This window comes from Mirounga angustirostris, unplaced genomic scaffold (assembly GCF_029215605.1).
Source record: "Mirounga angustirostris isolate CCGP_5_RB_7025 unplaced genomic scaffold, mMirAng1.0.hap1 SCAF_3, whole genome shotgun sequence".
In the NCBI taxonomy this organism is placed as follows: domain Eukaryota; kingdom Metazoa; phylum Chordata; class Mammalia; order Carnivora; family Phocidae; genus Mirounga; species Mirounga angustirostris.
This window is the reverse complement of record NW_026991711.1, coordinates 139,322,020-139,466,198: the sequence shown is the minus strand read 5'-3', so window position 1 is coordinate 139,466,198 and position 144,179 is coordinate 139,322,020. Positions and strand designations below refer to the sequence as shown.

The 144,179-nt window shown below is 36.4% G+C and overlaps 1 protein-coding gene and 1 pseudogene across 3 annotated transcripts; one reads left to right on the top strand and one right to left on the bottom strand.

Annotated features, from left to right (window-relative positions):
• Nucleotides 1-6,832: 6,832 nt before the first annotated feature.
• Nucleotides 6,833-7,522, bottom strand: LOC123839101 (small ribosomal subunit protein eS4-like; annotated as a pseudogene).
• Nucleotides 7,523-57,871: 50,349 nt separating this feature from the next.
• LNPK (lunapark, ER junction formation factor) lies at nucleotides 57,872-136,612 on the top strand. Of its 3 annotated transcripts, none has more exons than XM_045868481.3 (13): nucleotides 57,872-58,012; nucleotides 63,870-63,958; nucleotides 65,897-65,938; nucleotides 67,188-67,375; nucleotides 86,281-86,339; nucleotides 93,872-93,912; nucleotides 100,177-100,260; nucleotides 100,343-100,394; nucleotides 116,212-116,424; nucleotides 124,948-125,053; nucleotides 126,513-126,583; nucleotides 127,376-127,546; nucleotides 135,581-136,612. In XM_045868481.3, exons 2-13 carry the CDS (start codon nucleotides 63,932-63,934, stop codon nucleotides 135,814-135,816), a joined length of 1,290 nt encoding a protein of 429 aa, XP_045724437.1. In that variant the 5' UTR covers nucleotides 57,872-58,012; nucleotides 63,870-63,931; the 3' UTR covers nucleotides 135,817-136,612. The 3 variants fall into 3 exon arrangements, with proteins under 3 accessions (XP_045724437.1, XP_045724438.1, XP_045724436.1); XM_045868482.2 differs by having other exon boundaries at nucleotides 57,878-58,012; nucleotides 63,870-63,966; XM_045868480.3 differs by lacking the exon at nucleotides 57,872-58,012 and adding an exon at nucleotides 61,872-62,205.
• Nucleotides 136,613-144,179: the final 7,567 nt, after the last annotated feature.

Genomic DNA, 144,179 nt, shown 5'->3' with positions numbered 1-144,179 from the left:
TGCAGATAAAACATGGTCAAAGCATGATAAAACTGCAGAGTTATTCCAAATATGCTGAAGTGTACTTTCAAAATAGGGGGAAAACCCAGAACCATTTTTTCTCATGCTATCAGCTATGGAAGTGAATATTTGTATAGCTTCTCATTTTATTTTATTTATTTATTTAATTTTTAAAAAATATTTTATTTATTTATTTGACAGAGAGAAAGACAGCAAGAGAGGGAACACAAGCAGGGGGAGTGGGAGAGGGAGAAGCAGGCTTCCCGCTGAGCAGAGAGCCCGATGCAGGCTCAATCCCAGGACCCTGGGATCATGACCTGAGCCGAAGGCAGATGCTTAATGACTGAGCCACCCAGGCGCCCCTACCTTCTCATTTTAAAGTCTCTTTGCCCCATATATATGTATATCTATTTTGCATATGTAGGTGCAAATTTCCATTTTGTTTTCCATTTTGTGCAAGGAGGTTTTAACTTAATCAAATCATTGATTTCTTTTATTCAGAGTTCCCATTCAAAATCAGAAATAACAAAAATTTTTCTTTCTCTGTTCTTCACATAAAAAACCCCAACCTGTCCAACAAAATAGAACTTATCGCTTCTAGTTAATTTTGTAAAATCCATTCAGTTATTCTTTGAGTTGTGCTTTCCATCTTCTTAAAAATATGAACCAATCAATTATATTAGCCATATGGCTTGATCATAACAGCTAATTTCCATTTCATAATGTAATTGTTGTTTAAACACTGACAGTTTATTAGTCAAGGTGTTTAGGAAAGTTCTCTGTAGCTCTATCTCTTTTAAATGATGATTGAAATAACCATAAAAACTCCAAGTCATTAGACTATTAGTTTCATGGTTTTAGATTCTGTGGCTCCTCAGCATTAAATATCTCCAAGGAGAATGTTCCACTTGCTCTGTGGTCCTGGGATCGCAGCGTGGATTATCCAGAGTAGCTTGGGTTTCTTTGCCACACAGAGGCTTGCAAGGCAAGTTTGATGTAATGGGAGGGGCTCACAGACTATTCAGTGGTGTTGGACATAACTGAGTGCTGGCTGGAAAGGCTGCATGGTCACACATTACTGCAAACAAAACATGTCATCCTTCAGTGATCTTAATGCTTTGTCCATTAAATGTATTCCCTCATGTAAGTGACAGTGAATTTAACTGGTAAACAGATGTTCCCCACTATCATCTCAGAATTAGAAGGCTGTGGTTAAGGGGCGCCTGGGTGGCTCAGTCGTTAGGCGTCTGCCTTCGGCTCGGGTCCTGATCCCAGGGTCCTGGGATCGAGCCCCGCGTTGGGCTCCCTGCTCCATGGGAAGCCTGCTTCTCCCTCTCCCACTCCCCCTGCTTGTGTTCCCTCTCTCGCTCTGTCTCTCTCTGTCAAATAAATAAATAAAATCTTAAAAAAAAAAAAAGTCTGTGGTTTATGCTTTGCTTTAAGCTCTGGATTTCTTATTTCCCTAAGTATTTTCCAGAGTCATTTCTGGTTTCTGCTCCCACCCATCTGAGTTTTGGTTCTGTTGTGGCCTTACTCTTGGTTTAGGGAGTGAATGCTTCTGACACTGTAATATACTTCTTATGGGTCTCTACAAAAATGCACATATAATACATGAAAAGAGATGTTGAACAGGGGCGCCTGGGTAACTCAGGTCATGATCTTAGGGTCGTGGGATCTAGCCCTGCATTTGACTCCATGCTCAGCAGGGAGTTTGCTTGGGATTCTCTTTCTCCCTCGGCACCCTCCCCCACCCCTGCACACACACACACACACACACACTCCCTCTCTCTCAAATAACAAATAAATAAATCTTTAAAAAAATAGATATAGAACTTAACACTAAAACATGCTATATTTAAGGTAATTTGGCCTTAATGTAGTCTGACTTTAATTTAGGGTGAGGTTTTAATGAGCTGCTGTATATCTTTCTGTTTAAAATACAAGAAACCCACCAGGTCAGCTTGTCTCCCAGAAGATGGGATTTAAATGCCAGATGGATAGTTGGCTGATTAAAAGATAAAAAGTTTTGACTTTAAGTCCATTTTTGAAATGTGAAATCTTTTTTGTAAGGTAGCCTACTCTCAACTAGAATTTTAAAAAATTTACATTAAGGTTATACATTTTGTTAGTCATTTATCATCTATTATTGATCATATTTTCTGATAAAGGCATCCCATTCAGGCATGCTACCTTGAAAGTAACTGTTAAGAGCTTGAGTAGAATTTGCAGATCTAGCCCTTAAGGAGAGATATTTATCTTGAGCTCCTTCCATCATCATTGCTTGGTTATCGGACCACAGATGGGTGGATGGGCTTAGCATTAGGCCTCTGCTCTCAGAACAATGAACTTGCTGACACTTTATCAAAAGAACTAAGTACCCTCCCCAAAGGCCTACCATATGAGGTACAATGATAAGTAATCCAATAATTGAGAGTGGCTATCTGCCTTGCAATAGTAGGTGCTCATAAAATGATTTGTGCATGGGTAGATGTCTTAGATCTTTCATTTTTTCATATTATTTATTTATTTATTTAATAACATTAGTAAAATATAACACCTTAAAGAAAATTTACTTATCTGTTCCGTTTGACATTTGGGTTGTATCCAGTTTTAGGCTATTTTGATTAATGTCACTATGAATAACCTTGTGTATGTTTTTTGGTGCACATATGTGTCCTTCTCTGGTGGTATAATATGTAGGACTGGAATTTCTGAGTGATTTTTAGGATTATCATGTATTATTGATTTCATTTCCTGATAAAGATTATGTAATAATCTTCCAATGGCATCCCACCTAACTCGGAAGAAAACAGTCATTTAGCAGTTTTGTTAAGTTCTAGCTGAAGGTCAAAGGCAAGTGATTTTTCGCCATCTCTCACGTCAGCAGAAACCAGACAACGTGAGGCATAAACACTAAAGGCATGGAGCCGGGAACAGGAGGCCTGAGTGTCCAGCCCAGCCGTGCTAGTATCTAGCCAGTGTTTATTTTGACATGGGCAAGTCACTCACTTTTCTGGACCTCAGTTTCTTTCTTCCCCAGGTGAAGGAACTGTATAGAAAGTCTCTGGGTTATCTATCAGGTCTAACATTCTGAGACTCTATATTTATTTTTCCTACAGAGCCTTCCCCGGAGCGATCCAGAAATTTCCACACGGAACTCAGCAACTTTTTCTCTAGACCTGTTCATCTTCCTACATCCCTTTTCTCAGTTTCTTGGCACACCATCTTGCATGCATTCATTCAGCACACACTAGACTGAGCACATGGTAGGATCCAGTGACTGCTCCAGGTGTTTGTGATATGGCCATAAAATCCCTGTCCTGAAGAGCCTCATATATTCTAGTGGGGGGAGATAGATGGTGATGGAATTATATAATATGGCATGAGAGCTATAGAGAAAGATGTAGCAATGAAGGGGGTAGGGAACGCTGGTAAGGATGATGTAGTTTTAATAGGGTGGCCAGCAAAGGCCTCACTGGGGAAGTGACACTCAAGGGTAGATACCTGGAAGTTGTCCCTAATCCATCCCATTTGATACCCTCCCCATGCCCAATCATCTGGCGAGCCCCCCAATTTCACCATGTAATATTTCTCTTTATTTCTTCCCCTAACTACCAACACCCATGTTCAGGCACTTATCATCTCCTCTGTGGATTACTACAACACTCTCCTAACTATTCCCTGCCTCCTGTCTTGTTTTCCCAAATAATTTTCTACAAGGCCATACCAGAGAGATTTATCTGAAAGGCACATCTCATGATGTCATTTTGCTCAAGACCTAACAATGGCTCCTTGCTCTCAACAAGGTAAAGCCCCAATGCCCTAAGGAGTCATTTAAGCCCTTTGTGGTCTGGCCCCTGGTTATATCTCTAGCCCCATCTCTCACCCTTGATGTCTCTGTCCCAAAGCAGAATTTTCCCCTCCATTCACAGCATTACACCAGAATGCTGGTATCTCCCTTTATATGCCAGTGAAGGTCCTACTTTTATTTTAAGATCCATTTTAGTAATCACTTCCTCCCGATGATTTCCAAATTCTACATCCTACCCAGATAGACTGGGTGCCCCTCCTCTGTGGCCTCGTGACACCGTGTACACATCTTTTTAAAATCACTTTATTGGGGCACCTGGGTGGCTCAGTCGTTAAGCGTCTGCCTTCGGCTCAGGTCATGATCCCAGGGTCCTGGGATCAAGCCTTGCATCGGGCTCCCTGCTAAGTGGGGAGCCTACTTCTCCCTCTCCCACTCCCCCTGCTTGTGTTCCCTCTCTCGCTGTATCTCTCTCTGTCAAATAAATAAATAATCTTTAAAACAAAATAAAATCACTTTATTTGTCACATTGTTCTGATATGACCTAGAAAGGCTCAGTTTCCCCTGCTAGACTATGAACTTTCTGAGCATAGAATCATGTCTTCTTCATTTTTATAATCTTGGCTGCAACGAGTCAATCGGTGACTTCATTTGGGTTCTGATCCTCCCTTTCCCTCCCCCTGACTGTAAGCCAACCATGATGATTTATAACTTGTGGTTAAAAGACAGATATGGGAAATAGTCCCATTTTAAGGCTGAGTTCAACTCAAGTTAATTATCAAAGAGTCATAGATTTTTAGACTTGGGAGAACAATTCCAGGTGAATTCAACTACAGTTCCAGGTGAATTCAATTCCAGGTGAATTCAACTACCTACCTGACACTTGAAGGTCCTTCTTCAACATTTCTGCAAGTTGTGGGGTTTTAGAGTCCTTCCAGTATGGTGTGATGGTGATAGGAGTGTGGGGAACCCTTAGCTGACTAGAGGCTTCCTCTTTTCTCCTCTCCTGTGGTTCAGAATGCTGTGTGTGGTAATATTGAAGCAGGAAGTTATTTGTATTAGAACACATATGTATTTACATACACATACACACAAACACACACAGTGTAAATTTAAATCTGTAAATTGCTTAAGATGATGAACGGCAGGCTATTACCTAAAATGTTAAACATAAGTTAGGGACTGAGCGAGTACCCAGAGAGAAAATTATTTGTAATTTGAAGTTAAAACCATCTGTCAAAGCAAGAGGCCCAGAGTAAAAAGCAAATGGGTAGGTAGACCCCATAGATGGATGGCGAGGGACAGGAACCCAGCCAGGCAAGGGACTGCCAGCTGGAACTGACAGTCTGGGCACCGTCTAGCTCTACAACCAGAAGAGGGGACTATAAGCCTTGAGTTAGCCATACTCCACTGCAGAAACTTTGAGTACCACTTCGAGAGTTTTGTGAGGAACACTACTTACTTGTGCATATCCCAACTAGACTCGATGCACTTAGCTGCTTCAGCTTGCATTTTACCTATGAGTCAAGAGCTTCTCTCTCCCTATCTTCTTTTTTGCTCTCTGATCTTTTTTTTTTAAAGACTTTATTTATTTATTTGACAGAGAGAGACACAGCGAGAGAGGGAACAGAAGCAGGGGGAGTGGGAGAGGGAGAAGCAGGCTTCCTGCGGCACGGGGAGTCTGATGCAGGGCTCGATCCCAGGACCCTGGGACTATGATGTGAGCCAAAGGCAGACACTTAACGACTGAGCCACCCAGGCGCCCCTTCTCTTTTGCTCGCTGATCTTAATAAGAAAATAAAGGCACATCTGTGGGTATAAGGAATAGCAAACTCTTAAAGAATCAGAATTCTTTAAATTCTGCCTTTGCCCCTTGTTCTTAGTCTCTAAATAGTTTGGGGTAAAGACTGTCTATTACAAAGGAAAGTATTGAAGTTAAAAAGCAGAAAACTTACTTGGTCCAGAAGTCATTCCATCCATCTTAGCACAGCCTCTTTGGTAGTTATCCCTTGGTTGAGTTGAAATCTGTCTTTCTATGGCTTTCACCCACTGATCCTGTCTAACCCAGGTCCACACAGAACAAATCCAAATGACTGCACATTATGATCCTTGAGTCTTTCCAGACAGCTTGTTTGTGATTAGAAGTCATTGAACTCAAGTGGGGCGCCTGGGTGGTGCAGTCAGGTTAAGTGTCTGACTCTCGGTTTCAGCTCAGGTCGTGATCTCAGGGTCGCGATCTCAGGGTCATGAGATTGAGCCCCACGTCGGGCTCCGCACTCAGCGGGGAGTCTGCTTGAGATTCTCTCTCCCTCTCCCTCTGCCCTTCCCACTCATGCTCTCTCTTTCTTGCTCTCTAAAATAAATAAATAAATCTTAAAAAGAAGAAGTCACTGAGCTTATGAATACCGTATGCTTAGCCCATGCTGGCCCCTGGTTGCACCTCACAAATGGCAGCTGTTTATTATTAGCTGTATTATCAGACTGCCTTTGAGCCATTCTTTTCTTCATAAGTCAAGCCCTTTTAGGTTCACTGATGTCACAGAATTAACCAAAACAGAGGCTCCTCCTTCAGTACATCAACAGCTTTATATGTAGAGGTTAGACACGAGGGTGCTGGACAGCTGGAGATGTCCTTCCTTTACCCTCCATTACCTGTACCTTACCTTTGTTAAGTTACCAAATCATTCTTAAAGACTTGGCTCAAGGTATTTCTTCTTTGAGTCTCTTTTCCCTCCTCCAAGGAGAACTGATCACTCCATTTCTTCACTTGACTTGAGATTGAATCCTATCTGTATTTCTTTTAGGTCTTTCCCTGCCCCCACCCCGACTTACCCAATATTTAGAATGCTGAACTTCTCTTGGTATCTGTCCTGTCAAGCAGAATGCCTGGAAAATAGCATGTGATAAATATTTATTAATGGAATGATAACATTTTTGGGTATCAGTTTATACAATATTTATTTATGCTGTATTATCTTTAATTAAATACCAAGACTCTTCCATTCATGTCACCTAGAAATCATTTCACCCACTGCTGTGTTTGGCCACCAGTCTCTTGCCTCTCTCTCTTCAGCAATGGTGAGGTGGAGAGCTTTTCCTTGGGGAAGAGAAATCTATGTTTCGTTGCCTTTGCCAATAACAAAAATGTTGGGGAGTTGGGTAACAAAGCTGTTGCCACTGACATCTTTCACATGACCACATCAAAAGAACCAGGGTGTCTCTTTTTATTTGTGGTCACACCAATTCTTCCCAGGTTAGCACCTCCAGTCACATACACAGTTCACCCGTGTCAAACTTGATGAAGTTGCTAATCTTACCAGTCTCCAAATCAATCTGAATGGTGTTCCCCTTGATGAGGGACCCAGCGTAGTGATGGTGTGAGAATCATGAGTCACCAGACGAGAGATTCCTTTTGTTGTCACAAAGATCTTTCTCACTTTGCGCAACCTGTACTGGGCCACTCTTGGTGTCATACAATCTGTGGAAATTCTCTACAGTCTTGTCAGTGCTGACAATATCCATAAACCAGTAGGGCAGGTTATATCAGTTTGGACCTTGCCATCAATCTTAATGAACTGCTGCATGCAGATCTTCATTTCGTCTTCTGTTAGGGCATGCTTAAATCTGTTCCTTAGGAAAATGACAAGAGGAAGATATTCTTTCAGCTTGTGAGGACTGGCGGATGGGCATCCTTGCAAACACACTGGTCAGTTTATCCAGCTTCCAAAGCTTTGCAGTTGCTACACAGTCCAGATGCTCCATGGGACCAAAGCCAGGCTGCACTAGCCATGAAAAGAAGACTGCTGGGGCAGCTGGCTGGCTCAGTCGGAAGAGTGTGCCACTCTTGACCTCAGGGTTGTGAGTTCGAGCCCCACATTGGGTATAGAGATTACCTGAAGATAAAATCTTTAAAAAGGAAAGAAAAGAAGGCTGTCTTCTTCCAGTGTGCTGATAAAATAGCTAGGCTATGCAAATTTTATAGTTGGATGGACATTTAAAAAATTTCTCTATGCTTCATTCCTCCATTTCAGTGGTTCCCAACCTTGACTTTGTAGTGGAAATATGATACATCATATTTGTGTCTGGCTTAGTTCATTTAGCATAACGAAGATTCATCTATGTTTTAGCATGTCTTTTTCTTTTCCTTCTCCTCTTCCTCCTTCTTTTCTTTTTTAATATATGGTATAGGCTGTCATTTTTTTTTCTTGTGGTAAAATGTACATAACATACAATTTACCAGTTTAACCATTTTAAGTTCTATTGTATTTAAACTTGTATTGCAAGTTCTAAAAAAAGCCCTGAGGACCGAGTCCTACTCACAAAGATTCTGATGTAATTGGCCTGGGGTGCAGCCAGGGCATCAGGCTTTTAAGGATCATATCTTAGGCTGCTAATTCTGGTGTGCAACCAAAATATTCCCTTTTTGTGGATAAGGGAACTGACTTCCAGAGAGGTCATGTGTCCTGTCCATGCTACATGGTGGGTAGAGGTGAATAAAGAACACAGTTCTCCTGTAATCCATTCTAACATACTGTTCATCATATCTGAGTAGTAGTATCCATATTTGCCTCAAAGAGAGACACCCCTCTTCACTGGGGCATTGGGGAGCATCTCTTGGTACACAGGCAATGAAGTCTACTAACCTTCCACTTTTAGGACAAAAGATTGAAAGCAACTTTCGCAATTCTGAAATATTACCAAATAGTAATATTTTTGTGTGGAAAAAACTATCACTTTCCTCATTGTCATTTTAGTAAAGGGAATAATGTTACTTTTTATGACATTCAATTCCTCCTGTGGGACTTAATAAAAGTAACTTCATTTTGAATGAAAACCAAATGCAGTCTGTAAACTTTTTAATTTATGACTGAATTGGCCTTTGTCTATAAAGGATGTTTACTAGCAACCTAGGATACACTGTTTAAGGCATTTTGTTGTTGCCTCTGCCCTAGGTGAGGGAGACCCATGTTGGACCACCATCCAAATACTTGTCCAAACCTCCTAAAACTTGACTGAGTGATGTGTTTACTGATACCACTCTCCTATTTCCAACTTAGGAACTGTCAGGTCAACCCACTTACACACAGTAGAGGGATTACAGACTATTGCTGTGTGAAAGATAATTCTGAAACCCAGGAGCCTAACACATGTCTCTACTTTTTAGGAGCAGGGCTCAGATGGGTGATTCCTCAGTTCTCAGTGATGCTCCATGAGGTCACTCAGAGGTAATCAGCTGGAGGTTAGGCTGCTCTGGAGGGCCTAAGACAGGTCCACTCACATGTTTGGCTCCTGCAGGATGGTTGGAAGGTCAGGATCATCTTGGTCTGTTAACCAGATCACCTACACGTGGCCTCTCCAGTGACAGTCTCAAGGTATTAGGTCTAGGACGACCTTCTTTTTCTTCTCCTTCTCCTCTTCCTCCTTCTTTTCTTTTTTAATATATGGTATAGGCTGTCATTTTTTTTCTTGTGGTAAAATGTACATAACATACAATTTACCATTTTAACCATTTTAAAGTTTCAGTTCAGTGGCATGAAGTCAGTTCTCAGTGTAGTAAATCATCTGTCTAGTTCCAAAATGTTTTCATAGCCCCAAGCAGAAACCCTGTGCCCACTAAGGAATAACCCCCCAATCCACCTCCTTCCCAGCCCATGGTAGCCTCTAATCTACTTTCTGTCTCTAGGAATCTGCCTATTCTAGATACATCATATTTGTGTCTGGCTTAGTTCATTTAGCATAATGAAGATTCATCTATGTTTTAGCATGTGTCAGAATCTCATTCTTTTTTAAGGCTGAATAATATTCCATTGTATACATACCACATTTTGTTTATGCCTTCATCTGTTGACGGACACTTGGGTTGTTTCCACCTTTTGGCTATTGTGAATAATGCTGCAATGAACATGGGTATACAAATATCTCTTCAAGTCCCTGCTTTCAATTCCTCTGGGGATATACCTAGGAATAGAATTGCTGGATTGTACGGTCATTCTTTATTTAGCCTTTTGAGGAGCCACCAAACTGTTTTCCATAGCAGCTGCACCAATTTTATACTTCTGTCAGCAACACATGAGTGTTCCAATCTCGACACAGCTTCACCAACATACTTTGTTTTCTGTTTTTTAAAAATAATAATCATCCTAATGGGTGTAAAGTGGTGTCTTATGGTTTTGATATGTATTTTCCTAATGACTGGTGATATTGAGCATCTTTTGATGCTTATTGGACATTTATATGTTTTATTTGGAGAAATGTTTATTCAAGTCCTTTGCCCATTTTTGAATTGGGTTATTTTGTTGTTGTTAAGTTGTATATTTGGGCCTTTTACATAACAGCTCGTGGTGTTCAGAGAGGATTTCAAGACATCCAGGTGGAAGCTGTAAGGCTCCTTATGCTTAACTTCAGAAGTCCCATGACCTCACTTCTGCTGTATTTTATAGGTCATGCAGGTTACTGAGGTCAGCCCAGACTCTAGGGGAGGGGTAGCAAAAAATCTGTGGCTGTCTTTAATCTACCAGAGTACAATATTAAAATTGACTAAAACATGGGGTCCCCAGGGTGGCTCAGTCGGTTGGGCAACTGACTCTTGATTTCCCCTCAGGTCATGATCTCAGGGTCTTGAGATAGAGCCCAGTTGGGCTCCGTGTTCAGCAGGGAGTCTGCTTGAGATTCCCTCTTCCTCTCCCTCTGCCCCTCCCTCTGCTTGCACACATGCATGCTCTCTCTCTCAAAATAAATAAATAATTTTTTTTTTAAGGATTTTATTCATTCATTTGTCAGAGAGAGACAGAGCGAGCACAAGCAGGGGGAGAGGCAGAGGGAGAGGGAGAAGCAGGTTCCCCACTGAGCAGGGAGCCCGATGCGGGGCTCGATCCCAGGACCCTGGGATCATGACCTGGGCTGAAGGCAGACGCTTAACCGACTGAGTCACCCAGGTGTCTGTCTGTAAATAAATAAATCTTTAAAAAAAATAATAAAATTCACTAAAACAATCCAATTGTTTGAGTAAGAGTGATAAGTAATAGTGGCTGCTGTTACAACTTTGGACTCATACAGCTTCTTTTCTCCTGAGGTCTTGACGGGCTTTTCCCCATAAAAGCCTTCACGAGGACGGGGCGCCTGGGTGGCCCAGGTGGTTAAGTGTCCAACTCTTGATCTCGGCTCAGATCTTGATCTCGGGGTCGTGAGTTTAAGCCCCACGTTGGGCTCCACACTGGGCATAGAGCCTACTTAAAATTAAAAAAAAAAGAAAACCCTTCACTAGGGCATTGTCCTATATTTTAGATCTCTTTAATCATGGAAGAGAGGTGAGCACAGTTACTTGATTTTTAAAATCTACATAGCTGAGAGGCACCTGGGTGGCTCCATCGGTTAAGCATCTGCCTTTGGCTCAGGTCATGATCCCAGGGTCCTGGGATCGAGCCCCGCATCGGGCTCCTTGTTCGGCGGGGAGTCTGCTTCTCCCTCTCCCTCTGCCCCTCCCCCTGCTTGTGTGCTCTCTCTTTCTCAAAAATAAGTAAGTAAAATCTTGAAAAAAAATCTACTTAGCTGATCTGCTTTTTAATGACAGGGTGAGGCAGGAGGCCTGGGTTTCAAACTTGGCTCTGCCACTAATGGGCTGACTGCCCTCTCTTGGAGGATGAGCTATGGTCCTTTAGCTTCTCTTCTAGCTTGAACACAGTATTGTTTTAAGAAGGAAGATGAATTGATCAAGAATTGGCATGTAGAAAGTGTTTAAGTACAGAACAATTTGTTGCCTAGAAATATTCCCACGTGTCATTTATTCACCGGGACAGAGAAATGGCTTCAGCTTAATGGCAATTATTAATAATAAGATTAAAAAATAGCATCAATAAACACACACACAGTCACAATAGGAGCTGAAGCAAGACTGAGACAATGTCTTGGAGTGTTGAGGCAGAAGGGCAGAAAGATACGAAAGGGAGCAGCTCACAGGTCAGCCAGATGCAAGGGAACAAGGAATTCGGATTTTCTGGATCAATATCTCAGCCTAGGAGTGGTATATAGGAACAAGATCTATAAACAGTGGCTAGATTCATAAAACAAAGTAGGCAGCAAAAGGGTGGGGACAGGGCGAGGGGAGAGGGCACTGAACGTTTGTAGCATGTGTCTTTCATATGCCAAGCAAAGAGCAACCTGTTTTCATACTAAGCTTATTTGATTTTCATGGGCAACCGGAAGAGTCAGCATTATTTTACCTTCCCTCCTGTCTTGGAAATGAGGAAAGTGATGTGCAGCATTCTGTGCATGGTCCCACAGCTAGAGGCCTGGGAGCTACCAAAGCTCGTTTTTCCTACATCAAGCTGCCTTCCCCAAAGCTGCCTTTCCTTCTGAAAGGGTTCTTATTAGACATTATGACTCTCAACCTTAAAACATAATCGCTGCCCATGTTAGCGATCCGCAAAGGTCCTCTTTGAAAACGAAGAGGTTATATCCTTCTAAGCTTGGTTTGGGGGATCACTCACCAGCTGTTTCAGACTATTTGCAAAATTTTCCACCACTATCTGATTCCTTCATGTAGAGAAAAATGACCCTTAATGGAAGAGATAATTTTAGTGATTTAAGTAAGTTAGTTCTTTAAAAAGTGTGCAAGTTAGGAATGCATCTTGAGGACATCTGTACTGAGTCTTGAGCAGATGAAAGTGTCCTGTTTCTTCCCTATCTGGCTAGGACCCCTGCTTTGTATTACAGCGGGACTGCAGGCCCAGTAGCTTCTCTTAGCTCTTCCCTTGGGCCAGGGGCTTTTGTCTCTACCCTTTCCGTAGCAGAAGCAGTGGATCTTTGCCTGGGTTGCTAAATGGGAGGCTTTTCTACTCTCCTGCCTCGGAGCTGCTCAGAGCTTTTGCTTTCTATGAGAGAAGGTTTGGGAAAAGTGGGGTGTGTTTCATACTTCTCCCCCAGTGGCAACTGACCATTAGTGCATGCCTGAGCCCCCAAAGGGGACTTTCTCTTATCCCTCGCTCTTCCTCTAATGTTTCCTGTGATCATCTGGTGGATAACAGCTCAGGAAGAAGTGCAATGTTCCTTGTAGAATCTGTGGTTCCCATTTTTTCCTAAACTGATATAATAGCCTACATTCAGCCTTTAAGAATCTGTTAAAAGTTTAGCTGTTTTCTTCTTACCTACCTTAATAGTGGCCAGTCCTTGCCTGCATGCTGTGTTCCCTTTTTTCTTGGAGGAGTTTGTCACTCTTTGGAATTTATATCGGTTAGTTGCCTTGTGTACTCAGGTCTCTAATGGATTCAAGAAAAATTATGATTTTGTAGATTATCTGGCTTTCTTGTTCTTAGGATGGGAACAATGTTCTCTTAAAGCTTTCTAGATCCTAAGCAGAAGTGGAACTCTAGGTGATACAGGCATACCTCAGAGATATTGTGGGTTCAGTTCCAGACCATTGCCATAGAGGGAATATTGCAATAGAGTCAAATGAATTTTTTGGTTTCTCAGTGTATGTAAGTGTTATCTTTACACTATACTGTAGTCTATTAAGTATGCAATAGCATATGTCTAAAAAATAATGTACATACCTCAAAAAATATTTTTTATTTTTTTTTAAAGATTTTATTTATTTATTTATTTGAGAGAGAGAGAGCGCACCATGCACATGAGTGGGGGGAGGGGAGGGGACGAGAAACAGAGGGTCAGGGAGGTAGAGAGAGAAGCAGACTCCCCCGATGAGTGTGGAACTGACTCAGGGCTCAATCTCATGACCCTGAGATCATGACTTGAGCTGAAATGAAGAGTCAGATGCTTAACCAACTGAGTCACCCAGGCACCCCAGCAGTTAGTATTTTTTAGCAATAAAATAACTCTTCATTTCAGCTCAGGTCATGATCTCAGGGTCGTGAGACTGAGCCCTGAGTCTGGCTCCACACTCAGCTGGGGAGTCTGCTTCTCTCTCTCCCTCCCCCGCCCTCTGCTTCTCCCCCCAGCCCCACCCCTCGTGCTCTCTCTCATAAAAATAAATAAATCTTTAAAAAAAATACTGTCATCTGAACTTTCAATGAATTGTACTCTTTTTGCAGGTAGGGTGATCTTGTCTCAATGGTGATGGCTGCTGACTGATCAGGGTGGTGGCTGCTGAAGGTTGGCGTGGCAGGGACAATATCTTCAAATAAGACAACAGTGAAGTTTACTCCATCGATTGACACTTCCTTTCATGAATGGTTTCTCTATAGCATGCAGTGCTGTTTGATAGCATTTTGCCTCCAGTAGAATTTCTTTCAAAATTGGAGTCAATCCTCTCAAACCCTACTGCTGCTTTATCAACTAAGTTTATGTAATATTCTAACTCCTTTGCTGTCCTTTCAACAATCCTCACAGCATCTTTACCAGAAGTAGGTTCCCATCTCAAGAAGTCCCTTTCTTTGCTCATCCATAAGAAGCAACTCCTTATCCATTCAAGTTTTATCATGAGATTGTAGCCATTCAGTCACATCTTCAGGCTCCACTTTTTCTCTTTTAAGTAATCTCTACACTCAATGTGGGACTTGAACTTACAGCCCTGAGATCAAGAGTCACATGCTCTACTGACTGAGTCAGTCAGGTGCCCCCAAGCTCCACTTTTTTTTTTTTTAAGGTTTTATTAATTTATCTGAGAGAGAGAGAGCACGCGCATGAGCGGGGGCGGTGGAGGGGCAGAGGGAGAGGGAGAAGCAGGCTCCCCGCTGAGCAGGACCCTGGGATCATGACCTGAGGCGAAGGCAGAGGCTTAACCAACTGAGACACCCAGGTGTCCCCCAGGCTCCACATCTAATTCTACTTTTCTTGTTATTTCTACCACATCTGCAGTTACTTCCTCCACTGAAGTCTTGAACCCTTCAAAGTCATTCATGAGGGTTGGAATTACTTCTTCCAAACTCCTGTTAATATTGATATTGTGGCCTCTTCCCATGAATCACAAATGTTCTTAATGGCATCTAGAATGATGAATCCTTTCCAGAAGGTTTTCAATTTACTTTGCCCAGATCCATCAGAGGAATCACTACGTATGGCAGCTATAACTTATGAAATGTATTTCTTAAATAATAAGACTTGAAAGTCAAAATGACTTCTTGACCCATGGGCTGCAGAATGGATGTTGTGTTCGCAGGCATGGAAACAACGTCAATCTCATGGTACGTCTCCATCAGAGCTCTGGGTGACCAGGTGCATTGCCAATGTGCAATCATATTTTGAAAGTCTTTTTTTCTGAGCAGTAAGTCTCAACAGTGGGCTTAAAATAATCAGTAAACCATGTTGTTAAACAGATGTGTTGTCATCCACAGGCTTTGTTGTTCCATTAGAGCTCAGGCAGAGTAGATTGAGCATAATTCTTAAAAGCCTTAGGATTTTTGGGATGGTCAATGAGCATTGGCTTCAACTTAAAGTCACCAGCTGCATTAGCCCCTAGCAAGAGAGTCAGCCTGTCCTTTGAAGCTTTGAAGCCAGGTGCTGACTTCTCCTCTTTAGCTATGAAAGTCTTGGATGGTATCTTCTTCCAGCCCAAGGCTGTTTCATCTACACTGAATATCTGCTGTTTAGTGTAGCCACTTTCATGAATGATCTTAGCTGGATCTTCCGGAGAACTTGCTGCAGCTTCTACATCAGCACTTGCTGCTTCCCCTTGCACTTTTATGCTGTGAAGATGACTTCTTGCCTTAAACCTCATGAACCAGCTCTGCTAGCTTCCAGCTCTTCTTCTGTAGCCTCCTCACCTCTCTCAGGCTTCAGAGAATTGAAGAGAGTTAAGACCTTGCTCTGGATTAAGCTTTGACTTAAGGGAATGTTGTGGCTGGTTTGATCTTCTGTCCAGACCTCTCAGACTTTCTCCACATCAACAATAAGGCTGTTTCATTTTATCATTCGTATGTTCACTGGAGTAACACTTTCAATTCCCTTCAACAACATTTCCTTTGGATTTGCAGCTTGGCTAACTGGTACAGGAGGCTTTCAGCCTATCTCAGCTTTCAGACATGCCTTCCTCAGTAAGCTTAATCATTTTTAGCTTTTGATTTAAAGTGAGAGACGTGTGAGTCTTCTTTTCCCTTGAACACTTAGAGGCCACTGTAGGGTTATTAACTGGGCTAATTTCAATATTGTTGTGTCTCAAGAAATAGGAAGGCCTGAGGAGAGGGAGAGAGAGAGTGAGGAATGGTGGGTCGGTGGAGCAGTTGAATACACAAAACATTTATTGATTTAATTCACTGTCTTCTATGGGTGCGGTTCGTGGCACCCCAAGGCAATTGCAATAGTAACATCAAGGATCCCTGATCACAGGTCAGTATAATAAATATAATAATAATGAAAAAGTTTAAAATATTGTGAGAATTACCAAAATGGAACACAGAGACACAAAGTGAGCAAAACTTATTGGAAAAATGACCCTGATAGACTTGTGCAACACGAGGTTGCCACTAATCTTCAATTTGTAAAAACCACATACCTGCTAAGTGCAATAAAGCAAAGCATAATAAAATGAGGTATGCCTGTACTTAAAAAACCTTTTGTCTTTTTTTTTTAAAAGATTTTATGTATTTATTTGACAGAGAGAGACACAGTGAGAGAGGGAACACGAGCAGGGGGAGTGGGAGAGGGAGAAGCAGGCTTCCTGCGGAGCAGGGAGCCCGATGCGGGGCTCGATCCCAGGACTCTGGGATCATGACCTGAGCCGAAGGCAGACGCTTAACTGGCTGAGCCACCCAGGCGCCCCTAAAAAACCTTTTGTCTTATGGAAATTTTCAAACATTCAAAAGTATTTCTTTGTGTTCTAGTGTGAGATTTTTATTTGATATGGGGTCCTAGGAGATTCAATGGGTCAAAGGTTATGCATATTTTACATTTTGATAGTGTCAAATTGTCATCCAAAAAATCTGTATCAATTATATTCCCACCAAATACTGTATGAGTGGTACCAAAGACCTTAACCTAACTTGAAAATTTGAGGTACTCATTTTAAAGAAAATGACAAAGCTATTAAGTTTCTGGTTTGATCCACTGAAAGACATTCTCACTATGAAATTCTATTTGCCAATTCAAAAGAGCATTTCATAGAAGGAAGTAAACATGAGTCTTTAGTTCTTTCAGTCCAGTGTTTACAGCTGAGGCTCTTTGCTATTAAAATGCAATTCACCAAAATTTAGGGCTTAACCACATGAACAACACTTCTGGTTTCTATTAGCTTCCTATCCTTGTACATCACTGACTTTGGTAAGGCTCTGATGATTTATGTCATAAGCAAAGAATGTGCTTAACTCCTGGCATTAAAGGAAATGTGGCTAAATGACATTCTATAGTTTCTAGTTAAACAAAACTAAAAAAGAAAAGAAAGAAGAAAGAAAGAAAGAAAGAAAGAAAGAAGGAAGGAAAGAAAGAAAGAAGGAAAGAAGGAAAGAAGGAAGAAAAAAAGACATCAAACAGATTTGCTTAAATTCCCATACTTCTGATTATTTTAAATTCTATCATCTCATTTTTTTCATTCAAAAATATTTATATTTAGTTTCTGCATGTGTATTCTATGTACTAAAAGGATTAAAAAATTAGATATGGTTCCTTTTTCTAAGAACTTCCATACATATAAAAATATATATTTAGAGGAATCTTTCAATCTCTTCATCTCTCCATCCATTCGGCCACTTATTCATTCAATAAAAATTTGTGTCTAGTGTCTACTCTGTTGCAGCAATGCCTTTGGAACTCAAAGTTAATAAAAGATGGTCCCTGTCTTCAAGCAAGGACAACCTAGTGGGAGAAATAGATAATGCTTATGTTCTATGAGGGGATTAGAGAAAGCTTTCCAAGAAAGGTGGCATTATAGATGTCTGAAGGATATGTAGGATTTCAATAAAAGGTCTAAGAGGAAGTTCATTCCAGGTTAAGGAAGTATGAAATATGCTGGGCAAAGGGATGCAGATGCAAAAGTACATTGGAAAACAGGTTGGAGGGGGAGGTTGAGTGATACAGCAGATGCTGAAGTTGAAACTGGAAAAAAGTTGGCTAGGATCAGTAAGAAGAAAGGGTAAACCCTTTTGGGTAAAAATGGTTAGACTTAGAGGAGAAGTAGGGTGTACTTAAACACAACTTTGAAGGATGGGTAGGATTTGATAAGCAGGTTGTAGGTGTGAAAAGCACCAGAGGCAGAGAGAACAGTGTAAGCATAGATTTGTGTCCTTAGGGGGCAAAGGAATGGATCTGTGTTAGAAATAAGAAGTATCTAACATTGGATCACATTCTTTCCAGCGTTAGGGTTTTCCTGTAGGCTATTTTCTCGGCCAAGAATCCTCTTTGCCTGTAGCAGAATGCTTTTGATAGCCATTAACAAAAAAACCCAAATTGGATGGACCAGGCATTGGTTTAGCCCTTAATTTATAATCCCACCAGGGCTTCATTTCACTGTGATTATCCTGGTTCTTCCCTCTGTTGGATATTGGCTTTATTTTCAAGCTGGCTTTTGTCCTGGTAGAGAGATGGCTGCTGATAGCAGAAAGGCTTTCCCTGGTCTCCCAGACTAGAGTCTTCCTGTTCCAGCACAAGGTACCCTACAATTATCTTTTTTTTTTTTTTTATTTGAGAGAGAGAATGAGATAGAGAGCATGAGAGGAGGGAGGTTCAGAGAGAGAAGCAGACTCCCTGCCGAGCAGGGAGCCCGATGCGGGACTCGATCCCGGGACTCCAGGATCATGACCTGAGCCGAAGGCAGTCGCTTAACCAACTGAGCCACCCAGGCACCCCCCCTACAATTATCTTTTGTAACACTTATCACCTTTAAGTTATACACTTATTTGTGTGATTATTTGTTAAAGGCCTGGCTCCTCCACTAGAGTCTAAGCTAGGTGAGAGCAGGGACCATGAAGTTTTCTCTTGCACGGGTCCCTAGCTGGCGCATAATGGGTAAAAATGTGTGAAATGAATGAATGGATTCACCTCAACTCCTATTCAGCAGGGAGAAATCTTACTTTGGTTAGTTTCAAAATTGCTATTGTACCAGGGGAGAGGGAACATAAAAGTGAATACTAAGCTCGGAGCTGTGTTACGGTGTGACCCAAAACGGATCAGCGCCATGTACCACAGATAAGGTACTCCAGGAATTGCATGGACTAGAAGACTAACGGCTATTGTAAACGACACTGTCAAAAGCTAGTTTTGCATAAAAAGTCTTGTCACCTGTAAAAAATATTCTTTCCCACCTTTTTTATATTATCAAGGTGTATCTCACAGCAGAGCAAATTTTAAATGCATTTACACAGACCAGGACTGTCTTGCTTTTCTTATAATAAATTTTCTGCATCAGAAATACACAGTCATGGAACCGAAGCTATAAAGAGGTTTTTATATGGGCTAAGGAAATGATTATAAGCCAGTAGAACTGCTGTCATTCAAAATATATATTTTGACCCCTGGCTGTTTCAAAATTTATTTTCGTATTAATTTTGGTATAGTTTTCAATTAGAGGGATTTAAAAAAAATCAAGTTTAACACTTTGAAATATTCATGTCATGAAATGTGGGTCTACTCTATCTCATCAAACCTCAGCATTCTAGTTGAAGATGTTTGGAAAATCCACCTATAGAGCATTAATTAAATTTGGTCAAATTATTTGGACAGTCTTTTTTTTTTTTTTTAAAGATTTTCATCCATCCATTTAACAGAGAGAGAGAGAGAGCGAGCACAAGTAGGCAGAGCGGCAGACAGAGGGAGAGGGAGAAGCAGGTTCTCCGCCGAGCAGGGAGCCCGATGCGGGGCTCGATCCCAGGACCCTGGGACCACGACCTGAGCCGAAGGCAGCCGCCTAACTGACTGAGCCACCCAGGTGCCCCTAGACAGTCTTAATGTAATTACTTTCTATACTTTCAGTGGGAAAAAAGTCTCATTGTTGGATTGGTCCTGCAGTGTTTTAGTGACCATACTATAACTGGTTATTGATTTTATCACTTTTTAAAAAAAATTTTATTTATTTATTTGTCAGAGAGAGTGTACATAAGCAGGGGGAGTGGCAGACAGAGGCAGAGAGAGAGAAGTAGGCTCCCTGCTGAGCAAGGAACCCAAGGCGGGACTCGACCCCAGGACCATGACCCGAGCCGAAGGCAGATGCCCAACCAACTGAGCCACCCAGGCGCCTCTCCCCTAGAATTATAAAGGCATGGCTCCACAATCTTCTAGCTATCAGCATTACTAAGAAGGTTCCTATGATCCCGATATATAATCACTGGAAATTCTTCCTACAGAACCTTCTTGATATCTTCTCTTTTTAATTTGTATTCTAAAATTTCAAAATAACATGCTTCACAGTGGATCTATATTTTATTCACGTGTACATGTGAGTTCCTTCGATCTGAAGACACGTCTTTCCTTCTGGGAAATTTCCTTGTATTATTTCTTTGGTCATTTCTCCCCCCACTCCTTCCTCAGTTTCTTTCTGCTCTGCTTTTCCAGAACTCGGATTAGCAAGTCTACTGCTAATTGTGAGCAGGGAATGGTGACAGCACCACACAGAAGCCTTCTCTCTGCTCTGGGACGTCAGGGCCTCAGCGGGAGGATCCGCTTCCAAGGGGGCTTGCTCACACAGCCAGCAAGATGATGCTGCCTTGCTGGCTTCCCCGCTACAGGGCTGCCTGAATGTCCTCATGACCTGGGAGCTGGCTTCCCTGACAGTGAGGGATCCAAGAGACCGAGGCAGAAGCAGCAAAGTCTTTCATGACCTGCCCTCAAAGTCACATGCTGTCGTTCTTCCAGTTTGGTTGCCCATGCAAGTCAGCCCATATTCACTGTTCAACGACATAAAAGGCAAATTCTAGCCTCTGCTTATCACTTTTTAAAAAAAGATTTATTTATTTATTCTAGAGAGAGAGGGAGCAGGGGAGTGGGGAAGGAGCAGAGCGGGAGGGAGAGGGAGGAGGAGAAAGAATCTCAAGCAGACTCCTCACTGAGTACGGAGCCCGCAGCAGGCTCAATCCCACAGCCTTGAGACCATGACCCAAGCCAAAACCAAGAGTTGGATGCCCAACCCACTGAGCCACCCAGGTGCCCCCATCATTTTTTTTTTAAGATGTTATTTTTAAGTAATCTCTGCACCTAATGTGGGACTTGAACTAACAACCCCAAGATCAAAAATCTCATGATTTACTGACTGAGCCAGCCAGGTACCCCTAATTTTATTACTTTTTAACATAAACATATTTTTGCCTTGTTGTGCAGAAACAACCAAAGTATCATATGTTTAGGTTCCTACTAGAATATGTGAAGAACTTTATATTTAATTTGATTTCATTTTATAGTCTTTTATCCAGTCTTAAGTTATTCTGAATTTACAGAGCCTGAAATTTTTAATTCAGTAGTAGTGATATGGAAATTAAAGATTTAAGTCATATTTCTTCCATAGGGAATCTAAAATCAGCATTTGGTAGGGTGGATGTGGGCTAATCTATTTAGTATAATAATTTCATTTTATTAGGCAATCTCTGGGGGTAAGCATTCATTTGGGAAAATAAATCATCAATAAAGGGACACTTTCTTTTTCTGCCTCTCACCTATTGTTTGTCCTTATTGATTATTTTCTTTTTATTTATTTCTTTATTTAATTTAAATTGATTAACGTATAATGTATCAATGGTTTCAGAGGTACGGGTCTGTGATTCATCAGTCTTATATAATACCCAGTGCTCATTACATCACATGCCCTCCTTAATGTCCATCACCCATTTACCCCATCCCTCTGCCCACCTCCCTTCCAGCAACCCTCAGTTTGTTTCCTGTGATTAAGAGTGTCTTATGGTTTGTCTTCCTCTCTGGTTTCATCTTGTTTTATTTTTCCTCTCATCCCCTATGATCCTCTGTTTTGTTTCTTAAATTCCACATATCAGTGAGGTTATATGATAATTATCTTTCTCTGATTGACTTATTTTGCTTAGCATAATACCCTCTAGTTCCATCCACATTGTTGCAAATGGCAAGATTCTTATTGATTATTTTCTACATTATAAATAGTACTGATTAAAATTTATAAGAATCTCATTATATGAAGAAACAAAGACAAATATACAATTAAAAAAATTAAAATCTCGGGTCCTTACTTTACAACAAGGCATATTTTCTAGAATGTGCAAGACACAGCTAAAGCAGTGAGGTGGATTTTTTGTATGGCCAAAGGATCTGTTGGCATTTTTTAATGGGTCACCTTCATATCCCAGTCTTATTTTGTTCTGCTCATGATAACTCTATAGACATGTTTGAAATCATTACACCCTCCACAAAACCAAAACAAGATATTAGCTTTTTATTAAAATGTTTCATTTTTAGAGAAGCTCCTGGCTGTTTCCCAAATCTAGGTTGGGTTTTTAATATCCCATTAAGAGAACCAGCTTAGCCTGGTGAGATAAAAATGGACATTAGGACAATCTGTGTCCCACTGTTATTTCGACAATAACTTTGGATAACTGCCCAAGATTTTTGTGCTCCAGTTGTCCATCCATAAAATACTTAGCCGTAGGTGTTCAGTGTTTGTTAAATGAATGAATGAAATAATAATAACCAACATTTACTTGGTGCTCACCACACGCTAGGCACTTTACTCGCATTATGACTCTGAAGCTCTATGAAGTGGATGCGGTCATTAACTCTAGTTTATAGAGGAGAAAGTTAAGCCTAATTAGCTTGCTCAGAATCATACAGCTAGCAAGGTGTGAAATTTGAACCCAGCCTACCTAAACCCAGTGCCTGTGTTCTTAAACATGCTATGATTGAGCCTTCCCCCCTGGCTCCAGGAGGAGAAAGTCAGCTAAAAGCAGCTAACAAAACTCCAGCTATGCTCTGCCTGGTGAACCTGTTCTGTGCTTTGTCTCGTCGTTATACCTCTTGAGGAAGGAATTCAGCAGGGCTGGAATCTCTCACTGTGTGGTGTCAGTGATTTTGGGCGCAGGAAAACTCTTTAACCTTTTGTGTCTTGAAGATTGCATAACTAGGGTCTCTCTAAACCAAAGAGACAAAGTAACTGACCCCAAAATACATACTGCCCTTTAACCCCTTTGGGGGTAAGTCAGGGGCATAGAGCTAAGTATCACTGCCATCTCTTCCAGAAATCTAACTAGAACACCCTCAAAAAGAAATCTGATATCTGGTCGAACAAATGGCCAATAGATGCTTTAGACCTAGATGGCAGTGGCTGGGGGTTTGGAGGAGGAGGCCGCACTCCAGTTTATCGAAGCCTCAGAGGATCCTAATTCATATTTAGGAAGTGTATACGTGGACAGAGAGGGTGAGTTGCTAGGACTCTAAAAACCTTCATTTCATTTTGAAAACCGTCAGTGCCATATAGTGACCTATGTGAAGTTTGAGATGAGATTCTATGTTCTTCCTGATGGTTTAGAAACACATTCCATATTTTGGAAACATATTGAAATCTGATTTATATAGTGAACACATTCTAGGGCGTGAAGTGAATATTTTATAAAGCTGAAGTTAAGTGAGAGGGACTGTAGTGACATCGGGTGTCAAGGGTGTGCTGAGGCAGAGCTAACCCCGTGGGGCGTAAATAAAATTGGGGACGGCTGCGTATGTGAGAGGTCAAGGGGAACTCACAACCTATTAGATCAGGCACGAGCGACCGATATCAGAACGAAACAGGTTTATAAGCATCTCTAATCTATTTGAAAAACATCTTAAAAAAAAAATGCAGGGCGCCTGGGTGGCTCAGTTGGTTAAGCGACTGCCTTCGGCTCAGGTCATGATCCTGGAGTCCCGGGATCGAGTCCTGCATCGGGCTCCCTGCTCAGCGGGGAGTCTGCTTCTCCCTCTGATCCTCCCCCTCTCATGCTCTCTGTCTCTCATTCTCTCTGTCTCAAATAAATAAATAAAATATTTAAAAAAAAAATGCAGGTCGGCTGTGAGGAAGAGAACAGAGAGGCTACCCCAATCAATACAGAGGAGTGGATAGGCATGGAGCAGAGGGGAGAGCTGTGAAGAAAACAAAACGAAATGTGATTTCTGAGTGTTTTCTTAACCAGAATTGCATATCTGAAAGAGATTCATGCTTCATAAGCTCTCAAAAGTACTTATCAAAACACAGAAGACATTTTAAGTGCCCCCTCTGCAAAAAAACAAACAAAACCCCAAACAAACAAATAACACCCTCCCCCGCAACTAGTAAGACTGCGATACAAGCCTTTAGGAAGCAAAATACTCCGTTAATTTTGGAAGCCTACCATATGTCACTGTAACACAACGGAATGTTGTTTTAATGGCTCTCTTAACATACCCTGTGGTGTCTGAGTATTGGATGACACAGTATCTTCCTGGTTTAATTGTGCATTTCCCTGCTTCCTTTGGTTTCTGTCTGTCAAAACAAATATTTTAATGTTGACGCATATAAATATAAAAAAAATGGATAGTTAATAATGGAACAATATAGTATGCTTGAAACATTTAAAAAACTCAAAGCAAAGTCCACATAAAACACTTTTTAAATTTTCAGTAGGAACCTCTAAAAACAGTGTACTGTGTTAATAATTTACCTTCCAAATTAGATTCAGGGAGAGACATTTTAAGGCAGTTATTCAAACCAAGTACAATGCATAATTATTAAAATGGGTGTAAAAAATGGAGGTAACTAGCTCCGAAGAAATTATGTAAAAGAAAACAGTAAATGGTATTAAATTGTCAACTTATAAAACCAAGTACCATAAATGTTGAAGGTACGTTTATGATATCTTGGCACAATTACTTGCATTTACTTCAAGTGTTTTTCCTTGTCAAAATATCTTAATAGCTGCACTTTAATCATTTGGAACGCATTTATATGCATTTAAGATATTGTGTTTTTGGAATCAAAATCTATTAAGAAACATCTGAATGTCTGATAATATGTAATTATATTAATTAGGAACAACAACAACAACAAAAGGATAAAATGGCTTGGTATACTCTAAGACAATATAAATAATAACGCAGTCAAGAATGAGGACAAACGGAGGTCTTAGTCATAACGCCGTATAGGTAAAGATCATCTTTCCTTCTCACCACACGTCCTCTTATCTCCGTGTTAAATTTAAAGGAAACTCCGTTTTTTAAAGAATTTAAGAATAGTGAAATACTATGATTAATTTAATATCCTGGGTAACAGAACGATTGCCACACATATAAAACTTTTCATTCTGGGTCATACATTTCAAGGGAATAGACTAAAATAAGGTGACTTTAATATCAAGACTAAGTCAAACAGTTGTATTGCTTGGTGCTTCTGAAGGCACTTTCATCTTGCAGCATCGCAGGGCCATCTACAGAAACAGATGTAATCACTGTCTGACGACAAAGAATTCTGGTTATGGGAGCTTACGGCATTTTCTTCAGTTCTCCTTTGACTTTATATAAATAACACCCTTAGTGAAATGGTTTTCATAACTTTTCCTAACGGTCTTTTTATAGTATAATAGAGACTTCTAAGTTAGATAATTTCTTCAAATCTCAAAGTCACAAACAACTTGCAGTAACTTATGTTCTATTTAATTTATGTCTGATTTCATATACTACATTATTAACTAATATTATAATATAAAATGCAATATATAACAAAATAATATATACTACATTACTAAGTCAGAAGTAAATTCAATCTATCCATCATCTATCGTCTATATATCAGGTAAAATCACTGTAATATTACATTTATCATCTGCACGACTGCATCGTTTTAAACTCCAAGTTTAATTCGGAGATCAGTGAGGGGAGCATATCCTTTTGAGCTTTAAAATTTTTGAAACTCTGTAGTACATGTATTACTCTTCCCCCCAAAATGAAAACAAAATAATTAACATTTTACAAGGCTAAGATGGGGGGCAAGAACATTCTATTCTTTTACCCCAGGTAAGATGGTTTATTTTTAAAAGTATCTTGCAGAGTCAGAATTACAGTTTTACTCATTTCTCTCTCATTGTCTTTTTATGGTAATACTGTTTGACTTCCAGCTACAATGGTACAGTTATGTCTAAAAAAAGATTAAAATCATAAAAATTATCCACCTTATAAGAACTAAAATGAGAGGCTCCCGAAAAAGTCTTTTAATGTTTTGGAAAAACATGTATCATGTGAGAAAAAGCATTATTATGTTGAGTTTAGGGAAATGTACTTATTTCCCAGTGGTTCTTTTAAGGGAGTTGACATTTCCCATGTTAGACCACGTACAAAACAGGTGCATGGTTACGGGGGAGTTTATTTTCCCAGCTGACCTAATCAAACCGTAGAGATCCACTTAGATTTTATTCACGGGAAGACACAGGACATGTATATTATTGTTGATTTTTTTAACTCAGGAGAGTTTAAGACAAAAGGTAGAACCCAATAATCTGGTGTTTCTGTGGAATTATGAAGGCAAGTTAATATTAAATATTTGATCTTTGTGCCAGAGGTTGAGATATTTGGAAACTGAGGACATGTTATCAGTGCTTTGAATTGACCACCAGGCAGCCTGAGTAATGGCAGTCACATCACTCTCATTGATTATATATCCAAATTTATTAGTGGTTTTTAATAAAAATATTTTATTTTATATGCTCCACTAGGATAACTTTTAAGGTAACTCCTTATCCTCCTAGAGCCTTTCTTGCCCCCACATGTTTACTTGAGTCTACATCATAGCAGTAGTTCCTTTTTACTGAGTGCTTACCACATGCAAAACCTTTTGTATGAGTCATCCCAATTAAACCCCATGAAAATCCTTCTAACGTAGGCATTATTATTATTTGTACTTTATATGAAACCGAGGCTCAGAGAAGTTAAGAAACTTGCCCAAGGGTCTGTTCATGAACGTCAGAAATGGGATTAATGCAGGTCTGTCGAACTGTAAAGTCTGAGCTCTTTCTACTTCACCAACATCAGACTCCAGACCTTAAATTCGTCACCAGCTAGGCAATGTTTTGTTAAAAACGCATAAATTTCTTAAAGATTAAACATTTCTAAGTGCTTTGACAAATTGTCCTTAACTCATCACATTAACTAATGGGCCGTTTTTTTCTTTTGAGGGTTTGTTTTGTTCCTGTACATGATGAAGTCAGTTTTATTATCTATCATTCTTTTTCTATTTTTACAGATTGGATTCTAAGTTACACTGTGATGTTCCAGATCTTTAAAAGTGACTTACATAGTTAAGTATTTCGCATTTCTAATTTCTGCTGATTTTTGTGGAAGTCATTGTCTTATCATCACGGAAGATCCCCAATTTTATTTTTATACCTCTCAGTGGGCAGAGAACTGAATGCCAAGAAATGCTTCTGTCTAGAAGATACCACTCATTTATTTTTTGGATTTTGTTTTATTTTATTTTATTTTTTAAAGTAATCTCTACACCCAACATGGGGCTCGAACTCACAACCCTGAGATCAAGAGTTGCCTGCTCCACCGACTGAGCCAGCGAGCCGCCCTGATGCCACTCATTTAAAAAGAATTGAAATCTGAGTTTGATTTCACAAGAAATGATCAGCAATGCAGAAAAACTGCTTCTGATGAAGAAGGAAATATAGATAATGAAACACCACCTAAGGTTTATGGTCATCATAATTTTCTTTATTTTATATGCAGTGGGCACTTTCCCTAATAATTTCTACTGCATTGTTTTGTATTTACTTATCTGCTGTTTTGTCAATGTTCTATAGTTTCATGATTCCTTTCATCATTCAAATACTTTATAATTTCACCAGAACAGGACCCCATGTTCTGTTTTTTTGCCTTTTTTTTTTTTAAGATATGTTCTTGAAGATCTCAGTGTTTGTTTTTTTTTTAATGTCTTACTTATTTGGCAGAGAGAGAGACAGCGAGAGTGGGAACACAAGCAGGAGGAGTTGGAGAAGGAGCAGCATGCTTCCCGCGGAGCAGGGAGTCTGATGCGGGGCTCGATCCTAGGACCCTGGGATCATGACCTGAGCCGAAGGCAGACGCTTAACGACTGAGCCACCCAGGCGCCCCTTGAAGATCTCCGTGTTATGAATAAATCAGCGCTCAATAAATACTGAAAGAAAGCTGAAACAATCATTTCTGCATGAAGGGAAGAATTAACACCATTAACTAAGAATTAAGCTTTATTTATTTGTTTTTATTTTTTTAAAAAAGATTTTATTTATTTATTTGAGACAGAGAGAATGAGAGAGAGAGAGAGCACATGAGAGGGGGGAGGGTCAGAGGGAGAAGCAGGCTCCCTGCCGAGCAGGGAGCCCAATGTGGGACTCGATCCAGGGACTCCAGGATCATGACCTGAGCCGAAGGCAGTCGCTTAACCAACTGAGCCACCCAGGCGCCCCTATTTGTTTGTTTTTAAAGATTTTATTTTTTAAGTAATTTCTACACCCAATGTGGGGCTTGAACTCACAACCCCAAGATCAAGAGTGGCATGTTCTACTGACTGAGCCAGCCAGGCACTCCAAGTTTTATTTATTTTTGAGTCAGAGGAACAAGATGGAATTAAATATCTTTTTATAATTATAAAATCACAGTGTACTTTAAAATATATGCCTCTTCATGAGCGAACACAAGGATTAAGCTCTCAACAAACTTAGTTTTTCATGGAAAAATCGTGAGGAAGAAAAATGTTTATTAAATTTTATAAAGGCAAAGTCTTAGGCTGTGGGTGGTGAGTATCTTATGGCTCTCAGTTGCAGGTTTTTAAAATGGAAATGGAAAGAGCATAGAAAACTTATTGTCTTTTGGCCCAAGAGCATCACACTTTTCCTGAGAAGCTGCTAGGGTTTTGGTTTGTGGGCATGTTAACCAGGCTACTTGTCCTTTATTAGCAACCCAAGAACATTGGTTTTACTATGTAGTTTGTCCTTCTGTATTAAATTTATTTGTAATTATTTGCCAGCTCTTATGCCTCATATTGTTTGGATCTAGACAATCTGGATAAGACTTTTCCATGAGAGAAATCTAAGGCATAAGAAAGAGTGATGCGCTCAGAGCCTTTTTTTCTACTTCCATCTGATCTTTTCCCTTCTTCAGCCTGGTTTTGGGGTACAAGATAAACACCAGGTGCAGCTAGCAATAAAACTTACCTCTGAAGACTCCAGAAAAGATTCATGGGTTCTCTTGGTACATGCTTGATTTACAATTTAGACATAATTTTAGTTAGTTAGTTAGTTAGTTAGTTTGTTTTGGACAATGATTGAAGTAAGGTCTTGTGGAAAGGGCCCAGGATATTCTTGACTCCATAACTGTCTCTCTCCCACCCCACCAAAGTGCTTGCTGAATTTCGCAAAGCCGGGACAGCAATTAGACCCATAAAAATGAAGTTCATTAATGAAAACTAATTGAAAATTAATTCACTACGACTCCAGGGAAGCGCTCACATTTAAAATGTTGTGTTGTTAGCGAGTGAGTCTCTAATCATCAGAGCATGGCAAAATACTTCAGAATGACACATAGGTTAATGAGGTGGGGAAGCATCAGAAGAACAGTCTTGTAATGTTAAAATAGCCACCACACTTAAAAGGGCGTCCTTGCCCCTCCCTTCTGGCTTCCCTTTCTGCCTCATTCTGCCTTCTTGTCTCATTGTCACTAGGCCGAGAACACGCCACGTTGTTATTCCTTCCCCCAACAAATCTTTCCTAGAGAAGAAATTCCACAATAACCTCCAAGTTTTGATTCCTAAATACGAATTTTGCAAATGCCAATGTATCTAATCCCTAAAACTTAAGGAGCCCACTTTCTCATTTTTTGAATGTTGATTATGGAAAATATCAAATGTCTACCAAAGAGAGAACGCTATAATAAAATCCTCTCACCCAACTGCAACAGTTATCTATCAGAAACCTATTTTAAACCATATTTTAGTAAACTCAAAAGAGCAAATATTTAGAGTATTTTCTTTCTCACAAAATAGAAATTATGTCAGAACAGGCTTGCTTTTCTTCTTTCTTTCTCATTCATCTAAAAAACGTTTATTAAAGGTATTGTATGTGCCAGATGGAACTAAGAGAGCTGGAACACTTATTCTTTAAAAATGCCACCTGTATCTCTTCTGAGGGGTCATCTGGGATCTTCTTGAAGCAGAGGAAATAGGTTCTGATTTTATGTTTATATTTATCGATTTTTCTTTTTCTGTTAGGTCCTAGCTATCATTGACATTTTACTGTGTCTTTTGGTCACTTCAAGTGGGATTGTTCTCCACAAAGACATCTATCTTCATTTTGCTTTTAACACAATTCATAGTTATGCTGGTATTAAAAATATTGGTGAAGTGGTATGTGAGGGGCGCCTGGCTGGCTCAGTCAGCAGAGCGTGCAACTCTTAACTCAGGGTTGTAAGTTCAAGCCCCACATTTAAGTAGAGACTACTTAAAAAAAATCTTAAAAAAAAAGTGGTATGTGAAAGAATCTGATGAATCACTGCCTTTCTTTTCTATAGTATTATTATTTTTGACAGGGAGAAATTAAGGGAAAGATTTTGAAGATAAATTTTTTTTCTTTATTTAGTTGTCCTCAGGATCAATTTGTATTTCCTTTATTGTCAGTCCTTTTAGCAAATCTCATCTCTCAACTTGTCCAAAATTTGTTATTCAAGGATTATAGCTTCAATCTCAATCCAAAGAAGATAATAAATATAATCTTTTTGTTATAGCTTACAGAAAGTTTTTAAGAAAGCTATTCAAAACTATTGAACTATCCTGGAAATCTTTCGTATATTCTTTCAAGGCATGGAATCTAGACATACCTTCACAGTAGAGCAAGGCCCTCTTAAAATCCCTCTTTTTTCACATACTCCTGTGTATATAAGTTTAATTTCTCACATTTCACAATGAGTCATTTCAGAACAATTCTGCTGTGGTATCTTCTTTAAAAATTTTTTTTAAATGTATTTCCTTCCATATCACGTTATTCTGATTTGTCAACTAAATTATTTAGGCAAATACATATTTATGGCATTGCTGTGCTGTTATGTTTTGAAATAGGAAATTTTAAAACGGAAAAGAGGAAACCTGACAGAGTAAAAAGTTAAACAGCCTATGAAAATGCCAAGCACTGCCCCAGGTGACGTAAGAGATTGGCGTTGGGCTCTAACTGTGATTTTGTTATTTATTTCATTGCTAAGAAAAGTGCTTGCGTAATTCAATTTTTAAAAGAAAACTTGATAGAATACTAGCACCCACAACCTTATTAGTAGTAGAACCAATTTCAGTGGGGAAATGGAGACAGGCAGAAGACATGTGAATTATCTTAATTTTTAATATGTCTTTTAAATTTATCTGATATTTTTGGTCAGAGATTTTCCTCCTCTGACTGAATTTCTTTTGCATTTACAGTTATTGATTTGAAGAAATATCACATAGTCTATTTTGGGTTCCTTCCTTGCCCCACTCTGGGACATACCAGTAAACTATGCTTTATAAGAAACAACGTGATGGGGTGCCTGGGTGGCTCGGTTGGTTGGGCGACTGCCTTCGGCTCGGGTCATGGTCCCGGAGTCCCGGGATCGAGTCCCATATCGGGCTCCCTGCTCGGCGGGGAGTCTGCTTCTCCCCCTAACCCTACCCCCTCTTGTGCGCTCTCTCTCTCTCTCTCTCTCAAATAAATAAATAAAATCTTAAAAAAAAAAAAAGAAACAACGTGATGATAACACAGTAACATGATGATAGCATGATAACAGGACTTGGCAAATAGGAAGGAAAATTGACTTTAGCTGAAGAGATCCATTAGGAGAGAGGATCCCAAGATTGGATGCAAGAAGCAGCACATAAAGTTGTCTTCTCCTTCACAAAAATATGAGCTTATGTGCAGCACAAGTACCGAATGAAACATACGGACACATTTCCTGAATTTCTGGACTGGTCTCTATTTCGAAAAGTCATACCCATTTTCTGTGTGTCAAGTTTCTTGGCAGTGAGGGGAATTTTAGAACATGAGCAACATATTTGAATGGCAGTATCAAAGAAAAAAACATATAATATATATATTAACAACTGGTCAATTAAGTATCTTTAATTTTCCTTAGATAACTAACAATGGAACTTATAGCTGAGACTTGACCTTGTAAAATTTTTTTAACTGTAAAAACACACACACACACCACCACCACCACCAACAGAAAAAAAGAATCTTTGCCTTAAGTTGAGTTTGAGCATTTCAAAGCTGGTATTTGCAAACTCAGAAAAAAGAGCCTTTCATTAATCCATGATTTTGGAAACAGTTACTCTAACCCACAACCACATACAAATACAAAAATCCTAATGGGACTATTTTCTTACTAAGCCTGTAACAGTTTACATTCACCTAATGGCCTGGGGTTATGAGCAAACTACTCAATTAGAGAATTTAGGCTGGTTGCCCACATATTTTAGAGCAAATTATCCTTTCACAAATGCAGAACCCCCTATATAAAACGCCTAACCAGTATTTCCTGTAAAAAAATACTATTCCCTAAATTCCCACCTTGAACCTACTAAGAATTTCTCTTTTTGCTAGGGCAAAGATTTTATGGAAATATTTGTTTTTATATCACATACCTTACTGTTGGTCTTCCTGTGGGCTTGTGTTTTGACTTTAAAGCAGCTAAGAAATTATAATCAAGACACTTCTAAATAAGATATTTCTTTTCTGAGTACTTTTGCTAAGTACTTAAGCTAAGAACCTTAAATTGGAAGGCATAGATCCTGCCAATTCTTTGATAACAGATCTTCTGCTTGGGGGGTTAAATGAGTTTCATGGTTATCCTTAACACTTACTATTTCTTCTTAGGCCTCTTTCATTTAAAAGGGGGTCGGTGCTTCCAATCTATAAACACCCATTAAAAGTTCTCCACCCTTTTATACTTGGCTGCCGGTCTTAATTGTCTGCAGATGGGTGGGTCACTGCATTTTTATTTCAAAGTAGAGATTTGCAAAATGTAAACGAGCCTATTAAAAGTTCTAAATCAAAACTCTCCACATCCACTAAAGGGATCCATGTATGAATGGAGATAGAACACAATCTGAAAGTGTCTTTTGTAACAAACATTTTCAACCACATCTAGGTAAAATTGTATATCACCACCAATGCATTACACATGTATTCGACATAAACACTGCATTGTTAGGTATTTAAAAATTTCAGGCAAAAAAAAAAATTTTCAGACAAAACTTGGAACTAAGGAAAATATGTGTTTGCAGAACACCATTTTTTCTTTTATTATAGTTGATAGATAAGAGATGCCACGTAACTTATCCCGCATTATACATGTTCACTGGGTTGAGAAGAAACAAAAGCATTTTTATATTTTAGACAACAAAATTGAAATTCAATACAATAGAGACCCGAGGTACTAACCAACATATTGGATTGCACTGAATATAAAAATCTTAAATTGTGACAATTTTTGGTTCACCTACTAAATTATTTGTTTCTATCCTGGTAAAATTCCTTTTTAAAAAGTAAACCTCAATTCACAGTTGCTTGTGACTGAGAACTGAAACCTGAGCTAGTTGTTCTTGGCACTGTGGTGTTCTGGCTTATCTTGCCTAAGGGACTGACAGTTTATCTCAGATTCTACGGTTTCTTCCATTCTTCTTTCACTAGCATTTCCCCTAGTCTTGCTTTTCATTAGCCCACCCTGATGGCTGACCACTTCTAGTCGATAAATTAAACAGAAGGAAAACACGAAAGTGTGCTTCTTTTATCTCTGGAAATCAAACCCACCACAAACCAAATTTAGTCTGATTTCTCTGGGTCCAAAATAAAATACCCCAAGTAGCACAAGGTATTTGCTAGAAGACCTGCACTAAGAACCAGCCTTAGATACTCATCATCTTGCCGTGGAGGATGCAGTGGGATTGCTTTGGACTATTTTAGTCACTTTGGCTTTGATCCCCATAATCTGTACCCAGCGGTCAAATTAAGGTTTGACATCTGACAACTATATTTCCTTCATCCTTTCTCTAAATGCAAAGCACAATTTATTTAATTTTAGGGGAATGGGGTTTTCCCTAAACTCCAGTTTTAATATACTGATTATAGTGACAATATCTAAAACACAGTCCAGTCTTTGAGATTGCATTTTCTTTTTTTATGTAATTTTTCTGTGTGACAAAAGGGAAGCGGAGGTTGGGTATCTAAATAGAAACAAACAAACAAACAAAACCCCAATTTAAGCTACTCTCCCTTAGCTTGCAAAAATACATTTACAAGCTCTCAACAAAATTTTACTTTTAAAAGCCATTTTAATATTTGTTATCTTTTTCTGAGTAAAATAAGCTGATGCTTTTACATGTGGATCTTATTATGTGAAAAGCTGTCTAAGCCTGCTATTGAACATAATCATATGAATTACGAACTGTGACTTTATTTCTTTTATAATCTTTGTAGTTCTTGCCATTACTTTTACATGTCTATGTCTGGCATTATGTAGCTTTGAAACTATGCCAAAAATATTTATTGTCGTATATCTGGCATTCTCATACTATGTGGCTGATTTTGGTTTCCAAGCTGGGCAAACCTTATTAGCAGATACAGTTCTTGGCATTTGTTTGAAAAAAAAAAATCATATGTAATTTTAGTACCCCCCTGAAATACAACCTTTTGCACTCTTTGAAACATGTATGGAGTTGAAATTCCAATGCTTGAACTATCTCTTTTTCCAATGTTGAGTAATTTTTCTGTTATGAAGCACATAAAATAGAGCAAAAATAACTACAACAAAAGAAACATAAAAGAATGAACTTAACTGAAAACAAGGACATTTTGAAAAATTCACATGGATGGTCTGTGTAAAATATTTCCCTAGTACGCGAATCCCAGGAAACTGGGGAGGGGGCGGTCCGCATGGTACAATGCAGCGCCAGTACTTTGTGGTTCCATGAACTAATAATAATGATAAGATGCAAAATATGTATGAATAGTTCTTTTGCTAATCTCTTTGCAGCTTGGCTGGTAAAATTTTTTAAGGAAATGTTATGAATATAGTCAGTTCCTGTACTGGTTTACTGTGCTCAGGACAGCACGGTGCTCTTCATGTAGTTCATGCTCAATATATATTTGTGTAGATAGAGTGAACCATTAGCATTATTAAAGATGTTTTTAAGGTATTATTAAGATCTTAATGGATATTTCTATTTCTTTTAAAGATTTATTTATTTATTTTAGAAAGAGAGAGAGAGCACACTCGAGCGGGAGGAGGGGCAGAGGGAGAGGGAGAGAAGCAGACTCCCTAACTGAGCGCAGAGCCCAACGCAGGACTCCATCTGAGGAACCTGAGACCATGACCCGAAATCATGACCTGAGCTGAAACCAAGAGTTAGATGCTTAACTGACTGAGCCACCCAGGTGCTCCTAAAGGATATTTCTAAAAGAAGGTAAAGCCCAACTCATACAAATCTAAAATGAACTCATATCAAATATTTTATTTAATGCATTAATTAATGAGGGAACCAGTAGAATGTTATAAGAATTCCAAGAACTACATACATGTGGGCAATACAGAAAGTTACAATACATTTACAAACAGAGGCAAGACTGATCTATATACAGGACAATAATCAATTGTATTCTACTGGATATAATTTGTTTGCTTTTCTTTGGACAAAAATCATCTGAATTATCCATTTTCTATAATTTACAGAGTAAATACCATGTACTTTAGGTAGTAAAGGTTCTATTATTTTAAATTTAATATAAATTATATAAATTATATTATTATAAATTACTCTGTATATATTCATTAATTTTTTTCAGTCAAATTTTTTTGAGTACCTATTATGTATCACTGCATTTGATGCTGAGGATACAATGGTAATTCAAAACAGCCCTCAGAGATCTATAGTTCAGTGTGAGAGACAGACATTGATCAAATAAGCACAAAAATAAATGTACAATTGTAACTGATCAGAGCCACAGAGGAGTCTGAGAGAAGTCTGCAAGACTCTGAGAGGGTAAAATTTATAGAATGGTAATCTCAATAGAGGTTAATTTGACTTTAAGTGGCATCTACATTTCCTGATTTTTGTATTTATCAAGGGTGATACTATAAATTAGAAACCTATTTTTTAAATTTTATTTATTTATTTTATTATGTTATGTCACCATACATTACATCATTTGTTTTTGATGTAGTGTTCCATAATTCACTGTTTTCGTATAACACCCAGGGCTCCATGCACTACATGCCCTCCTTAATACCCATCACTGGGTTAACCCATCCCTCACCTCCCTCCCCTCTAAAACCCTCAGTTTGTTTCTCAGAGTCCATAGTCTCTCATGGTTCGTCTCCCCCTCCGATATCCCCCCCTTTCATTTTTTCCTTCCTGCTGTCTTCTTTTTTTTTTTTAAACATATAATGTATTATTTGTTTCAGAGATACAGGTCTGTGATTCATCAGTCTTACACAATTCACAGTGCTCACCATAGCACATAGCCTCCCCAATGTCCATCACCCAGCCACCCCATCCCTCCCACTCCCCATCACTCCAGCAACCCTCAGTTTGTTTCCTGAGATTAAGAGTCTCTTATGGTCTGTCTCCCTCTCTGGTTTCATCTTGTTTCATTTTTTCCTCCCTTCCCCTGTGGTCCTCTATCTTGTTTCTCAAATTCCTCATATCAGTGAGATCATATAATATTTGTCTTTCTCTGATTGACTTATTTCGCTTAGCATAATACTCTCTAGTTCCAACCACATCATTGCAAATGGCAAGATTTCGTGTGTTTTTTTTTTTGATGGCTGCATAATATTCCATTGTATATATATATCTCACATCTTCTTTATCCATTCATCTGTTGATGGACATCTTGGCTCTTTCCATAGTTTGGCTATTTTGGACATTGCTGCTATAAACATTGGGGTGCACGTACCCCTTCAGATCACTACATTTGTATCTTTGAGGTAAATACCCAGTAGTGCAATTGCTGGGCCAGAGGGTATCTCTATTTTCAACTTTTTGAGGAACCTCCATACTGTTTTCCAGAGTGGCTGCCCCAGCTTGCATTCCCACCAACAGTGTAGGAGGGTTCCCCTTTCTCCACATCCTTGCCAACATCTGTCATTTCCTGACTTGTTAATTTTAGATATTCTGACTGGTGTGAGGTGGTATCTCATTGAGGTTTTGATTTGGATTTCCCTGATGCCGAGTGATGTTGAGCACTTTTTCATGTGTCTGTTGGCCATTTGGATGTCTTCTTTGCAGAAATATCTGAGAAACCTATTTTTAAAACATTCTATCTTACTGAGTCAATTACTCAGACAAAACCTAGTAATTCTCCAATACACAAATAAGTCTAATATTCACATACTTCAATATTATCGTAAAAATACTGTGTAACATAAACTTCTGTGTTAATTGATTAATTGGGCTCATAAAAGAGAATATAGATGGTTACAATTAGTAGAGTCAAAACTAAGTCTAAGTCAGCGAATCTTATGCCAATTGTTCCTTCTAAAGTCCTCCCCCAGTACTCTTGTCCAAAACAATTATTTGTAATATATCTGGCCCACAGAGAGATGTTACTTTTTAGTGTTTTAGTTAATTTAGAATCCATGGCCTCCTGTATTCAGAAATGCTCTAAGTCTCTGTTGGGTTACCCAGGGCCGAGTATCACTGAGCACATTTGTTGCCCATTCCTCCATTCACTTAAATGTATTCCCTTTGTGTTCAAAGATCCAATTAGAAGATTGCTTTTATGAAGCTTCCTTTGATAATATAGAATAAGATACAAATGCCTTCATTTTTTGTTTGTTTTTTGTTTTTAAGTAGGATCCACACCCAGTGTGGAGCCCAACACAGGGCTTGAACTCACGACCCTGAGATCAAGACCTGAGCTGTTATCAAGAGTTGGATATTTAACAGACTGAGCCACCCAGGCACCCCCCCAAATGCATTCGCTTTTTGAACAGGTTGTAGAAATCCACATCACAAAAGCTAAATTTATATATATATATATGAATGTGACCCTAGCAAAACAACAAAAATACACATAGTATATGGAAAAACACATGTTTTTTCCATAGTGGTAGTGCTAAGCCATAGCTATGAGCTAAGTCATTTATAGTTGTCCAAATACTCCTTTTGATCTTACGTGTGAAGCCACTAAAAATGATCCAGCACCTTTAGCCCTTTACCTTGTGTCTTAGATCAGGTTTCTAGAAGCAGGCCATTAGATGAGGATTCATAGGCAAGTGATTTATTAAGAAAGTACTCCTGGGGGAAAGCAGTAAGGGGATGTGGAAAGCAGGACAGGAAAGAGAAGATAGTCAAGCAAGAATGAGTCTTAGGCCAACTCCCATAGATGGTAGCTTCACCATGTGCCTGCATGGGAACTCTGGAATGAAGTCATGCCTCAGAATTGTCCTGACTGGAGGGGGGGGGGTGCTGGTCTTTCATATTCCTGCACCCATCAGTCCCCCTTGGGTGAAGTAGAATGGGAGGAAGTAAATTCTTAAACACTTTCCAGTGTTGGCACAGTGAAATCCAGTTTTCCCGGGGCATCTTCCAAAAACCAGCCTATTATTTGCTGTTGGAAGCAGAAACACACAAGGAGGTAAAAAGGGATCTGAAGGGTGCCTGGGTGGCTCAGTCGGTGAAGGGTCTGCCTTTGGCTCAGGTCACGATCCCCGAGTCCTGGGATGGAGTCCCTCATCAGGCTCCCTTCTCAGCAGGGAGTCTGCTTCTCCCTCTGCCCCTCACTCCACTCTCGTGCTCTCTCTCACTCTCTCTCTAATAAATAAAGAAAATCTTAAAAAAAAGGGATCTGAAGATATTGGGGAGAAACACTGATAGTGTTTGCCACACTTTATCTGGTCCCCTAACATCTAGTCTCTTCTTCTTCCTGAATACATGATTAGGCTACATTTCCCAGCCTCCTTTGTCAAGTGTGGCCCTGCAACTGTGTTCTCATTAATGCACAGAGTGGAAGTGATGTGTGCCACTTCTGGGCCTAGGATAGCTCCATCCATACTGTCGTTCTCCTTCCTGTTGGCTGGGACTCAGAGTGACTCAGCTTTTATACTATAAAGATAACGACAGTGACCTAAGCTATGATGGTGCAACATGACAGAAGGACTGGGGTCTCTCAATGGCTTCACGGAGCAGAACTTCTTGATGATCCAAAGCAGTCACGCTGGAGTGTTAGGTAAGAAGTAAACCTCTTGGGCGCCTGGGTGGCTCAGTTGGGTAAGCGACTGCCTTCGGCTCAGGTCATGATCCTGGAGTCCCTGGATCGAGTCCCTGGATCGAGTCCCGCATCGGGCTCCCTGCTCGGCAGGGAGTCTGCTTCTCCCTCTGACCCTCCCCCCTCTCATGTACTCGCTCTCTCTCATTCTCTCTCTCTCAAATAAATAAATAAATAAAATCTTTAAAAAAAAAAAAAGAAAAAAAAGAAGTAAACCTCTTCTTCGAACCCCTTGGTTATTGTTGGGTCTCTAGCACGGTAGTCTGGTCTTTTTCTAATTACTGCAAGATATTTTATTCTTATCATAATGTTATATTATAGATCCATTTTTAATTATTTTTGATTTCTTCTATTAGAATACATATCATAACATATTGTAAGAGAGCAAGAGATTTGCTTATCTTTTTCTTGCTGGCAAAAAATGCTCAATAAATACTTATTTAGTGAATAAATGAAAGTGTAGTTACCTTGTCCTACAATAATTAAAATTTATAAAAGCACAATACAATTAAAGAGCTTGCTCTAATACTGTTAGGAGTGATATAGAACAAATGGTAAGGGTTTAATGAAAAGTAATCCAAATGATTAATGAGATAAAATACTGATATATTAAAGATGGATAGAAGATAAATGATACAATCTTGGAAAAACAAGGCTGAAGGGCACCTTGGAAAGTGTCTCTTCGCACTGGAAAGGTGATTAGAAAGAGGTCGCCGACCAACCGTTTTCCATGTCTGCAGAGGAAAAACTAGCAGAAAAGAGCTTAAACTGACTTGACAGAAATAGTGATTAAACATTAGAAAAGGCTCCAGAGTAATATTGTGGAATCTCTGTCCCTGGTGAATTTTAAGGACAAACCATCTGTCTTAGACATTTCAGGCAGAGCCTTGCAGGAAGAGAGAGGTCTGGATTAAATGACTCCTTGATCTGGCTCCTTTTCAATTCCAGGAGACTGTGTCACTCTACAGGGTATCAGGGGATCTGGCAGCGACATCTTTCACTCCAGTGACCAGCCAGGCTGATGAATAGGCTTCCCCTATCTAGAGCTTGAGAGAGTTATTTCTCTGCATGAAGCTGTTGGGGTGGGGTGCAGAGTAGAGAGTAGAAAGACTAATTTTCCAAAATAATGATAGTAAAAAGTATATTTTGTACCTAGAACTCTAAGATACTAAGTAATTTCTATATAATCAATACAAACTAGAAAAGTCCTAAGATTTTTGACACATTTTAAGTGCTAGGTTCTATTTAATAAAATTCATTTTTATAGCAATGATGGAAAGGTAATGATTTAATGTTGACTTCGAATTGACACAGAACAGAGAGAAACACTACTGCTGATATCCATTTATAATACTTATTTACACTAGTATTGTAACACCAGCAACAATTCTATTTATGAATTCTGCATTAAAACTTATACTGTATTTATATTACTCATCAATAATAATGTTAGAAAGTCCCTAAAGACAAGCTTTCATTAGGAAAGATTTTCTTAGTCTTAGAAGTTTGCTTTTTCATTACTTAATAATATGGAAGCTATTGTTTTAAAGGAAAACATTTTTTTCATTGGGATATATATATTTTTTGCATTTTGGCAATGAATTATAAAAAACAATTAAAATGAAGGATATAGGGGTGCATGGGTGGCTCAGTGGGTTAAGCGTCTACCTTCGGCTCAGGTCATGATCCCAGAGACCAGAGATCGAGTCCCGCATGGGGCTCTCTGCTCAGCAGGGAGTCTGCTTCTCCCTCTGCCCTTCCCGCCTACTCGTGCTTGCACTGTCTCTGAAATTAATAAAATCTTAAAAAAAAAATAAAATGAAGGTTATACATATTGTGGGGATTTCCAACTTTACTAATAGATAATTTTAGTGAAACTTTCCAAGCTCTAAATCCAAACATAAACTTTTGAATTCTTCCAGAAAAGGTGGAAAAACCCTGCTTTTATATTCTAAGATGTTGTAGTGATTGATTGATTGATTTAGTTAGTTAGTTAGTTTAGATAGTTAAATGGTAGACAATAATAAGTTACAACTCAATGGGAGTTTTTTTCACCGAGGGGGGAAATCTAATCAAATTTAGAAGGAAATATTGACTCCTTTTTATGTAATGAATCTTGAAAGTAAATGTTGCTCTTAAACACATGAAGTGCTTGAGGGTCACTGGTCTTTGCATATTATACCAGTGTTAACTGACATGGTAGATAAAAATGTTCTCAAATCACAGCGGTGATTGTGATTCTCCCCTCAGCCTTTTTCCTTTGGTAGGAATGATCCAGATACCTTGACGACAGGTCAGACACTGACATTTTTTGATTATGTACCTTTAGATGGATCAACACTAAAAAAAAAATGTGATGTTTTCTTTTACTCTCCTCAAAACTTTTCCCCAGAAAATTCTTCATTTGTCAAGAGGAGAACTTTGGAGGTGGTTTTGGAGAGAGACTTAGAACATTTGTAATTTGAGGAAGATTAAATCTATTTTCAAGGAAAAAAAACCACATGAAGTGATGTTCAACCTCCCTCATAATTAGAAAAATGCAAAACTACAATGAGATACCATTTTTTAAAACCTATCATACTGCCGAAAATAAAAATGTGATCCTACCTTGCGTTGTCTAGGGTGAGAAAAGAAGCACACTCCTGGTGGGAATGTGATTTAGTACAATCTCCATGGAGGGTAATGGGAAATATCTATCGAAAGGATAGTTACATGTATCCTTTACAGATGTATGTTGACACACAAAGAAATGGCACCCAAACAAGGTTTTAGACTGCTGTGTTGTTTGTAGCGGTCCGAGATCAGAAACAAGCTACATGTCCATTAATGAAGACTAGATGAAGAATGCTACGTGCTTTCAATTGAATGCAGCCACTGAAACTGCTGAGAATTGATTCTTAAGATATATGCAGATAGTGTTTCTTTGTGTAAGAAAAAAGAGCAAGAAGTATATCCATATATTCATAAAATATATCTGAAAAACCCAAGAACTGCCAACAGTGGTTGTCTCCAGAAAGGGAACTATGTTACCCGAGGTCAGGGTGAAAGAGACACTTAATTTTTCTCTATGCCCTTTTGCAACTTTTGAATTTTGTATCACATGCATGTATTATCCATTCAAAAATAAACAAAATGGGGGCGCTGGCTGGCTCAGTCGGAGGAGTGTGCGACTCTTGATCTCAGGGTTGTAAATTCGAGCCCCATATCAGGTGTAGAGATTACTTAAATAAATAAAATGTTAAAAAAATAAAATAATTTAAAAAGGGAAATACTGTGAATAGTATAGTAACTCATTTATTCTTAGTTTGAGGATTTACTTACATTTAATACAAAATTATCTTCAGTTTCAAAATGTAGATTAAAGCAATTCCAACATTTTTTAGATTCTGCTCACACTTTGTGTGGGTTATAATGATGGATTCTAATTAATATTTAAATTGTGAAACACACCTCAAAACAATTTAAAAACATGCTCTATGTACAGAGCACAAGATATAATTCTTTTCTCCTTCACCCTTAAAGCATGAGGTCCTTGAAGCCAGGGACCCTGTACTCGTTTACCTAGAAGGATAGAATGGGAAGAAGCTACTTCTTTAAAAAATTATTTTAATTATAAAAGTAATATGTATTGAGAGACGATGGACTCTGAAAAACAAACTGAGGGTTCTAGAGGGGAGAGGGGTGGGGGAATGGGTTAGCCTGGTGATGAGTATTAAAGAGGGCACGTTCTGCATGGAGCACTGGGTGTTTTGCACAAACAATGAATCATGGAACACTTCATCTAAAACTAATGATGTTGTATGGGGATTAACATAAGAATAAAAAAAAGTAATATGTATTATATATATTTCACATTTGTAGTTGTTTTCAAATTGACCTTAAGCAACTGCCAATTTATACTTCCACTAACAGCGTATGAGAGTACACATTACAGATCACATCTTAAGTAGAATATTTGAAGTATTTTACTCCACCATCTCAGAGAAATAGTCATAAATAAATTTGGCTAAATAATTTAGATGGAAAATAAGAATAACTTACTGATATATAGGTAGAATTCCTAAAGGAAGCATAGGTCTCTGAAGTACTCTGAAAGAGCCATTCTGCAAGAGGTTGAAAGTGAAATTTAAACAGCTTCAGTGTACGAAAAAATGGAGTAGTGCATTCTCCAGTGATATCATCTCAATAGAAATGATTGAAAGATTTCCAAAACAGTAAGTTACTTCTCAATAGTACAACAATATTTCTAAGATATAACAAAGGCAATTTGCTCATATTCATCTGTTGTGGAGGGTCAAGCGTTAATGCTAGAAAAATTAGTATCAGGGGCACTGAAAGATGGCATCTGTAAAGACAACTGAATGTAATGAGAATAACTTAAATTTGCTATGAATCATTACAAAGAGAAATAATATTCCAAAGTCTTCCAACAACTTCTTTTTTCTTTTTTTTCTTCCATCAAGTTTTGATCACCGTGCCAATGTGAACCATACTGGAGCCTAAGGCAAAAGGAAAAATCAGTAATACTGATCCTGTCCTTATTTAAAATTTTGATATTTTATTCATCATGAATTCTTTTGCTTGATTTTTTAAAATATTGAATTAAATTATTATTTATATTGATTAGGGAGTCCTTTGACACTTCTCTATATTTTGGACCTGAGGTGAACACCTCACTTACTTCACTGTACTTCCAGTCCTGATGATCACCTACATCATAAAATGCTGTCAGAAGAGAAATAAGTAATTTAGGGTGCCTGGGTGGCTCAGTTGGCTAAGCGACTGCCTTAGGCTCAGGTCATGATCCTGGAGTCCCAGGATCAAGTCCCGCATTGGGCTCCCTACTCAGCAGGGAGTCTGCTTCTCCCTCTGACCCTCCCCCATCTTGTGCTCTCTCTCTTTCATTCTCTCTCTCTCAAATAAATAAATAAAATCTTAAAAAAAAAGAAGAGAAATAAGTAATTTAAAGCCTCTCTTAAGCACCATTTCCCCCATGTTCCCAATATTCTATGGAAAGATATTAAAATAAGAAAAAATAAGATTGATAAAATGCTAATTAAAAAAATTTTTTTTACAAAGTCAGCAAGGTATATATTCTTATCCATATTTTATAGATGAAGTAGAGGCTCAAAGGAGTCAGTAATTTGCTTGTGACCCACAAACAGCATGTGACCTAGCTAAGACTGAAACCTAGATTTGCCTTTTACCAAAGCCCCATTTCTTTCCAATGCACAAGGTTCTTTCTCAGGGAATTATTGACATTTGAATCAAGCCCTGAAAGAAGGGTAGGGATTTGCCAGGAGCAGAAAAAGGGATAAGACAGCACAGGCAGTGGGGGAAATTGTGGATAATGCCTGGAAGTAATGTCCACAGGCAGATTTACCATGAAGCTGAGGAGGCTGACGTGTCATGACTCCTTGGAGGAAACTGCTATGAAGCTTCTTGACGGGGACTGTAATGATGTGTTCACAGGGTCATATGTTGTCTGCAAGATTTGCCCAAGTAAGATGTTTAATGTCAATCAATGAAGATTGCTGTATCTTTCCCTTCTGGTTTTCCCTCCCTCACATTTTCCCTTGTATTAGGTGGCTTTGCAATTGGCTCAGGCATTTTGCGGATCCAGCTTAGGGATAGTTGGAGATATGTTTTTGGGTTTAGTGGGATGTATTTACATGGTTTATAGCCACTCCTGTGGATAGCCTTCTCAGGGTAAGAATAACTTCTAGGCATACTCCCATTGTCCATTCTGACTCACTTGGCATGGTGGTATAAAGGTGCAAGGCCACAGGGTATCAAAAAATGAGTGGCACCTGGGTAGTGGGAATAAATTGCTAGCGGAGCAGACACAAGGTTTGCAATGTGTGGAGCCAGAAGCTAGTCTGGGGAAAATTCTTTCACTCATCAGATGAGTAAAATTGTAAGTGGAGGGTTGAGTTCTCATTAACATCTAATGAAATTAAAAGTTCTTTCCTCTACAAAATGTACTTGATAATGCACATATGCAATTATACATAATTCACATTTTTTTCTTTTTTGAGGGGAATTGTGCAAAATAGTTTATCAGAATTCCCGTGTTTGTAGGGTACATACCTGTAGCAACACTAAAATTACAAGCATTCTACGGATTTTCTGCATCCCAATGTATTGTAAGTTCTCTTAGCCTAACCGGTTTATCTTAGCCTGACAAAGTCTTGTGGTTTAGGAAACTAGGTATGCAAATCTGCCATTAACATAGTGATACAGGGAGAGAGCACACAAGTGTTTCAGTGATGAAACTCCTGCACATACTCATAAAGAAACCAGTGTATATAATAGGAGCGAAAAGTTACACATTTCCACCTCATCACAATACAGTAACAAATTTAAAAATGCATTTTTATTGCTCCTTGCCATGTTTTAACTTCAGGGTTAAAAAAATTTTTTTTTTTTTAGAATTAATTGATTATTCTAACATTCAGATTTCTCTGGAGGAAAGTATCCTTTCAGAAGCCAAAGATTTAAATGGAAGATTCACAAATCCTCAAAGTATCAAAAACAATCTTATTACATTGGGATTTTCACTAAAACTGTCAAAATTGTGCAGAAAAGAAAGCATTCATGAGGGCCAGGAAAATATAGTTTATTAAAATTACAACAGAAGAGATAAAGATTATGAGAATCAGGACACTTCCAAAGAGGAAATGAAAAAAGCAGAAGAAATAGAAAATAGTAAAGCAAAATAGAATTGTGTAGTCAACAAAGGTTGACAGCAGCTTCAGGCTGATGACTTCATTGACTTTATTTTTTTTCTTGTCAATATTTTGGAAGAGGTTTTTTTTTTTTTTTAGATTTTATTTATTTGCTAGAGAGAGCATAGGCGAAAGAGAGTGAGCGAGAATACAAGCAGGGGGAGCTGCAGGCAGAGGGAGAAGAAGGCTCCCTGCTGATCAAGGAGCCCGATGTAGGACTTGATTCCAGGACCCTGGGATCATGACCTGAGCTGAAGGCAGCCGTTTAACCGACTGAGCCACCCAGGCATCCCAAGGATTTTTTTTTAAGTTTTTATTTAAGCACCAGTTAGTTAACATACATTGTGATAAAAAGTTTTAGGTTTACAGTGTAGTAATTCAACACCTCCATACAACACCTGGTGCTCATCACAAGTGCCCTCCTTAATCCCCATCACCTATTTCACCCATCCCCCACCCACCTCCCCTCTGGTAACCATCAGTTTGTTCTCTATAGTTGGGTCTGTTTCTTGGTTTGCCCCCCTCTCTCTCTTTTTTTCCCCTTTGTTTTGTTTCTTAAATTCCACATAGGAGTGAAATCATATGGTATTTGTCTTTCTCTGACTGACTTATTTTGCTTAGCGTAATACTTTCTAGCTCCATCCATGTCATTGCAAATGGCAAGATTTCATTTTTTTAAATGTTTTTATTTTATTTTTTTTAAGAGAGAGAGCATGTATGTGAGTGTGGGGGTGTGGAGCAGAGGAAGAAGGAGAGAGAGAATCTTTTTTTTTTTTAAAGATTTTATTTATTTTTCAACAGAGAGAGAGACAGTGAGAGAGGGAACACAAGCAGGGGGAGTGGGAGAGGGAGAAGCAGGCCTCCCGCTGAGCAGGGAGCCCGATGAGGGGCTCGATCCCGGGACCCTGGGATCATGACCTGAGCCGAAGGCAGACGCTTAACGACTGAGCCACCCAGGCGCCCGAGAGAGAGAATCTTAAGCAGGTTCTACTCCAAGCACGGAGCCTACCTTGGGGCTCCATCCTATGACCCTGAGATCATGACCTCAGCCGACATCAAGAATCAGATGCTTAACCAGTTGAGCCACCCAGGTGGCCCAAGATTTCATTCCCTTTTTAATGCCTGAGTAATTCCATTGTATGTATATACCACATCTTCTTTATCCATTCATCAGTCAATGGACACTTGGGCTGTTTCCATAGTTGGTTATTGTAGATAATGCTGCTATAAACATTAGGGTGCATGTATCATTTTGAATTAGTGCTTTTGTATTCTTTGGGTAAATACATAGTAGTGTAATTGCTGGATTATAGGGTAGTTCTATTTTTAACTTTTTGAGGAAACTCCATACTGTTTTCCAGTGAATAGACTATTTTTCCAAAGAAGACATACAGATGGCCAACAGATACATGAAAAGATGCTCAACATCACCCATCATCAAGGAACTATAAATCAAAACTACAATGAGATACCACCTCACACCTGTCACAATGGCTAAACTCAACACTAGAAACGACAGGTGTTGGAGAGGATGTGGAGAAAGGCGAAACCTCATGTTCTCTTAGTGGCAATGCAAACTGTTGCAGCCACTGTGGAAGGCAGTATGGCAGTTCCTCAAGAAGTTAAAAATAGAACTACCCTATGATTCATTGACTTTAATAAGGGCTGTAGTCTTTCATTATGGCCTGTTACAAAAAGTAATGTCACCCAATACTTTAATTAAAGACGTTTTTTCCCTTCAAAATTGTGACTCTCATATTTATATAGAATCAAACAGAATATAAAATGGGCAAAGAGATGTTTCTCAAAAGGCTATTTAAAAATTTTTAAATAGTTATACTCTTATGAGTTTATTCTAAGGCCAAAAAAGGTCATAAATGTTGTTCTGTTTGTAAATTATTTTCAACAAGACAGACTTTACTTATACTGGATGGGTTTTCAGACTTAACGAATACATTGAAAGTGCTCAAAAGCTGTGTTTATTTTATGCAACACAAGACAACTAGACATAATAGGAAAATATACGCATAATGAAAGTGTTAACAAATAAATAAAGCAGACAGCAAATGCTGCCCCATTGCTGTGGGGTCTATGCTGGCTATGGCCGGCACTGATTAGTTGGCCATTATTGTTCTCTACTGCTGTGACTGAAAACTCTATGTATAGCTTTAAACTTTTTTACCCCACCTGTGGCTTTATCCAACAATGGGAAATAACTTTTCGACAACAGTAACCTGCGGTCGAAAACACCCATGCAGTGTTGTCCCGCAACACAGCTGCTATGAAAGGCGAGGAAAAGGGATCTTAGCACTCTTTAAAGATATTAATAAGTGTGCAGGGTGGACACCATGTGTAGCTCATTCCTTTAACCTGGTAAGAGAAAAAGCTGCCTCCACAGTTGTTAACCACATTGGCATTTACAGCAGTTATTTTCCTTTCAGGTTCCTCTCATAAATGGAGTATTTTACATACATATATCAACTTGGATTAAAAAAAAGGCCAAGTAGGGGCGCCTGGGTGGCTCAGTCTGCTAAGAGTCTGCCTTCGGCTCCGGTCATAATCTCAGGGTCCTGGGATCAAGCCCCACATTGGGCTCTCTGCTCGGCGGGAAGCCTGCTTCTCCCTCTCCCACTCCCCCTGCTTGTGTTCCCTCCTCGCTGTGTCTCTCTCTGTCGAATAAATAAATAAAATTAAAAAAAAGTCTAAGTATAATATAATGAGTTACCCATTAAAAAGCTGTTAAAGCCTTGCAACATAGGCCAAAGACATTTTATGCATCTAAAACATATTTCTCAAAGATGGGGAAGAAAAACCTCAACACAAAAAAACCAAAAAACTTATTCAAAAAGTTGATAAAAATAAAATACACAATTTTAACTGTAATTCAGAAGGACACTTCGAAATGCTTCCATGAGACATTTAAGAAATTGAATCACCTAGGGCACCTGAGTGGCTCAGGCCATTAAGTGTGGGACTCTTGATTCCAGCTCAGGTCATGATCTCAGGGTTGTGAGTTCAAGCCCCACATCTGGTTCCACACTCAGTGCAGAGTCTGCTTGTCCCTCTCTCTCTGCTCCTCCCCCTGTTCATGTTCTGTCTCTAAATAAATAAATAAAATCTTAAAAAAAAAGAAATTGCCATTTTTTAAAGATTTATTTATTTTAGAGAGAGAGAGAGCATATGAGGGAGAGGGCCAGAGGGAGAGAGTCTTAAGCAGACTCCATGCTGACTGTGGAGCCAGACGTGGGGCTCAGTCCCACGACCCTGAGATCATGACCTGAGCTGAAACCAAGTCAGTTGCTTAACCGACTGCACCACCCAGGCGCCCCAGAAGGGCACCATCTTTTGTCATCTTTAAATCTATTCATAAAGAACTGAAAATAATTTCAGATAAAAAATCAGTGGAATATAAAACAAATGTAAAAAAAGGTACACAATCAATAAAAATTAGTCTGACAAATAACCAAATCATCACCAAATGCAGGCATTCACTAGAAGGAAGAGATACATTTCAAATAGAAATACTGAAAAAGCTCTAAGATTGTCTGATAAGCCAATTAACGAGAGGAGGGAACTATATGAACACATTGAAAAAGGATTTAAAGTTCTTGTTGATTTGACTCCAAATGGTTACTCTGAAAAAAGTAATATAAACTCATGCCATTACAACAAGGACATCAAGGCTGGGTGATAAGTGTCATTGATTAAAAGAATATTTCAGATTAATTAGTGCACAGGGAAACTTGAAAGTTGCAGACATATTGTAGCACATTCTAAAGAATCTAACAACCTGATAGCACTTTCTCCACATTTGACAGCCATTCTAAAAATTTACTATATTAAGACAAAGCTGAAATATTTGCCTAAACTGTCAATAATGCAAAAAAGATTTTTAATCAACCAGACGACTGAATTATCTTTCTACTTTTTATTTTTTTTTTAAAGATTTTATTTATTTATTTATTTGAGAGAGAGAGTGAGAGAGAGAGAGAGAGCACAAGAGGGGGGAGCGGGAGAGGGAGAAGCAGACTCCCTGCCGAGCAGGGACCCCGATGCGGGACTCGATCCAGGGACTCCAGGATCATGACCTGAGCCGAAGGCAGTCGCTTAACCAACTGAGCCACCCAGGCGCCCTCTACTTTTTATAAAAAATGATAAGGGGTGCCTGGGTGGTTCAGTCAGTTAAGTGTCTGTCTTCTGCTCAGGTCAGGATCCCAGAGTCCTGGGATTGAGTCCCGCGTCAGGCTCCTTGCTCAGCGGGGAGTCTGCATCTCCCTCTGCCTCTGCCTCTGCCTCTCTCTGTCAAATAAATAAGTAAAATCTTAGAAAAAAAGAAAATGATATTACAAAATCATTGTCACATGGAGAGGCAATTAAAAAGTATGCAGGCTCAACTTTGATGTGGCCAAGATGGAGAAAGCCTACTAGATCCTATCCCTCTGATGATTACAACTAAAATCTCTCTTTAGACAAAATACAAAAAGCAACTATCTGAGGACTTTGAAAAGTAAAGAAAAGCAGATAGATTGGGGAAGAGAGTCAAAACCTGGAGAAGTGAACTGTATGGGGGTGAGTTTCCCATTTTTTCTTCTTTTTGCTCATGTCTTAAGCCAAGGGTGGGCCCCTGGCAGAGCTGGGGCTTTCATACAGCTAAAACTCAGAGAAATCCTTCCTATCCAGAAGACCAGGAAAGGGGATCCCTGTGGGCCAGAGAATGTAGGAGTAATACTTTTTCTTTCACATCCTCATAGAACTAAGGAAAATAGTTTACTTTCTATTACTAGTTTATTATAAAGGTTACAACTCAAGGCAGCCAAATAGGAGAGATGCATAGGGCAGAGTATGGCGGAGAAGGGATGGCACAGAACTACCATGTCCTTTCCAGGCGGCCCCCCTCCCAGCACTTCCATCTGTTCACCAGTCTGAACCCTGCAGTTTAGGGGTTTTTATAGGGGGTTTTAAGTATTTTATAAATCTCTATCAGGCTAAAGAAGTGCTTCTTTGGACCCTCACTTTATACCACATTCAAAAATTAACTCTGAACAGATAAAAAAACTGAAGGATTAAAATTATGAAACTCTTAGAAGAAGACCTATGGTCCAAATATAAAACTTTTGTGTGTCAAAGTACAATATCAAAGGAGTGGAAAAACAACCCACAGATTGGGAGAAAGTGTTCGTACATTATATATCTTTGAAGGGTTTAATATGTGGAGGATATAAAGAAACTCTAAACTCAAGAACAAAACTCTACAGGTTTTAAGATTTTATTTATTTATTTGAAAGAGAGAGAGGAGCAATCCGGGAACCCTGTGATCATGACCTGAGCTGAAGGCAGACACTTAACCAATTGAGCCACCCAGGCGCCCCTCCTTAAACTTTTTAAGTTGTTCACAATTCAGCTACATTCAGATCTCCATGGCGTTTTATTTATATATTCCATCTGTTATAGATGGAATAATACAGCTTGAATGAGAGGTTTGGTTTAGTATCTACTGTTTGGGAAAATTAGCTCTTATGCTTCCTAAAAAAGAGTTGTATAGTTAGGATTTCCAGTTGTCTAATTTCAGAGGTTTGTCAAGGAAATCAATCCTACGTTCTTTCTCATGTATTGATTGGTTCATGTCTTACAATTGCAAGTCTTTTCCTCCATCTTCATTTTTCCCCTCTTTCCTCATTTCTTAGAACTTTCTTTTTCATTTCTCTCATCTCTTTTCCATTCTTCCTTCAAGCTTTTGCAATTTCCTCCCCACCCCCAACAAATCCCTGGCATTTTCCAATTCTCTCTTTTTAGAAGACATTTTTTCTATACCCAGTTTTCCATTGGTTGTCACTTTGCAAATCGTCATGACTTAATTCCTGTTAGCTACTGCCTACACATGTTTTACTAAGCTCCTGAGGGCAGAAAACTTGTCTTCCAATATTTTATGCTTTGTAAAACACCATGTACTCTTATAACTCATAATAACAATAAATCTCAGTATAAATTAGCTAACATTACATCTTCTTTGTTTTATGTGTAAGCTTTAAATGCATAAGAGTGAAGACTCAAGTTTCACCAGTCATGTGTATCATTAATTTTTAGGTAGCATTAGAATGCCACCTTTTGGAATTACTGGGCACCAATACAAGAATTTATTTTAACCTTAGTTTATATATATTTTGTTCCAGAATAAGCAAAAGAAATATTTTTCCATTGTAAGAAGAAAATGCTGCTCTCTTTTTCAATAACTGGATTGAACTCACATAGAATTGTCTACATGCCAGGATACCTTGGGTTCTAGTTTTAAATCATGTCTTTCAGAACAAATGGTCTCTGGAATTATGTATTATTGATGACAATAGGAATCTTTACTATTAGACTTGATAAGTATCAATATCAAAATATATATTTTCAGAGTTATTTCACACCAGTCTAGACTCTATTTCCTCACTTTTTTATTGGAACATGGGAACCACGCTTAGCACACATTTGCTTTAGAAAAGTGCGATGAACAAGTCCCACCCTGACGTGAGCAGATATTGAGGCGCTGCACTGCTCATTCTGCTGTATACTGAGCTCTTGGCCTTTGTTGCTGTGCTTTCCCTGATTTGTTGTCCCACTGCTCTGAGGTACTGTTTTTTTTTTTAAAGATTTTATTTATTTATTTGTCAGAGAGAGGGAGAGAGCACAAGCAGGGGGAGTGGCAGTAAGAGGGAGAAGCAGACTCCCCGCTGAGCCGGGAGCCCGATGCAGGACTCGATCCCAGGACCCCGGGATCATGACCTGAGCAGAAGGCAGACTCTTAACCGACTGAGTCACCCAGGTGCCCCTCCGAGGTACTATTCATCTTGTCTACCAAACCCACCTTCAGGAGGTAGCTGAGAGTAGCTTGCAGGGCTACCTCTCTCTTGGGCATTTTTAGTCTGGATTCTAAAAGGTGAAACAATCTCAATCACAGAATTTGAGGAGTGTGACCTTCTTGCTGTCATCATCCAAGCTTACTTGATGAGCCACCAAAAATATTTTGCTTAATAAGAATGGTGTGTATTGACCACAGCGACTTTTTTCAAGACACGTTTCTAAAGGCAAGGGAAACAAAAACAAAAATGAACTTTTGGGACTTCATCAGGATATCAAGCTTTTGCACAGCAAAGGAAACAGTCAACAAGAGGCAACCACCGAATGGGAGAAGATATTTGCAAATGACATATCAGATAAAGGGCTGGTATCCAAGATCTATAAAGAACTTCTCAAACTCAACACCCAAAAAACAAATAATCCAGTCAAGAAATGGGCAGAAGACATGAACAGACACTTCTCCAAAGAAGACATACAAATGGCTAACAGACACATGAAAAAATGTTCAACATCACTAGCTATCAGGGAAATACAAATCAAAACCACAATGAGATACCACCTTACACCAGTTAAAATGGAAAAAATTAACAAGACAGGAAAAAACAAATGTTGGCGAGGATGTGGAGAAAGGGGAACCCTCTTACACTGTTGGTGGGAATGCAAACTGGTACAGCCACTCTGGAAAACAGCATGGAGGTTCCTCAAGATGTTAAAAATAGAGCTAGCCTACAACCCAGCAATTGCACTACTAGGTATTTACCACAAAGATACAGATGTAGTGAAAAGAAGGGGCATCTGCACCCCGATGTTCATAGCAGCAATGTCCACAATAGCCAAACTGTGGAAGGAGCCAAGATGCCCTTCAACAGATGAATGGATAGAGAAGATGTGGTCCATATATACAATAGAATATTACTCAGCCATCAGAAAGGATGAATACCCACCATTTGCATCGACATGGATGGAACTGGTGGGGATTATGCTAGGTGAAATAAGTGAAACAGAGAAAGACAATTATATGATTTCACTCATATGTGGAACATAAGGAATATTGAGGAGGACCACAGGGTAAGGGAGGGAAAACAGACTGGGAAGAAATCAGAGAGGGAGACAAATCATGAGAGATTTGGGACTCCGGGAAACTGAGGGTTACAGAAGGGAGGGGGTGTGGAGGGATGGGGTAACCATGTGATGGCTATTAAGGAGGGCACGTGTTGGTGATGAGCACTGGATGTTATACACAACTAATGAATCGTTGAACAGTACATCAAAAACTAATGATATACTATATGTTGGCTAACTGAACATAATAAAAAATTTAAAAAAGAAAGGTATTAGCTTTCTTTTGATTCCATAAAACATTATCACAATGTTAGCATCTTAATACTCATTTATTCTCTCACTGTTCTGTAAGTCAGAAATCTAGGCACTCTGTGACTCAGCTGGTTCTCTGCTCTGGGTTTTACAAGGTTGAAATCAAGGTATCAGCAGGTTGTGTACCTTTCTGGAGACTCAAGGGAGAATTTGTTTTGAGGTTCATTTAGGTTGTTGACAGAATTCACTTCCATGCAGTTGTAGGACTGAGTTCTCAGTTTGCTTGCCAGCTGTCCACCAGGAGACGTTCTCAGATTCTAGAGCCTGTCTACATTCCTTGGCTCATGCTCCTTTTCCTCCATTTGCAAAGTCAGCCACAATGGGTCACGTCTTTCTTATGCTCTGAATCTCTGACCTCTTCTTCTGCCTCATCTTTTGCCTCAGCTTCCCTGTTCGGCCAAATCTCACTGATTGACTCCAGCTAGAGAAATTTCTCTTGCAAGGGCTCAAGTGGTTAGACTAGGCCCACCTAGATTATTCAGGATAATTTTCTTAAAAGTAATCTCTACATCCAACGTGGGGCTTGAATTTACAACTCGGAGACCAAGAGTCAGATGCTCTACCAACTGAGCCAGCCAGCTGCCCCTATTCAGGATAATTTATAACTTTAATTCTATCTGTAAATGTCTTTCACAGCAATACCTGGATTAGTGTTTTACTGACTGACCAGGAGATGGTAATCTTGGAGGGACATCTAGAATTCTGCCTACTATAAGGTATGAGACCCATATGATGAAAATGACAATTTTTTTGGAGAATGTATAAAGATACTTGAACAAATATAGGGTTATGCAATAATCCAGGAAGGAAAGGCTCATGTGGAAGGATATTTTTGCCCCTGAAATTAATTCGCACAATTAAAGAAAGTTTTATAAACATTGAAATGGGATTTTGGGAGGGAGGTTCTTGATAATCTGATTCCAAAGATAAGAATAAATGAATAAAAATGACATTAGAGTAGGAAAAAAAAGTATATTCCCCAATTCATTTTATGAGGCTAATTAGTATAACTTTTATGGCCAAACCCGAAGAAGGACATTACCAGAAAGAAAAATCACAGATCAATATAATAGAGTAACATTCAGCAATGAAAATGAATGAACTAATAGACAATGTCCACATAGGTGAATTTTAAAGACATAATCTTGGTCAAAACAATTCAAGACATGAAAAATACTCACTCTAGGATTCTATTTACATAGGAATTCAAAAACAGGCATAAGCTATATTTTTAAGAATGAATAATTAGAAAGAATGTGAAGAAAAGCAAGAAAGTAAATATGCTAATAATCATGGTAGTGGTTATTTCTAGGCATTTGGGGGTTATAAGGGATGAGATACACTGGGGCCTTTTGGGATATTGGTAATGTTTTGCTTTTGACCCAGTGGGGTCACATGAATGTTTGGGTTAGTCTTTAAGTAGTACACTTCTTTTTTATGAACTTTTCTGTGTTTGCTGTATTTCCCATCACAAAAAATAATTCCAGTTTTCTTTCTTCCCCATACTTCCTGATTCTTCCTCTAGTTAAAAGCATCTACAGTGCCTCATAGAGACTTAGAGTTGTTACAGCAAGACTACAAAGAGAACAATTTAGTCTTTATTTTTTTTTTTAAAGATTTCATTTATTTGTCAGAGAGAGAAAGCACAAGCAGGGGGAGTGGCAGGCAGAGGCAGAGGGAGAAGCAGGCTCCCCACTGAGCAAGGAGCCCTGGGACTCGATTCTAGGACCCTGAGATCATGACCTGAGCCAAAGGCTTAACTGACTGAGCCCCCTAGGTGTCCCAACAATTTAGTCTTTAAAAACAAAAACACTTCCAAAGTAGGTTCTCAAGAATAAAAAGATAGGGAAGGATGAGGTTTGCTGGGAGTGGTGGAAAAAGAGAGCAGTGTGGCACCTGGGTGGCTCAGTTGATTGAGCATCTGACTCTTAATTTTGGCTCAGGTCATGATCTCAGGGTCGTGGGATGGAGCCCTGCATCAGGCTCAATGCTCAGTTCAGAGTCTGTTTGAGATTCTCTCTCTCACTCTGCCATTCCCCCCACTTGCTCTCTCTCTCTCAAATAAATAGATCATTATAAATTATTATTAATAAATAGATTTCATTTATTTGAGAGAGAGTGCATGAGCGGGGGTGAGGGGCAGAGGGAGTTGGACAAGCAGACTCTCCGCTAAGCAGGGAGCCTGATGTGGGGCTCCATCCCAGGACCCTGGGATCATGACCTGAGCCGAAGGCAGATGCTTAACAGACTGAGCCACCCAGGCACCTCTAAAATCTTTTTTTTTTTTAAAAAGAGAGCGAGCATCAGAGTTAGTAGAGTGCCAATTTGGTAGACAGGACAGGAGGCCTGGGCTAAGGGCAGGAGGCCTGGGCTAAGAGCAAGGGGACAGGACCCGTGGGCAGAAAGAGCTAGAGGGGGGTTGTGAGGGTTAGCTGATTATATACTTTCAAGTTGGGAGGGGGTTAGGGACAGCACAAACCTTCAACCCTCCCCTTGCCAGGCCCAGTCTCTCTTCTTCTGGAGCAATTACCTATGGAATTTTGTCTCAGGATTAGGTTTTTGGGATGTCTGGCCCCTGGCTAGTTCTTCTTTGTCTCCCCCCTCCTGTTTTTCCCCCCATTTACAACAGACCTTGATGGCTCAATTAAAACTAGAGAACAAATCATTAGCAAGTGGAAAACATTTCTTCCCTGTTCTCTTAGGAAAAGATATTCTGAGGTGAGGAGATATATTTGCATTAACTATGCAGGCCTTTTAAAAAATATACTTTGAAACAGCAAAAGATGAAAAATGAAATGGTTAAATTTCCATATCAAAATAGATGAAATGTTTCTTTTCCTATTTTCTTCTAGATTGGAAAAGTACCTGACCCAGAGTACACAAGAAGTAAAGTTTGGTCCTCTTCTGTTCATCCTTTCAAGCTTACAAAGCTGTAACTAGAGATTTTAACAATTATCTGGTAGCTTCCAGTATAATATATTATTCTTACCAACTAGATCCTATGTTCAGTTTCTTACTTTACCGTACCTGTTTGCTTTGTCAAAGTTTTATGTAGCACATTAAAACAATGACACTCTTTAAAACTTACGGAAACACTATTTTAAAATGTGAATGTAACTAAACAAAATAGAAAAACCCCATGAAAAATGTTTGCAAAAAGGGTTAAAACATGTCACAGAGGTAAAACATGACCAAAGCTTTTGCTTGCTTTTCAACACTTCTCCACTGTTTGTGTGGTTCAAGTATCTTTTGTTATTTAGACTTGTCATTTCCAATTGACTAGGAAATTGAACGCTCTGTAGCCAATGTTTCAAATCTGAGGTGAATGCAGCCTGGGTGGTTTACTCGTGGGCCCACGTATCGGGACCTGTGAAGGGAGTATTTTTGAGTTCAGAGTTTTAAGATAGAAAACTTGGCTTATGTTATCCACGGGTTTGAAATCAACATCTGGCATTTGAAGCTTACCACACACGAGTGAGGTAAGCGTCCTGTCATCAAATGACCCTTTTTGACGTCCACGAGTGATTAAAGCAAGCACTCCTGGAGCCTAGGCTTAATTTTCTCCACTGGCTTGTTTGGGAACTGGTCTCTTCTAAGCTCTGTAGTAGTATTAACTTGCTCGGCTGTCGGCTGAATGACAGCTGATCCTGGGACTCTTTAAGGCGGAGTCCTTGCCAAACGCACCCATCTCCACCCTCAACCCCACTCGTCTCTCTCTGCGGTCTAGGGCCACCAGGATCAATTTCGGGGTTTTCTTTCTCCAGTAAGAGTTGGCAGAAGAGGCTTGAAAACAAAAAGAGGAGGCAGAGGAAAAGAAGTAACAGTAGTGGTAAGACTCCTAATAAATGGCAGTACACCCCTGAGACGCGACGATGAGCACCCCACTTAGCCGCGGATGCCAGGTGGCCAGGCGTCCTCCAGCCAACCGCCCGACAGGCCCGCCCCAACTGCCAGCCCCGGTCACAGTCACGTGACTGCGGAGCGGCGCGCGCCGGCCGTGGCGCCGATTGGCTGGCGGCGGGAGCGCGGGGTTTGATGGGAAGGAGTTGGCCGGGCCCATCCCTCTGTCAGTGGCGGCTGCTGCTTGCTCCGGAGACCGCTTGCGCGGTGGCCGCCGAAGCTGGCAGAGGTGGACGCAAGCGCCGGGCTCTGCCCGCTTCTTGCAGGTAGAACACTCAAAATGAGGGCAGTTGCGGGGGGGGGGGGGGGCTCGGCAGAGGGGAAGCGCGCTGAGCTTTTCTCTGGGAATTACGCTCCTGGTTTCCCTGCTTGCCTCTCCCCGGCGCCCCCGCCCCACTCCGAGTGGCCTGAGAGCGCTAACCAACGTCGCCTCCGGCTCCCCTTGATTTCCCAGCAAAGTGCCAGGGGTAACTCTGGAGTAACAGAGAACCCTTTTGGCAACACCCCTCCCCACCGCCCCCAGTAAAGGAGAGGTGTTTTCCCAGCCTTGTTCTCGGAGAGTCCGGGGGGTGACTGGGTTGAGTTGAGCATCGGCTCTTTGGCCCACCTATGTCGAGACGAAGGGTCAGAAGGTTCAACGCTAAGCTGTCGCTTCGAGTGTTTTGTCCATCTCTTTTTGTCTGAGTTTGCGGAGGCGCCACGAATTGGACAGATCGGGAGAGACCGAAAACTGTCAGTGTCATGCTGCTCGGCCCAGGCATGTGGGCGTGGATTACGTGCTGCTCAGAGAAGCCTGTCTGCAACCGTTGTTCTTATTTGAGGGAAGGTGGGCGGTGCAAGGGGTGGAGGGAAGGGCGTGGTTGCGTAGGAGTCATAGGCAAGTCCTTAGGAGAAGAGCAAATCTAAACTACCTCAATAGTTTTAACTGATGGCTGGCTCGGTTGGTGGAGCGTGGGACTCTTGATCTGGGGGTTGTGAGTTCGGGCCGCATTGGGTGTAGAGATTACTTAAAAATAAAATCTTTTAAGAATAGTTTAATTCTTTAATATTGTGTGTGGGGATTGAGAGAGTTGGTATTAGTGAACTCAGTTTTGCTGATGGTGCCCTCATAGTAATAAAACCGGTGACTCACTGAGTTTTCCATGTTCTGCTTTTCCCAGTTGGCGTCTGGTTTATGTCAATTGTTTTCTCCTGTCTCTTTGGCCTGGGTGTCATCATTACCATAACTGACTCTGTTCAACAGCAGTGTGTGTGCATGTGAGTAAGCTTGGCTTCAGGCATGTGTTCAGACTGGCAGGGAATGGCAGGGAATGATAATCTCTTGTTCTCAGCAGCCCCCATAGTTCCATTTTAGGAGGAAGTTGATTTTGAACATGTTTTTAAAAATATGAGTGGTGCATTTAAAATTAGAATTCTAAGTTTCTCTGTCACCTATTAAGAACAACCCACCACTGTTAATAAATTTACAGTGTTTATATATTATTAACTTGACAGAGAATCTAAGAAGCTATATGGCTATCAACCAGGTATGATTTAATATAGAGATCTTTCTACTTAAATAGTCATTTCTTGGTAGTGTTTAGTTCAGAATGGACATCAATTTATCATGAAGACCAGAATTAATCAGCATATAATATAAGTGCTTTTAGAGGTGTACTTCTTTTCAGTAATTTTATTTTTGAGCAATAAATGTGGTGGTTTGGGATATTTCAGGATTTCCTCTTCAGTTAGGATGTTTGAAAGAGTTCTAGAACAAATCACTTTTAATCTTAAATTGAATAGTACAATAGAGAGGCCCTGTTGATGGTGACTGAATAGTTTGCACTTAGGTTTGGAACTTGATAAACATAAAAGGTAACTTTCTTGGCTGTTAAAGGCCTGCAAGATTATTTTAATGGAAGAGTCTGCAGAGTATTTTGTTTTATTTTTTAATACTAGAGCAAATGAGGGCAATACAATTTCAGTTAAAATACAAACTGTAATTTATTTTTCCAATTTTAAAATTATGAAAATAAGTACTTTATAAGAAGTTAGAAAGGTGTCTGTGTGAGGAGTATTGTCTGTACTACATGTGCTTCCTGATTGTAGTGATAATAATGGCTATAATTTATTCTGCACTCACTACTTGTTGGACACTGTGCCAAGTGATATATAATTTCATTTAATTCTTACAACAGTTCTGTGAAGTGTAGGTATTTTCACCACTACGTAGATGTGGAAACTGAGGTTAGAGAGTTTAATTTACCCAAGACCACATTGTTAGTATGCAGCTGAGCCATATTTTGATCCAGACCTTTTTTACTCCATTATTTTACTTTTCTTGAAGATTTATTTATTTTAGAGAGACAGCAGGGGGCGGGGTGAGGAGCAGAGGGAGAGAGAATCTTAAGCAGACTCGCGCTGAGCACTGAGCCCCGAGCCCCACACAGGGCTCAATCTCATGACCCTGAGATCACGACCCCAGCCAAACCAAGAGTCGGACGCTCAACCGACTGTGCCATCCAGGTGCCCCTCCATTATTTTAATACGAACTTGAAGTGAGCTGAAAATTTAAGAACGACATGGCCCAAGATTTCAAATTCTGACACCCAAACCTGAGTGAATATCAGTTAATAGGAAACATTGAAATAATATGGTGGGCATTGTTGTTTATTGAAAAACACATTAGATGCATCCAGCTCTTAAGGTCATGTCAGGTGCCATTGTGATCAGAGTGGAAAGAGACTACACAGTCATGGAAGAGTTCTTGGGGATAAGCCACTTGAGATTGAGCAATCTGTTCACTCAAGGACAAACATTGATTTATGCATCAGAAAGAAATGCTAGTTATTTGCTTCCCATATATTTTGCATGTGTTGGAAGAGATGGACTAAGAAACGGCAATGACCACAGCAGTAAAAACAGTTTGTATTGAGAAATTAGTTATGTGTCGGGCACTGCTATAAATACTTTCGAATGCATTATGTCACTTAAGCCTTTCGACACTTAAGAGGGTCCTTAACTATCCTTTTCCTGATGAAGATATTGAGTAACTGAGAGGTTAAGAAACTTATTTTCCCAAGGTTTCATAGTAAGTAATGGGCCACAGGAATTGGAGTTAAGATGTTTGTGTGGCAAGGAGGGAAAAAGTGTTTGAAAATAGAAGAGGTATGAAATTAAAGCTATATAGAAAGAGTTGATTTATTTAATTTTGTTATGCTTTCATATCTGTTGGAAGGTACTACCATTACATGAGTATTATAGCAAATTAGCTTCTTTAACAAATACTGGAATTCGGAATTTTAGGAAAATTGCTGGAACAATGAGGGTTAACTTGTTCTTTATGATCCTGAAAGCATGGATAGGCATTTAATGACTATTTACCCTAATGTTGTTTTAGAGGACAGATTTTAAAGCATAATACTCTGCTTCAGGGATCTTAAAGGCTAAGCCATAGTTTTTGATTCATTAGCATCAAAACAATTCTCCAAGCCAATAATTGATGTCAAGGTTGGTATTAATTGCAATATTATGCATACATTGCATATTACACTTAAAAAATGATGTGCAGTAAACAAGTAAAGGCAGTACTTGCAGACTTTCAGTACCAATTCTGCCTCTTGCTGGTGCTAGCTGCCAAAATGATTTGGCAAATCATTTAGCTACTCTTCCATGCAGATTTAAGCATTCAGATTTAATCAAATGAAGGAATTGGGCCACATGATACACTGTACCAACACTGTCTCTTGTGTTTATAACTTACTTTCCACTTCAGTAGCTCTGTTTACCAGCTATTCGAGAATGTCAGTGGTGCTTTCATATATTTAATATATAAATATTCCAATCTAATTTATATAAAGCAGATTTTATTTTTGATTTTGTGTTATTGGGAATAACTATTTGCTTCATAAAAAGTCACAACTAAAATGCTGTGTCTGGCTATGCTACTTAATATTTTTGGGAGCAAATTACTTCACTTCCCTAGCCTCAGTTTCCGACAGAATAAAATGGGATGATAGTAATATCTAAATAATAAAATTCATGTAAAGCATTTGTTTTAGGGCCAACTAGAGATAAAGTGTTTATCAAATATTTAACTGGTATCTTTATTGTTGTCATTACTTTTTTTTAAATGTTATTTTAAAAAATTATTTATTTATTTTTTTAGTGAACTCTACCCCCAACGTGGGGCTTGAACCCGTGACCCCAAGATCAAGAGTCCCATGCTCTATCGACTGAGCCAGCCAGGCACCCCTGTTATTACCTTTAAATATTAAGAATTCTGATTTCTGATGGCTACAAACTTAACTCGGAGGCATATAACTGTTACAAACCAAAATGTGTAGGTCAGTTGTGTACAAAACACTGTGCTAGATACCATACAATTAGTTTCCAAATAGTAGGGAATTACTATATACTTGGAAAGTACCAAGTTAAATGGTTTATATAAATCCCCGCCCACAACCAGTCACCTTTCTTGGTGAGTATTTTTAGCATCTTAAGGAGGTTTTAAGATCTATTTAATGTTTTAACTGAGAAATTTATACTTCTATTCATTAAAGTTCCTGGACTTCCTACAACTGCATTTTAGAAATTTGAATACTGAGTTAATATTGAAGGATTAATAGTACTTAGGTTGAAACTTAAATGTGACTTATAACATTCATTTATAAACACCAGAATTTTTTAGGACAGTTTATAGATATTTCTGGTCCTAGAAATCAGTTTGTAAGTGAAAGTATTTTATACTTAGAATCTTTGTTATTTCTCTAATCAAGAAAGTCCAAGATCGGTATGCCTTATGCTAATCCAATCTATAAATAGTGTTGCAGAGTGAATGTGTTTACTTGGTACTGGTGTCATTTTTTATTACATTAATGGTTTTAAAAAAATGTGAGAATTATGGCCTAACTTTTTTGTGTGTGGAATGAAGTAGTTTTATACACTGACAGTATGTAACTATACCTGATAAAAATATGTAAATTTGAAAGTATACCTATACTATTTCTTGTTAAAAGAATAAAAACTTACATAATTATGGACTGGTAAATTGATTTAGAATCTAAGATGGCTGATACATTTTCTTCCACATGGTAATATTGTAATACATTTGAGAGTCATAGAAAAACGACTAAAAGAAGATAGATACACAGCTAGCTGACATGAAGGTCTGCTGGCTTGAGGGACTTAGATACAGTTTCAAAGAGAAATGTTTATTTGGGTATTGGAACAGTAGTGAACAGAGCAGAAGTCTGAAGATAGGGTAGCTTTGTGTGTGTGTGTGTTTTTTTTTTTTTTTTTTAATTAGAGAGGCAGAGGGAGAGGAAGAGTGAGAATTCCAAGCAGGCTCCACAACCAGCGCAGAGCCCAACTCGGAGTTTCATCTCAAAACCCCGAGATCATGACCTGAGCCGAAATGAAGAGTGGGATGCTCAACCCACTGAGCCACCCAGGAGTCCCTGAAGATAGTAGCTTTGAATCCTGTTTCTTCTGAGCTATTGGGCAAATCACTGAATGTCTTTTCACTTAATTTTCTTATCTGTAAAATGGTAATAATGAAGGCTGTCCTGTGAAAAGTGCTGGTATATTAAGTCTAATTTACAGAAAAGGAAATTAAAGCTCAGAAGCATTAAATGATTTGCTCAAGCTTACTAATAGTCTTGTAACCGTTATTTTCTTATTCAAAATCCATTGGCTTTCTGTTATTACTTGTAAAATGATATTATTTTAAACATTGTAAAACACCCCTAATTCCAAAAAACTAGTTTAGTTGGGAGACAGCTGAATGATAGAAATGTATCTAAGCATGTAGAATGAAAGTAGTATAGTAAAACTTTTCTTACAACACTAGGGGACCCACTTTAAAGAACAGCAAGTTGCAAAGTGGTATGAATATACGCTGCTAAAATGCTTTTCCATTTAAAAGCCTTTTCAGCTTTATTTTCACTTATAAATATGTCCTGGTGTGGAAAAAGGGATTTCTTGAAGGGTAGATTCTATCCCAAGACTATCTGAACTAAACTTCCACATAAGTGGAGTTCAAAGAAATTAATATTTTATAGTATTTTTGGGCAGTATTGCAACATCTAAATTTTATAGTGGGTATAGTGTGTGTTTAACTTTAAATACTTGCTTTATTTCTAGCTGTGAATTCCTTTGGACAATTGATGATATTTATCATTGTGCCCAGTTTCTACACATAAAAGATGGGTGGATTATTTTCTCGATGGAGGGTAAGTTAGTTTTCTTTACAGCCAGTTCTTAGTCTAATATAAAGTGTCATATAAACCTAATTGTAAAAGTCTTCTTTGTGGTATAGACTTGAGTAGAGCTTGATATTATACCTAATTCTCTTTAATTTTTTTCCTTCTCTTATGAATTAGTTGTATATTTGGACTTTAATAGTTGTACTTGCTATATAGGTATCTTAATGACTCTGTTTAACATAATTATTTTACTTTGACTTCTGAATTATTTTTATTTATGCATTCATGTGCAAATGGTTATCTTTCCTTGTTTTCTTCTTCTATCTCCTACATTTCAATCTTGTTGAACTATTTGAAATTATAGTTGTATGCTACATAATATGTTTTTATGGGCTATATCTTTTTGTTTATTATGTATTTGCTGAAGTCATACTAAATACACTTTTAGGAATTAGAGGTTAAACAAAATTTGAAATGCAGTTTGATTTTATTGGTTAAGGCTTTAGAGGAAGTATCTCCAATTTAGTGCTATAAAATCAAAAATATATTAATGTTCTTTTCTAATATGAGAGAACAAACTCAGACAAACTACTTTGCTTATTTTTAACTCCTTTTTACCATAATGAGTCTAGCAATACTCGGTAGACTAGTTGCACTGTTACTGGAAATGCTTTGTTTTGGGTTGGTATTCTATTGACTCTCTGCTCCCTTTAAAACTTTATTACAGTTCTGCTTGAGGATCAAATTTATCTACTTTTCCTTTGTCTTTGTTAGGTTGAACCATATGAAATTGCCAATATTCAACCATTTTGACTTACATAAAAAGCAATTTCATATGGTTCAACCTAATGTTAACAACTCTTGTGGGAACTACAATGAATTGATATCCATTGCCCTCCTATATTATTGAGTATATAATTGGTAAGTGGTTTCTCAAGTGTTGTATGAGACATTTTGGCTGGTTTTTATTCTGGGTGTCTAAAAAATACATATTTTTTAAAGATTTTATTTATTTGAGAGAGAGAATGAGAGAGAGCACGTGAGAGGAGGGAGAGGGAGAAGCAGACTCCCTGCCGAGCAGGGAGCCTGATGCGGGACTCGATCCAGGGACTCCAGGGTCATGACCTGAGCCGAAGGCAGTCGCTCAACCAACTGAGCCACCCAGGTGCCCTAAAAAATATTTTTAACAAACTCTGCTATAATGAAGTATTCTTAGATGTCTTTTTAAAATCTGATCTTCAGGGCGCCTGGGTGGCTCAGTTGGTTAAGCAACTGCCTTCGGCTCAGGTCATGATCCTGGAGTCCCTGGATGGAGTCCCTGGATCGAGTCCCGCATCGGGCTCCTGCTCGGCAGGGAGTCTGCTTCGTCCTCTGATGCTATCCCCTCTCAGGTGTTCTCTTTCTCTCATTCTCTCTCTCTCAAATAAATAAATAAAATCTTTAAAAATAAAATAAAATAAAATCTGATCTTCAGAAAAATAGGAATTCAAAATGAAGGTAGCCTATTGATTTTGACTTTCAGAGTCCTCAGTGAACTTTTAGCAATAGTAAATCAGACCATCTTTAGTCTTGAGCTTTTAAATATATGATTTCTTTTGAATAATAATATCTAAGAAAATTTTTCTTGGAGGAAAACTTCTTTCTCTATAAAAGCATGTTCTATTGGGATTAGGAACGGTAGAAATTAAAAAGAAGAATGGTAGAAATTGAGCTGTTGGAGTTGAAAGTACTTCTAGGACTAAAAAGTCAAGTAGGAAAATGCTTATTTTTGTAACCTTATGTAGTTCTGTTTATAATTATAATTTTATTTAAATCTAAATATCATTAATAAATAGGAATACATATTGCTTGACACCATTTGAAAAAACTTATTTTTGAATTAAAATGTTCTATGGTTTTATAAGTCAAAGTGTTTCTAAGTTAGGAGTAACAAGTTTTAATGTCTCATATCTGTTTCTATAACAGACAAAACCTTCAACTGTAGAAGTTCTGGAAAATATAGATAAGGTATGTTTTTTGGCTCTGGGGTGTTTTAATTCATCTTAGGTATTGCATAAGTATTATTTCAGTATATGTATATTGTTTTGGAGACTGGACCTGGTTTGGGAATTTACAGATGATATAAAGTAAGCCTGAGAACTTTGATGTTATTTTATCTCAAAAAAAATCAGAAGTCTCTCAGTGACTTAAGAAGTCTGTGTCACTAGAACCTGTTAGGTTGAAATTAGATGTATATAGCATGGTGTAAAGCAATGTTACCAGATAGGGTAAAGTAGATTATAAGATAGTCTGCAACAGTTTTTATCAATCCGAAAAGTTCATAAACTTCATTATCAAAAACGGTTATTGCTTAGGAATATTGAGAGTGATGAATAGATGGAAAGAATCTAGTATGGGTCACTGTTTCAATTTTTATTAATTCTTTCTTTTTGTAGCCAGATTTTTAAAATTAATTAATTAATTTTTAGCCAAAAATTTTTAGACCTTATACAGAGAGAATTATTATTTATTTAATTTAATAAATATTTATTGATGTCAATTTCATGCTTGATCTTTGCTAATTTGGTATGTCAAAAATAGTATCTTAATTTTTTATTTATTTTTAAAGATTTTATTTACTTGTCAGAGAGAGAGAGAGAAAGTGAGAGAGCGAGCACAAGCAGGGGGAATGGCAGGCAGAGGGAGAAGCAGGCTCCCTGCTGAGCAAGGAGCCTGACATGGGGTTCTATCCCAGGACCCTGGGATCATGACCTGAGACGAAGGCAGATGCTTAACCTACTGAGCCACCCAGGCATCCCTTAATTTTTCATTTAAAAGGGTGACTTGTCAGGGGTGCCTTAGTGGCTCAGTCGTTAAGTATCTGCCTTCGGCTCAGGTCATGATCCTGGGATCCTGGGATTGAGCCCCACATCGGGCTCCCTGCTAAGCAGGAAGCCTGCTTCTCTCTCTCCCACTCCCCCTGCTTGTGTTCCTTCTCTCGCTGTGTCTCCCTCTGTCAAATAAATAAATAAAATCTTTAAAAAAAAAAAAAGTGACTTGTCAGGATAGGCATTTTCATATGTTTTTAACTTCATTTCTAATTTTCTTTTTCATATTATGTTCTTTTTAAAAAATATTAAGGTATTATATTTCAGACTTAAGAGTTCTTCCTATATAATCTATAATCTATCATCTAAAAATTTTTTTGTTAATATTTTGATTTCTTTATGAAATTTGAGATTCAATTCAATAATATAGAACAATTTTCTCTTAACAGGAAATTCAAGCATTGGAAGAATTTAGGGAAAAAAATCAGAGATTACAAAAATTATGGGTTGGAAGATTAATTCTCTACTCTTCGATTCTCTATCTGTTTACATGTTTAATTGTATACTTGTGGTATCTTCCTGATGAATTCACAGCAAGACTTGCCATGACACTTCCATTTTTTGCTTTTCCATTGATGTAAGTAAATTGTTCTTTTAGTTGACCTTTCTTCTTTTTGACCAGTTAAAATATATTCAGTCTCTTTTTATTGTGAAATAGCAATGTTTCAGATTGAGTAAATTTGCTTTTTTTTTTCTTTTGCAAAGTATTTAAAAAAGTAAGCCAACTGTATTAAGCTTTAATTTATAATTCAACATACCTGAGGAATATGACTCAGTGACATCAGTAATAATGGCTCTATATGAGAATCTTTTGTAATTCTCTAATAGATGGTCATGCCCCCCTAGGGATATAGGGCAAGGAGTGGGCATTTCAGATTGTGGGTAGTTGTAAGTGAGGGAGGGGTTGTAAAACAAATAAAAAGTAACTGCCCCAATGATTCTGAATATATTCCATTCATCCCATCTCTTTTCCCGTCACTGCTATAAAGCAATTGACTCTTACTATAGAAATATTTTATAATATAGCACTTTACTGAAGGTGTGCCATAATTGAGAATTTTGAGAGACAATTGAATAAAAATTGGTTCATTCACTCTACAAATATTTGTAGGTACCAGTTTTGTAGATGTTGGAATATAATGGTATACGGTATACAAAAATACAAAATCTCTGAATGTAGATCTTAGACTACATACATTAAATTAAGTAATAAGTATGATGAATATCATGAAAGAGAAGTGTCAAATGCTATGGGAACATTTACCAGAGGCTCTAACACTATCTGTGGTGGAGGTGGGGTCAGGGATGAGTCTTTGTATTCATTTTCTATTGTTGCCACAAATTTAGCAGTTTAGAGCAACACCCGTCTGTTGTATCACAGTTTGTGTAAATCAGAAGTCCAGGTGGCTTGACTTGGGGTCTCTGCTTAAAGTCTTGCAGGCCTAAATCAAGGTAATCAATCAGTTGGACAGGGATCTTATCTGCAGTCTCTGCAGGGGGCGGGGGGAGAATCTTCCAGGTTTAGTCAGGTTGTTTGCTGACTAGTGCCGCATCTCTCTCACTTCCAGTTCTGCCCTCAGCCCAGGGAAAGCTCTGTGTTTCAGGGTTTAACTGATTATATTAGACCCACCAGGATAATCCAGGATAATCTCCCTTGCTTAGAATCAGCTGAGTAATACTTAATTATATTTGCGAAGTCCCTTCAATTATATTTGCGAAGTCCCTTCACAGCAATACCTGGATTACTGTTTGATTGTATAACGGAGGATGGAAATCTTGGGGAGGAAGAGAGATAGCTTTAGAATTCTGCCTACCACCGCCACCCTGAGGAAGTGACCTTTGAGTTTGAGACTCAGAGGATGATTATTATGTGTTGCAAGGGTGGTGTGACATGGTGGATAATCTTTTAGGCAGAAGAAATGGCATATATGAAGGCCCTGAGGGAAATAGAGAATGGTAGATTTAAAGAATTGAAAGAAGGCCAGGGGCGCCTGGGTGGCTCAGTTGGTTGAGTGACTGCCTTCAGCTCAGGTCATGATCCTGGAGTCCCTGGATCGAGTCCCGCATTGGGCTACCTGCTCGGCAGGGAGCCCGCTTCTCCCTCTGACCCTCCCCCCTCTCATGTGCTCTCTCTCTCTCTCTCTCTCTCATTCTCTCTGTCTCAAATAAATAAATAAAAAAAAAAAAAAAAAAGAAAGAAAGAAGGCCAAAGTCTGGTTTATAGGGAAAGTCTGAATAGTTAGGCAAGGGGTATTTCTTGTGGGCCTTATAATCCATAGTAAGGATTTTAGGACTTAATCTAAGAGTAATGGGAAGCCATTGAAGATTTTTAAGAAGGAATATGATGTGATCATATTGTTATTTTGAAAATACTATTGAGGCTACACTATGGAGAATAAGTTAGAGGGGAATAAGAATGAATCTAAAGCAGCAAGTTAGGTTATGGTTGTCTAGGGGAAAAATGATTGACAGTGATTTGCAACTAAGTGGAGGCAGCAGAGTGGAAGAGAAGCAGATGGGCTGAATGAGACTTGAATGAGTATTGAAGAGTATTGAATGAGACTTGAATGAGTATTGAAGAGGTAGAATTGAGGTAGTATGGAGAGGCTCTTGGTGATTGGGTGGGTGTGAGGTGACAGGGAATAATTGCCTCAAGGATAAAATTTAAGTGTATGGCTTGGGAAATTTGTTTGATGGTAGTGTCATTCATCTAAATAGGAAATACCATCTAAACAGGGAATCCCATGAGGAAGAGCAGGTTTGCTCACTGAGACTAAACTACCTGTGTTCTATTTGGAGAGAGCTGCCAAGTGGGATGGTTAAGTATGAGTATGAAGCTCAGGAGATAAATTTGAGTGGGAGATATTAATTTAGAATTTGGCATCTTATAAATGTTAAACAGAGTCATCATCTGTTCATTCAGTAAATACTGGGCACCTGCAGTGTGTTAGGTATTGGGCTAGACCCTAGTGATTGAGAAAGTAGTGACAAGATCTGTGCCTTCCTGGAGCTTACGTTCTATTGGGATTAGACAGGTAAAAAGTGAGAGACGAGTAAACAAAGAAGTGCAGTGGAGAAAATAAACAGGGTGATAGAGAGGAACAGTCCTCTTTTGAGAAGGTGGTATTTGAATTGAGAACTAATGTACGAGAAAGAACCAGCTTGGGAAGAGTTGGAATTTGTGGAAGATAATTTATATAGATACAGTGTATGATAGCATATGTATCCATAGAAAGATGTAGGAAAGGATTATCCTCAAAATATTAATGGAAATTCTCCTTGGGCGGCGGAATTTTTAGTAGTTGTTTCTTTCCATATGTTTTTTGGTATTGCTTGAATTTTTTACATCAGTGTATTCTTCAGATCCTAAAAACAAAAACAAAAATCCAAGAGTTGAGGGAAGGTCTTTACAGGAAGAGAGAACAGAAAATACAAAGGCTGTGAGGTAGGAGAGAGCATGACTTATTTTAGGGTCAAGATCAGTATAAGGAATGTGTGATGGAGAGAAAAAGTGATAGGGCGTGTGCTTGCAGAATCAGATAGTATCTGGATCATGGGAGGGTCATGGCCTAGGAGTTTATATTTCATTTTGGGTGAAATGGGAAGCTTGTAAAGGTTTTAATGGAAGAATGGCATGATGAGACTTAAGTCAAGAGGATCATGTGTACGGCCTGTGGAGATTGAGGAGGACAAGGGTAGAAACAGGGAGATCAGCTAGGATGCTGTTATAGGGGTTTTAAGGTAAAGATGGATTTGACATCTCAGTGGCAGTGGAGATGAATAGATGACTTGGCAGTATTTCAGAACTACAACTGAGACAACTTGGCAGGAGGAAGTGGAAGGTAAGGGAAAAGAAGGAATTGGGTGATATTTAGGTTTTTTAGTTTGACATTTGGCAGGTGTAGGATCTCTTTCTTTGGGACTGATGTAGTAAAAAATTGTGTTTGTTTAGTCTTTAGTGCAGGGCATATTTTCAAATTGGAACTCCTGGAGATCACAAAATTATAGCTTTGTATATAGATAAAAGAGCCAAAAATTGAGTGCATGCATATTACCAAATAAAACCGCTGCCATTTTCTTTATTTTTTTTCTCTTTTGGAATTTTTTAGAATGCTTCTTATCCCAGGTGTGGCAGTAGATTTTATAATGCTGAGACCCTTTCCCTTGTTCATTTCTAGTTTTTTATAAGAAGAGGGGAGAAAAAAAATTTAGAAAGGGAATAAATGTGTTGGAAGCATCTTTAAAAAACTTAGAAAAAACTCATTTGACCTCCATTTCCATATCAAAATTGATTTTTTGATTATGAAAAATTTTTATCTAGTTGCAAAAGAATGTCTGACAGGGAACTTTACTGTGCTAATTGTAATGGCTCTTCACAAACTGATTTACTGGGTCTGCTATTATGCTGCAGAAGACTTTTTTTGGGCAATAAATGATATTACTAATTGTTCTTAAAAGTAGAAAAATGTAATTTCTTTAAAAATATCTGTTATTTCTTCAGTTTGATCTTTCTACTGTTTTGAGTATGAGGCTCTATTATCCTTACTGTGTCCTTCTGCCTGTTCTGCATCACCTGCATCTAGTATTTCTTGGTTTGTTAAGCTTCAGAGCCATTTCTCACTTTGTCTCATTCACATTTGTGACCTGGTTCTGAGCTGCCGCAGCTTCTATTTCACTGAGCTCTTCACTTTTGGAAGCATAGGCCAGTTATCAAACAAAGAATAGAATTGTCCTCCTGGTTGATGACAATCAAAAATAAAATACAACAACGTGAAAGTAGATGTTGTGGTATGTAGAAAGAAGACTTACCACAGGACATTTTCTTTTGTGTGAGCTATTGCCTTAGCTTATTCCTGGACTTTTTTCCTTTGGAAACAGAAATTTTGAGGTGTAGACCAGGGTTTACTTAAAGAAATGGAAGCAGAAAGAGCAATAAAATGTAGTGTTTTACTTATCACTGTCTATACTGATTATATAGCTTAGAAATCTACCTGATAACTGCAAAAGTGACTGTTATTTCTGCATTCCAGGTTTCCCAAATGCTTTTACTGGACAGAGAAGTCATGGATTCAGGACTGAGCATATATTACATAATCATAACTATCTTAAAATTATCTTTTGTGATAGAATATCAATATTCTATATAAGATGCTGTGATTTTTATTATATCTTCTTTCCTTCATATGGAGGAACTTGGTATGATTCCACCCTATTATTTTTTTGCCTTTCAGATTCAATAATTTATATCTGATCTTTTCAACTATTACTGAAACAAATTATAACCTAAATGCTGAACTTATTTCATAGGAGTCATTAAGGCTATGGTCCATGGTGAGGGAAGGTTTGGATTACAGTTTAAATTTTATATTTCTTGATTATGCTGCCAAGTATGCATTACTGTGGGAATTGGTTCGTTTTCTAAGAGTGAACAACCATTAAGCTTTGTCTCTACCCTTAACTAACTCTATAAGCAATCCTAGACTTTTACTCCTGGATACTTTATTCTTTCAGATTATAACTTCCTAGAAATTTCATTCTCTATAAGATCATTACAGAGGCTTATTGGCATAAAACATTGACCTTCCCAGAGGATTTAACAATATTTTCCTTCTGTTTTTTTTTGTTTTTTGTTTTTTTAATTCCTCTTAAAATGCGGTTAGGGAGGGGAAAAGTTAAGCAAAGAAACTGAGGAAGGTTGTCTTATCCCTGTTTTTTTTATGTTGTTTTTTGTTTGTTTTGTTTGTTTTTTCCCCCACTTAAATTGAAAGCCATTTGAGGATAGGGCTTTGCTCTTACACAGCTTTTAATGCCTCCTTCCTGCTCCCCCTCAAACTAACTGGTAAAAATATTTCCTCAATCCATCTAGAAGAGTTGACAAGCATAATTTGTAGCCTTTTGAGGAAAGTTAAACATTTCTTCCATGGCACTCTAATAAGAATACAAAGTACCTTTCATCAGCTGTAGTTGGCTCTTAAAGGAGAAGGTATCTGTGAACATCTCTTGGTATGTACTCAAAGAGAGTATTTACTAAGAGGTTTTGGTAGGTAAGAAATCATTTTGCAAGCATCTGTTTTGCAATGTTGATAGATACTTGAATATTGATGGTTGATAGATATTTGAATATTGATAGTTATTCACTTGATAGAATTCTGTACTTAAAGAATAATGTACTGAGACATAATTAAGAGACAGATCCTATTCTTGGATGGGAAGATTTAGTATTGTTATGAGATCAGTTCTCCCTAAATTGATCTAAAAATGTGTGGTCACAATAAAAATATCAACAGTACTTCAAAAATCTTGGCACACTTATTCCATACCTTTAAAAAAAGGATTTACTTATTTATTTGAGAGAGAAGGGGGAGGGGCAGAGGGAGAGAGAGAGAATCTCAAGCAGAATCCCCGCTGAGCATGGAGCCCAACAAGGGGCTCGATCTCAGGACCCTGAGGTCCTGACCTGAGCTGAAATCAAGAGGGACACTCAACTGAGTAAGCCACCCAGGTGCCCCTCCATACTTTTTAATGGAAAAATAAATACATAAGAATAGTCCTGAAAATTCTAAAAAAGGAGAGGAATGAGAAGCAGAGGTCTGCCAGGCATCATATACATTATAAAACTTCATTAATTAAGTTTGCTATAGTGATTGCTTCTCGGCCTTTTGGCTAAGATCAAGTGTAAAAGTTTGCTATAGTGTATATAAATAGTGTATAAAATAATTAAAAGTTTGGCACAGTGTATGAATTAATTAAGTTTGCCACAGACCAAAGAAAGAGACACAAGAATCCAGAAATAAATCCCAAAAGAATTTTTGCATATGATATAGTATGATCTTTATGGTTTTTATATATGATAAAATGACATTTCAAATCATTGGGGGAAAATGGTGTTGAGTTATATATATATATATAAAAAAATTAAAGTCAGTTCAATTAAAGAAAAAAAGCTTGATTCCTGCCTTATTCCTTATACCAAAATAAATCACTGTTATTAGTTTGTCAGAACGTGAAGGTAATTCTTGCTAAAGCTTTTGATAGTTAAATAAACTGACAGAATAGTCAGCATAGTTATATATTGACACCTGTATATCTTTTCATTTTTAGCTTTATATATTGCTAAATCTCATCTAAAAACAATAAATTGGATGGGGTTTATGTGGTTGTTGGAAAGACAGCACCTAAATTTGGCAGAAAGTGCTTCATAAATGAAAGTTGGTGAAAAACCTTCATGTTTTGGTTGGAGGTTTATGGAATGTTACTTTTAGTAAAAGTGAGGAAGGTTTGATTATATTGATTGAGTTTTAGGTATTCTGCTATATTTTAACATTTAGCATTTTTAATTTTAGTACAGTTAAGCACTAAATATTAAGGATTTAAAATATTTACCATAATTAAAGTGTTATTCTGTTATATTGAGGTTCCAAGTATTCCCTGTTAGTATACCTTTATAATTTTATAGTGCAAGTCACTAGATTATATATAACAGAAATTCATACTGTACTAATTTTTCAAATAGTATCAGTTTCATTCAGAAAAGAACAACTGGGATGATTTGATGAAATAAGGGAGCGTTTTTAGTATATTTTAGAATTGATTGTATATTTGAACTTACTAATTTTCCATACTAATTCTGTGTTCAGCTACAAGAATCATCTTGTTTTTTTTTGTTTTGTATTTTTTTTCATGATTTTATTTATTTATTTGACAGAGAGAGAGAACACAAGCAGGGTGAGCTGCACAGGGAGAGGGAGAAGCAGGCTCTCCACTGAGCAGGGAGCCCAACGTGGGGCTGGATCCCAGGACCCTGGGATCATGACCTGAGCCGAAGGCAGACACCCACCCAACTGAGTCACCCAGGTGCCCCCATCTTGTTTCTAATAAGTTTTTCAGTTGATTTTTTTTGAGTTTACAAGTATTGGGGCACCTGGGTGGCTCAGTTGGTTAAGTGTCTGCCTTCGGCTCAGGTTATGATCTCGGGGTCCTTGGGATCAAGTCTCGTGTTGGCTCCCTCCTCAGCAGGGAGTCTGCTTCTCCCTCTCCCTCTGCTCCTCTTTCACTATTGCTCTCTCAAATAAATAAATAAAAAATCTAAAAAAAAAAAAAAGTTTATGAGTATTCAGACATTTGTGAACAGCAATAATTTTACCACCTTTCATATTTTTTGTCTGATTTTTTTTCTTTTGGCTAATTATGTTGGCTAATACCTTCAGGACAATGTTAAGTAATAGAGAAAATAGTGAATATTCTGGACTTGTTCCTTGGGAATGCTTCTAATGTTTCCCCATTGGACATTATTTTGACTTTCGGATTGAAACATTTTATCATGTTAAGGAATTTTCTATCCACATTTAGTTTTCTTTTAAATCAAGAAAGATTGTTGAATTTTGTTAAATGCTATTTCATTATCTATGGAGATAGCCATTTGATTTTTTCATCTTATGATATGATAGATTATATTAAATATTGAATTCAAAGATTGAAATCCTGAATTCCAGGAAAATTTCTACTTTCATAATTGTAATCATTTTTTATAAACATTAAAAGTTTTTATTTTTTAATGCTCTAGGATAGTTTAAATAGAACTGGCATCTGTGCTTTATAAGTCTGGTAGTATTCTGAGTTTGGGGCTTTTTATGGAGGGTAGCTCTTAACTTTTTAAATTCAGTAGTAGTTAATCTTTTTGGTTCTCTGCCTCTTCCAAGGTTAGTTTTGTTAATTATATATATGTAATTACTCATTCTACAGTTTTAAAGATTTATTTATTTTTTGCAAGAGAGAGAGAGAGAGCAGGAGGGACAGAGGGAGAATCTGAAGCAGACTCCACAGTGAGCCTGAAGCCTGATGTGGGGCTCATCCCACAATCCTGAGATCATGAGTCTAAGATCACGACTGGAGCAGAAACCGAGAGTTGGATGGTCAACTGACTGCACTATCCAGGCTCCCACTCATTCTACAGTTTTAAAATATATTTCTGTAGAGTGTTTTAATAGTAGTAGTCATCACTGTCTCTTACTGATTTAAAAAGTTTTTTGTATGGGGCACCTGGGTGGCTCAGTTGGTTAGGCTTCGGATTCTTGATCTCAGCTCAGGTCTTGATCTCAGGGTCATGGGTTCAAGCCCCGCATTGGTCTCTGTGCTGGGTGCTGGGTGTGGAGCCTACTTAAAAAAAAAAAAAAGTTAAAAAATTTTTTTGTATCTATGATTATTGCTTCCTTATTGTTTCTTATTTTGTATTGTTTCTTATATTGTTTCTTATTTCTTATTTTGTATATTTGTACATTTTCTCTTTTGTGATTGTTTTTATTAGTTGTTTATGTATCTTTTTTCTCTCAAAGAACCAGCTTTTAAAAAATTACTTTTTATTCTTTTTTTCCTCTTAGGCTTATTTTATTCCTGTAACTTAAATTGGATACTTAATACATTATTTTCATTCTTTCTTATTTATTAATACAATAAATACACTGTATTTGAGGTCATGATATTTTTTGACCACTGCTTAATTTTATTCCTCGTGTTTTGATATGTAGTGATTTGCTTTGGTTATTTTCTAGATATCATGAATTTTTTTTTAAATTTGGTGTTGTAATTTAAGCAGTTTTCCCAGGTGACAAATGTGTGTTTGTATGTTTGGTCTCTGGTTTAGTTACTGTTTCTAGTTTTACTGTATTGCTTTCAAAGCATATTGTTTAATATTTCTACTTCTTTGAATTTATTGAGTTTTTTTTTGGTTGTATGCTATTTGGTCAATGGTTGCCTTTCACAAACACTTGAAGATGTATTTTTTTTTTTCAGGTGCATAGAGTTTAATAATATCAATGAAAACTACCTTCTTATGTTGTATAGTTCTTCTGTATTCTAGTAATATATTTCAACTTCTCGCTGTTTAGTTTTGCTTTATGAATGTTCCTTTAAAAGAAACCTTTTTATTTTGAAATAATTACAGATTCACATGAAGTTGCAAAAAAACACAAAAAAATGTACAAGCAGGTCCCATGCATCCTTCACCCAGCCTTCCCCAGTGGTAACATCTTGCATGAGTATAGTAAAATATCACAACCAGGAAACTGATGTTGGTTCAACTCATAGAGTCTATCAGATTTTACCAGTTTTACATGCACTTTTGTGTGTGTGTTTTATATTTCTATGTAATTTTATCACATCTGTAGCTTCATGTCACTACCCCACAGTTCAGTTTCAGAACTGTTCTAAAACCACAGGACTTGGATTGCTTGGCAGGCTCAGTTGGTGGAGCATGTGGCTCTTGATCCTCAGGGTCATGAGTTCAAGCCACACTTGGGTGTTGAGATTAAATAAATAAATAAATAAATAAATAAATAAATACCACAGGGCTCCTTTTTGCCGTCCCTTTGTAGTTATACCAACCCTCCTCACCTGCCCCATTCTTAACCCTTCCACCCACTAATCTGTTTTATATCTCTGTAATTTTGTTATTTCAAGAATTATAAAACGAAGTCACCTAGCTTATAATCTTTTGAAACTGGCTTTTTTCATTTGGCATATTCTTGAGATCCATTCAAGATGTTAAGTGTATTAATAGTTTCTTTTTATTGTTGAGTAGTATTCCATGGTAATGATGTACCACAGTTTGTTTAACTATACACTTGTTGAAGGACATTTGGATAGTTGCCAGTTTTTGGCTATTACGAATAAGGCTTCTGTGAACATTTTTATATAGGCATTGTCTGAACATAAGTTTTCATTTCTCTGGGGCATATGGTAGGTACATGTTTAGTTTTTAAAGAAACTGCTAAACTTTTTTTTAGAGTAGATGTACCATTTTACATTTCCACTGGTTGCATATAAATGATCTCTTTTCTCTACATCCTTGTCAGCATTTGGTATTTCACTATTTCCTATTTTGATCATTTTGATATGTGTGTAGTGATATTTCATTGTGGTTTTAATTTACATTTCCCTAAGGGCTAATGATGTTGAAACTCTTTTCATGTATTTATTTGCTATTTATATCTCCTCTTCTGTTCATGTCTGTTCATGTCTTCTAATTTTCGAATTGGGTAATGGTTTTTTTGCTGTTGAGTTTTGAGAGTTCTTTATATATTGTAGATACAAGTTATTTGTTGGGTATATGGTTTGCAAATATTTTTTTACCAGTCTATAGTTTGTCTTTTTATTCTCTTAATAGGACTTTTGCAGAGCAAAATTTATTAAATTTTTCCTTTTATGGATGTGCTTTTGTTGTCAAGAACTCTTCCCTAACTATAGGTTCTGAAGATTTTCTTCGTTTTTTTTCTATGCATTTTTTTCTTCTAACATTTTACACTTAAATTCATAAGCCATTTTGAGTTAATTTTTATATAAGGTGTGAGGTTCATGTTGAGATTCTTTTATTTTTTTCTTTCTTTCATTTTGCCCATGGGTGCTGAGTTGCCCAGCACCATTTGTTGGAAAGGAACTGCATCATTTTTTAACACTATGAAATCACTTTCTTTTTCTAGTTTAAAGCTTTCTTGGCGGGGGTGGCAGGGAGGTTCTTGAATTCAGCTTTGTGGGGTATTAAGATACAACCCTTGTTTTGTTAGTATTTGCCTAATATACTTTTGCCTATGGTTTTATTTTCTTCAACTTTCAAAAACTCTTAGTTTTAGGTGTTAGTTTATATTATAGGGTTGGGTTTTATTTTTGTGATCTAGTCTGGAAGTCTTTTGCTCTGGTGAGTTCAGCTCATTTACATTTATTGAGAGGAAAGATGGTGGTCTAGGTTTCGGAACATAATTTTGCATTTTTCCTTTTTTTTTTAAAAAACTTAAAAATAAATCTCTATGTGGTATGTTTACCTTACTTTTGCCCAGTTATTTGTAGGAGGTTTGTGTGAGTATGGGTGCATGTCTTTCCACATTCCAGGCTATCTAGAATTTTCATTATGATCCAGGATTTAATGTGCTAGTTTGTTCAGCTTTTATCTTTCCCCAGCCAATAGGGGTAGGCAACTGTGTATTTTTTCCTCATACAAAACCTCTTTTCTCTCCTGCTGCCATAGAAACAATGTTCTTTGTAAACATGGTGTTTCTGAATGGTTTCTCTTTAAGTTCTGTCTTTTCTGTTTTGTTGTTGGAACCAAACTGAGGAGTTTCTGCCTATAGCACGTGTGTCTTATTCTTGTTATAAATATGGGCTTTAGGCTTTACACTTTGAGAAGTTTGTCTTGCTACCTCTTTGTGAGATAAGCAGTTTTCCTTTTCTGCTTGCACTCTTGATCTCCATGATCTCCATTACTTTTGGGAGACTGTCCACATATTTTGAGAGTTGGGTTTTAGCTATATCTTATTTTACCAGGACAGGAATTTGTTTTTGTTTTTGATCTCCTTGTTGTTTAGAGTATTTCCCTTTTTTTTTTTTTTTTTAAATCTATTTATTTGAGAGAGAAAGAGCGAGCAAGAGAGCACAAGCCACGGGATGGGGGGAGAGGCAGAGGGAGAACCAGACTCCCTGCTGAGCCAGGAGCCATATTCAGGGCTTGATCTCAGAATCATGACCTGAGCCCAAGGCAGACGCTTAACCAACTGAGCCACCCAGGCGCCCCTGTTTAGAGTATTTCTAAGAAGAGAAGAGGGAAATGGAAATTATGCCACTGTTGTCAAAGTAGGACTCAGTAATAGTGTCTTTAATAGCGTCACAAAACATGTTGCTCTATTTTCATAAGTTATAGTTAATTATTAAGAAAGCAAAAACCTTTATTGGAATAACTAGAACATAGATTTCTGAAGAACCTTTCCCCCCCTAGACTTTGTTTTAAAAATACAAAAGAATTTCATTTAATTTAGCCTAAAAGATTAACATACTATATATGTTCTGCTGTTCAAGTCTTGAAGGAAATGTGTATTGTTTGATAGCTCATTTTCTCCAGCAGTAGTTCTGATAAAAACCAAAAGGAGAACTTCTTGTCTGCAAAGGAGATTACTGTGTTTTATTTTGAAGTAAGGGAGTATATTTCAAATCTTGTAGTTTTTACACTTTGAAAATTATATATGCTTTTGAAAAATATCTAAGAAAATTTAATGATTTCCTATGGAATTCTAGTCACTATCTCTACAGTTCCTTCCAGTGTTCTCTGTTTTCCTGTACTTTTTTCTTTTTTTCTAAATCATCTCTCTGCTGCCACAATTTCAGCGGGTTTGTAGTGGAGAAACAGTATGAGTTTCCTGTTGTAGGATCCTTGAGGGTTATGAGCAATATGTCTAACCTCTCCTCTCCCTTCCCTTGGTAAGGACAATGCTCAGTGTCTTTTATTGCTTAGGTAGTTGTCTGAGTCATAAAAATGAATCACCACCACATAAAAAACATGTTTTGGTTATCTCTTGCTATAATAAGTTGCCCCAGAACTTAGTAGCTTAAAACAACAAATGTTTATTATCTCTCACAGTTTCTGAGGGGCAGGAAGGAATGTGGGAGCAGTTTAGTTGGGTGGTTCTAGCTCAGGGTCTTTATTCATATATAAATTGCAGTTAAGCTGTTGGCTGGAGCTACAGTTACCTCAAGGCTTAACTAAAGATGGAGAATTTACTTCTAAGCCCACACATGTAGTTTGCAGGCCTAATCTCTTCACTGGCTCTTTGCCAGAGACCTCTGTTTTTTGCCACATGGGCCTTCCCATAGAGTTCCCTGAATGTCCTCATGTCATACTAGCTGGCTTCTCTTAGAAGAGAGAAAGAGAGATGGTGAGTGGAAGAGGAGAACTAACATGGAAGCTGCAGTCCTTTATAACCTAATCTTGAAGTTATATACTATTACTTCTGCCGTATTCTATTGGTTACACAGGCCAACACTGGTAAGGGAGGACTACACAAGGTGTAAATACCAGGAGACAGGGTTCACTGGTGACTACCTTGCAAGTGAACTCCCAAGAATAGCAATGATGTATTTTAGAGTAAAGAAATAACATAAATTCAGATACAATGTTCTTCTTTTCTTTTCTTTTTCTTTCCTTTCTTTTCTTTACCTTCTTTCTTTCTTTTTTTTGAGAGAGAGAGTGCACACCTGCGGAGGAGCAGGGGCTGGAGGGGCAGAGGGAGAGAGAATCTTTTTAAAAAAATTTTTTTAAATTCTTTATTTAAATTCAATTTAGTTAGTATATAGTATATTTTACTAGTTTCAAGGGTAGAATTTAGTGATTCATCAGTTGCATATAATAGCCATTGCTATTTACATCAAGTGCCCTCCTTAATGACTATCACCTAGTTACCCCCCCCCACCTCCGCTCCATCAACCCTCAGTTTGTTTCCTAGAGTTAAGAATCTCTTACGGTTTGCCTCCCCCTTTGTTTTCATCTTATTTTATTTTCTCTTCCCTTCTTCTATGTTCATCTGTTTTGTTTCTTAAATTCTACGTATGAATGAAATCATGGTATTTGTCTTTCTCTGACTGATTTATTTCTCTTAGCATAATACCTTCCAGTTCCATTCACATCGTTGCAAATGGCAAGATTTCATTCTTTTTGATGGCTGAGGACTATTCCATTGTGTATTTATACCACATCTTCTCTGTCCATTCATCTGTTGATGGACATCTGGGCTCTTTCCATAGTTTGGCTATTGTGGACATTGCAGCTATAAACACTGGGGTGCATGTGCCCCTTCAGATCACTATTTTTGTATCTTTTGGATAAATACCTAGTAGTGCAATTGCTGGGTGGCAGGGGTAGTTCTATTTTTAACTTTTTGAGAAACCTCCATACTGTTTTCCAGAGTGGCTGCACCAGTTTGCATTCCCACCAACAGTGTAAGAGGGTTCCCCTTTCTCTGTATCCTTGCCAACACCTGTCATTTCCTGAGTTGTTAATTTTAGCCATTCTAACCAGTGTCAGGTGGTAGCTCATTGTGATTTTGACTTGTATGTCCTTGATGCTGTGTGATGTGGGGCATTTTTTCATGTGTCTGTTAGTCATTTGTATGTCTTCTTTGAAGAAATGTCTGTTCATGTCTTCTGCCCATTTCTTGACTGGGTTTTTTATTTATTGGGTGTTGAATTGGATAAGTTCTTCATATATTTTGGATACCAGCCCTTTATCTGATAAGACGTTCACAAATATCTTCTCCCATTCTGTCGGTTGTTTTGGTTTTGTCGACTATTTCCTTTGCTGTGCAAAAGCTTTTTATCTTGATGAAGTCTCAGTAGTTCATTTTTGCTTTTGTTTCCCTTGGCTTTGGAGACGTGTCTAGCAAGAAGTTGCTGCAGCCAAGGTCACAGAGGTTGCTGCCTGTATTCTCCTCTAGGATTTTGATGGATTCCTGTCTCACATTTAGGTCTTTCATCCATTTTGAGTTTATTTTTGTGTATGGTGTAAGAAAGTGGTCCAGTTTCATTCTTCTACATGTGGCTATCCAGTTTTCCCAGCACCATTTGTTGAAGAGACTGTGTTTTTTCCATTGGACATTCTTTCCTCCTTTGTCGAAGATTAGTTGACCATAGAGTTGAGGGCCCATTTCTGGGTTCTCTATTCTGTACCATTGATCTATATGTCTGTTTTTGTGCCAGTACCATACTGTCTTGATTGCAGCTTTGTAATAGAGCTTAAGTCTGGCTTTGTGATGCCACCAGCTTTGGTTTTCTCTTTCAACATTCCTTTGGCTATTCAGGATCTTTTCTGGTTCCATACAAATTTTAGAATTATTTGTTCCAGCTCTGTGAAAAATGTCAGTGGTATTTTGATAGGGATTGCTTTGAATGTGTAGATTGCTTTGGGTAGCATAGACATTTTAACAATATTTGTTCTTCCAATCCATGAGCATGGAATATTTTTCCATTTCTTTGTGTCCTCAATTTCTTTCATAAGTATTCTATAGTTTTCAGAGCACATATCCTTTACCTATTTGGTTAGGTTTATTTCTAGGTATCTTTTTGGTATAATTGTAAATGTACCAAATTTACAATGTATCGAATGTAAAATGTAAAATTCCTTGATTTCTCTTTCTTCTGCTTCATTGTTAGTGTATAGAAATGCAGCTGAGTTCTGTGAATTGATTTTATATCCTGCGACTTTGCTGAATTCCTGTATCAGTTCAAGCAATTTTTGGGTGGAGTCTTTTGGGTTTTCCACGTAGAGTATCATGTCATCTGCGAAGAGTGAAAGTTTTGACTGCTTTCGCTATTTGGATGCCTTTTATTTCTTTTCGTTGTCTGATTGTTGAGGCTAGGACTTCCAGTACTATGTTAAACAACAGTGGTGAGAGTTGACATCTCTGTTGTATTCCTAACCTCGGGGAAAAGCCCTCAGTTTTTCCCCGTTGAGGACGATATTCGCTGTGGGTCTTTTGTATATGGCTTTTATGATATTGAGATATGTTCCCTCCATCCCTGCATGGCAGAGAGTTTTTTTTTTTTATCAAGAAAAGATGCTGTATTTTGTCAAATGCTTTTTCTGCATCTATTGAGAGGATCATATGATTCTTGTCCTTTTATTAATGTAGTGTGTCACATTGATTGACTTGAGGATGTTGAAACACCCCTGCAGCCCAGGAATAAATCCCACTTGATCATGGTGTATAATCCTTTCAACGTAGTGTTGGATCCTATTAGCTTGTATCTTGGTGAGAATTTTTGCATCCATGTTCATCAGGGATATTGGTCTGTAATTCTCCTTTTTAGTGGGGTCTTTGTCTGGTTTTGGGATTAAGGTAATGTTGGCCTCATAGAGTTTGGAAGTTGTCCTTCCATTTCTATTTTCTGGAACAGTTTCAGAAGAATAGGTATTAATTCTTCTTGAAATGTTTGGTAGAATTCCCCTGGGAAGCCATCTGGCCCTGGACTCTTGTTTGTTGGGAAATTTTTTTTTACTAATTCAATTTCTTTGCTGGTTATGGGTCTTTTCAGGTTTTCTATTTTTTCTTGTCTCAGTCTTGGTAGTTTATATGTTTCTAGGAATTTATCCGTTTATTCCAGATTGCCTAATTTGTTGGCATATAATTGCTCATAATATTCTCTAATAATTGTATTTCTTCAGTGTTGATTGTGATCTCTCCTCTTTCATTTATGATTTTATTTATTTGGGTCCTTTCTCTTTTCTTTTTGATAAGTCTGGCTAGGGGCTTATCGATCTTATTAATTCTTCCAAAGAACCAGCTCCTAGTTTCACTGATCTGTTCTAGTGTTTTGTTTTTTTATTTCTATATCATTGATTTCTACTCTAATCTTTATTATTTCTATTCTCCTGCTGGATTTAGGCCTTATTTGCTGTTCTTTTTCCAGTTCCTTTAGGTGTATGGTTAGGTTGTGTATTTGAGACTTTTCTTGTTTCTTGAGGAAGGCCTGTATACTTCCCTCTTAGGACTGCCTTTGCTGCATCCCAAAGGTTTTGAACTGTTGTGTTTCATTTTTATTTATTTCCATGAATTTTTAAAATTCTTCTTTAATTTACTGGTTGACCCAATCATTCTTCAGTAGGATATTATTTAACCTCCATGTATTTGTGTTCCTTCCCAATTTTTTCTTGTGGTTCAAGTTTTATAGCACTGTGGTCTGAAAATATACATGATATGATCTCAGTCTTTTTGTACAGGTTGAGACCTGATTTGTGACCCAGTGTGTGATCTATTTTGGATAATGTTTCCTGTGCACTTGAGAAGAATGTGTATTCTGCTGCTTTAGGATGAAATGCTCTGAATTTATCTGTGAAGTCCATCAGGTCCAGTGTGTCATTCAAAGCCCTTGTTTCCTTGTTGATCTTCTGCTTAGATGATCTGTCCATTGCTGTGAGTGGGGGGTTCAAGTCCCCTACTATTATTGTATTGTTATCAATGAGCTTAATTTTATTTTTAATTGGTTTATATATTTAGCTGCTCCCAAGTTAGGGGCATAAATATTAATAATTGTTAGATCTTCTTGTTGGATAGCCCCTTTTATTATGATATAATAAATATAATCATCTCTTATGAAAGTCTTTGGTTTAAAATATAGTTTGTGTGATATAAGAATGGCTCCTCCAGCTTTCTTTTGATGTCCATTAGCATGATAAATGGTTCTTTACCCTCTCACTTTCAATCTGGAAGTGTCTGGGTCTAAAATAAGTCTCTTGTAAGCAGTATATTGATGGGTCTTGTTTTTTAATCCATTCTGATACCCTGTGTCTTTTGATTGGAGCATTGAGTCCATTTACATTCAGAGTAATTATTGAAGGATATGAATTTAGTGCCATTGTATTACCTGTAAAATCACCGTTCTTATGGATTGTCTCTGTTCCTTTCTGGTCTTTGTTACTTTTGGGCTCTCTCTCCGCTCAAAGGACCCCCTTTAATATGTCTTGCAGGGCTGGTTTAGTGTTCACAAATTCCTTTAGTTGTTGTTTGTCCTGGAAACTCTTTATTGGAGAGAGAGAATCTTTTTTTTTTTAGAGATTTTATTTATTTATTTGAGAGAGAGAATGAGAGAGAGAGAGAGAGAGAGAGAGCACATGAGAGGGGGGAGGGTCAGAGGGAGAAGCAGACTCCCTGCTGAGCAGGGAGCCCGATACGGGACTCGATCCCAGGACTCTGGGATCATGACCTGAGCTGAAGGCAGTCGCCTAACCAACTGAGCCACCCAGGTGCCCCGAGAGAGAGAATCTTAAGCAGCTTCCACACCCAGTGCAGAGCTGACCCAGGGCTTGATCATTGGATGGCCCTGAAATCATAACCTGAGCCAAAATCAAGAGTTGGACACTTAACCAACTGAGCCACCCAGGCACCCCTACAATGTATTGCTTTTATAAAATTATGAATAATGTTTGTATGCGTTCTGCCATGTTCTTTGGAGAAAGAGGTATTTTGCTATATTTACATTGAATTTAAGAGATTATCTTGACAAATTTGTGATTAGGATCATTCTTTGACTTACTTTTAATATCATTTGATGTTTTACTGATATAAGGCCCAAAGAATTCTCCTCATAAAAATCTTTGAAAGATGGTGTTTAGCTCAGTTTACTTATCAAGTACTTACTTGAAGGTAAGCTTTTTTTTTCTTCTAGATAGCTTATTTTATTTAGTAGAGAAGATCCGTCGAATGTTAAATAATAGGGAAGTAGTAATAACTTATATTTGTACAGTGTGCTGGATTTGGGGTAAAATGTGATTTTCCCTCAGTGCATGGGAATAGATAGATTTTTGGAGTTGATGCTTACTTAGTAAGAAGGGATTCTATACTTTGTTTTTTGGGGGGAGGCATTTCATAGACTCCTTACAGAGTGATGAACACAGTGGTCTCTCCAGAGAAACACACTTACGCACACAAAGGCAATTTCATAATTCTGGGGGACCCTCAGAAGGTCTGTGGATTTTAGATTGAGAACTCTTTTGAAAGCAGATATAGACCTCTGATGTCTCTGAAAGAAAGAGTACTTCCTGGTTTTCAAAATATAAAGGGAAGCACTGTACTGAACTCTCACTGGAAATGTATATTTGTTTTCATTTTATATGGCTTCTAATTCACTTATCCTAATGATGGTTTTTGTTTCTCAATTTTGCTTCCTCTGTAGCATCTGGAGCATAAGAACAGTGCTTATTTTCTTCTTTTCCAAGAGAACAGAAAGAAATAGTAAGTTTAATTTCTAAGTTTTTATAAATACATTTAAAAAAACACCTTCTTATAGTGCATTGGTTTGTAACTGAATGGCAGGTTGTGAAATGGTGTATTGAAATGACAATCTTGTAAATATTGAAGGGTTGTTTACTATCAAGCATTTTGAATAATCAAGAGGATTCTCTTTTTCATTTGTGTTATTTTTGTCTTGTTCATTTAGAATTTTTTTACACAAAATAATTCATTTCATTAATTCATCTCTTAAATTGAAAGTATTTGTTAATCTTTATACAAAACTTACATTATTATAGAGTAGAACATAGTTAGACATCTTTTGATTTGTTCTATTAATTGTACCGTTCTCTTTAACCTCACAGCTCCTAGGCTTTTGTTTTTATGGAAATATGCAAATTATGATAATACTTCCTTCTGTATTCTGTGTACCTATAGATTTTAAAGTTTTTCAGGTCTTAAAAGTATGAGTTATAATTAAATAAAGATATATAAATTTTATTTAAATGAACTTTATTGTGACTTCTTTCTTGTTTTAACTTTTCATTGTGGAAAATTTCACATACAAAATTACATATACAAAAGTAGGGTGAATAGTATAATAAGTCCTCATATACCTATCACACAACGTAAACAATCATCAACTCATGGTTAGTCTTTTTTAATTTTAACCCCACCTACTTATCTACCTACTGTATTATTTTGAAGTATATCCCAGTTATATCTATCCATGACAGGCTTTTTAAAAAAATACATTATACAATACATTATCATTAATGTAATGCAATAACATTATCATATCTGAAAAAGAATTCTTAATATCATAAAATATTAAATATATTTTGTTTGATTCAAGATCCAAATAAGGTTCATACAGATATATGACTTTTGAACTTCCCCCCTGAGTTATGACTTCTCTTCAACCTGGCTTAGACTCACTGGGCTAGCCCAATGCCCATTCCTTGCAGATACCCTTGATTCCTTTGCCCCTCTTTTCCATCCTACTTGTCTGGCAAAAACTGTACCTTCTTTAAATATAATTATATGCTTAATCTATGACTGGCAAAACTCTATCCTGGTTAAAAACTTTTAAAGCTTAATCTATCTGCATCAGAAAAGCTAAATTTATTAGAGGAAAATCATACAGCGTAGTGACCAGACTTATTTAATTTTTTATTTTTTAAAAAGATTATTTATTTTTTATTTATTTGAGAGAGAGGGCATGAGTTGGGGGGGGATGGAGGAGCAGAGGGAGAGGGAGAAGCAGACTCCCTGCTGAGCAGGGAGCCTGATGTGGGGCTGGATTCCAGGATCATGACCTGAGCCAAAGGCAGATGCTTAACTGACTGAGCCACCAGGTGCCCCTGACCAGACTTATTTTAAATCTATTACTGTAAATACATGTACTGCTGCACAGTCCTATTTCATAGTTCCCTAGAAAATTTACTTTTTTCTCTTTGAGAGTATTTTTTGAGATTGTATTTCTCTTCAAATAGCTAATACCTGCCTTCCTGCAAATAAACAAAAACCAAACCAAAATAAAACCAATCAACCAACCAACCAAATAAAAATTCAAAATACACAGACAAGCAAAATCGCACAAAAATCTACCTGGCTACTCTCATGTGATAGTCTTACTTTATGGAGAAAAAAGATATAAACAGATGAGAGCTACCTCCACCACCAAATATATCAAGCTCCATCTGTTACTCAGTATGTTGTCATCCTTCAATGGTAGTCTGGAAGACAGACCTTGATTCTGTCTATGGCTAAGCCCTCCATTTATACTTTGGATTCTAGATATTCTGTCCATCTCAAGAACTTTGTTCTTGCAGTTATCTCTTCTTGCAGTTATCCTCCTTTGTATTAACTATTTCTATTGGATTGTCTCTATTGGTGTATAATCTCGCTTCCATATAATCAGCTGGGGGGGGAGAAACCCTATCCTGACTTCATATTCCCTTTAATCTCCATGCATTTCTCTCTCCCCTTCAAAGTCCAATCAGCTCTACCTCCACAGTTATTTCAGATCTGAACTTCTGACCTGCTTTACTACAACTACTGTTCTAATTCAGGTGATCATCATCTCCTACTTGTACTAGGAGTGGCTTCCTAACTAGTCTATTTTTAAGGTATAAATGAATTGTGTCTTTTCTGCTTCAAATTCTCTAATGGCCTCCCATGGCAGCCAGAGTAAATCTGAATTCTTTTAGCCTACTTTCTGGCTTATGCTCATTCTCTAACTTCATCTCTCTCTACTCTTCTTTTTTCACTTTTGTTCCAGCCACACTGGCTGTCTTTTCATCCTACAGATAAGTTTTAATTCTCTGAACTTCAGTTTCCTAATTTGTAAAGTGGAAACATGCATTATCATCATCATAAATATGACATATTTGTTTAGGAAGGATTATTATGAGTATTAAGTGAAACTATATACCAAAGTATATAAAAATTGCGAAGTGTTAATATACATGTAGGCTGATGGTAGTGATTTTTCTGTTCCTTATTCTTTTTTATTTTTCTTGTCTTTTTAATTTTTCTTGTCTTATTTAATGGGGTAGTACTCAGTATAATAGTGAGTTGAAGTGGGAATAGTAGATTCCTTGTCTAGTTCCTGATTCTCAGTGGAAAAGCTTTTAACGTTTATCATTAAGTATGATGTTTGCTGTGGTTTTAAAAAATATTGATACTTACTATCATATTAAGGAAATTAAGCTTATGGTGTTGTTTCCAGTGATATTTGGTAATATGGTAGATGCTAGGAGGACAGGAAGAAGTTTAAAACAAATATGCTCTCTGACCTCATGGAATTAACAAAATAGTAGAAAATATAAGAGTGCTTGGGTATAATATAATATATATATTAATATCCTCTTTTGTATTATATAGGATATATAAGAGTGCTTGGAAACACTTTTCTAAGGAAATTAAATGTATGAATATTTTAACTTACAAATAGGCACACCATGATATGGTTGTTGTATCATGGAACTCTACATCAAAAACTAATGATGTAATGTATGGTGATTAACATAACATAATAAAATAAAATTAAAAAAAAATTAAGGGATTGCTTAAAAATTTATTTCAGGGATCCTTTTATTTAAAAAAATTTACTAATTCAATTGAATAGGTACAATTTACATGTACATTTAAAATAGACTTCAGAAAAAATTATCTTACAGTCCTACAGAAATTTTTTTTTTAGCATAAAGTCATGTTTAAGCCTGAAGCTATTCATTGTGTCCTTGGTTTTTGTTCTCTATTAGTTTTATTTCCTTTGTTTTATACCTTGGACCTAGTATAGATTAAGGGTTGGCAAACTATAGCCTGTGGGCCAAGTCCTGCCCACCACCTTGTATAGGTCATGATTTAAGAATGATTTTTAGGGGCGCCTGGGTGGCTCAGTTGGTTGAGCATCTGCCTTTGGCTCAAGGTCCTGGGATTGAGCCCTGCATCAGGCTCCCTCCTCCTCAGGGAGCCTGCTTCTCCCTTGGCTACTCCCCCTGCTTGTGCTCTCTTTCTCTCTGTCAAATAAATAAATAAATAAAATCTTAAAAAAAATTATTTTTACATTTTTAAATCATTGAAAAGTTCAAAAGAATATTTTTTGATATTATATTTATTGCATTTGAAATTCAAATTTCTGTTTTTATTGGAGCAAAACACTGCCCATTCATTTAAATGTTGTCTGTAGCTGCTTTCATCCTACAGTGGCAGAGTTAAGTAGTTGTGACAAACTGTATGTAGTGCTCTCAACACTTCAGACTGTTGCAGGATGTACAACAAATCACAGTGACAAAATTATAACTTGACATTTCATGTGCCATATATATCGTGACAATTTTAGTTTTTTTTTTAAATTACCAGTGCATACTCAACATGTAAAAACAACAAAAGAATAAAGGGTTGGACTTTGAATGTTGCATTTTTGGGCACCGTGGACTGTGGATTATTTTGTTATCAAAACACAAAGCATTGTATTTATTATTCAATGACATTATAGCTGTGCTAAAAGAATACAAATATACATTGACATTACCATACTAAGTACTCCTGACATTCCCAACTCACGGAAAAACAATGGTCAGAAAAATTAGAGCATTTAAAATGGAATATCTCATCGTAGCTGAATTTCTTCATAAAAATAAAAAGTGAAAATGGAGCTTCAACTAAGTAAGTTTCTGAGTGGCTTATTAGTGAAGCAGGGAAAGCCATTTATTTACTGATGGTGAATTAATTAAATTGTGTTTGATTGCAGCAGCTGAAAAAATGTGTTCAGAGAAGGTATACTTGCTTAATTAGTAAGTAGCGTTTTGGCAAGAACAATTGCTTGAAGAACTGAGAATATTGGAAGCAAGATAGTCAATTTAAAAACATGGCAAATGTTTTCAAGTGATCTTCCTTAGCTCCAATACAGCTGAGTTGTAGTTTATTTGAGGAATCAATACTGACCTTGAAGTTATTGAATTAACTTCTATGTAAAGTCTGTGTAAAACAACTCCAGGACAGAATATTTTCAAAGTTGAAAAAAGGCCAATTCAGTCCAACCTGAAGTGGAATCTGCTAAGATGTATTATAAATATTGCTGGTAAAATATTTCCAAAGAAGATACACAGATGCCAACAGACACTTGAAAAGATGCTCAACATCACCAATCATCAGGGAAGTACAAATCAAACCTACAATGAGATATCACCTGACACCTGTTAGGCTAAAATCAAAAAAGATAAGAAACAAGTTTTGGTGAGGATATGGGGAAAAAGGAACCCTTGTGCACTGTTGGTGGGAATGTAAATTGGTACAGCCACTCTGGAGAATAGTTTGGAGGTTTCTCAAAAAATTAAAAATAGAAATACCATATGCTCCAATAATTCAACTATTGGGTATTTATCCAGAAAAAAATGAAAACACCAACTCGAAAAGATATATGCACCCCTATGTTTATTACAGCACTGTTTACAGTAACCACAGAAGTAACTGAAGTGTCAAAAGACAAATGGATAAGGAAAATGTGGTGTGTATGTAAATATATACGTATACAATGGAATGTTACACAGCCATAAAAAAGGATGAAACTGTGCTGTTTGAGAAAACATGGATAGACTTAGAGGGTATTATGCTAAGTGAAAAAAATCAGACTGAGAAAGACAAATAACATATAATTCTACTCATAAATGGAATCTAAAAAAATGAATAAACAAAAAGCAGAATCAGGCCTGTAAATACAGAGCATAAACTGATGATTGCTAGAGGAGAGGAGGGTGGGAGATTGAGCAAAATGGGTGAAGGGGAGAGGGAGATACAGGCCTTGAGTTATGGAGTGAGTAGGTCATGGGAATAAAAGGCACAGCATAAGGAATACAGTCAGTGATACTATAATAGTGATGTCATGGGACAGATGGTAGCTACATTTGTGAACATAGCATAATGTATAAACTTGTCAAATCACTAAGTTGTATACCTGAAACTAATGTAGCATTGTGTGTCAACTATACTGAAAAAATGTGGGAAGCAGAAAAATGCTTATTTGGATTAATTTACAAACTTGGGAAACTGTAAGTGTTTCAATTTTGTGGTTATTCATTGTGTTATGTGACAGTAGGTACTTTGCCGAGCATATTTGAACTGACCAGGTGTTATTAAATTAGTGTCAATGGGGAACTTCATTTACTGTCATGAACTTAACCATTGTCAGTTATGTGAACTTTAATCAGAAATAGAAACTGACTATCATAACTTGCCCAGTCCCACAGCAGTTTGATGGCTCAGCAGTAGTAAAGTTTTATTGTGGTATTTTGAGCTCAGGGCCTAGAGTGTAATATTTCTACATGAAAAGAATCACCTTCAACCACTGTGGTTGAATGCTGACTGGCTTTGGAAAATTAGCTTTTGCTGCAGACTTGATAATGGTTCTTAATGAATTCAACCTAAGATTGCAAGACAAAACAGTCCTTATGTGCAAAACTTATACTGCTATAAAGTCAATTAGAAAACAAATATCATTGTAATGACACAAAGTAATTTTTAAAAAAGACTGAAAAGTTAAAACAAGAAGCAAGATCTCTATTCCCCCCAGAAATTTGCAGCAAGTACATGATCCAAGCTCAAACGATAGTTCCAGTGGTGTTTTTCACACTTGATCTTAGCCAAAAGAAAAGCAATCTAGCAGTGATTTTCAGACTTCAAGAAGTACAAAGGAAATTTCCATATTTCAAAATCCATTTTAACTGTACAGTTGAGGGGCTTCCACTTATCTTCAGTTGGAAGTGATTAACGTGCAACATAATGATAAGAAAAGGCAAATATCAATAGAAGAATTAAAGAATTCTATAAATGCCTTCCAAACAATGAATACTCAATTAAAATCATGTGCTTGAGGATTGATTTCAGTATTTAGCAGTAGCTATATGTGTGAAAAAACATTTTCAAAAATCAGATGTGTCAAATTGTATGACAGATCAACATTAACATATTAATATTTGCAATCAGTTTTGATGATAGGGAACACTAACTTTCAACCTCATTTAAGTGAAATATTATCTACTCACCAAAAGAAAATAATTCTGTTCTTTTCAGTGATAGACCTATGTTACAAAAAAATTGAGCTCAATTATTATTGCATTTGAATTTTCTCAATAAAGACTTGTGGAAATTTGTTTACTCTTTTGCTTTAAAAAGTACTGATTGGTTTTGCCTTTTGGCCCATAATGCCTAAAATATTTACTGTCCAGCCCTTTATAGAAAAAGTTTGCTGACTTCTGGATTAAGTGATAAATATTTGGTTGGTCTTCTCTAACTGTAGATGACTATTCTCTTTAAATAGATGTTAGCAGACTTTTTTTTTTTCCCTTTAGTAGTAAGTCAGCTAACACATTAAAAACTAAAATATTTTGAAAAATTATAGTAAAATCTTTGTATAAGTTTGTATTTGGATTTTTACATAAATAATATACTTTGATTTGGGTATTCAGATGTTTGCTACTCTAGAACTTTAATGAAGAAGTAATAATTTTATTTATAAATTTAAAAATTAATAATTACTTATTCTATTTGATAAAATGTTTAGGTCTTTTTAAATTTTGGAAGTTGTTTTATTCTGTGGGGTGCCTGAGTGGCTCAGTCGTTAAGCGTCTGCCTTCGACTCAGGTCATGATCCCAGAGTCCTGGGATCGAGCCCTGCATCCAGCTCCCTGCTCCACGGGGAGCCTGCTTCTCCCTCTCCCATTCCCCCTGCTTGTGTTCCCTCTCTCGCTGTGTCTCTCTGTGTCAAATAAATAAAATCTTAAAAAAAAAAAAGTTTTATTCTATATAAAGTCAATTTTTCCCTACTTAGCTTTGTAATATATACGCAACAATATGAAATATATATGTATAAAGATTGAGATAATTTTTGTCTGTACACATCAGTGAGAAATTCTAAGATAAGAAAGTTTTCTTATGGTTGCTTAATATATATTATTTGGCATACTATTTTTAAGGTATCTAAGTATCTTAATATCTGATTTAGCTTTGATTTAAATCTTGTTTTCTAGATGAAGCACTGGATGATTTAAAATCCCAGAAGAAAAAAATAGTAAGTTAACTTATTTAAAATTAATTTATATAAAACAAATACATAAGAACTGAATAAACAGTGTTTATCTGTTATACATTATGACCATCCAAGTAACAAGTATGCTGTTAGATAGCATTTTAATGATGAAGCTGAATTATGAATATTTTTGCTAGTTAATAATGATTGACAGGAAAAGTAGTTATGTGGACTTTTTTTGAATCTGAGAATCTTTGCAGTTGGAAGCTGAGAGGCAAGTAAATGAATCATTGGAGGATTAAATGAGGCAGAGGGTAAAAAGGTAGGTATCCAGATTGATTATTAGGGTTTTAAAAAGGATCATCCATCTACATATGTCACTTCTCAGGTTTTCTGGACACAATAAGGCTAGGTAAGGCTAGAAGAGAGGGAATCAAGATCGGTTGTAAAAGTCAAATTTAACATGAAAAGGCTGAAGGAAGGGGGAAAGAAAGAATTTTTTTTTTCTTTCATTTTCTATCAGCAGCTCTGATCACATGGGTATCTTGTGGGGTCAGATAGATGTGTCCTTCAGATGTTTGGAAAGGGGGCCAAGCATAAGAGAAGAAGAGCCCTAGATGTTTAGAGGGTTTTATCATACTCTCTAATAAGTGAATTGAACTTGTGTTTGACTTGAATTTACATATGCTTTTTTATATAATTATTTTTGAAGTATGAAAATGATAATTGATAACAATGGCTTGTTATGTAGAAACTTATTTAATGAAATTTAATCAGATGCATATGATCAATGTATTTTAGTGTAACATGTAATAAGTAACAATTATGTATGAAACTAATAAAAATTATGAAGGTTAAGATTAATGTAAAAATTGTTCTGTGAGGGCGCCTGGCTGGCTTGGTTGGTAGAGCATGCAACTCTTGATCTTCGGGTTATGAGTTCAACCCCCCACATTGGGCCTAGAGCTTAAAAAAAATTGTTTTGTGAATTGGTAATAAAAGACACTGGTCTTGAGGGTTTAAGTGCTTGAAAAATAAAGGAACTTTAATTCCGAGGGGATTTCCTCTTTGAGCTTCTTCAGTGGTCTGTGAGTTATTATCAACATTGCATTGACATTTTTAATGGTCCTGAAACAGAAATATTCCCTTATTTCTTACTATATTTCTTGCATTCCATGCATTATGTAACAGCCAGAAATTCAAAGTGAGGAAATACTAGTGGTTCTCAGTAATATAGAAGTTGTGATGTGATTGGCTTGGTTTGCTGATGTGATAAAAAGAAGAGCTGATAGAGGTGATCGGAGCCAAGCCCCACTTGTACCAAAATGGAGAAATTTTTATTAAAGTAGAAAATAGAAGGAGGAAGACAAAAAAGAAGAAAATTAAAAAAAAATTTAAGTGAAGAGAAGCTGACCCAGTATCAGTGCTATCACATGACCAGAAAGCAGAATCTTGGAGAACAGGTGATTGGGCAAAAACTTAATAAGTAACAGAGCCGACTTGGAACTCTGTGAAAAGACTAGCCAAGCTATTTACTTCTTCTTTAATAGCCCTTGAAGGAATCACAACATAAAGCTGCTTCATCTGGGCCTTACAGTTGGAAAATTCAGTTCAGGGTCAACAGTTGTCTATATCTAAATGGTTCAAGAGGCGTCAATATTACCGAATAGTTTAGTGTGTCATGTATCTTGCAGTCTGATTAAAGAAAAATAAGTTGGCTGCTCCAACTCATGAATTAGGGAACACAATTTGCATTGACTTGACTGTTGTTGGTTATGACTGTTGCTACTGGAAACTAGTCCCTGGCCTTTATTACTCAAGCTCTTAATAGAGCTGCTTTGTTTGAGTTGCTTTACACTTTGTTTAGAACAATAGGTGTTAAGGGTGAGTTAGTAAGGAGTATGGTGCTTGCTGATCATTGTGCTGGTAATGAGAGGAAAAAGAAGGGGCACTACTTTTGAACAAAAGCTAAATGTAATCAAATTGATCTTGTTCATGGATATTTAAGTTTAAACTCTACATTTTTTAGCTTTAAAAATACTTTTATTATTGAAATGCCTGTAGGAAAATAACTGTCAGTCTAAAATTATCCAACTCCTATCCCTCCTCTTTCAATAACAAAATGAATACAAATTACATTTACTACTTGACATTTATTAAAGGTGGTTTCCTTAGGGATGCATCTCTTTATTCTGAATAGATTTGTAATATAATTTGTAATTTGTGTAAGTGTAATTTGTAAGAATGAACGTGAATTATTAATTGATTAAAAAGTTAAATTAGGAAAATTAGTATCTTGACAATGTTTTAAATCAAGAACTTAATGTATTTATTTATTAAAATAAAACTAAGAATTAATCTTTAATTATCTAAAAAACTCCCAAGTTTAGATGTGTACATTTTGCTACTCAAAAAAAATTCAGCTTTTAAAAAAAAAAATTACTGTTTAGTGGATAATCCCTTTGCATCTGTGAGCATCCCGTCAAAACAGTTCAAAATCAAGATCCATCAAAACACAAGTCGAAATTTAAGTGGGTTCATGAAAATGCTGTACTTTTCCAAGAATAGTATTTCTGTTTTTTTTTTTTTTTTAGATTTTATTTATTTATTTCAGAGAGTGTGTGCTAGTGCACAAGGGAGTGTGGGGGGTGGGAGACGATCAGGGAGGAGGGAGAGGAGAGGGAAGGGAAGGGAGAGAATCTCTAGCAGGCTCCAGAGGTGGGGCTGGGTCTCATGACCCTGAAATCATGACCTGAGTGGAAACCAAGAGTCGACTTACTGAGCTCAACTGACTGAGGTATACCCAGGTGCCCCTTAAGAATAGTATTTGTATGTGGTAATTCCTTTCTGGCATTTCTCAGGAATTTATGTTTTTCTGAATCCTGAGAAAAATCAGTTGAGAAATTAGGAACATGGGAGGAAGTGTTATAATTCTCTGAGTATTATAGCCTAACAATTAACTACAAATGTTACTGGTTCAAAGGAATCCACTAATGCCAGTTGAAAGAAAGAGCAAGAAATACTGACATGCTGAGCTATAGGTTAATGTGGACATTTGTGGGAACAGGACAGGAGCATGCAGTAGAGAAGTCTTACAATCTAATTAGTCAGTCTTGCTTTTGTGGCCATATTATGTTTTATGGGCCCCGTTTCTTGTTAATGGTGAGTTATTCTTGCAAATAAGTAATAATAAGCTTATACACATGGTATATTTTATGTACAGTCCTGTGAATGACATCCCATGAAATAAATTTTAGAAGCAAAAGAAGTCCTTAAATTAGCAAGTTCAGCATGTAATTCTGTGTAGGGCTGTTGACTTCACTAGTCTGGAAGTTTCAAATGTTATATTTTTATATTACCCAATAACGTTTGCTGCCATTTTCCAGTATTTGAATATTCACTGTAGGCTACAGATCTTTGTAAATACTTTAACAGAAGAAATACAGAGAGAAAAGATGTGACTATTATTTTGGAATACTCCTATGTGAAATCAGAAAATGTTGTAAAATCTGAACTAGTAAAAAAACAATATTGATTTCAGCAGTATAACCAAAATCAGGGTAAGCAGACAGTATTTTCATCATTGTAAAAAAGATGAGTTTAAATAATGCAATGTGTACCCTAACACTTTGAATTGAAGATGCTTTGGGGCACACTCCTAATAATTTGACCAGTCAATATGTAACAAAAGAAATTTTTCTACATCTAGAATATTTGCCACAAAGCAAAGATCAAGAATATTGGATAGAGCAATTGATGTTTTGTGTGTTTTAAAATTTTATTTCAAGAATGATAATTTAAATATTAAATATTTGTAGGATTACCTATTAAAATTAAAAATTTTTTTCTGACATTTGTATTAATGTTCCCTTCTTTTAGTGTTATCTATGATAAAATGTCTATATCAAGTAGGAATAATTTTTATGTTATTGAAATATATAATCTTGTCAAAATATTGATTCATAATAAACTGTTTATTATTTTCTTTTTTAAATAAAAAGCCCTGAAACTTTTGGTATAATGTATCACAGAAGAACAATTCACTCATCTTTATATCATTCATTACTATTTAAAATTAAAAAAAATATTATGAAAAACACAAAGCAACTTCTATCTTAGGGAATTCTGAGAATGTAATATTTCATTCCTGAATCCTGGGATGAATATGTTGGGTATTTGGAAACACTGCTGTTTTCAGACCCATTCTGAATAATTGGGTTATCACTAAAGATTATGTGTTATTGTGTTAGGTACTGTTATAGGCTCTTTATCTTATTATATTTAAAGTGCCTAACAGTGCTATGAAGAAAATATTAGTGTATCTGCTTTACAAAAAGAGAAACCGAGGGCAGTGGAATTGCTCAGTCTTTCTAGGTAATTAAGAATGGAGATGTGCTTTGAACCCAGATTTTTTCTGACTTCAGAGTTTAAAGTTTATGTTTTCTACACTGGTCAGAATGTCTCTATTTAAAAGAAGTTATTCACTTAAAATATGTATGGATACATGTGTTAATTAAGCTATTATGTGAAAAATTTTTGTTAGAAGTGCTAAAGAAAAGGAGAATATATTTACATCTTTTAGTGCTTTAAAAAATGACTTTATTGAAGATACTTTACATGAACATAGACATAAACATGAATATTTGCTGAATGATGTACCAAGTGTTGCAATCATTTGATGAAATTGCATTTTGGTTTTGAGTTTTCTGTGTTGTTTTAAAAATCACAGTGTTATCTAATCTTTTTAAGTCTAGCAGTCATCTTCGTCTAGAACTGTGCTGTCCACATCAGTGGCCAAAAGCCCCATGTATCTTTTAAATTTACATTGTTTAAAATGGAATAAAACTACAATTGCATCCCTCAGTTGCACAAGCAACATTTGTCACATACGGTTTAGTGGTTACTGTATTGTGAAGATAAAAACCATTTCTGTCATTCCATAAAGTTCTTTTGCCACAACAGTGGTCTAAAACATCAAAAATTAATTTGTAGAGATCAGGGATTTAGTTCATTGATATTCCATGTAGATTCCATATAGACTATGTAGATTTAGGGATATATGCTATGTCCTTTTTCTATCTTGATTCCCAGTTTTTCTCAACTCTAAAGTGACACTGCAAACATTTCCTTTACATCGGAACATTAAACTTACTTGTTTTGAGAATTTATCATAGTTTTGAAATAATTAGGAAAATGTTTAGTTTCACTAAACCAAGGTTAAATCATTCATCTAAGCACTTAGCATTCCATGAGGAATCCATTAACTACTATTGGGTAGCATATTTTTAACTCTATTTTTTAACTTGGTAAATGTGCTCTGTGTTGTATTCTAAAATAAATGACCTTTTGAATAAATATGACATTTAATGAATCTAAGTGGCTATCAGGGGCCACTGAGAAGGAAAAGGTCCTATTCCAGTTTTTACAAAGCATTTTCTTCTACACATTAGCTATTCATCATAATACAACTGTCTTGTACTAAAATTAAACTTTTTCTGATACTGGGCCATAGCTGCTAAAATGATAGTTTACTAGTTATTGCTTTTTAAATTAAACCCTGTATTAAGCCATAGAGTGGCTTGAGTGTATTGTAAATAAAATGCCATAATAATGAACTGTTTTAATTACAGTCCCTAGTGTGTGTATAGAACTCAGTTAAATTTTTACTTAAATTCTTACTATGGTTTCTTTCCCTCTAAAGTTGTTTGAATCTAAGTAAAAAAGGGTGAGCTTCAGCTTTTAAAGTCATTTGAGCAAATTCCATGGCTGTTCTCCCAGTTAGTGAGTTTTCACTGCATTTGCAGCAAGCTAATTGCTTCTGCTAATAAATAATCTAAAATCGATGCTGACAGCAGTTAATTGGCACAGAGATTTTATTTTGTAAACCTCTTGGCTAACGACCTTCTTTAAATTAATAGCATTAAGTGCTATGAGGAAATAAATCTGAAGAATTGCCTGTCATTTGCTTGTCATGTCTAATAACTTCCAATAATGAAGGCTGATAGATTTTTGCACATTCCATTATTGAAGTTGGTGCATGTAATTATTCTCCTCATTATATGTAAACAATTAGCAGTATTTGGTATTTCCTTGCAGTAAAGCTGTTAAATACAAGTAACATATTAGAGGTTAGAAGCCATTTTAAAATCTGGATTTTAATTATTTGAATGTAGGAAGTCTTTGATGCTATCTGGATATATTATATGCTGTTTAAGCATTGTACTTGAACACTTTCGGAATAGGACTTACAAAAATAAGTTGTGTATGTTTTAAAGTGTGACAATTTATGGAAATTTTTGTTCGTAGCTTGAAGAGGTCATGGAAAAAGAAACTTATAAAACGGCTAAATTAATTCTTGAAAGGTTTGATCCAGACTCAAAGAAAGCAAAGGTAAGGCTGTAATATCACTGCTATTTTATTATAAATAGTGCATTATATTAGGTCACTGTAATAATGTTATCGTAATTGACAGGAGTTTGAGCCGCCATCTGCTGGAGCAGCTGTAACTGCAAGACCTGGACAAGGTAAATAACTTTGTAGAAACTGCTGCTGCTGTTGGAAAGATCCATATTTATCCAAGTGAGTTCAAAAGTGTGATAGAGGTGTGTAAAAACTTACGTAGAATGCTTTTATATGAATTCATGTTTGGTAACATGGGTTATGACTTGGAGTGGATGGCAATAAATATATTTCATTTTGATTTTTCAGGAATATGTTGAAAAGTAAAGATGTTATCTGTTGAGATTAAATATGTAATTGGTTTTAAGCTTTTGAAATTTAAACAATTTCACCAGTATTTTGTAAGGTTTTTTTCCCCTTTCAAATAAGAATCTCTTAGAATACCTTGTGAAAATTCTTACAGGGGCACCTCGGTGGCTCAGTTGGTTAAGCATCCGACTCTTGATTTTGGCTCAGGTCATGATCTCAGGGTCGTGATATTGAGCCCAGCTTCCGGGCTCTACACTCAGTATGGAGTCTGCTTAAGTTTCTCTCTCCCTATCCTTCTGCCCCTCCCCTCCATGCTCTCACTCTCTCTTTCTCTCTCAAATAAATAAATAAATCTTTAAAAAATTCTTACATTTTTATGATTTATTTTTGAGGAATTTAATGAAGATTTTTGTCAAGCTTGAAGTTTCTTCTAAATACTTTAGGAAGATAACATAATTTAGAAATTTTGAATTTCTAATAATTTAGAAAAAATTGGAATTACTGCTATATAATAACATTAACTCTCTTTTTGAAGTTTTATTACCAGATTATTAGAGAAACCATCATTATTATATCATTAAATATTATGTAAAAGTTAAAAAGTCATTATTTTAAGTGGCTACATGAAGTAATTCTAAGACTGACATGTGAAAAGATATTTTTGAGTTTGCATTGGCTTTCCTCTTTGTTCTCTTCTCTAGAATATAATAATATAGTTTATAAGGCATTTGTTGTAATATAGAATATATTATTTTTAAAAATAACTTTTATTCTTATAAATCATCAGAATTGTAACTTGGTTTATAGTGTTAGAATGACATTTAGAACTTGGAGAAGTCAATTCTTTTATAAATGTCCACAAAGACCATGGGTACTAAATAAGCCAAAATAGTTTTAGGTTTTCTGATTGGCAGAGCTATATGGGAAGAATCCCACCCACTCCCATTTTCTATAAGTAGGATTTGGTTTATAGAAATATAAGCCTGATGTTTTGATGAATGTAAAAGTTTACATATGATTAAAATAAATTAGATACTTGCACTGAAACTCCTGCCTTCATAATCTGTTTAAATTTTTCTATAATTTATACTTTCTAGTAATTTTAAAAAGAGTGGTCTACAGGCCAGGTTTCTATAATTTTTATGGTATTTTGTATAACTGGCACTTACTTTTCAAAAATACTTTATTTTAACTTGAGGAAATATATTTTTAAATGTGATATTTTGCAGAAAGCTGTTGCTGTTACTTAAAAAAATCTGTTCTCATTAAAAAAGACATATGACCTCTTTACTGACATTCTTAAGTATTTATTAATATTTAGGGAACATAATTTCCTTGAAGAATTAAATTCATTTTTCTTTAGAAGCTTTTGAAACCCAAATACATTTTTTTCCTTCTGATGTCATATTGTAGTTATAGAAAAACCATTGCTGGTCTCTCTGCTCTTGATTCCTGTGGCACTGCTTTTGGATATCCTTTTAGGGAAAATTAACCCTTAGCTATAATATAAATGAATTGTTTATTTAAAAGATGTTTTAAATAATTCTTAGGTGCAAACATCATGGAGAATACAGAGATGAATATAATATGGTTTTTTACCTTAAGCTTGTAAGCTTTTTTTTCTTTAAAAAATATTTCTTCTGGAGTGTCCTATTCTAGTATTACTAGTTCTTCCAGGTCTGTAAGTAATTAATTGGTGTTCAAAATTTTTTCCTTATTTAAAAAAATTCTAAACTATATCTCAACTTCATTCTAGTTTTTGAGAATTATAATTGAGTTTTGTTTGTTTAATCTTTTCAGATCTCTTTTAGGTTCCTATCATTTTGTAGGTGACTTAGTCATACATTCTATTTATGTTTAAGTTCTGTGTTCCTGTGAATTTAGTCAAATATTTATGTCTTTGCTTGAACCATTGTTCATTCATTCTTTCTTTCCTTCCCCTCTTTCTCCTCTCTCCCTCTCTCTTCCTCCCTTTCTTGTCTTTTCCCTGTTTCTGAACTGAAATAGAAAGAGGGGGAAAAAGTACTAAATATGTGTGTGTGTGTGTAATGCAAGAGAGCTAGTAAAATAAGTACATATATATATTTTACTAGCTTTCTTGCATGATTGCTGAACCAGAACTGTGATTCATGTGTATAAGGTATCTTTTATTTTTTATTACTTAGTGCTAATGATATATATTATACTGAGATTGATTATAAAATTTGAGAATAGTGTTCTTTGATTTGCTTAGGTTTAACACTAAAAGGAGTGTGATATTTACTGGACACAATACTAACCTGACCATCTCCTCCTTTTTAATAAAGTTAATCTTTTAGAATATTTTTAGATTTATAGAAAAATTGCAAAGGTAGTACAAAGAATTCCCATATACCCTTGTACCAAGCTTCCGACATCTTACATTAATAACATAGTACATTTGCTAAAATTAATGAACCACTATTGATTCACTATTATTAATTTAAAGTCCATAGTTTATTCAGATTTCCTTAGCTTTTTATCTCATGTCCTTTTTCTGTTTCAGGATCTCATCCAGGATACCATATTACATTTAGTTGACATGTCTTAGGCTTTTTGGCTGTGCCAGTTTCTCAGACTCTCCTGGTTTCCATGACCTTGACAGTACAGTCCTGACCCCTTTTTTATAAGGAATTTTTATTAGTGGTTGCTTAATCTTAGAAAATCAGTGTTATCATTTGATATGAAGGAATAAATGGACATAAAAGGTAGATATATGTGTATATATACATATTTACATTTAATAGAATGATATGGTACTTCGGTGTTGAGCATTTATTCTAGTTCTGTAGGAATCATAGACTGAGAGTCGGGAAGGCTTTGTCCTTAGCAGATTAAAAAGTAATGAAGTTTGGGGGTGCGCCTGTGTGGCATTGTCTGTTAAATGTCCAACTCTTGATCTCAGCTCAGGTCTTGATCTCAGGGTCATGAGTTCAAGCCCTGTGTTGGGCTCCATGCTTGGCGTAGAGCCTACTGAAAAAAAAAAAAGTAATAAAGTTTGGATTTAATGAAAAAATGGTATTTGCCAGTGTAATTTTCTGAATAGATTCTAGAAAAAAAAAATTGAGATATTTGGGGTTGGTAAGAAATTACATTTCTTTTCAAAGTTTTAATTGCCCTGCAGGAATAAATTTGACTTCTATGTACTAATCTCTGATTTGTTTTTTATTTTATTATTATTATTTTTTTCAATAAATGTTTACTTGAGTGTGTGCTCTTTGCCAGGCATTGTTTTAGGCCCTGGGGACATAATAGGGAACAAAACAAACAAAAACTGTGTGTGTGTTTGTGTCTGTGTGTGTGTGTGCGTGAAATAGCCATATATATATGTTTATATATAAAATGTTAGATGGAGGAAAATGAAATAATGCAGAATAGGGAGTGCCTTGGGTAAGGTGCGTGGGTTGAAGTTTTAAATAAGGGTTATCAGGGAAAGCCACATTGATAAATTGACCAAAGATATGAAAGAAGTGAGGGAATGAGCCATGCAGATATCTGAAGGGAGAACACTGCAGACAGAGGAATTGGCAAGTGCAAAGACTGAGTAGACAGCAGGCCCAGATTGCTCTGGAAATAACAAGACCAGTATGGCTGCACTGGATTGAACAATGGGGAGACTAGTAGGAGGGGCAGTAAGAGAGGAAAGAAAGGATCATACCATGTAGGGCCTTATCGAGTGTAGACCATTGTAAGAATTTCAGTTTTCAATTACTTTAAAAAAATTTGGTTTTTGTTTTGAGCAGAGGATTGACATGAGCTAAATTATGTTTTAAAGGGAAGGTTACTCTATTGAGGCTGTAAAGGGAGCAAAGGTAGAAGCAGGGAGACTACTTGGGAACCTATTATAGTAATCTAGGAAAGCATTGATGTTGGCTTGGACCTTGGACCTTTAGTAACAGTGGAGGTGGTTTAAGAAGTAGTCGGATTCTGCATATATTTTGAAGCTCGAACCCAGAAGATTTCCTGATGGATTGGATATGGGGTGGGAGAAGGAGGAATCAGAGATAACTTAGGATTTTGGCCTGAGTAACTGCGAAGATGGAATTGTCATTTACCAAGATGTTATAAATTGCAAGAGGAACACTTTTTAGGGAAAAGGGAAGTTTGAGGTGATGTGGTGAAGAACAGGGTTTCATTTTGGACATGTACATTTGAGATGCCAGACATTCAAGTAGATATTTTAAGGAAGCAGTAGAATATAAGTCTGGCAAACAGGAATTATCTGGGTTGGAGATTTAATCTGGGTATCATCAATATGTGGATGGTATTAAAACCGTGAGATTACCAAGGATGTAAACATGGAGAAAAAAGAGAAAAGGACCAAGACTGCCCTGGAGCACTCTAACCTTAAGATGTTGAGAGTAATGAAGAGGAACCATAAAGGGAAACTGAGAAATGGTCAGTGAGAGCAAATCCTGGAGAATGTGGGGTCCTGGATGCTAACTAAAGAGAGTGTTTCAAAGTAGTGATCACCTATGAGAAATACTGCCAGTTAGTTGAGAGTCGAGAATTGAACATTGATTTTAACAATGTTGAGGTCCATAGTGACCTTGAAAATAAAGGTTTTGGTGGAAGAATGAGGGCAAGAGTCTGATTACAGTGGGCTTAAGAAAATAGGGGAGTAGAGAAGTTGGAGACAGAAGAGACTATCTTTGAATAAGAGGGAATGGAAAAATGGGTAGCTGGACGGGGAAAGATTATGTGTATGTGGGTGAACATAGGCTGTATGAAAGAAATAGCATGTTTGTATGCTACTGGGAATGGCCTAGAAGACACATAATAATTGATGATGGAAAGAGTGGACACAGTTGATGGAAGACTGTCCATAAGGAGGCAAGAAGGGATAGGATTTAGTGTACAAGTGTGGGGGTTAGCTTTTGATGGGAGTGTGCATAGTTCGTCAATAGTAAGGAGTGAAGACAGAGAACATGGGCAGATACAGGTAAGTGGTGGGAATTGTCTTTTGATTGTATCTGTATTCTAAATGAGAGTGAGAATGGGGAAGATGTTGTTGGGGGCCTGAAGAGAATATATAAAATAAATCTCTGGGGGGTGAGAGAGTAAATGGATTAGGAAAATGTAGGAATGCCAGGGGACACTAATGTCCACTTAAAGTTAACAGTCATGAATTTGGGGCACCTGGGTGGCTCAGTTGGTTAAGCATCCGACTCTTGGTCTCAGCTCAGGTGTTGATCTCAAGGTCATGAGTTCAAGCCCCACGTTGGGCTCCACGCCCAGTGTGGAGCCCTACTTAGAAAGAAGGAAAAGAGGAAGGAAGGAAGGAAGAAAAAGAAAGAAAGGAAAGGAAGGAAGGAAGAAAAGAAAGAAGAAGGAAAGAAAGAGTAAGTAAGTTAGGTGACAGTCATGAATTTAAAGCATGGTTGTGCATGCTTTCCAGTTGTGTTTAGCTGTATGGGTACAGGCGTGGAGTAGGAAGAGAGTTGGTCTAAACCAAGGTTGGGGTTTTACCTAATGGATTAAATGAAGTGATAAAGGGGCAAGGGAGGTGAAATTGTTCACAAGGGAGTGATTATAACAATGTATTATGGGATCTAAGATGATCATGAGGGAAATAAGGACATGAGAGGAGGATGATGGACAGTCAGAGGTGTTGGTAGTATTAATATAGGGGTCTGCAAACTACAAGATCTGTTTAATATGGCTCTTGACCTTAGAACTGGTTTTACATTTTTCAAATGTTCTAAAAAATAAGAAAGAAGAATAAGAATATGCAAGAGAAACTGTATGTGGTCTGCAAAGCCTAAAATATTTACTATCTAACACTTTACAAAAAAAGTTTGCTGACCCCTTTAATAACAGTGGATCATAGATCCTCTTGGAATTGAAAGAATAATAGAGGAATTAATCTGGAAAGGTAACTGTGGTTTCAGAGTGGGATGCTTGAACTTGAAAAGGTGCAATTATCCTTAATGGCAAGGTTCTAGGATTAGGTTATGACTATAAATCCTTACAGACTCTCCTATATTTGTTTCAAAGGAAGCTATATATGCATTCTTTTTTACCTTTGTACATAACCCTGCATCTCTACTAATGAAATTAACAAAAGAAAAGTCAATTCTATTCTCCCACAGCTAAATTTGAAATCAATAAGTATTGCAGAAAAATTTAATGGCTCTAGAAAATGGATTATAATTTATTAAGTAGGTTTTTAGAGTTTACTCACTTGTGTTCCATGGCATATATGAAAGATTAAAGTAGAAATCACTAATCTTTTTTGATCTTGATAGCAGAGGGAATGATACTTCATATTTCGCTGTTTTGGGGGATGTATGTCTGATTAAGAAAATCTGGAAAACACTGGTAAAACAGTAAATTCACTTTTTTTGCGGTGTTCTTTACTTAAGTGTCATATCTATACTGTTACAGTTATCTATTGTATAACAAGCCACCCCAAAACTTAGTGGCTTAGAACAATATTAATTTGTTTTGCTCATGAATTTGCAGTGTTGGCAAGTTTGGTAAAGATTGCTCATGTCTGCCTCACATCTCTTGGAGCTACCTGATTGGGCCTGGAAGATATACTGTCAAGATGGCTTATACACATGGCTGACAAGTTGGTGCTGGCACTTAGTTCCTCTCCACATAGACTTCTCTCATGGGGTCAGTTGGACTTGCTCCAATGTGGTGACTGGGTTCTAAGAGCAAGCAGCCCAAGAGACATAAAGTAGTCCGGAAAACTGGGGCACCTGTACTCTCTTGCTTAAACGGTAACAGAGCACAGATTCAAGGGAGGAGATATAGACATCCTCCCTTCCCCATTTGATGGGAGGCAAATCAAAGAATTTTGGACCTGTATTATAAAACTGCCACATGTACCTTAGTACAGGTAACAAAGGCGTTTAGATCCCCATCCATTTTTCAGTGTTCTTCTTAAATGCCACCATTACCATGAACCCTCCCTGTATCCCATCACCGAATTTAATCTCCCCATTCTTGGACCCTCCATGGTACTTTGTTGGTTCCTTTTTTTATGGCACTTACCTGGTGTTTCATGATTTTGTGTTATCTTTGCTTGCCACCTCTATATGCAACTCTGCATTCCATTCAGTAGTGCCTTGCTCAGAGTGGTTGCTTAATAAATATGTTGAGTTGAAGGAAATAAAAGAAAACTTTTTTTTTTAGAATTATCGAATTTTATTTAAATGTTGTAAAGTAGTAATTTACCAAATGGGACCTTGATGAACTGCAAGGTACAGGTTGTTTAAAGTCAAAAGAGGTAGGAGACAAATTAAAGTAGAAAGAAATCATCAAGGTGATGAAAAAAAGTAAATGTTGAGATAAAGAACTATAAAGCAAAACATATTCTTTTTTTAATTGAAGCATAATTGACATACAACATTAAATTAGTTTTAGGTGTATAACATAGTGATTTGACGATTGTGTGCATTACAAAAGACTCTCCAAGCTAAGTGTAGTTACCATCTGTCACCATACAAAGTTATTGCAATATTGTTGACTATATTCCCTATAGTGTACTTTTCATCCCAGTGACTTCTTTGTTTTATAATTGTAAATTTGTATCTCTTAATCCTCTTCACCTATTTTGCCTCCCTGCCCCCATTCTCTGGCAACCACCAGTTTGTTCTTTGTATTTATGAGTCTATTTTTTATTTTGTTTGTTCATTTGTTTTGTTTTTTTTTAGATTCCACATATAAGTGAAGTCATATGGTAACTTGCCTTTTTCTGTATGACTTATTTCACTTAGTATAATACCCTCTAGGTCCATCCGTATTGTTGCAAATGGCAAGATCTCATCCTTTTTGATGGCTGAGTAATATTCCGCTATATGCATATGTGTGTGTATGTATGTATCTATCTGTTTATATCACATCTTCTTGATCCATTCATCTGCTGATGTGCACTTAGGTTGCTTCTATGTCTTGGCAATGATGCATTGAACATAAGGGTGCATATAACTTTTCAGAAAATTAGTGTTTTTGTTTTTTTCTGGTAAATACTCAGAAGTGGAAGTTGTATGGTATTTCTACTTTTAATTTTTTATTTTTTTGAGGAACCTCCATACTGTTTTCCACAGTGACTGCACCAATTTACATTCCTACCAGCAGTTTACAAGGGTTCCCTTTCTTCCACATCCTTGCCAACACTTGTTATTTCTTGTCTTTTTGATACTAGCCATTCTGACTAGTGTGAGGTGATATCTCATTGTGGTGTTGATATTCATTTCCTTGATGATTAGTGATGTTGAGTTTCTTTTCATATGTCTGTTGGCCATCTGTATGTCTTCCTTGGAAAAATGTCTACTCAGGTCGTCTGCTTATTTTTAAATTGGATTGTTTATAAATAATATAAGCAAAATATATTCTTAATTTAAAAAGCAGAAGAATGAAATAGTAAACTAGAGGCTGGCAAATGGTATATGTGATTAGCATATTTTCTGCTTGAAGGTAACTTGTTTGTATGATCTGAAGTTAGGCTGAAATTCTCAATGTAGCAGGCAACACATATTTAGCTGATGAACAGTCTTAATTCTGTCTGCATCTTAATTCCCCTTGTATGTAGCATAACATACATAGGTTCTGAGGATGAGGATGTGGACATGTTTGGGAGGCCATATTCTGCCTACTGTACCATCTGAGTTGGGTAATAGGCAGTTGGAAATAGTTGCATTGAAATGCAAGAGGAAAGTAAATTTATTTCATACATGTTAAGCTCATACTCTATGCTAATTACTTGCCAAATCCTGGGGCTGCAAAGATGCAGTTTTTCTCTAGGAGCTCTTGGTTCAAAAGAGTACGCACATGTAAATAATCTTAACATACTAAGGACTGCACTGAAGGTAGGTACAAATCATAATGCATTATAAATTTTAGTAACAATTTGCTTTGAGAAAGTATTGGGAAAGGACTCTTCACATGCAAAGATAAGAAGAGAGAAACAAGTTGGTACCTTTAGGGACTGCAAATAGTGTTATATGCCTGAAAAAGGGAGGTAGTGTTTATGTGAAGGAGGGATAATTATGAAATATTTTGTATGCAACATTATGGAGTTTGGGACTTTATCTTATATGCAACACGGAAAGCCTCTGGAGGCTTTGCATTTTAGAACACCTTTTTTTTTTTTTTTTTGTAATATAGAATGGATTGGAGAGAGCAAGGCTGAAGACATGGAATTGATTAGGATATGTTCTAATGCAGGAAAGAGGTAAAGGCCTGCACTACATAAAGTTGTGGCAAAGGAGTTGAAAAAGAAGAGATTTAAAAGATAATTAAGATTTAAGAGTAGACTGACAAGATTTGCATAGTGGGGAGTGGGAGGAGGGGTCCAGGCAACTGGTTAGATGTTGGTGTTTTAAGCAAGATAAGAAACATAAGAATTGGAGTAGTAGGTTTATGTAGAAAACGATGGATTTGCTTTTGGCTTTATTGAGGCAAGTGACATCCAGGTAGTATGGTTTATAGGTAATTGATTATTTTATATGGAGCTCAGGAAAAAGGTTAAGGTTATAGGAACAATTAGGAATCATTGGGACTTATAGATGATAGTTCTTCAAACCATGGGATTGAATGAAATTGCCCAGGGAGAGAAAATAGAGTAAGAAGGCTATGGCAGAACCCCCGGGAATTAAATTTAAGGGTAGAGGGAGAAAGGAGGAACTCAGGAAAAAGACAGAAGGAATGATTAGAGCTCAAAGCAGAACTATACTGGTGTCTAGAAAGTTGAAGTGTAGTAGGGATGGCATCTGCTGTCATAGTCTGCAAAGGGTCAAGTTAAGTAGAAGACAAATGAGGTCATCGAATCTGATAGGTTGCACAGAGTTGAGGGCAATGTTGTAATAAAAACTGGAATTTGTATCCTGCCTCCATCTCTTATTTACTGTGAGACTTTTGGCAAGTTACTTAGCTTCTGAGCTTTGGTTTCTTCTTTTGAAAACCGAGGGTTGGAATTATCTCAAAGAGTTGGTCTAAATATTAGGTGACATTAGTAAACTCACATTAAGCACCTATTATAGTTCCTGGCAGATAATAGGGATTTGAAAAGAATAGCTGTAACAGTAATGGTGATAAGTTTGTTGGTAACCAAACCAATGGTGCCTTCAGTGGTAAGTGATTCTGTGGTAGCCAAGAAAGAGGACAAAAAACAGATTGTGTTAGGTCGAGGAGTGAAATGTTGGGGAAGTTTCTTTCTTTCTTTCTTTCTTTCTTTCTTTCTTTCTTTCTTTCTTTCTTTCTTTCTTTTCTTTTCTTTTCTTTTTCTTTCTCTCTCTCTTTCTCTCTTTCTCTTTCTCTCTTTCTCTCTTTCTCTCTTTCTTTCTTTCTTTCTCTCTCTCTTTCTTTCTTTCTTTCTTTCTTTCTTTCTTTCTTTCTTTCTTCTTTCCTTTCTTTCCTTCTCTCTTTCTCTCTTTCTCTCTTTCTTTCTTTCTTTCTTTCTTTCTTTCTTTTCTTTTCTTTTCCTTTCTCTCTTTCTCTCTCTTTCTCTCTCTCTCTCTCTTTCTCTCTTTCTCTCTCTCTCTCTCTTTCTCTCTCTCTTTCTCTTTCTCTCTTTCTTTCTTTCTTTCTCTCTCTCTCTCTCTCTCTCTCTCCCTTCCTTCCTTCCTTCCTTCCTTCTTTCCTTTCTTTCCTTCTCTCTTTCTTTCCTCCCCAAAGCTTTGCCTCTATGGAAAGGAAGAGGTTATGGAGTCATTTTGTTACTAAAAAGTCATGCACCTATTGAGAAAACAATTTATAGAGAAGTAGGGCTGAGTTTAAAGTAGCTTATTATGAGTAGGATATGTAGAAGATGATACAGTGAATATAGACCTTAGAGAACTTTTTGAAAGTAAAAGGAAGAGATGCCAGGTGCATGGTCCTTATTTTGATTATTTAAAGGAATCATATAAATTTAAACAATAGAGACCAGAATTTATATAAATTTAAAAATAGAAACTCTCCTGAAGCTATATCCCCATGTCTCACTCAACTACATTTAGTAATCACTTATAAAGAGCCAAATTCACCCTAAATTTAAGAATATCCACTTTTGCATATGTGAATCATTCAAAGGCTTTTTCTTGATGCTTTTTCTTATGAGGCTTAGAACTGGACATAATGTTGAGAAAACCTTTGACCAGTACTAGAGAAAATATGAGGATTGTCTTTGTAGTTTTGCCAACACTTTAAAGAAATTTGAAACCCAGAGTGGATACAAGACTTTTTTAGTTTGCATAAGGAACTGGTGGTATTGGCTAGGATGAAAATCCAGGCCTCCTACCTATAGTGTGGTATTCTTCCTACCTATTCTTAATACCAAAATGAAGATAAAACCCTCTACAAACAATCAGTGTTTAAAAATCTGATAAATCAAGAGAATTATTTGTCTTATAGAACATTTATCTCAAGAATTATTTAAGAGCAAGCTAGAGTAGGTTTAAGTTTTTGCATAGATTTTGAATTTACACATTTAAATAAGTTCACAAATAAGTTTAGGAAAACATTTAATTTGTACATTAATATCTACACTTTATTTTAATTTTTGCTTTAGAAATTCTAGATTGCTTAGCTTTTGATTTATTGTAATCTCTGGAACCTTTAGATGAATACTACTTCTAATAGTTTTTGCTTATTAAGTACTTATTAAGTACCTGTGCTTTGGTTAAGCCCTTTGCATTGTTTATCTCATTTAATTTTTACAACAGTTAAGAGGTAAGTATTCCTGTTAAAAGGAAGCTGAACTGAGATTTGTCAGCAACTTGGAAAAGGCTGCATGTACATCTAATAATAGGGTGGAGCTGAAATTTAAATCAACACAGCTTGATCCCAGAGTCTGCTTTTTTTTTTCTTTGTAGTTTCAAGTTTTTATTTGAATTCCAGTTAGTTAACATACAGTGTAATATTAGTTTCAGGTGTAGAATTTAGTGATCCATCACTTACATACAACACCCTGTGCTCACCACAAGTGCTGTCCTTAATCCCCATCACCCATTTAACCCATCTCCACCCTGCCTACCCACCTCTCCTACAGCAACCCTCTGTTCTCTGTAGTTAAGAGTCTGTTTTATGGATTGCTTCTTTTTCCCCTCTCTGTTTTGTTTCTTAAATTCCATGTGTGAGTGAAATCATATGGTATTTGTCTTTAACTTATTTCAAGCAGAATCTGTGCTTTTTAACAACTATCTTATTTTATCATTATTTTAACTGACGGAGCCACCCAGGTGCCATTTTATCATTATTTTAAACTTTGTTTTCTTTTGTTTATTGTAATATAGAAGTTTTAAATCTCGTTTAGATTCTCTTTGCTTCATTTTGAATTTAAAAATATAGACATGTACTCATACTTGGTGGGTGTAATTTTTATTGAATTAGTGATTGATCACTGATAAGGATGTTGAAACATCCTCCAGTCAAGAATTGAACTTATGGAACACTCCTTATGATACTTTATCAGATTGGTGTGAAATGCTTGGTAAATCTTTTTTGTGGGATGGTATTTTACATTTAAATGCAGGAAAAGTTAAATATAACCGATAAAATACTTTGTTGAATAACAAAGTTTTTAGAGTTACTGTATTACAGAGTATTTGTGAATGGCAAATCTTAGATGATTTAAATGATAAATCTTAGATGTTTTAAATTGAGACTACCAGAATATTTCATAACACCTTACCAAATATAGACTTGGTGTTGTATTGCTAGCTATTTTCACCTATTGATATTGTAACTGTTACTTGCTTTTCCTTTGAAAACAATGAAACTATGTTTTCTCCCTTTCCTGACTCTTTTATGTCATTTTTCTGTCTAAATTTAGATTCAGAAATTATTAAGCCAAGTCTCTTTCGTGGAATGCTAGACATGGTGTCCTTTGTTAACCTAGCTAGTTATAGACCTCAACTTTCAGTAGTTCATTAGTGATATGAGTGATGTATGTTAAAAGGGTACCTTAATTGTCCCAGGGTAGATGCACATTCAGAGAAAGCAATTTCAAGTCTTTGTTCAAGAAGTGAAAGAATAATAACTACTTTTAATATAATTTGATACATGTTAAACTTTTATTTATCTGGAAGAAAAATGTCATTTTGTAGTTATGTTTTAGCTGAAAATTGGCTAAAAAATGATTTACAGTATTTGATACCTTGTTTTTGTTTTTTGTGTTTTTTTTTTTTAAGATTTTATTTATATATTTGACAGAGAAAGACACAGTGAGAGAGGGAACACAAGCAGGGGGAGTGGGAGAGGGAGAAGCAGGCTTCCCACTGAGCAGGGAGCCTGATGCAGGGCTCAATCCCAGGACCCTGGGATCAGGACCTGAGCCGAACGAAGGCAGACGCTTAACGACTGAGCCACCCAGGTGCCCTGATACCTTTTTTTTAAAAAAATTAATTTAGGGACGCCTGGGTGGCTCAGTCAGTTAAGCGTCTGCCTTCAGCTCAGGTCATGATCCCGGGGTCCTGGGATTGAGTCCCGCATCGGGCTCCCTGCTCTGCGGGGAGCCTGCTTCTCCCTCTGCCTCTGCCTCTCTCTCTCTCTCTCTATCTCTCATGAATAAATAAATAAAATCTTAAAAAAAAATAAAATTAATTTAAATGACCAAATCTTAATATAATTTCAATGATCTTAGTACCTTTTGTAGCATTTTTTTTTTTTTTTTTAAGTAGGCTCCATGCCCAATGTGGGGCTTCAATTCACAACCCTGAGATTGAGTTGCATGCTTTCCCATCTGAGCCAGCCAGGGGCCCCTCAATACCTTTTGCAGCATTTCATGGCTTTCCCAATGTGTAACCACCTTTTAAGGTGTTCCTTGTGAGTAAAAGATAATTAAGTAACCAGCTAATTCGCAGGAGATATTAGGATACAGTTAGATCAGGTAAGATCTGAAAATTCTATATAAACTGCGTGGAAAATAGCCAGATATAAAGGTAGTTCCATTTATATCATGATGATCTGCTTGTAATTTATTATTTCAGTGGCTAGGTTAGAGACTAAATTAAGAGCCAGAGGAAAATTAGTTTGTCTTAGTAAGCTCACTAACTGGTCATTTGAAAATACTTTGTGTGGGGGCACCTGGGTGGCTCAGTTGGTTAAGCGTCTGCCTTCAGCTCAGGTCATGGTCCCAGGGCCCTAGGATCGAGCCCCATGTTGGGCTCCTGAGGAGGGAGCCTGCTTCTCTCCCTCTGCCACTTCCCCTGCTTTTGTGTGCGTGCTCTCTCTCTCTCTCTCAAATAAATAAATAAAATCTTAAAAAAAAACTTTTTAAAGTTAAAAGAAAATATTTTATGTGAAAACACTGTCATCTGAAATATGTATTCGATAAATGGGAGCTATCAATACAAACATCATTTAATCCTTATAACAATTCTATGAGTTAATATTATTATGCTAAATTTACAGGTAAAGAAGAGAGGTTTAGTGAAGTTAACCCATCTGAAGTCATGTAATGCTGCTATAAGCTACAGCCAAGATTCTAACCAAACTTTTCTGCTAGATTGTAGTGAACTGAAACCTGATGCTAGAGCTGTACTTTTAGTTGCAATGAACTCTTCATGAAAATCTTTAACTGCCAAATAGAGTCCAAATTTAAAATTTTTTGCTGCTGGAAGTATGCATTTTTACCAGTCATGCCAATTAAAATTTAACTTCTTTAGTTTCAGCCTACTATTTCAGGATTTGTGATAATTTAAGGTGATATGTAGATTTAAAAAGCAATAAGCACTTCTTGAGATCTTACCATTGACATTCAAGTAAGATATTGGTGGGGAGGGGAAATGATAGAACTGGATTTTGTGTTATGGAGTTAGGGGATCATGAAATTTTCTGTAAAGGGCCAGATAGTAAATACAGTAAATGGCTCTAACAGCCATGTGATCTCTTGTAAAAATGCTCAGCTCTTCTAAAGCAGCTGTAGACAATATGTAAACAAAAGAGTGTTGCCGTGTTTTAATAAAACTACTAAAAGGAGCGGGAGCCTGGATTTGGCACATTTACCAGCCCTGTTACAGAAAATCTTGTAATTTCTGCAACTAAAAGATAAGACTTATTTATGATGATACTGCTTATGTAGAGTGGAAGTTTTCCTTTATTGAATGTATTGGCAAAAAAAAAAAAATTACCAAAAAGACAGTAATAGTATAAAGGAGATTGGGAATAGTACCTAATAGTAAAGACTACTTTTTCAGCATTTCTATGACTACTTAGATTAAATATCTCATAAATTATTTGATAATTCCAGAATATACTTATTCACTCATTTCTTAGAATTAACATTTTTCTTGAAGAAACAAATCTGCCATTTTCATCAGAGTTTTCACAAATTCTGATAAACTTACTTTCCTTTATCATAAATTAGGAAGGATTTCTGTGAAAAGACATGACACATAATTGGGTTATGATTTTATTTTATTTGAATTTATTTTGAAAAGTGGTATCTCTAGATAGATCAAGACTTTTGTGTAAATATATCCAGTTGGGAGTGTAGGGTCAGAAATGGAGTACTCTGTTATAGTCAGTTTTCAATGTTACATCTTATAAACTTCTTATTACAAGAAGTTTTGACCCTACAGATGCTTTCTGGTGCTACAAAACTTTATTAAACGTGAATCATTTTGTGGTATTGGCTAAAATGGATATTAAATAAAAAATGCACTTTTTAATTCTTATTCTCAGAGATTCGTCAGCGAACTGCAGTTCAGAGAAACCTTTCTCCAACACCCACAAGCTCTAGCCAGGGCCCTCCTCCACAAGTTCCAGTATCTCCTGGACCACCAAAGGACAGTTCAGCCCCTGGTGGACCCCCAGAAAGAACTGTTACTCCAGCCCTGTCATCAAATGTGTTACCAAGACGTCTTGGATCCCCTGCTACTTCAGTGCCTGGAATGGGTAAACAGAGCACTTAATGTTATTTACAGTTTATATTGTTTTCTCTGGTTACCAATAAAATGGGCCATTTTCAGGCAGTATGGAAATGGCATTTCATTTGGAAATAGCAGAGCAGTTATCTGATTAAGCAGGAGTTCCATATTCAATTAGCCATAACTCTTTACAGCTGGCACCTTGTGATACTGAAACCTATTTCTTGAGCTCATTTAACTGTTATGGCTTCTTTGTTTAAATGGCAATAAAACTTTGTGGTATTCTGTAGTCAACGGTATAGCATATCTTTTTATATTCAGCTTTAGAATGACTCCAGATTTATATAAAATGGGGATAGAAGAGAACACTTTTGGAATATATTCATGCTTTTTGCTAAACTCTTCACATATATTTTTAAACATGACAACATATTCCAGGAAGACTATTTCTGCATTGTATACAATACTATTATTGTTAATATGGGCTGGTAGATTTTTCTTTTATTTAGCGGTTGAACCTTAGTATTTTCTGACAGATACTTTAGCATAAAGTTCTATTAAATTAACAACTGCCTTTTCTATTTCATTTCTTTGGATTCTCTTTTTTCAGTGTGGTAGATCTCTAGGGGAAGATCCCATTTTTGGAGTGTAGTAGATTAAATTACCCTGCAGCTTTCTTTTGGAGTTCGTGATGGGACATGGAAGTCTACTGCTTCAGCAGATCACATTATTTTATATAAATTTCCATGTCAGATTCTTGAATATGATAGTAAATTATTTATCTTATTTTAAGATATTTAATTCTAATTTAAATTACTTTGGTATTTCATGACTAATTACTAACATATAATTTATAATGATTTTGAGGCTAGCCAGTAGTTGATATCAGGTATTCAGGGCACTAACATAATAAAAGCAATCTAAATGTTACTATGAGAGTAGTTTTTTTTTCCTGCTTTCCCTTCAAAGAAAAGGAGCATAAGATTTTAGAAAACTAGAAAACTGTTAATTTATAAACAAATTAAAGCTGGCTACAAATGAAATATATATAAATCATAACTTTTAAAGTAGTTATTGAAAAATACTTCTAAACTTGACATATAATGATGTCACTTAAGGCAGCCATGTATTTTGTGAAATTGAGAAAAATTAAGTTGAAAATTATTTATCTTTCTGTTGTTATTTGATTGATTTGAGATACCCATGATTTGTAAAGTTCTTAGTAGTTTAATGGAAGAACTTTTTTTGTGTGTGAGAATACATGAATTATATATATTTGTGTATCTAAGTTTTAAGGAAATAAAAGTTTAGCAACTTGTATAAAGTAATAAAAACTATTGCACATGTAAGAATAGGGTTATAGAGGGAACAATTGCCTAACTTTCATGATCATGTAAATAAAACATTTTACTGAAGTTTTTAATTTGTTTTCCATGTAGAAGACTAAGTTGTGCATTGCCAAAAATGAGTTAAGTGATTTCTTACAGAGAAGATTAATAATTCATTTTTTCATTATGCCATATTTGTGGAAGAGAATCAATTTAATGTGTATTACCACAGGGCTCCCATATGTTTGAAAATTAATAACCAGCAGGTACTTGATAATTTGCCAAGCTGTGTAAAAATGACCAGTATTCCTACAATGATTGCTCTTGATATTTGTATTAATTACTGTTATCTGTAATAGCATAAATATGAAGATGTGTTATTTTAAAAGTTATTAGTATGCACAGCATTTAAGATATTTTTATGAAATCTGTTGTTTTATGTATCCAGATTCCTTTATGGACATTTTCATTTTAAACATATAGAAGTAAAATATTCCAGCAAAAGTTAATTTGACTTAAATGTTTTCAAGATATAATGTGGCATACTTATTCAAGTTGAAAATTTGATAATGAGGAATGACATTATGTGCATTCAGATTTACTTTTTGATCATAAATGATTGAATGTTGTTAATACAAGTAAACCAATAACTTACTGATGAAATCTGAAAAATGTTCTTGATTTGTTATACAAAGAACTTATTCTAGAACCTGAATTTCATTTGTTAATCGCTACAATTTTGACATCATTTGCCCTTTTCTAGATGGTAACAACCTTTAGGTTTGTGGTTATTTACAAAGCAAATCTCTTTATTAGCCTTTAAAATATTAATATAGTATTGCTACTCTAAAACCATTCTTGAGTACTTTAAAGTTTTGTCACAATCGTTTTGAAAACCTTGTATCCTTATATTGTAAGGCTTAATCCAACAAGACCTCATTTTGTTTCAGTCTTCTATGAGGTCTCCCTGTCAACCTTCATTGCTGCCCGTCTCATTAGTATGTTCATCCTGCCTTGCAGGCAAACATCAACTTACTTATTTTATTCTCTCACTTTCTTCTAGTGCTGCCTTCTGTGTTGTCTCTCAGTTCAGAGTATCTCCTACAAATAGTTCTTTTTCAGTTTTCAAAGATTGTGGTTACAATTCATAAGTCTTTATTTTTGTTGTTAATGTTTTTAAATGATGTAAATCATTAAATCAAACTAGGTTATTCTTCCACTCTCCACTCTCCATTTATCTCTTCTGCTATTGCCTAGTTTATTACATGAACACAGTATATTTCTATTTATTTAGATCTTCAGTTTTTCTCAGCAGTGTTTTATAGTGTGCAATATATAAGTTTTATATATTTTCTTGGTTAAATGTGTATGTAATTATCTCCAATTTTTGAGCCTGTTGAAAATGGCTTTGTTTTACTATCTCCATTTATTCATTGCTAATATATATAGAAATACAATTGATTTTTATATATTGGTCTTCTATAATCTTGCTAAACCTATTAGTTTTATTAGTTTTTTAATAGATTCTATAGTATTTTCCATAGACTATCACATTGTGAATAAAGATAATTCTTCTTTTTTTCTAATCTGTGTTCCTTTTATTTCTCATTCTTGCTTATTACACAAACTAGAACCTTTGGTACAATGTTGAATAGAAGTGGCAAAAGCAGGGGAGCCTGACTGGTTCAGTTGGTGGAGCTTGCAACTCTTGATCTTGGGGTTGTGAGTTCAAGCCCCACACTGAATGTAGAGATTACTTACAAATAAAATCTTTAAGAAAAAGAAGAAGAAGAAGTGGAAAAGCAGACCTTCTTCCTTATTGCTGATCTTAGGAGGAAAGCAGTTACCTTTTCACCTTTCAGCATGGTGTTAGCTGTAGGGTTTGTTGTTGTTTATCAGGTTGAGGAAGTACCCTTCAATTTCTAGTTAGCTGAAGATTTTTATCAGTAATGGATGATGGATTTTATCAAATGTTTTTTTTATGCATCTACTGAGATGCTTATGTGGGGTTTTAGTTTTAACATCTGTTAATATAGTGAAATACATTGATTTTTAAATGTTGGACTACCTTGCTTTCCTGGGATAAATCTGACTTAGTCATGGTATTTTATTTTTTATATATATTGTTGGGTTTGATTTGCTAAAAGTTTGTTAAAAATGTTTACATCAATGTTCTTAGGGATATTGGTCTGTAGTATTTTTTTTTTTTTTCTTGTAATGTCTTTGTCAGGTTTGGGTATCAGAGGTATAAGAAAGTATTCTCTCATCTTAAATTTTACAGACAGTTTTGTGTAGAATTTATATTATTTCTTCCTTAAATGTTTGGTAGAATTTATAGGTTTAAGCATCTGGGTCTGCTGTTTTCTTTGTGGAATTTTTTTTTTTTTTTTAAACTAAAAATTCAATTGAACAAAATCTACAGACTAATATCTCTTAGGAACATAGATATAAAAGTTCTTTATAAAATTTTAGCATATTGAATAATTATTTCTTGTTGAGTGAGCCTTTGTAATTTGGTAGTCTTTCAAAGGATTGTATTGGCATAAAATTATTCATAATATGCTTGTAAACAATAGATTTATGCCATTTCTCTCATTCCTGATACTAGTTTTTTGTATCTTCCTTTTTTCCCCCTGGTTAGTCTGGCTAGAGGTTTATCAGTTTTGATATTCTCAAAAGAACCAGATTTTCTCTATTATTTTTGTATTTTCTATTTTATTAATTTTTACTCTTCATTATTTTTTGTTCTGTTTATCTTGGGTTTGATTTGCTCTTCCTTTTTAGTTTCTTAAGGTGGAAGCTGAATTCATGAATTTTAGATTTACCCTCTTTTATAGATGTTTTAGTGTTACAAATTTCCCTCTACCTACTGCTTTAGCTGCATATCATAAGTTTGATATGTTGTTTTTTCATTTTCATTCAATTAAAAATACTTTCTAACTTCCATTTTGATTTTTCTTTGAACCCTTGGTTATTTAAATGTATGTTAGTTAGTCTCCAAATATTTGGAGATTTCCTTGTTGTCTTTCTGTTGCCAATTTCTAATTTAATTCTGTCATGGTCAGAAAACATATGTTGTATTGTTTAAATTTTCTTAAATGTACTGAGGCTTGTTTTATGTCTCAGAATATCATCTGTCTTGGTAAATGTTTTATATTCACTTGAATATATATTCTGTTCCTGTTGGATAGAGTGGCTATGAATGTTAATTAGGACAAGTTGGTAGCACATAGTATTTTTCAGGTCTTCTAAAACATTACTGATTTCTGTGTTTATTCTGTCAATTATTGAGAGGAAACTGTTGAAATCTCCAACTGTACTATTGTGCGTGCCTGTGTATAAATATGTATATAGTATTGTGTGTGTGTATACATATATATATATGTATATATATATATATACATACAAGCATATATATAACATACACACACACAGTAGATATGTATTTGTCTATTTCTTTTTGTAGTTTCTATTAGTTTTTTGCTTTATATGTTTTGAAGCTCTGTTATGATGCACATACATATTTAGGATTATTATGTTCTCTTGATGAAGTGACTCCTTTGTCATTATAAAATTACCCTTTTTATCCCTGATAATATTCTTTGCTCTGAAGTCTACTCTGTTTGATATTAATACAGCTACTCCAGATTTCTTTTCATTAGTGTTAGCCTATTTATATATATGTTTCTATCATTTATTTGTTATTATTTTTAAAGGATTTATTTATTTTAGACAGAGAGAGAGAGAGAGAGGGAGAACACAAGTGGGGGGAGGGGCAGAGGGAGAGGAAGAGAGGGAATCCCAAGCAGACTCCACACTGAGTGTGGAGCCCACCATGGGTCTCGATCCCACAACCCCAAGATCATGATCTGAGCTGAAACCAAGAGTTGGACGCCTAATCAACTGAGCCACCCAGGTGTCCCTCTATCATTTATTTTTAACTTATTTGTGTCTTTGTATTTATTTATTTTTTATTTTCCTTTTTGGTAAGCAACATGTATCAGGTTCTTGCTTTTTTATTCTGACAATCCGTGGCTCATAATGAGGATGTTCAGGCTACATACATTTAACAGGGTTGGCATATTTGGGTTTGAGTTTAAATCTTCTGTTGTGCTATTTTTTTTCTACTTGTCCCTCTGTTCTATTACTTTTCTCCTTGTTTTCTGCCTCTTTTGAATTATCTTTATTATTTTATCTTTTTTCATTGCTTTACTATCTATTGCTTTTTCATGTTATTTTAGTGGGTCTTTTGGGGTTTACAGTATATATCTTGAACTTTGTGTTGAACTATATAGTTCATCTTCAAGTGATATAATACCAATTCACAAATAGTTTGAGAATCTAACAACACTATACTTACATTTCTCCTCTCCTGGCCTTTGTGCTACTGTTGTCATACATTTTACTTCAATATATGTTAATTCTTTTTTTTTTTTTTTTTAGATTTTATTTATTTATTTGACAGAGAGAGACACAGCGAGAGGGGGAACACAAGCAGGGGGAGTGGGACAGGGAGAAGCAGGCCTCCCGCCAAGCAGGGAGCCCAATGCAGGGCTCAATCCCAGGACCCCGGAATCATGACCTCAGCCAAAGGCAGACACTTAACGATTGAGCCACCCAAGCGCCCCTACTTCAATATATGTTATAAACCCTACAACAAATGATTATTTTTCCTTTAAGCTATCAATTATTTTTTTAAGAGTTTTGGATATTTATCCACATGGTAACCATTTCAGTTATTTCCTTTGTACTACCTCTTTCTATCTGGTGTCATTTTTCTGTCTTTTAACATTTTTTTTTTTTTTAAAAGATTTTATTTATTTATTTGACAGAGAGAGACACAGCGAGAGAGGGGAACACAAGCAGGGGGAGTGGGAGAGGGAGAAGCAGGCTTCCCGCTGAGCAGGGAGCCCTATGTGGGGCTCGATCCCAGGACCCCGGAATCATGACCTGAGCTGAAGGCAGACGCTTAACGACTGAGCCACCCAGGCGCCCCTGTCTTTTAACATTTTTATAGTGCAGTTCTGCTAGTGATGAATTCTTTCAGTTTTGTATGTCTGAAAAAGTCTTCATTTTGTTTTCATTTTTAAAAGATGTTTTTACTAATACAGAATTCTAATTGATAGTTTTTCTTTAAAAATATTGCTTCACTGTCTTTTGGCTTATTTTCTGATGAGAAATCTATCATTCTTACCTCTGTTTCTCTGTATATGATGTATCTTTTTCTGACTGCTATGATTTTCTCTTTATCACTGGTTTTAAGCAATTTGATTGTCTCTGCCTTGGTGCAAAATTATGTTTCTTGTGCTTAGGGTTTGTTGATATTCTTGGATTTGTGGGTTTATAGATTTCATCAAATTTGGAAAATTTTTGTGCATCATTTCTTCAAGTATTGTTTTCTTTTCTCTCTCCTTTCTTATGGACTCCAGTTATATGTACATTAGGCTGCTTGTGTTTGTTCCACAGCTTGCTGATAATTTATTTAAAAAATTTTTAGGCTTCTCTTTGTGTTTCATTATGTATGGTTTCTATTGCTATATCTTCAGGTTTACTTCTGTGCCCTCCGCGTCCAAACTGCTATTCATCCCATCTGCCGATTTTTCATTCTAGACCTTATAGTTTTCATCTGTAGAAGTTCAGTCTGGGTCTTTTGAAATTTTTCCATGTTTTGACTACACACATTGAATCTTTCTTCTAGATTCTCAGTCATATGGAATATGGTCATAATAAGTGTTTTAACATATTTGTATACTAATTCTACAAACTGTCATTTCAGGGTCATTTTTGGTTGATTTTTCTCATTATGGGTTGTATTTTCCTGGTTATTTGGAAGTCTTATAATTTTTGATCTGATATCAGGCATTATGAATTTTATCTTACTGAATGCTGGATATTTTTATGTCCTTATACAAAGGTCCTCTGAATACTTAATCCAATAACCTGTGTGTTATGACATTTTCCACTCTGGCTGGTGAGAACATGGAATAGTTTGGCCCCATGTGAACACTGTTACCTTTAATATTTGGGGGCATTTTTTTCTGTGTACTCAGATAGTTTCATCATACACATAGTATGTTGAGCAGTCTTGGGGATCCTCTGTAGATCGTTGGTGTTCTTGCTCTGTGCATTCCTCTTCCTGTGAACCCAAGCTGCCTTGGTCTCTCCAGAGTTCCATCTTTATCTCCTCAAACTCAGGAATGCTGATACATTTCAGCTGGATTTACCCTCCCTGGGCTGCTGCCTGGGGATTTTCTCCAGGCAATAAGCTGGGGCAGTTGTTGGACTCATCTTACTTACTTTTGGTCTCTTGGGGATCTTTATCCTACATTGCCTGATACCCAGTGTCTTTAAAATATATGTTTCATCATATATTTTGCACAGTATTTTAGTTATTTTAGGTGGAAAGGTAAATCTGACCCCTGTGACTATTATTGCCCCAAATGGAAGTCTCCTAATTTGTTATTACATAAGATTTTAAGAGTCTGGGCATTTTATTTATTTATTTTTCTTTTAAAATATTTTATTACTTGTATAATCCTACAAAAATCTATTTAGTTATATCTATCCATACATGTATATACATGTTTTTTAAGTTTTTTATTTATTTTTAAATTATTTTTTAAATTTAAGTTTACTTAACATACAGTGCAATTCAGTAGAATTCAGTGATTCATCACTTACATACAACACCCAACACCTCTTTACAACAAGTGCCCTCTTTAATAAGAGTCTGGGCACTTAAAAATTTAGTTTGTACAGAGCCCAACATAGTTTCAGTTCTTAATAGATTATGTTGATGGTTTTGATATAGAACATAATTTAACATTTTTTTGGTAGTGTAATATTTTTATTTTTATTTTTTTTAAAGATTGTATTTATTTATTTGACAGAGAGACACAACGAGAGAGTGAACACAGCAGTGGGGGAGTGGGAGAGGGAGAAGCAGGCTTCCGCTGAGCAGAAAGCCCGATGTGGGGCTCGATCCCAGGACCCTGGGATCATGACCTGAGCCAAAGGCAGATGCTTAACAACTGAGCCACCCAGGTGCCCCTGTAGTGTAATATTTTTAATGAAAACGTGAATGCTCTGAAGAGATGTATTTTTGTTTTATTAAAATCTTTTGAATATTCTGACAAGCATGGGTAGTACTTGGTAACTGAATTAAAATTTAAATGTATTTTATACATATATATTTCATATGTATTTATTTATTTATTTACTAGGTCTTCATCCTCCGGGTCCACCTTTAGCAAGACCCATTCTCCCCCGAGAACGAGGTGCTCTGGATAGAATTGTTGAATATTTAGTTGGTGATGGTCCACAAAACAGGTAATGTTTATTAAGGTGGTAGGTAAATGAAAATGAGGAAAAAGTTTATTGGCCAGGGTGTATGTGTGTGTGTGTGTGTGTGTGTGTGTGTGTGTGTATGCAGTAGATGTTCTACAGTTTTGTGGCTCTTATTTCCTGATTTTAGAACATAATAGAATATTTTATAGCCCTGCAAAGAGTACATATTCATTTGTTTTTCAGTAAAAATTTGGATAAAGTATCTAGATAAAATACAGAAAAATATATAGAGAAAACAAAATAATGTTATATGATATTTTTAGAGAAATTGTATCATTTCATTGAAACTTTTAAGCTTGAAGAGCAAACAGCGAAAACTTGGTAGGTTGTAAGAAATGGAGTTTCAGGGGCGCCTGGGTGGCTCAGGCATTAAGTGTCTGCCTTCGGCTCAGGTCATAATCTTAGGGTCCTGGGGTCGAGCCCTGCATCGGGCTCCCTGCTTAGTGGGGAGCTTGCTTCTCCCTCTCCCTCTCCCACTCCCCCTGCTTATGTTCCCTCCCTCGCTGTCTTTCTCTCTCTTTCAAATAAATAAATAAATAAAATCTTTAAAAAAAAAAAAGAAATGGAGTTTTATAGATGTCAGTACTGGAATTGGTGATGGTGATGACTTTAACAATGAGGACAATTTACATATGTTTGACACTTTTAGTTCTCAAAATACTTCTCCAATATTATTGGATTTTTATGATAACCCTAGGAAGGCAGGGATGATGTCAGCAGAGCAACTGTTGTAGTGTAGATTTTTAAAAAATACTTAGATGGTAGAGTAGATATTTCACAAGGTTATGGTTAATATTATCATTTTAATAAAAGGACTGAATTTAATATTAATATAATAAATTATATATTATTCAAAACAGACAAGTTGTTGTTTGATAGGGCCAAGTATTTGTTAAGTACATACACAGAGAACAGAGAGAGTACATAAAGGGGAAATGAGGAAGATGTATAACTAGGATAGATATAGGAATCATGAAGTATGAAGTTAACCTTTGGATTGGACTAAACAAATTAAATTCATTTCTTTATTACAGACTTCTCAGGTTTTAATAACATTCATTGTGAATCTCTAAGGGGTTCCATCTTTTCCAGTCTTATCTAGTCACAGATTTGGGGTCTGTCATCCTCAGAAATATATGTTAGAAAATACTGAAATTTAAGTGGTCTGTTATTGACTATGTTTCTCTTAACTTAGTAAGGATATATTCATTTGACTCATGACTTGTTTTTAATTTGGCCTATAAATTGTATTTTAAAAGGCTTAAAAATTTGGCTGTTAAAATGTTTAAAGAGTATTGTTCATTGTTTACTAAGTAACATCTAAACTGTTAATGACATATTTCACTATGCTAAAATATAAGTTAGCTGTTGGCTAAAGTAGCCTTTCCATGGGCTTTGTCTGCATTTGCAACTGATATGTTCATTTTTCCTTTTCGTGTAGGTATGCCCTTATATGTCAGCAGTGTTTTTCTCATAATGGCATGGCTTTGAAAGAAGAATTTGAATACATTGGTAAGAATTACTGGGCAGTTAGATTTAAATATTTTACTCTTAAATATTTCATTCTATGCCAATTCCTATGTAATGTCACTTTGTTGTAGGTGCCCTGTATGTATTTTTCAGGCATATTGTTCTTATTTTAGAACACAGAGCAAAGCAGGAAAAACAGTGCAGTTGTTTTCCTCATACAGTGTACAACTTCTAGGTCAGTTTTCTCAAACTTCACTGTGTATCAGAATCACCTGAAGAGCTTTTAAAGATTATCGTGCCTAGGACCCACCTACAAAGAGTCTGTTTTAATTGATCTGGGGGGAGGGGGACAGGCTTTTTTTTTTAAAGCACCTCAGATGCTCATGTGTAGCTACTATTAAAAAAATATTGCACTAAATTAATTATGCTTCTTAAATACAGCATACTACATTTTCTTGGGCAAGTGAGCAGGGTTCTGGATTTTAAAATACCTAATGATTACTGAGTAGAAATGTAATTTCTGTAATACATTTTAGATTGTTACAGATTGTTTTTCTATTAGATAACCTGCTGTGTAACTTACGATCTTTTCTGTTTTAAAATTAATATTCTAATTTTTATAATAATTTTAATAATAATTAGAAAGTATGCTTGAAAATTAGCTTTTGTTAGAGCACCTGCCATATTGTTAAAGCCAGAAGTAATTTCAAAAAATAAATAATTTTTGAAGGGTTCTTTGACTACTTTGCAAAAGTGATCTTGAGAATTATCTCATTAGTCCTTGAATTTATTTTGGTTTATGGTTTTATTTATTTATTTTTTAATTCTCTGCAGCTTTTAGATGTGCCTACTGTTTTTTCTTGAATCCTGCAAGAAAAACTAGACCTCAGGCTCCAAGACTTCCAGAGTTTAGTTTTGAGAAGAGGCAGGCAATGGAAAGCTCAAGTTCAGTTGGTCCCTTGCCCTCAAGAAGTGTGATTTCATCAGAGAATCCGATCAGTGAAGGTATGAATATGTTAATTAAAAAGTTTTATCTCTTAATAATGTTTGCTATTTAACAATAAAAGCATCATACTTTTATTTTTATTTATTTATTTATTTATTTATTTATTTATTTATTTTTAAAGATTTTATTTATTTATTTGAGAGAGAGAATGAGACAGAGCATGAGAAGGGGGAGGGTCAGAGGGAGAAGCAGACTCCCCGCTGAGCAGGGAGCCCGATGCGGGACTCGATCCTGGGACTCCAGGATCATGACCTGAGCTGAAGGCAGTCGCCCAACCAACTGAGCCACCCAGGCACCCAAAGCATCATACTTTTAGATAAGAATGGATTAATTTATGAGATTTTGCAACACGCATGTATCAGCTATTACTCGGATAACTCTAGCCGCCTGTGTGATTGATCTGATGTGTTTCAGTGTTAAAATGTAGGTTTTACTGTGTTAAGCAGCATCTAGCAACAGCTAGGTAAACACTGTTTATGGAGTGACATCTTCGTGTAACTCTTGGGAGATTTGACCAGTAATGTTTTCATGGAATAATTTTTTCAGTTTATTTAAGTGAAGCAGGTTATAAGAATTATGCAACTACTTATAAGGATAAAATTCTGATAAGGTTTATAATTAACATTGGTAAAATAGGTTTTTGCCTACCACTGGAATTGGTAAGGTTACCAGAAGCAGGAAACTTTGGAATTGGAAAGTCATCCTTGCATTCTTTGGATAACTATGTTGATAGGACTGGTATTCCTTTGAAACGGTTTTTTGGGGTCTGCAAGATTAACATTGCTAATGTACGCCTTTGATGTAAAACAACCTTATTTTAGAGAAACAAAATTTATCAGAATTCATTGGTTTTTAGAACTCATCTTGTAATTCTGTTTTAGGATTTCTTGAGGAAATTTCATGAGAAAATGGAAAAGAGATGGAAGATCTGACTATTAATTGCCAACTATTTCTTGTTAATATTAGATGGGGAGATGTTTGTTAAGCAGCTCTGAATGATGAGGATGCTAAAATTATGGCACAGGCCATGGTATTTTGATGCTATGCCTGATATAGAAAAAAAAATCCATATTAGAAGTTTAGTTCACATAGTTTATTTAGCAGTCAGTATTCATCCTTTTAATTTCTTAGAATTGTCATTTACATATATTTGATTTCTTCTTATACAAGTGCTGAGTAGTAAAAAAATCGCTTTAACAGAATAACATGAGAGAGTGAATTTTCAGATATGAGAAGTTTAGTATGAAAATTTGAGAACCTTTTTTTTTTTTTTAAAAGTTAAAGAGTGAACCTAAAATATTTGTGTTGATTTAGACTTGGCTTTTGGCTTACTAACATATATCAAGATGAATTTGAACACAGATAGTCATGACAAGAAGCCTGTATACTTTCAACATGGAATCAATACCTTCACCTTCTCCAAGTCTGCAACATCAACTCCAAACATAATCACATTTTTGCTTCTGCTTAAGTCATGCTCTGAGCTGCATGCTGTCACATGCAATCACCTGCCTTGCTATTGCAGCCTGTTGAAACAGAAAACTAAAGAATTTCATAGTGAAGATGCTTAGAGGAAAAATTGAAGTCCTTTCCATGAGTAACCTTGCTTATGAAAGCTAAAGTGAATATTTGAAAGCTAATAGTTGGGACAAAAAAACAAAAGAAAGAAAACAACGAACAAAATAAAAATCTTGATCATGAGTCCCATGCTTTATTTAATATCTTCTGCTAAGGTTGAGGTGGATAGTTAGCAAACAACACCCAGCTATACCTTTCCTTCTCATCAAATCTAGGAGGAGCAATACCCTAGATGTCTCATTTTCTATCTGAAATCTCCAGAACGAAGTCTAACTGGCTCAAACTCAGCCCTAATAAGGTAATATTAAGAGGTGAAGACAAAACCTGAGGCAAGGTCTAACAACTCTGTAGCACTAGAAACTGAAGCAACAATTCCATTTGGTTAAGATAGTCTTTGGAGTAGTAACTTTTTCATACTTCTCCTTGGATTCATCAAAATGGCTATGAGAACCTTTTACTTCTTTGGCTTTCCAGAAGATTGAAACTTTTCTCCAAGACTACTGTCTCACCACTATGATATACAGTTACCATTTCCAAGTGATTAGGAAGTATTCTGGAGAAAGATGAAGCTGCATTTATTTTGAACGCTGGTGGCATACCTTCATGATTATATTGAACTAATAAGTAAGACCACATCATCTCAATCATCTCTCTGTGCTGACAGCCAGTGTAAGTGAGAGCTTAGATTTCTGATTTCTGCGTTCTTTTTTTTTTTTAAAAAGCTTAGTACTTTTTTTTTTTTTAAAGATTTTATTTATTTATTTGAGAGAGAGAGAATGAGAGACAGAGAGCACGAGAGGGAAGAGGGCAGAGGGAGAAGCAGACTCCCCGCTGAGCAGGGAGTCTGATGTGGGACTCGATCCTGGGACTCCAGGATCATGACCTGAGCCGAAGGCAGTCGCTTAACCAACTGAGCCACCCAGGCGCCCAATTTCTGCCGCCTTGATGTGAAAACTTGAGGTCTAAAAAAAACTTTTCTGCATTAATTTATATATATACATATATATATTTTAAGATTTTATTTATTTATTTTTACAAGAGCGAGAGAGAAAACACAAACACAGGGGGGAGGGGCAGAGGGAGAAGCAGATCCCTGCTGAGTAGGGAGCCCGATGTGGGGCTCAGTCCCAGGACCCTGGGATCATGACCTGAGCCAAAGGCAGATGCTTAACCGACTGAGCCACCCAGGCACCCAATTTTTATATTTTTTAAAGTAGTAAAATAGCTCCTTGATAGTAGCAGAAACTGGAGAGATTAGGTTATTGAATTCACAGAGGGAACCAAAGGGTAACTTTCTTCCATATGAATTTTCCTTTCAACAAATATTCTATAACTATTTGGATGAATAATCTTGAATCATTAGAAGCAACCTTTTTAAAAAAAAACTATGATGCAAGACTTGGAGTTTTGTCTTGATTCTGCTACTGGAAGATTTTGCATTTAGGATGAAACATAAGGCTTTTGAAAAATTTTTGGATCACTCTTAAGAGCAACTTACAAAATCTTGGAGTTTTCATCAAAGAAGGAGGCCTAGAAGAAATTTCTCCCATTAATTACTTATTTGGATTCCTAGAATTTTCTTCTAGAACTGTGTATCCAGATGCTTTGGTAATACTGTATTAAAGAAACACAAGAAATTAGGACTAGGGATTGTCTTTTTATGTAAGAGCATACTAGATATGGTATGCCAAAGTAATGAACTACTTTTAAGTTACTCGGTTTCTTTTATGGCTAAATGAGTAGTGAATCTCTGCTAAGCCACATTAAAGTGGTTTATCAGTTTTGCTTTTCTAAGATGTGCTTTCCAAAATATTTGATATGTAGCATTCTTTTTTGTTAACGATGATAAATAATTAGAATAGAGGTTTCTACATTGTTAGTGTACCAGTAGAGTGATTTTAGGCTAGCATGTTTAAAAAATGTTAATATTGTTTTAATTACTCAGTTGTATTTGTCTAGATCTTATGTAATTATTTTAGTAAAAGATAGCTTTTATTCAACTGGAAATAATGTTCTAATAATAAAACTCATGGCATTTAATTAATACTATCAAAAATATGGGGTAATTAATTGGGTGATGGGCATTAAGGAGGGCAAGTGATGTGATGAGCACTGGGTGTTATACGCAAATGATGAATTATTGAACTAATGATGAAACTAATGATGTACTATATATTGGCTAATTGAATTTAAATAAAAATGAAAAAATAAAAAAATAAAAATACTATCAGAAATAGTAAGTAAAATTTATATAAGGTGAAATTTATTTTGGTAATCTGATTTCTGCTTTTTTCTTTCTTTTAAGCAATATATTGTTACAGTTAGGTTATGTTGAACTAGAGAAAATTCTGTTTTTACTATTGTTTGTTATGATGCTCTAGGAAATTGAACTATTTGATAATGTAAATTTTGTTGAATTATGTATTTACCAGATCCAGAAAGCTTGTACCTTTATTGATATTTAATTATGTACTTCTTCCTCAGGATATAAACATGCCTATAGTATCTTTTTGCTTGTTTGTTTTAGACCTAGAGATCTTTTGGCCTTTTGATTCTCTTTTCTAAAACACCTTCACCTAGTAATTTTACATTGTTGCCTGATAATGACATTTCTTACTCATCTGATGGATTTGTTCACCAGTGGCAAATAACAGTATTATTATTAAATAGCATTCTGTGTGCTCAATATGAGCTATTTTCTCATAGGTGGTTTTTATTTAATTAATTTTATTCATTGAGCCATTGGGTTAAGTTTTGAGATGAGATTCGTATCTTTGTTCCTTAATTTAAGTTGGCCATTTTCCTTAAGGCAGAAAGTCTTGTAAAAACTGCTTTGCTTAAGACCTGTGAGTTCAAAGACAAACTGTCCATTTTAATTTAACAAATTCTCCTTTGGGTAAGTTTTATAGTCTACACATACATTGGGTACTGATGTGTTAGCAAGGCAAAAGTTTGATGTGTTAGCAAGACAAATTTTTGTTGTTATTGTAAAAAGGAATAAAAAGTAAGAATCTAAATGAATTCACCAAAATATGAAGGATTTTCAAAGGCATAAACTAAATAGAATCATGTTTTTTCCCCTCTGTGGAAAGGAAATATATGAATTTGTTTTGCTATTCTTTAATTTTCTTAGAAAATTATTTAAGAGCTAGAATAAAAACCAAAAGGTACGGTGATGTTCTTACCTGTTTTTGCATGTGTGTGGTTTATAGATGAGGCAGTGGTATTCATTATACAGTTAATACTCAGTTTTATGAGTTTGAGTTGTCTGAGTTGAGGCTTTGCCCAAACAACCGTAAGCCGATTGTTACAATTTGGTAGAAAAAGCTTTCTCTCTCAAGACCACTGGGGAGAGGGGCAGGGGGTAGGAGTGGGGAAAGGAACAAATTCCATAGGTCATTTTTGTTTTATCACATTGTGATATATTGTTTTCTTGACATTATGGATGCCAAAGTTGATTTTAAAAATTTTCTTACAGATGGTATTAGGTCATTCGGGTAACTTTGTTTTAATTTTAGACTTAAACTGGTGTTGCACAGGGGGAGAAGAGGTTTGTTTAATTAGTGTGAACACAAGGGCTGGTTTCTTTTTTAGTATTTTATGCCCAAATATTGACATCTTCTATAATGTATTTTATATCACCAAGCTATTTTAAACTATAACTTCATAGAAAAAATTTGCTGTTTTTATTAGAATAGGCAAATGATATTCTCCCATAGAAATAAACTAAATACTTTTGGAATACATTTAATCTTATTATAAAGTTCTACGGCTTAGTTCTTAAACATGTAATTCTCTGTTAATCTTGCACACCTAATTCATTTAAATCTTGTTTGGATGACGTTTCACAAAATGGCATTGGCATCCAAAAATCGAGTATCTATGTCATTTAGACTGATGTCTGCATTATAGGCATTGTGACACATACCAGTTTTTATGTAGTATTACTGCTCTTAAAATTACTTTTCTACAAATTAACCTGGGGGTAGAAAAGTAGTCATTAATAAGCTTTTTCATTATTTCAAGCCCTACCCATCATTTCATCAGTTTTTAGTCTTCTGTATATTCTTTGAAATACAATAAAGTATTGACAAGCAAACTTTGGTATGATGTCATTTTCTAATTATGATAGCCTATGGTATTTCTTAGAATTCATCTTTATACCTTTAAAATTTAAGTATTATAGTACTTCTTTTTGTATTATTTGTATTATTTGTATTATTTGCCAATTAAATTTGTATTAAATTTAATTGGATTTGAGCAATGATGTGTCTGTTTCTGAAAATAGTTACATCGCAGAGCTTTAGTGTGATAAATTATGAACTTGAGTACTTCTCCTGGTTTTTTTTTAAAGATTTTATTTATTTATTTGACAGAGAGAGCGCGCGAGAGGGAACACAAGCAGGGGGAGTGGGAGAAGGAGAAGCAGGGAGCCCGATGTGGGGCTCGATCCCAGGACCCTGGGATCATGACCTGAGCTGAAGGCAGACGCTTAATGACTGAGCCACCCAGGCGCCCGAGTATTTCTCCTGTTTAAGTTCAGTACTGAGGCAGTTGGTCAGACAGAATATGACTAATTATCTGACTAAACACATTTATTGGGGAATTGAATCCTAGATTCTGAGCTTCTTGTCTTTTCATTTAGTGTGGCTTTGTTGGTTTGTTTCAGAAGGCTTTCTAAAATATAACAAATTGTAAAGTTCTTGGCAAGTAAGTATTGCTCAATGACCAGAGAGTTGTGGAAAACCGTGACTCTTAAAATTCTACCCTGCATAAATTCTGGGAGGGTAGAATTACAAATGGTTGGCGACTCCTGAACTTTGCACTGAAGAACTTGCTTGCCCTTGTGGCAGAAATGATCTGTACCTATCCAGAGAGTTTCATTTGCACTTTCTGCTTTTCCTTTGTGCACTGGAACATTCAAATAACAAAACTTGAATGACCTACTGCTTTTCTACCTGGATTTTTGTAAGATTCCAAGTGGTACTTCAATGCCATTTTCAGTTCTTTTTAAGATAAAAATAGCATTTTCGTGACAATTGACACAAGTAGGATTTGTGAACATTCCTCACTACTTTTTGTGATCATATGAATTTTTAAGACCTCATTAAATTGGATGTCCCTAACTGGAATTTTGGCCTTTCATTTTATATATCAAAGAGCGAAGGAGGTTGTAATTAATTCTGTAAACTAGAGTCTAAGATATCTGTTTAAGGTAATAATTACCTTTTAGTATTTTTAAAGTCTTGGCATGAGTGTGTGGAGATTTAGATAATTTGTATTTATTAAAACTGATTATGGTAAAAGCATAAATTTGTAAGACCTCCACTTCCATGTGTGCATATAGCACATAATTTCTTTGCAAATCTATTAATTAATTTTATTTATTTAGCAAGACTCTGACCTATGCTGTAAAGGAACTAAATGTGAACTTTTTACTAATGTAGATTGGCTTTTCCTTCAGATTTTTTGAATTATAATAACATTTGTAGTATATCATAAGGGATCTTCCATAAGCATAGTAAAATCTGCTTATTTGTTTGGCTGATGTGGTTTAACCATATTTCTCCTAGGAAGGATGTTTGTTACTATTTATTATAAAAACAAAAGCTAGATTTTTATTTTTAACTTGGAAATTAGGAGGCTCAAAGCTTTCTGCTTCTGACATTCCCTCCCTCATTTCATTCTTTAAACTTTAAAAAATTAAAGGGACTTTACTGAATAAAATTATTATTATTAAGGGATTTGAACTTAATGAAACTCAAAAGAGAATTTAAAGGGAGTAAATTTTTAGATAGGAACCAAGACCCTCACTTAGCTTCCACTATGGAGACAGGGACAAAAGACCCTTCCCTTTCTCTTCCTTGTATTCTAGGTATGTAGCATATTCTGACCAGAGATTTAAGTCCTGAGAACTTGTCTTGTAGAGGGATGGGGGAGACTTGTCATGCCTTTGGAAAAGGTGGATCCAGACCATCCCAGTGTTTGGATAATAGAGAGGTAAATCAGTGTGGGAAACAGCACGACCTGCACACGCACGCACACACACACAGGGACACCTTTATTGTTTACAGAGTTGTCTGTGTGCAAGGGAGACTGCTCCTTCAGAAAACGTAATCTGGGAGTTGTTTGCCGGGCTGTTGGGACTTCGTTTGAAATATTTGGACATTTAACTTACAAATGCATCTTTAGGAAGGTTCCTAAATATTATGAAAATTCCTAAATTTTAGGCAAATATAGGGCTTTAGACAAAAGTGTATTTATAGGTTTGTTTTCCCCAAATTGTTTTTTTTCTTCATTCATACCAATTCTTATATGTAATAGGGAATTAAGTACATATTTTAAAAGATTTTAAGGGTAATGTTAGACCATTGTCCTGTTTCTTTTATCTTTTGTTTATCTTAACAGTTTTAACTTTGGCTATTCCTAAAGTCTTGACTCTTTTATCTTTTCAGAATCTGTAGAAGAACAAGATGTTCTTGATAGCAGTACAGAGCAGACAGATGAGAAAATATCAGATACAGAGCAGACAAACCAAGGGACTGAAAAAGTATCTGGCACAGAGGAACCAGAGGAGAAACAAGAGGCCGTGAATGAGGACGCCTCAATGAATGAAGCCAAATCGCCAGTCCCCAGAGCTGATTCTATTCCTAATCCTGAACTCAGTGGAGAATCTTTGATGGCCATGTAGTAAATGCTTCCATGTGCCTTCAACTGGATATTTGTAGTCTTGTTGATGTCAGTTATTGCTTTCTAGGTGGTGCTTTTTTTTTTTTCCCCTAAGGATATGCTTGATATCATTTGAATTTAGATTGCTTGGCTATTTGAATATGTCAAAGTTGTAGCTCCTGAGTGTTAAATTAAAGGCAAGTGATAGCAGTAAAGTAAGAACCTTTGGAATGTATAAAGACCCACGCTGTTTAGCCGGCTTTTAGATGTTTTCTTCTACTCTAAAAGTAAACAAAATAGCATTCTTGTTTTCTCTATGTGTGACCTGTAAATAATACCATTTTGACATAGGAAGAACTTTGGTTATGAGTAAGTTCTAATGGTGTTCATTTTAAGGAATGAAACTCAATTAAGATTTTTAATCACTCATCATCAAAAATGGATAGAATTTTAATTCTTGAGATATTTGCAGGGGGCAAGTCTATTTAGGCATTTACATTAAGTGGTAAGAAAGTTGTAACTGTAACTATATAGGCATTGGTACGAATTCTCAGTAAGAATGCAATTGAACAGTCAAGTGCAGTGTTTCTTTTTTGATGTTTGTTATTTTGCAGCTGGGCCAAAGGCACATGATGTATATAATTAGCTTATGTTTACATATTAACACATAGGAAGTATCTCTGCACTTGACTGTACTTGAATTCTGAACATTATTTATACTTGTAAAATAATGGTGATATATAAGTGAATTTTGTGCTCTTGCATGTATTTTGTTAAGGAAAATAAAGGTGATCTGGCAGCGGTTTCTTTTTGTTAAATATCTAGACTTCTTCAGACAGTGTCTTGGTGGATGACTTGGCCACCTGAAAACTCTTAGTAGGAGGAGCTCACAGTTCAATTAATCTATAGACTCTTCTGAGAGCAAGTTATGATGCTTTGGTTCAGACTAATTGCTTTTCAAATTCAGAGAAATCGTGACATTTAGAGGTTCTAATCAGAGGTTAGGGTTTTCTGATTCAGGAAAACCTGAAGCCATTTGTAATTTTTAATTTTGAGAGACAAATAAGTTTTGAGAATAGGCAGTTAGTTACTAGTAGTAGTTCATTGGATTTAATGTATGTATTAAGGATTACCTGGGAAAAAATTTCACCCAGAATAGTGATTCTTGGACCTTAATCCAGCATGGTTATCTTTTTTTATCTTCCTTTTATCTTTCTTCTCCATTATTAAGGAAATTGAAATCAAAGAGAGGCATATATAGGAATGGTGTATATAGTGAATATTTCTCAGTTAAATAAACTAAATACATAGTTTATTAAAAATTTAATAAAATAACATTTGTTATTTAAAAATTCATCTTTATGATTTATATCTTACATCTGATAGGTATTTTAATGAATCCAATCTGTTAATAGTCTGAGGCATAATGGTATAGGGACCAGAGTTTTTCAGATCACAAAACTGGGTTTAAATTCTAGTTCTGCAATCTTGGGCAAGTCACCCAACCTCTCTGAGACAGTTTTTTTCAACTGTAAAATGGGAAGTACAATACCTACTTTTTGGGGTATAGGGATGATTAAAAATAATTTATATGCTAAACTCACTGCCTGATAATTAATAATTAAGCAAATGGCAACATTTTATATTATTGATATCCTTGTGAAATACGGAAGAGGTGTAAATTCTCCCTCTTACAAATAAGGAAATGAAAAAATAATATGAACATATAATTTAGCTGCTCAGAATCAAGCCAGAGTTTTCTGCATCAACTTTTCTCTGTCATATACTTGTATATAAATAAATACATAGATGAAAGAAATAGGAACCTGAAACTATGGAATATAATCTCTGAATATAATATTTTTGGGGGAAGGTGGATCTCAGGTTTTGTACATTACTGGCCCATAAACATTTTAGTAACATCATGCTGAGTCTTCTTGTTTGTTTATTTATTTATTTATATTTTTTTGGAGTGGGTGGAAAGGCAGAGGAAGAGAGAGGATCTCAAGCAGATTCCCTGCTGAGCACGGAGCCTGATGTGGGGCTCAGTCTCACCACCCTGAGATCATGATCTGAGTCGAAATCAGGAATCGGATACTTAACTGACTGAGCCACCCAGGTGCCCCGAGTCTTCTTGTTTTAAAACATTCAAATTCTGATGTACATTGCTTGAAAACGAGGAGTACTTCAGAGAAATATAATTGAATGATAGAATCAAGCAAATATTATGAGAAACATCTTTGAAAGAAAAATGGAAGCAGGTTAAAAGGGGATTAGTAAGATGAATGCAAGAGGTAACATGCTGTAATTGTATAGTACCCTTTAAAATAGAAAAGGTTATCCTGATATTGTAATAAGTAGTTAATGGTTTTAAAGAGTGGTAAAATGTTCTATTTCTGATTATTAGGACTGGTGTAAGTGAGGAAAAACAACCTACTAAGTGCTATTAGCTAGAGTGATCTTAACTTCCCTACTTAGAAATGCTCAACAGATATTTTCCAAACTCTTCTCCCTGTGTCCTGAGCGTCATCAGGACGCTCCAAACACGGTCTGGTTTCTTTGTCTCCATCCCTCCTCCAGCGTTATGCTGTAGCCTCCAGGGCTCTCCCAGTTCTGTGACCATGCTAAACCCAGACCTGCATTAAGTCTCAGCTTAAAAGTTCTCAGAGAGGGGTGCTCTTAAATTCCCTATCTAATACACTCTGTCATGTCACTTTCTCTCTACTAATGGTCCTTATCACAATTTTTAGTATTTTATTTGTTTACCAGTTTACTGTCTATCTTCACAACATACAGTCTGTGTGTGCAAGGCTCTTTTATGTCTTATTTACCTGTATCTGTGGGTCTAGCACGGTGCTTGACACATACTTTTTATGTAAATGAATAATTTAGTTGCTAAATCCAGTGAAAACTCTTAGTCCTTAACTTATTTCACTGCTTGGCAGTATTGACATTGTTGAACACTCCTTTTGGTTTGAAACACTTTTTTTTTTCCTTTGGCTTTGGTGCTCTCACACTCCGGTACTTTCCTCTCAGTGTCCTTTGCAGGCTTCTCTTCCCTTGCCCATCCATTCAGTACAGGTATTCCATAGCTTCTACCCAGTGCCAGCATTTCTTCACTCTCATATTCTCTCTCTGGAGGATCTCATCAACCCCATGGATTTAATTAACACCCGTCTCTCTGATTCTCTAATCTCCAGCCTTGATCTGTTTGTTTCACTTTGGACAGATATAATCGCCTGCCTTCTAAATGTCTTTCACAATCAGTATATTAAAAAATGAACACTGTTTTCTCCTTCAAACCTACAAAACTTAAAAATATTATGTATTTGAACTACAGTGCCCCCTCAGCCCCTTTCCCCTTTTTCCTACATCTTCGCTCTCAATTTCTGTCTTCAAAACATCTTCCAGTTAGTTTTTCATTTCTCCATCCCATTAACATTAATAATGATAATAAACATTTGCATTTACTCTGTGCCAGGCAACACGCTGTCATATGTGCCTTATTTGTTCTTTGGCATATCCTGTGAGGATTTTTACTTCTGGATTATAGATGAGAAAACTGAGCTGTAGAGAGAGTAAGCAGTTTGGTCAGTGGAAAATCTGGGATTTGAATGCAGACAAATAACTTTAGAAGTTTGCTCTTAATTACTGCCCTAGTGCCTTCTCATTCAGGCATCAAGTATCTCCACACTGTCTCTTCACTGGTTTCTGTCTCCAGTCTTGCCCACTTGCTATCTATTTTGTGCACTATGTCCTGAATGAGTTTTCAAAATTGGAAAAGGAATCCTGCTACACCATTGCTTAAACCCTTCAATGATTCCTCATTATTCTTGGGACGAGGTCCAAACTGACTGATAGGGCCTACAGAGCCTGTATAATTTTGCTTCTAGTTTACCTCTGGCATTTCTGACCACAACTATTGCCACCATGCCGGCCCCACTTTAATGTAGCTATCTTAATGTTTTCTGTGGTTTGTATATGCCAAGTTTTTTCTAATCCCTCAGCTTCCTCTTCCTCTGCCTGGGATATCCTCCCACTCACAAAGACACAGGGACACACAATAAATAGTTGCCAAATTGCATTGAAATTGTAGTAGTTAGAACCAAAATTTGGAAATGTTGCTAGTTGTTGTTAACCTATGCCTTTTATTCCTGAAATTCCTCTTTTTCATTTCATTTTATGTATGACCGTATACAATATTGTTATGGAGAATATGATTGAGTCAGGAGAGTTATAGCTTTGTGTGTGTGTGTGAGAGAAAAAGGGTGAAAGAGAGAGATACTCTAATTATGTAATGATTTTCATTAAGTATTGTATACTGAATGTCAGAAAAGCTGAATGACTTACACAGGTCATAGGGATAGCTAGCATCTGAACCACGCCAAAACTCAGATCTCAACTCTTAATGTAGGATGCTTTATATTGAACCCCCAATTTTACACTGCCAATCAATATTGGTGTTGGAGTTGGATTACTTTAAAAATGTGACATGTTTTCTTATTTTTTTTCTAATATTACTTGGCAAGATTATAATACTACTTGCTGGATTATGTGCGAATTAGTCAAAGGGCCGAAGAACAGGGATAGTTGACGCAATTATGAATAGCTATTTTGAAACAATCATGGAGAATGGAGCTGCTTTAGAAAATCAGAAGAAAGTAATGTAAGTTATTATACAGTATAACCAATTCATTGTAAAAAAATTGCAGAAGAGTTTTAGATATAGTTTATGGACTCCCAAAGAGCTATTATAAATAATTCAAGTACTTATGTAAAGATGAATCAAGATAAAGATCGTGAATTGATGATCTGCTAAATCTTAGTTTGTAATTTGACTTGTTTCAAAGTTATTGAAGTTCTAAATGTATTAACTCCACCTAGCAAATAAATGTATTCAGGCTCTGAATTTAGACAAAAAAAATTATAAATAAAGCAAAGTACATTTATTAGAATATAAACTTAAAAATACAGAATAGAAACCTCATTAAATTGTATCAGTCCATAAACTATTAATTTGTCTCAACCTAATTTCTTTCCTTCTCAGAAACAAATGTGTATTTCCTACTTCAATACTATTTAAAAATGTCTTTTTAAAAATTGTTGCATTTATTCGATAGTGGATGTCCCCCCCCAAGTGCCCTTTGGTTTGCCTTTGTGTGAAATTTAGATTCCATTTACTTTTCCATTCTTTCTCCTCCAGAGGTCCTATTATGTGGCTTAATTTGTACTACTTGTGGACTTGAGAAGAAAACACTATCCACTTATCACTTATATAGCTCTATATTATTTGATGTTCTTTTACAACCTAGATTTTCTCTAGTTTTTTTTTTTTTCTAATATTTATACCTTCCTTTTTCTTTGCAGCAAAAATGGTAGAAGTTGGAAGCACTCAGAGAAGATTAAAAAGTGTTCTCAAAAATCTCCTTCATAAATTAGTTTTTTAAAGTTCTTATTCCAGGATTATATGAGAACAGGCCAGATTTTCAGCTGCCAAAACTTTTACCAGATCCCTGGCATTTGGTTTAGGAAAACTGGGGAAAATCATTTATTTTTGTGAAAATAAGTATTTTTATCTTAGTCTGATTTTGAAGGGTGAAGAAAGTAGGGAATTAAATGAACATTTTTGGAATATCTGCTCCTGGTGAGGCACTGTGCTTTAGATACTTTCACATGCATTGTCTTCCAACCATGTGAGGAGGTGGAATCCTATCAGGCAGGAATTAAGTTAATTCCCCAAGACCACTTGGTTTATGGATGTTGTAAATGGAATCAGAACCTAGGATCTTTAAGTCCCTGTATGTTTCTCCTCTTTTGGTAGCTGGAAGAATAGACTAATGCTCTTTTGGATGTCTCATATTTTTGTGATAATTCCAGGTGTTGCTTCAGGGCAGTCTTCTCAGCTGAATGCTTGTCAGAGTCTCTACTCAACCAAATTAATAGTTTATGGACTGATACAATTTAATGAGGTTTCTATTCTGTATTTTTAAATTTTTATTCTTATGTTTATATTCTAATAAATGTACTTTGCTTTATTTAAATTTTCATAAATTCTTTCATAATTTATCTCCTACACTTGACAATGAACTCCTTAAAGGCAGGGCCATGTCTATTTTTACTTATCAATATATTCCTAGTGTCTGGCATGTAGAAGACACAATAAATTAGCTGCTGAATAGATAGTTATGTGCACACACACACACCCAGAATGGAAAATACTGTTGTAGTCTTAGTGCAGATTTTGTAGTGTGAGCAATTGTGTAAATCTCAAATTTGAATTGCTGAGTAGGAAGAGGGCCAGATAATTTGATCCTCACAATTTAGGCAAACTCCAATGGACTCCTTTGTCTTTTTTTTTAATCCATCATCCCTATTGCTGTAGGAGCTTTCTAAAACACAAGCTGGAGGGAAGGGGGAGGGGGGATGGGGTAACTGGGTGATGGGCATTAGGAGCGCTCTTGATGGAATGCATGAGCACTGGGAGTTATATGCAACTGATGAATCACTAAACTCTACCTCTGAAACTAATAACACACTATATGTTAATTTAAATAAAAAGAGAAAACACAAGTTAAAAAAAATATTCTAAGGTTCATTTGTATATGGCTGACTCCTTAGGTGGCTTATAAGGATCCCCTTTTCTAGCTTTCTCTTCTGCTACTCTCCCTTATGTTCTGACCACAGAGAAGTATTTGGTGCTTCTGAGAGATGCCCTGCACTGAGCTTATGTGGTGCTATTCTTGTTAAAATCTCATTTCTTTAAGACCCAGCTTTATCTATAATCTTCTGAGTGACATCTTCCTTAGCTTTCCCAAGCAGTTATTTGCTTTTTTGTTCTCATTGTACTTTATACATTATATGTAACTTGTAGTCTCCTGACCTCTTGTAACTGTCTGCCTCCCTCATTTGGTTGTGAACACTGAAGACAGGCTGTGTTTCTCAATTTTTATTTTCTCACTCTTGCTCTCCTCAAACAAAACAACACAAAGCTAAAACCTGGTATGGTACGGTGCCCGCTACATGTATGTTTAGAGAGTGGATTTGTATAAATAATAGACCTGACTTGGTCCCCTAGTGGCTCCTGTGCTACCTCTCTCTGAAACACACACCTGTAAGTGAAGTAATTATGGCTCGAAACTGAGGAGGACTAGCTCAAGATTTGAGCACATGGAAACCGACAGCACACAGAGGGTGGGGAGGACTCGTTTATTTTTGTATTCCTAGTGCCCAACATAGATGCTCAATAATTAGATGAACTGAACTGGACATGACCTAAGGGCCGATGGACTAGGTGGGATTACAGTGCGGAAGCTCTTCTCTCCATCACGTGAATCCATTATTTGGGCAAGGTTTCTAAATTGTATATAAAATAATTTGGTTTCATAAACTCCCATTCTTGATGATCTCTACATTCCCCACCCTCTGATCTCATATTTTACTCACCCATAGAATGGGATGTTTTAAAATATTTTTGTTTTTCTGTATATTTTTATTATTTTATATCTGACCCATTTAATGTTATATCTGATATTAATGTAGGAATTTTCTGGATTAAGCAGGTGCTTTTTTGACATTGCATCTGGTGGAGCCTAGATACACACACACATGAAACAGAATTTAGGAATATTTTCTCTTTTAGTATATAGGCCATTGGAATTCAGACCTTAAAGTTGAGTACTTACCTCAAAAAATATTAAAAGGTATTGTATATTGTACATGGCAGGTGTAATTAAAACCTGCACTAATACATATTTTATGAATTATAGTCAGCTAAGTTTTTTTTTTTCTAAAAATGAAGTGGGTGTTTTGTGCCTTATTGTCTATAGCAAGAATGCTAAATGCTTTGCCTACCTGTCAAGAGCTGACACATTTTGTTAAATTACAGTGGTTTGCTTTTTAAAAAATATTTTTTCCTAGGAACCAACAGGAATCAAGTTTTGGAATGAACTTGTATTTTTGATTATGAGTGTTCACACAGCCAAATAATACATGAATTTTTCAAATAGGATGTTGTGAATTTTATAAGCTGACTACAGACTGAAATAAAATTGATACGCTTGAAACATGTTTTGGGTGGATGTTGTGGATTCTTTTCAGCACATTTTTTTTCTTTTGGTTTTTGAAGACCTGGATTCTTTTTGTGTGTTTGTATGATCTTTCTTCTTTTCAACAGGCAATCTCCTGTAGTCGGGCTTGATGAAATTAAATAGTATTTTATTTATTTAAAGACAGCCACAATTATTACTGAGGAGTGGGCATTTTCTCTTTCCTGCTGTCCTCCACCTCTCCCCACCCTTCCAATCACACCCCCAACCACCAAAGAAGAGAGCAACAGGTTTTAGTAGATTCGGATACAAGCAATTTATCCGCCCAGCAAATAATTGC

Coding starts and splice junctions, on each gene's coding strand:
- LNPK (XM_045868482.2), top strand. CDS start 57,882: ATGGGAAGGAGTTGGCCGGGCCCATCCCTCTGTCAGTGGCGGCTGCTG. Junction 58,013..63,869: donor GCTCTGCCCGCTTCTTGCAG/GTAGAACACTCA, acceptor CTTTATTTCTAG/CTGTGAATTCCTTTGGACAA. Junction 86,340..93,871: donor CAAGAGAACAGAAAGAAATA/GTAAGTTTAATT, acceptor CTTGTTTTCTAG/ATGAAGCACTGGATGATTTA.